The 143456-nt window shown below is 46.7% G+C and overlaps 7 protein-coding genes, 3 non-coding genes and 2 pseudogenes across 10 annotated transcripts; 4 read left to right on the top strand and 8 right to left on the bottom strand.

Annotated features, from left to right (window-relative positions):
- Nucleotides 1-9705: 9705 nt before the first annotated feature.
- On the bottom strand, nucleotides 9706-10656 carry LOC141980477 (olfactory receptor 52B2-like). The gene has a single exon (XM_074941732.1). It carries the CDS (start codon nucleotides 10654-10656, stop codon nucleotides 9706-9708), a length of 951 nt encoding a protein of 316 aa, XP_074797833.1.
- Nucleotides 10657-20183: 9527 nt separating this feature from the next.
- Nucleotides 20184-21172, bottom strand: LOC141981039 (olfactory receptor 52P1-like; annotated as a pseudogene).
- A 9406-nt stretch (nucleotides 21173-30578) lies between these two features.
- On the top strand, nucleotides 30579-31637 carry LOC141981038 (olfactory receptor 52P1-like; annotated as a pseudogene).
- A 9161-nt stretch (nucleotides 31638-40798) lies between these two features.
- RPS11 (ribosomal protein S11) lies at nucleotides 40799-45825 on the bottom strand. Its single transcript, XM_074954072.1, has 5 exons — nucleotides 45709-45825; nucleotides 45119-45250; nucleotides 44428-44503; nucleotides 42828-42957; nucleotides 40799-40970 (listed from the first exon to the last, which is right to left on the bottom strand). Exons 1-5 carry the CDS (start codon nucleotides 45721-45723, stop codon nucleotides 40847-40849), a joined length of 477 nt encoding a protein of 158 aa, XP_074810173.1. The 5' UTR covers nucleotides 45724-45825; the 3' UTR covers nucleotides 40799-40846.
- LOC141981150 (small nucleolar RNA SNORD35) lies at nucleotides 41908-42002 on the bottom strand. Its single transcript, XR_012637692.1, has one exon. It is a non-coding gene; the product is annotated as a small nucleolar RNA SNORD35 (small nucleolar RNA).
- LOC141981151 (small nucleolar RNA SNORD35) lies at nucleotides 43906-43996 on the bottom strand. Its single transcript, XR_012637693.1, has one exon. It is a non-coding gene; the product is annotated as a small nucleolar RNA SNORD35 (small nucleolar RNA).
- On the bottom strand, nucleotides 44673-44765 carry LOC141981081 (small nucleolar RNA SNORD35). The gene has a single exon (XR_012637639.1). It is a non-coding gene; the product is annotated as a small nucleolar RNA SNORD35 (small nucleolar RNA).
- Nucleotides 45826-70625: 24800 nt separating the features above from the next.
- On the top strand, nucleotides 70626-73383 carry LOC141980468 (olfactory receptor 52E2-like). Its single transcript, XM_074941719.1, has 2 exons — nucleotides 70626-70703; nucleotides 72383-73383. Exon 2 carries the CDS (start codon nucleotides 72427-72429, stop codon nucleotides 73381-73383), a length of 957 nt encoding a protein of 318 aa, XP_074797820.1. The 5' UTR covers nucleotides 70626-70703; nucleotides 72383-72426.
- A 7216-nt stretch (nucleotides 73384-80599) lies between these two features.
- On the top strand, nucleotides 80600-83285 carry LOC141980459 (olfactory receptor 52P1-like). The gene is made up of 2 exons (XM_074941709.1): nucleotides 80600-80677; nucleotides 82285-83285. Exon 2 carries the CDS (start codon nucleotides 82329-82331, stop codon nucleotides 83283-83285), a length of 957 nt encoding a protein of 318 aa, XP_074797810.1. The 5' UTR covers nucleotides 80600-80677; nucleotides 82285-82328.
- A 16034-nt stretch (nucleotides 83286-99319) lies between these two features.
- LOC141980451 (olfactory receptor 52P1-like) lies at nucleotides 99320-100288 on the bottom strand. Its single transcript, XM_074941696.1, has one exon. The coding sequence runs from the start codon at nucleotides 100250-100252 to the stop codon at nucleotides 99320-99322; it is 933 nt and encodes a 310-aa protein (XP_074797797.1). The 5' UTR covers nucleotides 100253-100288.
- A 21987-nt stretch (nucleotides 100289-122275) lies between these two features.
- LOC141980445 (olfactory receptor 52P1-like) lies at nucleotides 122276-125229 on the top strand. Its single transcript, XM_074941683.1, has 2 exons — nucleotides 122276-122353; nucleotides 124247-125229. Exon 2 carries the CDS (start codon nucleotides 124291-124293, stop codon nucleotides 125227-125229), a length of 939 nt encoding a protein of 312 aa, XP_074797784.1. The 5' UTR covers nucleotides 122276-122353; nucleotides 124247-124290.
- Nucleotides 125230-134189: 8960 nt separating this feature from the next.
- On the bottom strand, nucleotides 134190-135128 carry LOC141980437 (olfactory receptor 52P1-like). Its single transcript, XM_074941674.1, has one exon. It carries the CDS (start codon nucleotides 135126-135128, stop codon nucleotides 134190-134192), a length of 939 nt encoding a protein of 312 aa, XP_074797775.1.
- Between the last annotated feature and the right edge of the window lie 8328 nt (nucleotides 135129-143456).

Below are 143456 nucleotides of genomic sequence, written 5' to 3'. Positions count from 1 at the left end.
ATACATGCTCCCATTTTCAACTGTCCATAAAGTATGGCTGTGGAGAGTCACATATCATCTATACATACGAGGTGACCAGTCCAGAAAAGTTGTGCTTCTGTGATGAGGCATTCAATATAGAGCGTCCCTGCTTCATAGCTGTAGAGAAGACTGCTTACCATGACAGAAACTAACTTTGGCGTGAAGTCAAATGCCTCTCCCATTCCGCAGGTGGCGACAAAGCTAACCGTAGGCAGAGCTGGCTTTGGAAATGTGCTACACGATTCCATCATTGATCATGGCATCATTAGATAAAGTGCTGCCAAGATACCGCATTTTTTTCTACTGCATCGAGCAGTGGGCCATCAATTGCGATTTCGGGGGCAGACTACATTTTTCCTGGAGGAGGCTGGTAAAGCAGTTCAGTTTTCAAGAGTCCAAATTGCTTTGCTGATCTAGAAAAGCAGTTGATTAGAAGCTGCATGTCCTCAATGGTACGTGCTACCAGTGCACAGCCATCAGTGAAGAGGAACTTCCTAGCAAGCAAATTCATCACTTAAATGTGTGTATGAAGGCGACGGAGGCTGAAGATGCTGCCGTCTGTGTGGCATTGCATATAAATACCCTGGTCGAAGTCTTTCAAAGTATCTAGCACAAAAGAGAATGGTAAATAGTGCAGGTGCGAGCACACCACCCTACTTAACACCGTTCATGACATGGAAAGGCTCTGATGAAACACTCTTGCCAGCATGCCAGCATGGAATGAGTGTGCGATGGTGATGAATTTGTGCAGGCTCCCAGCTTTGTGCAAGATCCACCAGAGACCCTCATGATTAATAGCATTAAAGGTCTTCATCAGGTCTACAAACACCATCTAGAGGTCCCAGTTTTGTTCCCAGCACTTTTCTTGTATTTGGCGAGAAGCAAAAATCATATCTGCTGTTCTGTGTTCCATACAAAGGCCACACTGACGCTCTGAAATGATGTTATCAGTGCCAAAATCTTCCCAGCAATGGAAAGAAAGGAGATACCATGATGGTTGTTGCACATTGCTCGATCACCTTTCAGTTTGTATATATGAACAGCTGAGGCATCCTCGAAGTTTTGAGGCATGGTCTTCTGACGCCAGATGGTGTTGAAGAGCCACATGAGCACTGGAGACATGTGGTAGCCACCATGCTTATACACTTCTGGCAGTATTCCATCTAAACCAGGTACCTTTTCTTGTGACAATTATTTGATGGTATCTTCTGTCACCATAATACTTGGCGGCATAGCAAAAATTATTTAGGGTATGGAATAGCTTCCATATGAGGAGAGATTAAAAAGACTGGGAGTTTTCAGATTGGAAAAGAGACAACTAAGAGGGGATATGATAGAAAGCTATAAACTTGTGAATGGTGTGGAGAAAATGAATACAGAAGTGTTGTTTACTCCTTCACATAACACAAGTGCTAGAGGGCACCAAATGAAATTAATGGGCAGCAGGTTTAAAACAAACAAAAGGAAGTATTTCTTCAGACAACGCACAGTCAATCTGTGGAACTCATTGCCAGGGGATGTCGTGAAGGCCAAAATATAATGGGGTTCAAAAAAGAATTAGGTAAGTTCATGGACGATAGGCCCATCAATGGCTATTAGCCACATGTTCAGGGATGCAACCTCATGCTCTGAGTGTCCCTAGCCTCTGACTGCCAGGTGATGGGACTGGATGACAGGAGATGCCCTGATTGCCCTGTTCTGTTCTTTCCCTCTGAAGCCTCTGGCATTGTCCATTGTCAGAAGACAGGGTACTGGACTAGATGGACCATTGGTCTGATCAAGAATGGCCGTTCTTATCTGTGTCTCCTTTTTCTTCTCTGGGTGCTGGACCTCATAGTCAATGGACCCCACGTGCCTCTCTACCTCAAATGGTCCCTGCCGTGGAACCAGTAATTTGAACAGCAAGCTTGATAGTAACAATAACACAAAATCACCCAGTTTGAACACTCACTGCTGAACCTTTTGTTATAGGCCTTCTCTTGTACCTGTTGTGCATTTAGCAAATTTTTTCTAGCAAACCCCCCACAAATTCTTGAGGTATTGAACTATTGTCATCATTGTTCTTCCCTGTTTCTCTTAGCAGGCCTGGAAAGCCTCGAGGCCGCTTCCCATACAGCAGTTCAAAGGGAAAAAAATTTGGAGGCTTGAGACACCTCTCTGACAGCAAAAAAGGAGGTAGGAGAAGAGTTGGTCCCAGTATTTGGGATCCGAGGCTACAGACTTCTTTAACGTCACCATCAAAGTTCTGTGAAATCACTCCACCAACTCGTTTGGGAATGGTAGACTGACGTTCCTAATGTTGTTACCCTCAGTAGATCACACAGTTCTTTCACTGGTTGTTAGGTCCTTGAACAGTAAGGATTTCTCGCTGTATTACCTCCTTGGAGAAGAATTTCGTTAGCTCAGTTGTGATGTTAGGTGTGTAGCCCCTCTCCTGTTCCCGGCCTAGTATGAGGTTGCTCAAGATAGGGGAAGCCTGCCTTGCAACTTTTTACACAACTTTGGGAAATGGGCCTGAGGCTCCTTCTGTGTTCTATTTTGTGTGTCAGTGTGCGTTCGCCTCAGGCCAGACTCACTCAGACAAACCACCAGGAACAAGGCTTTATTCTGTAAAGAACGTAGAACAGGATTACAGTCCAGCAGCTTCCTCTCTGCTTGCCTGCTATGTGCTCCCGGCTCAGTCAATGCTGAGACCTGCTGCTGGGAGGGCAGAGGGTATGTCTTGGCAGGAACCAGGAAGTTCTCCCAACATGCCACAGTTCGTAGTCCACAACTGGTAGTTCCCAGGGCTGCTGTTGAAGCACACTGGACCTTGGGCTGCAGGTGCATTGGTGGAGCACTGGACCTTGGGCTACAGCTCCGTTGGTGGGTTAGCTTTGGGGTATGTAGCGCATAGTCAAGGATAACAAAGACATATTGATACCTCATCGTGCTCTTTTCTACAGTCACCACAAAGTCCATGCCTATCATTTCGAATAGGTTATCAACATGGGGGAGTGGGATGAGAGGGACTTTAGGTATTCCCCTAGGGCTGGCCAGTGTAATAGAGACAGAGAGTATGGAGCACTGGGCCTGGTGCAAGATCTGAGGCCTGAACAAGAGGCTGTGAACCAAAGTCAGGCCATGTATTAAAGCAGATGCTCAAAAGTTCATTGTCCAGACATGGACTTGGCAAAGTTGTTGCTTGTGTACTAGGCCCTAGATATTTATCTAAATATATTCCAGCTAGTGCAGATACATCCCAGTCTAGTACAAGATAAGCTGCTTTGACTAAATAATAAATAGGGATATTTTGTCTAAGATATCAGGAACAAGAGAAGGTAACAAACAGGTGTCCTGAAACACAGAAGATGGTACGTAAGTTGTTTATCCCAGTTGTTTGTCTCAGTCTGTAAATGTTGGGGTAACTCACCTTAACCCTTTGTGTGGCCATGGGGACAGCAGACTGCTGCTGACTGAACCACTCCTTGCCCCTGGGCACTCATGCGTTAATATACTTGTGACCACTGAGCTCGGACTGTGTCTTGAGGGCAATAAACCTGGCCAAGTGCCTTTGTCACCAAACCGTGCCTGTGGTCTTTCTTTATGAGTAACACTGAGGTCTGTTTGAATGAGCGGGCTGCCTTGTCTGCTAATACCGATAACGCTGGAGCTCCAAGGCCAGAAGCACTGAGCAGCCTGGACCGCGTTGCCACGGGCAGAGGGGGGATCTGCAGCTCTGAGTTGCTGCAGGGAGTCGGGGGACCCGGAGCTCTGAGCTGTTGGGGCTGCAGCAGAGACCACGGAGCTCTCAACCACCACGGCGGTGATATGTGCTGGACCACCGCTTGGGCTCTCATCCCCCCTGCTCGGGCTTCAGTCGCCCACCCTTAACCCCTCCCCCACTATTTTTAGTAAAGATCACAGACAGGTCACAGGCTTCCGTGAATTTTTGTTTATTGCCCACGACCTGTCTGTGACTTTTACTGAAAATAACACCGTCAAAATATTAACCTTAGGCATGAATGATCATCTGGTCTGCCACTCGTTCCTGAACAAACTTGTGTTACCGGCCAGCATAGCCATTCCCTGGCTGAACGCATTCTGGATGCTGTCGAGGGCTGTGGTTATTGCAGGCTCACTGACCTGGCTGGACATGTCATCCACAGAACCATCTGTTCCCTCCCCTGTTCCTACCAACTCTGTCGGTTCTGTGCATCCTCTCACCGAGGTGTCAGCCTCCATCTTGTCAGTCGGCCGTTCCCCCCATTCTTTCAGGACTTCACCAAAATGGTTCTAGTCCCTCCCCAATGTGACCAGAAAGGCCAGATACTGGAAATAATTTCCCTAATAAGTTTATTAAGGTTTAGCACAATTAAGTTTCCACACAAGAATTCCTTTATTAGTCCAAAGGGCACTTGGTATTGATTACACCCAAAATATAATTACAAGCAGATCCGCACTTACGTGTTATATCCTAGCAACAATACAGTTATATGCATTAGCTAAATATTGACAAAAGGATCAGGCTAGGGAAATATCTTCCCATCATGCGTGACTCCAGAGGGGTAAGGAAAACCTCTGACAAAGGAAACTCTAAAAAAATTTGCTCTTTATACACTATAGCAGCATTTCTCAAACTGGGGTCCGTGGTATTCCAGGAGGTCTGTGGGCCCCGTTGATGAACTCCTCCCCCTCCTTCCCTCAACTTCTCCCTCTCCCCCCAGCGCCTCCTTCATGCCGGGGAACCACTGTTCCCCAGCGTCAAGGAGGTGCTGGGAGGGAGGGGAAGGAGTAGGGACTCTGGCTCCCCGCTCCTCCCAGAAGTGGCCGGCTCATCCCTGTGGCCCTTGGGGATTTCCAGGGGGGCCTCTGCCTGCTGCCCCGCCTCAAACGCCGACTCCACAGCTCCCATTGGCTGGGCACTGCAGCCAATGGGAGCTGCAGGGCAGTGCCTGTGGGCATGGGCAGTGCGTGGAGACCCCCTGCCCCCCTCACCTAGGAGCCACGGCCACAGAAATGTGCCGGTCGCTTTCTGGAGCCACCTGAGGTAAGTGCCGCCTGGCCGGAGCCTGCACCCCTCACCCAAACCCCCTCCCAGAGCCCACACCCTGCTCGCCCTCCTGCACTCCAACCCCCTGCCCCAGCCCAGAGCCACACACCACACCGTGTCCCGCACCCAAACTCCCTCCCTGAGACCACACCCCACAACACTCCTGCACCCCAACCCTCTACCCCAGTCTGGTGAAGGTGAGTGAGAAGGGGGAGGGGGAGCAATGGAGGGAGGGGAGGTGGAGTGAGCAGAGGGCGGGGCCTCGGAGAAGGGGGGAAGGGGTGTGACCTTAGGGAAGGGGCGGGGAAAGGGCTGAGTGGGGCTGAAGCCTGCCCTTTGACCCAGTTAACACAAGACTAATGGCTAGGTCCCTCTTTTCAAGGTTTTCTTATCTCATTTGCCATATTTCTCCCTAACTACTGGACTAAGAATTTCTTTTAAAACAAACTTACATAATTATTTACTGCACCTGGTTCCAATTAACCATGTTTTCTTTCTTTTTATCATGTCAACCCAAACCTTAAATAAGATAGGTTTCAGAGTAGCAGCCATGTTAATGCTGGTAATTCAAGGGTCACTATAAGCCAGCCCTGATGGAGCGTTCCCAAAAGTGGGGGGGCCAGGGACCCCACCCCTCTGTGGCCGTACCTCTGCCCCTTGCACCCGAGGCCCCGGCCCTGGCTAAGTCGGAGCGGGCCGGGAGCCATGGACCTTCATCTGCCCATGGTGGGGGGACCAAGAGCAGCCCCCGACCTGTGGGCCTCCTACCCAGGGCAGGTGGAGGGTTCGCAGCGGCAGCTGTCTGGATGCATGGCTCTTACCCTGACCCGGCTCCAGATGGGGGCGGAGCCTCAGAGCCACAGCCCGGCTATGGTAAGAGCCCTGCATCCAGGCAGCTGTTAGGAGCTGCAGACCCGCCACCTGCCCTGAGCGGGGGCCCCAGGGGTGGGGACACGGGCCAGGGCTGCTCTCTGCCTCTTCCCTATCCTGGGCAGGTGAAGGGTCCGCGGTGCAGCACCCCCTGCTGCCAGGGCTCCCCGGCCAGGCTCCAGCTGTCAGCCTGGCCAGGGGGGCAGGACCTTGGGGGGAAGAGGATGGGCTAGGGGCTCGTGGCGAATAGTGGATGGACCATGACCCCTGTCCCGTCCCCACCCCCATTCTGGCACCGATGCTACAAACTTAACACAAACTACCCCTTTCTTTCTCACGATGTCATTCTTTTTCGACACATGGTTTGGGCCTACAGGAGCAGGAATGGGGGTCACAGTGGGTAGGGTAGTAGCACGCTGTGCCCTGTCCCAGGGAGGATGTTCTTGATGTTAGGCTCTGGAGTTCTAATGGCAGATTAACCATTAAGTAGGTGGGGCCTGCCTGCTGTGACCGCTATGAAACCCAGCTCCCTTTCTTTCAATCCCTCATCACCTATCCCCGCTCTCCGGCATTCTGTTTGTAACTGTTTCCTGTTTCCACAGTTGTACTTCACAGAATACTGACATTCCTGGCCCAAGGCCTTGGCTAAGCTGTTGGTCAAAGCGCTGCACATCAAGAATAAGGACACTGCTTTCTTTTATTCCCATCTCTGACTTCAATGTGTGAGTGTGACATCAAGTTTCAGGCCCTTAAACTGAGAGATCTCTCTAATGCGGATAGACTCCATCCCCACCCCTCTATTCCCTCCCCATACTTCCACCCTGCTGCTCTGGTGGCTTATAAATAGGCTTGGTAGAATTCAGTTTTTAGTTTCTTATAACTTTGATGGGTAGTATCAACTGTTTGTTTTTAAGCTTTTTGGTATTTTTATAAATTTTAATTTTCACAGTTGTTGCTGGCACCCAGTGCCAGAGGCGAGCAACAGGAGGGGGTTCGTTGCCCGGTGTGCGTCACCCAATAATCACAATGGGGTGGAGAAGCAGAAAAGTTTATCTGAAGCTTCAAAGAAGGTACAGGGAGATTAGAATCTCAAATCCTGCACACAGAGCAGGAAGTTACACAGGCTTTTATACATCCTTTCTTCAGCATACTTATCCAATAGCAAGCTGCCCTAAGTATCCATATAGCCAGCCAATCCAGTTACCAGCTAGTTCCCTTGTTCTCTATACCATCTGTTAAACCATACATAAAGCTGCTTTATTCAGCATTGTTCTTCCATATCTGTCTTGTTTGGCCTTGTTTAGTTTCAGGCAGTCTGACTCTGCAACATATTGTTGCAGATCCTCAGCATAACTGCTGCGAGTGCCTCCAGGCTGGGGGGCCAAGGACACTTGGGCCTAGTGCGAGGGGGCTTCATCAACACTCGTGGTCTTCCATCCCCTCGAGTTACCTAGTGGCCATGCCCCAGTGTCCCCAGCACAGTTGTGGGAAATTAATGGGGGGAGGTCAGATACATTTTTAATGACAGTAGAAGTTGAGATTCAAAGAGTTCAAGCTTTTATACACAGAGAGACAAGGTGGGTGAGGTAATATCTCTGTTTGGGTTAACGTTGGTTGGTGAATGGAGGGAGGGATAGCTCAGTGGTTTGAGTATTGGCCTGCTAAACCCAGGGTTGTGAGTTCAATCCTTGAGGGGACCATTTAGGAATCTGGGGCAAAAATTGGGGATTGGTCCTGCTTTGAGCAGGGGGTTGGACTAGATGACCTCCTGAGGTCCCTTCCAACCCTGATATTGTATGAATGAAAGAGACAAACATTTGAGCTCCACAGAGCTCATAGGCACTCAGACCCGGAGAAGAGCTCTGTGGCAGTCGAACACTTGTCTCTTTCACCAACAGAAGTTGGTCCAATAAAAGATATCACATCCCCCACCTTGTGGCTCTCATATCCTGGGACCAACAGGACTGCAAAAACCACAAGGTGCCAAGATATAACAGAGTAAATATCCTAAACCTAGAAATGATTTGTTGAGTTATCATTCACTAGTCCATTTGTAACAAGCCTAACTCAGAGTCTAAATTACTGGATTTTGCCTCTAAGACTATGTCTACACTTTTGTTGGTATAACTTATGTCACTCAGGGGGTGTGAGAAAAATACACCCCCGGAGCAACATAAGTTTCACCAAAAGAAGCGTCCGCGTGGACAGCGCTATGTCGGCGGGAGAGCTTCGTCCACCAACGTAGATACCGCCGCTCGTTGGAGGTGGTTTAATTATGTCGACGGGAGACCTCTCCCATCGGCACGGAGCGGCTACATGAGTGATCACACAGTGCAGCTGCAAGCTCACAAGTGTAGACATGGCCTGACAAGTTCTCAAGCAGCATTTTTCTGGCTTCCTCTTCCTGTAAATTTCAATTGTGATCAATGGAAATATGTTGGTGGGTTTGTGTGGGTACAGTAAAATCAACAGCTAATTTCTAAGTTATTATCTGCAAAAACCACAGAGTTTTCAGGTGCGAAATTATCTTAGATAACAGCCTAAGTCTTCAATAAACATTTAATTAAAAATGAAAAGAATGGGAAATATTTTGGATAGGAAGAGCTAACACCTCCCATCAGATCCTTACGGTGGAATTCAGCTAAGAGCTGAACACAAAAGGGGCTGTACAATGGGAATGTTTATCTGGTAGGTGCTTCAAAGCGCGAAATAAGGATTTACAGATGCTCTTCTTACTTCTGGACTGTGGTAAATGGAGTGTCAAAAGGATCTATTTTGGGGAGCCACATGTGGGGCCCAATCCTGCATTCCATGCACCCTCAAAATCACCATTAACTGATTTAATGGGGGTGCCGTGACAGCTGAAAGGCCCCTTGATGGAAAATCCTGGCTGTTGGGTTACTTGTCTCTATTTGTCATGTGCATAGTTCACATAGACTAAGTCATCTCTTTCATCTTCATCAGACCACATGACTGATTCCCCTCCTGCTGGTACAGGGAAGCGAAATCACACTGGGGCCCCAGAGGGGATTCACTGCAAACCCTCTCTCGGGGATTATATTTAGGGCAGCAGCTTTCTATTTTTCCAGAGGCTCCACAGGAGTCCAGATGCCCCAGAGACATGCTGCCTGGCTATGGATCCTGGCCTGACACAAACCTCCCCACTGGACTTTCTACTGCAGGCACCTTGTGCAGTGCTTAATTTGTGCCGGGCCTTTCATTACAAATTAAGCCCTGGGAGGAGGCAGTGGGGCCCAGGACCAATGATGGGGTGGGAGCCCAGGGTGCCATTTTCTTGAAGGCCAGCCCTGGCTCTGTCCAAGTCTACAGTTAAGAAAACAAGTCCAATATTTTTGAAAACTTTGAGATACAAGAGTAAAAGACATGACCCAACATAGAGTTCAGCAGGGCAGAACGTGGGTAAAAATGTACCTCTCAGAAATACAGTAAGGGCCACATCTTCAGCAGGTGCTTATCAGCATAGTGACTCTGACTTTAATGGAGCAATGCCAGTTTACACATGCTGAAGATCTGGTCCTTAGGTCCTACCAGCTTCACATTTGTGATCCTTTGTTTCTCTTTGTTTTCTAACTGTCATGCTTTAGTCTTAGGAGAGTCTCACAATTCCTCTGACCAGCAAACACTACACCATGGAGCCTGAGATGAGGAAGAGACCATCTAAAATGGTCTAACACAAAGTTGCTATTTCCTGACGGGCCTCACTGGAGCCCACAATTTCCATCTGGTTTATTTCTAAGGGGATAGCACCCCAGTCGCAGCATTCAGCACCGCTGCCCTGCCTTGAAGAACAGGCGGACCACCTTTTCCCAAATTAGCTTCGTTTTCACTGCATAGATGATGGGGTTTAACATGGGTGGAAGGAGCACGTAGAGATTGGCCAGTAGGATGTGAACGTTGTGGGGGACGTTGTGGCCAAACCGATGTGTGAAAAAGGTGAAGAACGCTGGCATGTAAAACATGGATATGACACAGATGTGGGAGCTGCAGGTCCCAATAGCTTTGAGCCGGGCGTCCTTGGTCGGGAGCCTAAAGACAGCCCTGAGGATGAGAACATAAGACACAACAATGAGCACAACATCCAATCCTGGTGATAAAAGAGTTGTAGTAAAACCATACCAGATGTTGACTTCTATATCGGCACAGGCCAGCCGGGCTATGCCCATATGCTCACAGTACGTATGAGGCATAATGTTGTGTCCACAGTACGGTAGCCTCCAAAGGAGAAGAAGTGTTGGGAACATCACACAAAAGCTTCTAGCTAGAGCCACCAGCCCTATTTTGGCTATCACTGAATGTGTTAGCACAGTCGTGTATCTCAAGGGATCACATATGGCAATATACCGATCGTACGCCATGGCCAGCAGGATTGTTGACTCAGCAATAAAACTAATATGTGTAAAGAGCATCTGGGTCAGGCAGGCATCGAAAGAGATTTCCTTGGAATGTGCCCAGAATATGCTCAGAGTTTTGGGCACTGTAGAGGAAGACAATATTAGATCAGAGACGGCCAGCATGGCCAGAAGAAGGTACATGGGCTCGTGGAGGCTTCGCTCCGTTACGATGACAAATAATAAGGTAAAATTTCCGAAAAGTGTGACGATGTACATCAGGCTGAATGGGATGGAGATCCAGATGTGCAGCTCCTCCATGCCTGGGATGCCAATCAGGAAGAAGGAGGCAGGATGAAAGCTGGTTTGATTGAGAGCTGACATGATGTGACGAGGCTTTCTGTCTGAATTCACCCAGGGTCCCTTCCCTATAGACAAAGAAAATATCATATGTCATCAATAATGAGAAGTACTCTGGATTTCTATAGCACCTTTCCTCTGGGGATCTGTGACAAAGTGGGAATGTTCTTAACGTTTTCTCTGAATACCGTGTGCCTCCGTTTCCCCTATGTGTTTAACATATTTAACACATATTTAACATTTGCCCACCCCCAGTTTGTGCAGTCGGGGCTCGAACGGCAGCCTGCTGTCTAAAGAGCTGCCTGGTGGTTTGCATCACTGCCCTGACTGAGTGCTCTGCAGCTCTTTGCACGCCATTGGTGCAGACAGTCCTACCTTTCATTTAATCTGCCCCTTGCATTTCATAACACCTTCCTGCGCGGCCTCTGAATGTGCTCAGCTGACCAAGCCTGTACATCACATTCCCCTCTAGTGACTGGGCCACTGGAGGATAAAAGCCTACTATTGCTCCCACCTAACAGAGTTACCTCTTCAGTGCAGATGGTAACTGTTCTGATGAGCCAGGCAGGGAGGTGTTACACCTACTTTCCTTTAATCCACACTCCAGTCCTTTTTGGTCTTGTCTACACAGGGGAGTTAATTTGCACTGAGTTTGTTCACACTAAGTGGTGCATATTGGATAGTACCCACTGACTGTGTGCACATTGTCAACTGTTTTCTTATTCAGTATGTATCTCGATGGCTGGGCAGTGTAAATGCTCAGCATTCTGGGTGAGTATCCCATGGTGCTTTGCTTCACGGCTGGGCTCTATGTATTCTGGGACTTTTCTCTTTGCAATGGTGGGATTCGTAGAAGCAGTTTGCCAGAAGGGAGTGGAATCCTTAGACCTCCTTCCACCTGCTTTGCCAGTTGTTTGCACTGTCCCCCATGGTTGCATGCACTCCCCTAAAAAATAGCAAAACCACTAATATGGACAATATTTAATTAAACTAATAAAGTTCTGGTGATTAAAAACTGGGGTATAGAGAGATTTAGGGACTCACCCAAGGCCACACAGGATGTCAGTTGCAGAGTCTTGACCGGAGCTCAGACTGTCCAGGCTCCTCGTCCCTTGTCTATCCATCAGCGCAAGAGACTCTGCTGCTATTTGCCTGTTGCATTGAAAGACATATCCTATTCCTATCCTAACTTTACAGTGAGGACAAAAAACAAACAAACAGATGATGTGGTCATATTATACGGTAACACTCTTTCCATTCCACTAGAATCTCAGGGGGACGCTAAACAGAAGATACTAACCACCGCAATGTTTAAATCAACAGCTCCACCAAGAGTTTTCAGAGCTGGCTGAGCAGTTCCCCGGACCATTAATATTGATTTTCAAGATGTCTCAGAACGCCAGGGAATTTCCAGAAGATTGGAAGAAAGCAAATGTTGTGACAATATTTAAAAAGGGTAAATGAAATTACTGGGTAATTATAGGCTTGTAGGTCTGACAGATCCCGGGTGAGATAATGGAGCAGCTGATATGAGATTCAGTTAATAAAGGAGGTTAATATAATTAATGTCAATCAACGTGGGTTTACAGAAAACAGATTCTGTTGAACTAACTTGATATCTTTTTTTGAGTTTGGTTGATAAAGGTAATAGTGTTGACGCAAAAGACTTAGACTTCCGTAATTCATTTGGCTTGATACTTCATGACATTTTGATTAAAAAACTAGAAAGATAGAAAATTAACACTGCACACATCAAGTGACTAAAAACCTGGTTAACAAATAGGTCTCCAAATGTAATGTAAACAGGGAATCATCATCAAATGCTTCTAGAGGGATCCCACAGGGATCAGTTTTTGGCCCTACGCTATTTCACATTTTTATCAATGGCCTGAAAGAAAACATAAAATCATCACTGATAAAGTTGGCAGACAATACAAAGATTAGGAGAGTGGTAAGTAATGAAGAGGTCACGTCAATGATATAGACTGATTTGGTGAGCTGAGCGCAAGCCAACACTATACGTAAATGTATATATCTAGTAACATAGCACGCAGGCCATACTTACAGGATGGAGGACTCTATGCTGGGAAGCAGTGACTCTGAAAAAGATTTGCGGGTCGTGGTGGATAATCAGCTGAAAATGAGCTCCCACTGCAACGCTGTGGCCAAAAGGACAAATGCAATTCTCGGATGCATAAATGGGAATCTAGATTAGGAACCGAGGGGTTATTTTACCCCTGTATTTGGCACTTGTGCAACAACTGCTGGAATCCTGTGTCCAGTTCTGGTACCACAATCTAAGCAGGATGTCAATACATTAGAAATGATTCAGAGCAAAGCCACAAGAATGATTACAGGATTAGAAAACATGCCTTATCGTGATAAACTTTAGGAGCTTGATCTATTTAGCTCAGCGGTTCTCAAACTATGGAGCAGGGTGCAGGAATGTGTCAAGGGAGGCACAAGCTCTGTGGGCGCTTTTTAAAGAGCTCTGGCTGTCAGCCCTGGGTGGCTGGGGCTCATGCAGAAGGGCCGTGCACACCCAGGAGGTGAGGTTAAAGGGGACAGACAGAGCCCCACCACCCAGGCTCTGGCTATTCTACCCCCCAAATCACTCAGCCCCCAGGTGGCAGGACTCCAGCTATCAGCCCTGGGGGTGGGGTGGCGGGGCAGCAGGAGTAAGTAAGTAAGGGTGGCAATGGAGCGCTAAGCCTGCTGTAGGGTGACCAAATATCCTGATTTTATAGGGATTGTCCTGATTTTGGGGTCTTTTTCTTTTGTAGGCTCCTATTACCCCCCACCCCCATCCCGATTTTTCACATTTGCCGTCTGGTCACCCTAGTCTGCTGTGAAAAATTTCACATTGCCACCCTTACTAACTGGTGCAGCACTGCCCTTGTAACGCCGACAGATCCCAGGCATCGGTGGGCAGGATCGAACCAGGGACCTCAGTGCCTGAGCCTCTACAGCATGAGCTCAAAGCCAATGGGCTGCTAAGGCTGTAAAGCAAACTCGTTAATCTCGTTCTCTAAGTGGTCTCAGTGCCACTAGATGGGACAGAGCACCACACCCAGGAGGTGTGTGGGTTACACCTTCACAGCTGGGCACCTAGCCAGCAGCCACTGCTCTCCACTTTGCCTTCACAGCTGGCTGGCAGTATATGTACTGGGAGGAGGGCATGAAGGACTACAGACACGAAGAAGGGGAGCCCAATCAAATGAGGTTGAGAACCACTGATTTAGCTTCTACTTTGAACTGGAACTTCCAATGGTCCCAAAATTTGACTGGCCGTTTGGGGCAAAAAGGGGCAACGTTATGAATCCGTCCGGAAGCAGGGACTGAGTTCTCTCTTGCATGTGTTTGTGCAGCACATGGCACAAAGGGCACTAAGCCCAGTTGGCACTTTTGGTGATATAAATGTTAAATGATAATGAGCAGGTCAGAAAATGGCTGTGTGTCCCCCTGAGCGGGCAAGTGACATGCCCCCCAGCTTTGGGCCTAGAAGCTGCATCTCCCGAAGGCATTACCCTCCCATCTGCAGATCCCTGCCTCTCTAATCACTATCCCCATCCCACTGAACCCTGCTGAATGCTGGAGACCTGCCCTGAACCCAAACATTTCATGCAATCGACTCACCAGGCTCCTGCCCCGGCCGGGGATGAGGAATCTCTGCCTGTGATCCAGGTGGGGAGCGGCAGGTGGTGAGGAATCTGCACTGACCAGGGCTGAGACACAGGGATATTTATACTGCCGCCCTGGGAATCCCAGCAGGTGGCTCAGAGCCAGTAGGGAGCCCAGGGTCAACATGACTTTAACCCTGACTCAGGTGGTGAAGTGGAGTAGCAAATTAACTGTCTGAGCCTGAACTCCCTTTTCGCCTGGCTGCAAGAGAACTCCTTGGATTATAACATGGAACATGAGGAGCAGGCCCCAGGGCCATCCCAAAGCATTACCTCGTGCTGTGCTTCACATCAGGCATGGTGCAATGTACGAGCTTAAAGTGAGCAGGTTACATTGCCTGCCTCCAGCTGGGCCCACAGGGAGGATAATGGACCAAATGTTATCATGGCCTGCAGGGGATGTTGTTATTTTTTCATCTCATGTGCTAGAGGCCTGTGATTTGGAGCCAAAGGGTGCCTGGTTCTAGTCTCAGGTCCCCAAGTGTGTACGTGCGATTGTGTCTGTTATCTGCCGCATGTGATTTTGTTACCATGGGCGTGTTGGTATGAAGGTTCAGCTTGAAAGTGAATGTCGTGAGGACTCTTTCTGCTTAGGAGACACTGCTGTGAGAGCAGAGATGAGAGAAACAATACAATGGAGAGCCAGGGTGGGAAATGGAGAACTGAGGGCTGGGCCACGCGAGAAACAAATACAGAGAGGTTGTGCAAAAGGAGCAGAGAGCAATTCTGATGAAAAAGGAAAGAAGCCCAAATCTGGATTCCTAACATTAGGCATCTAAAATCTGGTAAAAGAGGCCTGGTTGCCGTTAGCTCAAATGTCATACTTCTTACTTTCTCAAATTGAATCAGAATTTGGTGAGTTTAAATTTTCAGGAAACAAAATTGCAAAATTAGATTTGCCCAAAGAATCAAGCTGTTCACAGAGAGTTGAACTCCTTGCAGTTTGTTTATTCCTCGCTCATATCGGCAGTAAAAGGCTTCTAACAGCTGTGTAAATGTTTAGCAGAACAGGATTCTGCCCGTAGATGTAGAATCACAGAATCATAGAAATGAAGGGCTGGAAAGGACCTCAAGAGGTCACCTAGTTCAGCCCCCCCGTGCTGAGGCCAAGAAAACCTAGATCATCCCTGACAGGGGTTTGTCCAACCTGTTCTTAAAAACCGCCAGTGACAGTGATTTTACAATCTCCCTTTGAAGACTATTGCAGAGCTTAACTGCCCTTAGAGCTACCAGGTTTTCCTAATGTCTCACCTAAATCTCCCTTGCTGCAGATTAAGCCCATTAAAATTTGTCTTACCTTCAGTGGACATAGAGAAGAATTGACCAAAGTCCTCTTGATAACAGCCCTTCACATACTTGAATACTGTTACCTGGTCCCATCTGAGTCTTCTCTTCTCAAGACTATATATGCTCGGGTTTGTTTTAACCTTTCTTCACAGGTCAGGTTTTTAAAAACTTTTATCATTTCATGTTGCTCTCATCTGGAATCTCTCCAATTTGTCCAATTCTTTCTTAAAGCGTGATTCCCAAAATGGATGCAATACTCTAGCTGAGGACTCACCAGTGCTGAATAGAGTGGGACAATTCCCTCCTGTGGCTTACGTATGACGCTCCTGTGAATACCCCGCAGAATGATACAAGCCTTTTTTGCAGCTGCACCATATTATTAACTCATATTTAATTTGTGATCCATTGTAGCCTCCTGGCCCTTTTCTGCAGCATGACTGCCTAGTCAGTTATTCTCCATTGTGTAGTTCTGCATTTGATTTTTTTTCCTTCCTCAGTGTAGTACTTTGCACTTCTCTTTATTGAATTTCATCTGGCTGATTTCAGATCAATTCTGTAATGTGTCAGTGTCATTTTGAATTCTAATCCTGGCCTCCAAAGTGCTTGCCACCCCTCCCAGGTTGGTGTCGTCCGTAAATTCTATGAGCACACTCTCCACTCCATTATCCAAGTTATTAATGAAAATGCTGATTAGTGTGGGACCCAAGACAGATCCCTGCAGGAACCAAGCAGATATGTCCTCCCAGTTTGACAGTGAACCATGGTCTTTGAGTGCAGTCTTTCCATCAGTTGAGCACCAACCTTAGAGTAATTTCATCAAGAACACATATCTCTAGTTTGCTTATGAGAATGTCATGTGGATTGTACAGAAGCACCCAGAGGCCCCAAATAAAAAAAAAGCCCCCTTGTTCTGGAGGCTGTCCAAACATCTAGTAAAAGACAGTCCTTGCCCAGAAGAAGACAAAACAAAGAGCGGGAGGGGAAGTGACGTGCCCAATGTCCTGCAGCCGTTCAGTGCAAGAGTGAGGAATAGAACCCAGGTCTAGTGCCCGTAGCCACCCTGATTTCCAGCCTCCTTTTCCCTGGTGTGATTCTCTGGCCTTAACAAATGCAATCTGACCCCCCACTCAGCTCCATTCAGAATACTGCTGCAAAGATCTTTCTCCTAGCCTGTTGCCCTTACCATGTCGCCGATCTCTGCATCTGTTCACCGGCTCCCACTTCGCTGTGGCGTCAAACACAAACTACTTGTCTTCACTTCGTCAACCCTTCACTGGCTATCCCCATCCAGTGACAGAGATGGCAATTTCCTGCATTATCCTTGGAAAAACCGTACTGAATTGAGTTTAGCTAGCTTTGGAGTTTGTCGTATTAGAGGCAAAGGTTCTGTGTGATTGTGGAGTGCAATTGCATGTAACCTCTCTAGGGGAGAGATGGGATGTGGACCCTGGAAAGCGCTATGAACTTCAAAGGAGTATACTGAACAATGGGCCAGATAAGAATGGGTTTTGGGGGCAAACAGGGCTAAATGGCTTTCTGGGGATCTCTACCAGGAGGTGAATGCAAATTTCCCTTCCCCGATTATACGAAAACCCAGCCTTTTGAAGCCTTTGAAGGCTCAAGGACAAAGTCCCAAGCTATATAAGGGAAAGACTGAGCTATTCATGGGGTGTGAGTTCTAAGCTAAGGCTGTTAACTGGTAAACCCTTTGTGGGCTTTGAAGTGATCACACACCCCACCCTCCCTGCACCAGTTCATAGCCTTCGAAGAGGAAGCAATGCACAGATGCTGGCCTGTTTTAATTTATGCCCCTTTCTTTTGGATCCACTGAGGCTGCATTTCCACTTCCAAATCACATGCATCGATTCCGTGGTTGCTCTGGAGCTAGAGCACCCACACGGAAAAAAGGTGGGTGCTGAGCACCCACTGGCAGCCCCCCTGATCAGCACCTCCCCCTCCCTCCCAACACTTCCCATCCCCTGCAATCAGCTGTTCCACGGTGTGCAGGAGGTGCTGGGAGGAAGGGGAGGAGCAGGGGCAGGAAGAGGTGGGGGAGGGAGAGGAATGGGGGTGGGAAGAGGCGAGGTGGGGTGGAGGCTTGGGGGAAGGGGTGGAGAGAGGGCGGGGTCCGGGGTGGAGCACCCACTGGGAACTAAAAAGTCAGCGCCTATATTCCAAATGATACTTATTTGGCTTGACTAATCCCTTGAACCTTACCATTTACACAGAGTACAACCTGTGGTTTGTCGGCTGAAAGAGCTAGCTGATGGGATCTACATATTACACACAGGCAAAACAAACTCCAAGCAACTTCTTTGTCTTGCAGGTTTCCTGATGACATTTATTATACACAATTTCTAAGAAGAAAAAACAACCCCACAACATCTTCTCTTCTGTTCTTTTATTCACTTTACGCTTCCTTTTCATGGTCCAGCGATGCACAGTTTGAGATGATGCTCTGTGCCTTTTGGGAGAAGCACTCCCTTTAACGATACATTCTTCTCTCACAAGGGTTCCAAGAAGTTCAGTGTGAGGCATGGAGTCACTATGGTCACAAAAGGCTCTGTATCTGCCATTTAACAGTGTGGGGGACTAGCTTTTCCAAACACGAAGCTAGAGCAGCATGGCACTGCAAAGAACCTATCACAAGGCAAAATTAGGGCTCCATCCTGCAAGCACTTCCCCACCTTGCATATAAGGTGGAGCCCCGACCCCACTGAACTCAGTGAGTAATGGCCAAACTCCCATTGACTTCAAAGGAGCTAGGACCCCACCCTTGGCTACTCCCAGTGGGACTCCATACAGAGGTAACTATACATACAGATGTATATCAACTATCCTCAGCTGCTCCTCCATTTAGCCTTACCTAGTTGGTGAGTTGCTTGCAGTCATCATGGACGAAGAGATGCTTGAGGAGAGGGTAATAGTCCTGTCGGGTCAGTCTGCAGCCCAGTTCAGGAAAGCGTCCCTCTTCGGGGGAACATTTAAGCATGTTTAACTTGATGCACATGACTGAATCGCACTAAAGTCAGTGGAGCTTAATGACGTGCTTAAATCCTGCCGTGCGTAGAGATAGGCTGCAGAATGCACTCAGGGAGGGGAAGTGTCCAGTGGTTAGGGCACTTACCTAGGCCTTTGGAAATCCAGGAACAGTTCTCCGCTCTACCACAGGCTTCTTGTGGGATCTTGGGCCAGTCCCTTAGCCTCTCTGTGCCTCAGTTCTCCATCTGGGATAATAGCCCTGCCCTGCCTCACAGCGGTTTTGAGGCTAAGTATGTTGCAGAGCTCAGATATGACAGCAATGGGGCTATACATGTGCTCTCCCGGATCAGTGCCTATCTTAGCACCCGGTTTGGGCAGCACTGTCCCAAAAGCAGCCACGGCTGAGTTGCAGAGGGCTGCTAATGAGCGGCTTCATTGGTGCAGATGAGCCCCAAAGCCCTGCCGCCTGCACCCGCGGCCCCTTGAGAGGCTCTTTACTAGATCCAATGGCTGGAAATTGAAGCTAGAGAAATTCATCCTTGACATAAGATGCAATTTCCTAGCAGTGAGGGTAACTGAGACATTGAAGCAGCTTCCTGGGGAGGTGGTGGACCCACCATCACTTGGAGAATTTAAAACAAGATTTGGTGTCTTTCTGAAAGACAGGGTCTCAATGAGCTTTCCCTGATACCTAGTGGCGAGCTGGGGGAAAGGCTTCAGGAGCAGCCTGTGTTTGCATAGACAGGCCCGCTCTGCCTCAGTGCGCAGCAGATGGAGCTGCCTTGCTAAAATGATCAGCTGGCTTGGGTTAAAAATCACACTAGTGTTTGAATGCAGGGTAATGAAATGGTGTTATCCTTATTGTATGAGTGAAGGGCAGCAGACCTGTGCTTAGCCTGTCCTGATTGAGGGGGTTACCCTCAACCGAACCACCCCTGCTAAGCAAGGGGTAGGGATGCCAAATCCCAGTGAACTAGCCAACCAGCCATTTGACCTGTTCCTCTCCAGTGTTTAATGACAGAGTTGATTAGCCTCAGTTGTGAGCCCTGGTTTGCGGTTGGTGATTCTGAGAGCTGTCCTCACGGCTGAGCGGGTCTGGGGCCTAAGCCTTCGATCTTGTGCGGGGACAGTGAAAACCAACACAGATGCTACACTGGCCATGAGCTTCCCCGCCACCTGAGAGTGATGGCAGAGAGGCAGCAGCAGCTGTGAGCCAGTTGCAGAGGTAGCAGCAGAGGCGTGGCTCGATGCTCCACCCCCACCCTCCTGGGGTAGGAGGTGAAGAGCTGTGAACACACCCCTGGGTCTTCACTAACCCAGGGCAGCCAACTGTGGGTGCCGTGCAGCGGAGGGAGAGGGGAGTGATGTGTTAAAGGGACATTCATTCATTGGACTTTCCCGCAAGGGGGGAAACTGAGGCAAAGGACACTGCCCAATGCACCGTGGGGTCAGGTTTGCTTATGGCTGCATGTTTTGAATGTGGGTGTGGTGTTTTCCCAAACTCATCCTTGGTTCCCTTTCCCTTTAAATAAAATTTCTCTATTGAATACACAAACTTACAAATGGGGCAGTATTGGAGACACAGGGGTAACAGTCCAGGCTTTAAGGCTTTGAAGCTATCTTCTTGCCATGGTTGACAATGCTGCTCACCCTATCATGGATCTTCTTGGTCTTCACGCCATACACCAGCGGGTTTACCAGGGGTGGCACCAGGAGGTAGAGGCTGGTCAGCAGAATGTGGCTATAAGGGGGCACGTCTCTGTCATGCGGTGGGTCAGGAAGGTGAAGAGGGCAGGTGTGTATAAAACCAGGAGGGTGAAGAGGTGGGCTACGGAGGTTCTCAGGGCCTTTCTGTGCGCCCCACTCCATCAGAGCGTGAAGACGGCCCTGAGGATGTAGGAGGAGGCAACAAGCATCATGTCCAGCCCCACCACCAGCAGCACCACAGAGATACCGTAGATCCGGCTGACTGTGGTGTCTGTGCAGACCAGCTTCACCCCGGCCGTGTGCTCTCAGTAGGTGTGTGGGATGACCTTCCGGAAGCAGGGCAGCCTCAAGATGAGGACAGGGCAGGGAATCACCAGGATCGCTCCCCCTGCTGTTGCTGCTACCAGCCCCATCTTGACAACAGCTGGGTTGCTGAGAATGGTGGCGTACTGGAGCAGGCAGCAGATGGCAACATATTGGACGCAGGCTGTAGCCAAGAGGGTGCGAAGCTTGATGATGGGGAAGGTGTGGGTGAAATACATTTCCAGCAGGCAAGTGTTGAAGCTGATCTCCTGGGAGCCCAGCTGGAGGACGCTGAGCATTTTGGGCAGGGTGGAGGTGGTGATTACTGGGTCATTGATGGCCAGCATAGAGAGGAAAAAATACATGGGCATGCAGAAGCTCACCTCTGTCTTGACGATGAGCAGCAATGTGTAGTTCCCTCGTAGGGTCAGGACCCACATGGAGCACAGCCTGATGGCAATCCAGCAGGGGAAGTTTTCCAGCCCAAGGATGCCAACTAGGATGGAGATGACCTGTTCTAGGTCCATGTCATTGCAGGTCATCAGGAGGTGCTGTTGGGGACGAGTTCCAGTTCCCCGCATCTGGACACATCGACCTGCACACAGCCTACATCAGAGATGTGGGAAATTATGCCGAGTATCATGAGAAATAATCTGGCAGTGAGTTGGGGCAGCCTGAGAAATCATCTCCCAAGGAAATCCCCATTGCCACAAATACTTAAAATTAGGGTAGGCAACGCACTGGAGGAACAATCCTGCACTGGCTTCAGGGAAATGGGCAAGCTGAGACCTGGTACATGTTTTCCACCTCCATCCAGGAGAGCAACACAAGGATAAGATTTCAGGGTGGTAGCCGTGTTAGTCTGTATCAGCAAAAACAACAAGGAGTCCTTGTGGCACCCTAGAGACTAACAAATTTATTTAGGCATAAGCTTTCGTGGGCTAAAACCCACTTCATCAGATGCATGGAGTGGAAAATACAGTAGGGAGGTATAAAAACACAGCATATGAAAAGATGGGAGTTGCCTTACCAAATGGGGGGGTCAATGCTAACGAGTCAATTCAATTAAGGTGGAAGTGGGCTATTCTCAACAGTTGACAAGAAGGGGTGGAAATTACTTTTGTAGTGCTAATGAGGCCAATGTAATCAAGGTGGCCTATAACAGTAACAGTTTTGGCAACCCAGATGGGACTCTAGGCTCGCCCTTGTAAGCGAAGCCGCACTCCTTCCCTCGGACAACTTCAGCCAGCACCGGGTGAGTTCACCTTCGAGAACTCCGAGGAACAGGAGTGTGGGCCGTCGCTTAGGTGATAAGGTGGCATATTAGGCAGAGTGTGAGCAGGGGAACCCCTTTGGCTGAGATTGTCGAGAATTGGAAAAATATTTCTGGCACCCATGGGTTAGGTAAAAGGAGAGCTGTAATTTTGTGTAAAGTCGAGTGGCCAGTGCTGACTATTCAGATGCCCTTTGGATGGCCACCCGATGGAACTTTTGGACAGGATGAATTAACCTGCCTTAGACAACAGCTGGAGGACAAGCATCCAGCTCAAATGGATTATTGGTATGTATGCGATATTTGGGCATACGCCCGAGATAAGGGGCGCCCCTCGACTTTGGGATCTGGTACCAGATCTAAGGTTTGCATGCCGCTTGCGGGTTCTGCTCCACCCTATGCTGCTTTCCCTCCTCCGTCTCTTCCCCCTACTCCTCCTCCTGTTGCCCCCTATACTCGTCTCTAACCCTACCCCCTGTTGCGCTTCAAGCGCCCCGATACAACAGCCCGTTGCAACGGGCAATGACTGTGTCACTATGGTCACGGTCCACCGCCCTTTTGGCCCTGGGGACCTGGTAACCTGGCAGTCACAGATGCCAAGGTTGCGCGACGATCCGAAAAGAGTCCTACAGACTATCTGTTCAGTCTTTACGGCATTCAACCCTAACTGGGCAGATGTCCAAGCTATTTTGCAAACCCTATTTACCCCTGACGAGAGGTATTCTATTCTAGACGCTAATCGGCGCTGGGCAGGGGATGCTGAGAATCGCACCCCTTGGCCCGAAGCCGATCCAGGTTGGAATCCTAATGACCTCAATGGCCGGGCCCGCCTCTCAGCTGCCCGGGAAGGGCTCCTGGAGAGCATCCGCAGGGTGGGTAGTAAGACGGCAAATTGGTCAAAAATTAGAGCGTGCCAGCAAGGCTTAAACGGGGAGGAGGCTGGGGTGGGACAAGGAACGGGAACTGTAATTATTGTAAGCAACCGGGGCACTGGAAGAAGGAATGCCCCCTGCTTCCACGAGGGGCTCCTTGGCAGGATCAGCTGGAGACCAGTTCTTCCTTTCCCCCTAATGCTCCCCAGGGCTTCGCTAATCCCCAGTGACTAGAGGTGGAGATTTTGGGAGCCGTGGGAGAGTTGGAATGGGATCTTGGATTGGAGTCGCAAATTTACTTGAAAATTGGGGAACGGTTTGTACCCTTTTTAGTGGATACCGGAGCCACCCTTTCCACTTTAACTTTTGTTCTGGGCTCTCTTTCTAATACCAAGGTCTGGGTGCAGGGTATTGAGGGCAACCTGTGCCCGGATCCCCTATCCTGCCCCGTCCCTGTGGAGCTGGGTTCTTTAAAGTAGTCACATAGATTTGTTATCATGCCAGAAGGCCCCACTAACCTTCTTGGGTGGGACGTGCTTAGCAAGCTGGGAGCCCACATATATTGTGCCCCCGAAGGACTTCACATGTCTGTCCCAGACTCGGCGGTTGCTTCTCTTATGGCCTCGGTTACCCCGATTCCCGATCTCCCCACAGAATTGTCCAGCGTTCCACCCCATTTGTGCAGCGTGAGTTCCACCAACGTGGGCCTCCTTGAATTAGCCACTCCAGTCAGTCTGCAGGTGAGGGATGGGTCACCTCCCTCCGTAAAACAATATTCCTTGCCGAAGGAGGCGGAGGAAGGTATTTCCCTTCTTATCTCTAGCTACTTAACCCAGGAGGTCTTGGTTTCGTGTAGTTCTCCTTGTAATACTCCTATCCTTCCTGTGAAAAAGCCAAGACTGGGCCCGGATGGGCGCCCAGTTTATCGGTTCATTCAAGATCTGCGTGCGATAAATAGTTATGTTATAACCCCCCACCCAGTGGTCCCTGATCCGAGTACTGTCCTGACACTGATTCCCCAGTCGGCTACTTGTTTCACGGTTGTAGACTTGTGTGCTGCGTTTTTCAGTATTCCTTTGCACCCCGACTCCCAATACCTGTTTGCGTTCACTTGGGGGGGCCAGCAGCTAACCTGGATGTGCCTCCCCCAAGGGTTCTCAGGCTCCCCCACTATTTTTTCCCGAATTCTAGCAGATGATTTGAAAGACATTGTTTTGCCCAGCTCCTCTGTTCTAGTCCAACATGTGGATGATTTGTGGATTGCTAGCTCTGATTATAATGCATGTTTAGCCGATTCTGTTACTCTGCTTACTGCGTTAGCTAATAAGGGCCACCGTGCATCTCCATCCAAGCTGCAGCTGTGCCGAACCCCGGTGATCTATTTAGGTTTTGTGATTCGGACTGGAGAGCGTTTACTCTCCCCTGATAGGGTGCAGGCAATCCAGGATTACCCGTGCCTGACTACAAAAAAGCGGGCTTTCCTGGGGGCTGCGGGGTTCTGCCGACCCTGGATAGTGGCCTTCGGGGAATTGGTGAAACCGTTAGTCCAGGCCACCACAACTCCTAACCCCGATCCTGCTCTCTGGACCCCGGAGATGGAAGCTGCTTTCACATCCACAAAGAAAGCCCTGATCTCTGCACCCGCCGTGGGACTCCCGGATTACGGTAAACCATTTTTTCTCTTCAGTCACGAGCAACGGGGAGTGGCCAGTGGTGTCCTATTGAAGTACCTAGGGGATCGCCCACGCCCCATAGCTTACTATTCCATACAATTAGACCCTGTCATTCGGGGATCAGTCTCCTGTGTGCGGTCCACTGCCGCTGCAGCCCTTATGGTGGACCGGTCACGCCCTATTGTTCTGGGGCACCCTTTGACTGTCTGGGTCCCCCACGAGGTTGAGGTTCTCTTAAAACACCATACAATGCAGGCACTGTCTCCGCTGCGGGCACACAAATACAAGTGGATTCTGCTGGCCGCTGACAACATCACCCTTCGCCGCTGCAACATCCTCAACCCCGCTGCACTGACACCCCTTCCGGAGGATGGCATGCCTCACCATGTATGTATGGACGTCATCACTGAGAGCGGTAAGCCTCGCCCGGATTTATGCGACCTCCCTCTGAAAAACCCGGACCTGTCCCTTTTTACCGATGGCTCCTCCTTCTATCTGGAGGGCCAGCGGGTATCTGGCTATTCCATCACTACTCAGACAACCGTTGTAGAAGCAGCCCCCCTTCCACCTTCCTTTAGTGCTCAGGGCGTGGAATTGCATGCTCTTACTACGGCTTGCTTGTTGTCTGTTGGGAAATCTGTTACCGTTTATACAGACTCTAGATATGCCTTCGGGGTTTGCCATGCTATGGGCCAGCTCTGGAAACAGCGAGGGTTTCTAACCTCCTCAGGCACTAAGATTGCAAACGGCCCTTTAATCTCTGCACTTTTGGGTGCCATTCAAGGTCCTTTCGAACTGGCTGTCGTCCACTGTTATGCTCACCAGCAGCCTGAGAATCCTGTCTCTCAGGGTAATGCCTTGGCTGATGCAGCCGCAAAGACTGCTGCCCTTCAGCCCCTCCTGGTGTCAGCAACTCTTCTTCTGGATGCGTCCTTCCCGCCGACGGACTGGACACACTTGTATGCTGATGTGCTGCCTGACGAGCTCCAGGACTAGAAACGTTGGGAAGGCTCTGAAGGCGTTGACAAGTTTTGGCGAATCGGGAACAAACCTATTCTCCCCCGTCGCTATCTGCTCTCGGCCACCCACTATTTTCATTCTTTGGGACATGCCGGCATTCAGGCCACTGCAGCTGCTATTCTTAAATGTTGGGCAGCGCCTCATGTCTATCCGGCGGTGAAGAGAGCTCTTGGCTCCTGCTCTACTTGCCTGGCCTTCTCTGCTCGGTCTCGGCTTGATGCCAACACTGGTGGGGGGAGACCTTGGGCTAACTTCCCATTTCAGCGATTACAATGGACTATGCAGAAATACCTAAAAGCTCGGGGTTTCACCACCTCCTTGTAATAGTGGATCAACTTTCCAGATGGCCCGAAGCAATACCAACCAGAAAAGCAGATGCCAGATCTGTGGTGAAATTTCTACTGAAAGACATTGTGCCCAGGTTTGGAGTCCCTGAAGTCATCGACTCGGACCAAGGATAACACTTCACTGCAAGGATTTTAGAGGAGCTGTACCGGTGCCTGGGGATTGCGCAACAACTCCACACCCCTTACCACCCCCAGTCGGCAGGGCAGGTGGAGCGCATGAATCGAACCCTGAAGATGATGATAGCAAAGTTTTGCAAAGAGACTGGACTGAAGTGGCCAGAGGTTTTGCCCATAGTCCTGTGGCACATAAGGCGGGCCCCATGCATGCCCCTGGGCTTGTCCCCATTCAAAGTATTGTTTGGGAGGCCGGCTTTGGTTCTGGGAACCTATGTTCCCGCTCACACTAGCCTTTTGGATGGAGATGAGACCTTGGCCAGGTAGGTAGCCAGATTACAAATAGAGCTCAATAACAACCAGTCTGGGGCTCAATTGTTTCAAACCACGCCATTGGGGTTACAGGTTCATCCCTTCAAACCAGGGGATTGGGTGGTGGTAAAAAAATTCCCCCGTACAGACCCTTAGAACCCCGCTGGGAGGGGCCGTACCAGGTTCTGTTATGTACTTATTCTGCTTTAAAAGTTGCAGGTAGAAGTTCCTGGATCCATCACAGCTATGCTAAGTTGGCGCAGGGACCCCCGCCTGGGCCTGACGAGCTCTCTGACAAGCCGCCCCGTGAATGAACACCACTGGCAGTCCCTGGGCTGAACTCCCCAACTATTGGGATCTTGAGACTCCATCAGGACTTCTTGTTTTCTTATTACTTGGACTTATAGTTGTTGTCCTGTTTTTTGCGTGGTACACGGGAGGATGCAAATACTGGTATGGGTGGCCAGTGGAATCCCCTCTCTATTCTTGAGTTCGGTACACGGATGGGAAAGCAACAGCTTCCTGCATTTAACCCATGCTATAGCACAGGGGGTTAACTGAACCCAGTGTTGGGTCTGTATTCATACGCCCATGTACATAGGTCAGGGAATCCCATTGGTAGGGGTGCCTATCCCTCTCAACCGAACCCTCCTGGCTGGATTATGGACAGACACTCCATTTAACTGGAATGTTACAATCCAAACTTGGTCTATTGATATGGTGGCCCAGGGTAGTTATGCTTTATGTGTGTCATGATGTAAGAATTTCAAAAATACAGTTTTTGTGGGTAACTTTGTAGGGTGCAATGATACCACCCACATTAGCTCTGGTGCGGCAAGTTCTCCCAAGTATTCCAGGGTGCCGTGGCCAGTCCCTGAGGGATCAGGCTGGTTCTGGTTGTGCAACCACATGGCTTATAAGGTCCTCCCGGCAGGTTGGTGTGGTACATGCACCTTAGGAGCCATAGTACCCGCTGTTGCAGTACACCAGACCCTGGCCCAGGGGGAAATTCGGAATCTGGTATGGAGGAACCAACTAAATGTCCCATTAAACCCTCTCTCTGAACGGCCTACAGGCTTTCACTCCTTTGTTCATTGGTTTTTGCCCAGGGTGGGGGTGAGTGAATTGGAAAAGGCTATAGTTAATATTTCTGCAGCCTTAGAATTAATGGCAAATGCCACCGCAGGCACCTTGTCTACCCTACTCAGTTATCTCAGACCACACTGCAGAACCGCTTAGCCTATCTCCTTGCAAACCGGGGTGTGTGTGTGTGGGGGGGGGGGGTTTGCGCTCTTGTTAACTCAAGCTGTTGTGTCTTTGTGAATCAACACTGCAGGGTGAAAACCGATATCCACACCCTTATGCAGCAGGCCACCTCGCTTCACCGTGTCACCCTTGACGACACCAGCACCGGATTCCATGAGGCCTGGAGCTGGCTCACCTCCTGGCTGCTGGACTTGGGGAAGGCGTATTTTGTACTTCATTCTTATGGCTGTTTCTGTTTTTGCATTATTCTTTGTATGCCTACAATGCTGTGGTATGTGCTGCTGGCAAATTTTAATCTTGCATCGAGGTTATTCTGTCCCAATATAGTTTACTGATGTAACACTTCTGCCTGTCAGAGTTGGCAGCAACAAGGGCCGGGTTCAGTATCTAGGGGTTCCATTCCAATTACACAATGCAAAACCGGCTTGAGCCCCCACCCAGTGACCTGGGACAAATATATACCACCCCCGCTGGGCGCCTCCAAGAGGCGATACTTCCCCTCTCGCAAGCACATAGTCTGAGTGTAGCAAAAAGCCTTTTAATAACAGAGAGAAACAATGTGGCATTATGTTGGGGAAACACCACCAACAGGATTCATAACACAACCCATGAGCAAAACCTCACCCCAAGCAAATTGGGGCATGTCCTTTCCCTGTGGTTCTTGAGTCCAGCAACCCAAAATCACCCAAAGTCCCAAAAGTCCAACGACCCACAAGTCTCTGTCCCTGGTCAGGGCAGCCCCAGAGTTGGAAAGTTTATCTGCAGAGTTTTACCTCCCAACCTGGGTGGAGATTGCGGGGGGGGAGGGTTAACGGGCACCTTACGTGGTCCAAAGCTGATGGCCCCAACTCTCCATGGGGCTCCGCTCTGCCAGCCACCCCCATGAGCTGCTCTAGGCATCCAACAAACTGCTCTGCTCCAGTAGCCGCTCCGCTCCACAAGCTGCTCTGCTCGTCGTCCCGCTAACTGCTCCACCATATATCTTCAGGCTCCCCCACTACTTAACACAACACTCAGCGATTTCAGCTTTTAGTAAGTTCAGCTCTTTTGTGATTTCAGCTTGTAGTAGGGGAGCCTCAGTGCTGGTGCACCATTAGCCCAAAGTGAATTTAGCTCAGCAGCCTGTAACTAGACTCCTAATGGAATCAACATTAGCTCTGATATTCCACAGTGGAGAGAGAAGGAAGTGCAATTAGCATATAAGGCCCTCACCAGGGGGCCCATGCCACCAAGTATTAATACCTATCCCCAGCCTCTCTACCTTCACTGGGTTTTGGAACCCATGACCCTGGCCTAGCGAGTGCTGCGTAGTTGATGGTGAATCCCTCCATCACAACAAAAGGCCAAGTACAGTTCACTGTCCTTGATTCCCATAATCAGGGTAATAACAATTTAATCTTTCTGCCCCAATAACAGAGACACTGGGGATCCCACAGCAGCCAAAGTGACCATTTGGGCAGCTATGGGCTCATTCTAGGCAGGGTGGGTGTGCCTATGCAAATGAGATCCATCCCTGAAGTTCTTTTCCACAACTTGCCACACCTCTCCACCAGATGTCAGGGTGGAGCTCATCCTGACTCTGCTTACACTGACGTACATAAGAAAAGGAGGGACTGTTAGGGGAAATCTAGTTAGTATATGTGACTCCACTTTGGGTTTCCTCTTGGCCATTAACTAGAAGCGAGCACATCACGTATCAAGGGAGGATCCGTCAAGGTGGACAGCTGGACAGTTTCAAGATAAGGGAAACAAAGGAGACAGGAACCAGCCGACATGCCTGAAATAGTTCCTAATTCAGCTTTTTTGCATGGGGAAGGTGGCTGCAGGGGATTGGTAATAGATAAGGAGAAGGCCTGTTTATTGGTTTAGCCCCCCCCCCCCCCCCCCGAGGCACACAGGCAGGATGTTTTGTCAACAGTATATAATCTTTGTGTAACCTGTAATCGGGGTCCCATTCTGCTTAACAGAACGGTACCACGCTCGAGCGCAATAAACCTACCAACTTTGAGACACTCTGCAGTCTGTCTTTATTTGGTTGCCTCAGCCTAGAAATGAACTGTACGTGTCCTAACTGGAATAATTCGTAACAATGGCTATTAGCTAGGATGGGCAGGGATGATGACCCTAGTCTCTGTTTGCCAGTAGTTGGGAATGGGCGACCGGGCATGGATCACTGGATGATTACCAGTTCTGTTTATTTCCTCTGGGACACCTACCATTGGCCACTGTCAGAAGATAGGATACTGGACTAGATGGACCTTTGGTCTGACCCAGTGTGGCCGTTCTTATGTTTCTCATGTTCTTATGCTCTATAGAGCATGGGCCGTATAAGTGGTTTTGTCTACACATTCTTTAGCTTGAAGTCTGTGTTACATTTTACAGTTCATTTCTGCTCCCCATCCAATTCTGAGTTGAATGGCAGGAGCTGCTTCCATTGGCAGAAGCAGAGAAGACATAGCTGGCTGGGTCAAGTGAGCTCAGCACAGGTGTGAGGAGAAGGGGAGAGCCTGTATCAGCAAGTGGGGGCTAATCGAGTAAAAAGCAGAATTAGCCAGGGAGGGGAAGGGGAAGCTGAGAGGAGGCAGAACCCAGGGAGGCCAGTTAGTGCCTGGCTGAACCAGGTGAGGTGTGTGTGAGCCTGACAGCACCCACGCCTGAGCGCTGAACCCAGGAGGTCTCAGCTAAGAAGCCTGGTGCCAGCGAAGTCAGCACCAGCCCAGGCCCCCCTGCAAGGATATTATGGATATTCATGCAGCATGGTTCACAGGGCACTGCAGAGCAACACAGGGGATGGGACCCTGCTTGGGAATGAGGCTAAGAGCAGGTCTAGCTGCTGGGTTCCTCCAGCATCACCCTCGCTATGATCAACCTCACTGAGACCGTAGAAACTAGGAGACCCGGTGTTGCTGGGTTGAGACTCCTCTGCCCCTATTCTTGCTTCCTCCAGGAACAGCAATGCCAAGTGCACAGGGTGCCGTGAGCAGCACCGGGCAGCGTCCATACAGAATTGGTCTCTCCTTTGGCTTGATCTCCCCTCCCTGTTTTATTGCGTCCTTATTCACAGGCAGCGTGAGCTGCAGTGAACACAGCTGGAGAACCAGGGGCCGGCCATGGCTGCTGCCAACCTGACACCTTCAAACCCTGCCACGTTCCTGCTGCTGGGCATCCCCGGGCTGGAAGATGCTCACATCTGGATCTCGGTGTCCATGTGAACGATGTAATTGGTGATCATCGTCGGGAACTGCGCTATTCTCCTAGCCATCGCCACAGAGCCAGCCCTACACCGACCCATGTGCTATTTCCTCTGCATGCTGGTAGCCATCAACCTGGGAGCCTCCACCTGCACCCTGCCGAAATTGCTCTGCATCTTCTGGTTTCAGGCCAGGGAGATCAATGCCGGGTCCTGCCTGGCCCAGATGTTCTTCATTCACTCCCTCTCCATGATGGAGTCGGCTGTGCTGCTGGCCATGGCCCTGGATCACTACATGGCCATCTGTGCTCCCTTGGGCTACACCTCTGTCTTCGTTGCCAAACTGGGCGTGGCGGCCATAGCCAGGGGGACGCTGCTCATGAGCCCCTGCCCCTTTCTGATTAAAAGGATGTCCTTCTGCTGGACCAACGTCATTCCACACACTTACTGCGAGCACATGGCTAAGGTGAAGTGGGCCTGCGGAGACACCAGCATTAATCATGCCTACGGCCTCAGCGTCGCGTTGCTAGTCATAGGTGGGGACCTGCTGTTTATCGGTCTGTCCTATTTCCTGATTGTCCGGGCTGTTCTGCACCTCTCGTGCTGGGAGGCCCAGCTCAAGGCCTTTGGTACCTGCAGCTCCCACATCTGTGTCATCCTGATCTCCTACACCCCGGCCCTCTTCTCCTTCTTCACACACCGCTTTGGCCACCACGTGGCTCCCCCTATCCACATCACACTGGCCAACCTCTACCTCCTGTTCCCACCCATGTTGAACCCCATCGTGTACGGGGTGAGGACCAGGGATATCCGGGAGCGAGTGCTCAGGGTGATCCTGCAGGGCACAGGTACCCCCAAACCTAGGCCCGACAGGGGCTCCGTCCTCCAAAGGCCACCCAGCCAGTTCCCCCAGGCAGAGATTCCTGTGCACGCGGTGCCCCCTGCCAGGGGCCTCGTCTCAGGGTCTGTAAAGCAATAACTTCCTATGGCTCCCTGATAGATTGCGCCAGCCAGGAGGGGCCCATATTCCCGCTGCGAGGCACGGCAGCCCTGAGCTCTCCCAGCGCCACAGAGAGTGAACCTGTCTGGGACTCCAGGGGAGAAGCCATTGCCTCTGATTCCCACCCTGACCCGGAGACAGCCCCAGGGCCATAGGCACAGCATGGGAGACTGTATCCTGGAAAGCAGTGACTGAAAAGGACTTACGTCAGCATGGTCAAGCAACTCAACATGAGTTCCCAGTGGGATGCTGTGGAACAAAGGGTTAATGTGGCATTTGGGTATATAAATTGCAGAAGCGAGAAGGAACAGGGAGGTGATTTTCACATCTGTAAGGGGCTTTGGTGATGGATACTGCATCCAGTTCTGCATCCAGTCCATATTTTACAGAGCTGGTGATAAATTGGAGAGGGGAAGAAAAGAGCCACAAAAATTATTTGAGGGCTTATATAGCAAGAGACTTAAAGAGCTCAACCTGTTTAGCTTATCGAACAGGAGACTGAGAGGGGACTTGATTACACTTGTAAAGACCTTCTTGGGGAGAAAATCCTAAATACTAAAGGGCTCTGTAATCTAGTGGAGAAAGGCAGAACAAGAACCCATAGCTGGAAGCTGAAGCCAGACAAATTTAAATTAGAAATAAGGCACTATTTTTAAATAGTGAGGTGCTTAACCCTGGAACAGTCAACCAAGGGAGCAAGTTTGGTGCATTTCCCAGCTCTTGTTGTCTCCAGATCAAGGCTTAGCTACCTTCCTGGAAAATACTCTTCAATCAAACAAGTTATTGGGCTCAATGTAAGGGTAACTGGGTGAAAGTCTGTGGCCTGTGCTATACAGGAGGCCAGACTGGATGATCTAATGGTCCCTTCTGGCCCTAAACTCTAGGAATCCATGAAGCAGTGGCCCAGCGTGAATCCACCCCACCGGCTCCATGGGCAAAACACCCCACAGCAGGAGGCACTTGGTTCTGCATTCAAAGGGAGACAGCCCGATGCCTTACTCACATGCATGTCAGTCCCAAGCATAACTGCTCCTGCTCTGATATCCTCTCCCTCCTTTCATCACTCTGAATTAACTCGTGTTTGTGACAAAGCAGGAATTTTCTGTCATATTTTTTATGAATCCTATATGCTCCTCAGTTTCCCCTACGTGCTGCATGGTTACCTAGGGGATGGAATAGGGTTGTTTGTCTTCAGGGCAGGCTGAGACACAGGTGTGAATGGTGCCTAGTTGGCCGGGACTTGGACCCCATATCAATGGAGCTTTTGGATATGTCTACACAGCAACTAGATACCTGCAGCTGACCTGTGCCAGCCAACTCAGGCTTGCAGGGCTGTTTCATTGTCCTCTTCATTTACCTCTTCCCCAATTTTTGCATTTCCTGCAAACTTGATCAGGGATGATTTTATATTTGTTTCCAGCTCATTGATAAAAGTGTTACATAGCGTAGGGTTAAAAACTGATCCTTAGAGGACCCCACTAGAAAAATACCTACTCAGTGATGATTTCCCATTACATTTTGAGACCTATGTATTAGCCAGTTTTGAATTAATTGAATGTGCGTCATGTTGATTTTGTATTTTTAATTTTTTATCAAAATGTCATGCAGCACCAAGTCAACTGCCTTACAGAAGTCTAAGTATATTACATTGGCACTATTACCTTTCTCAACCAAACAGTTAATCTTGTTTTAAAAAAATCTAAGAGACTTGACAAGAGTAACGGTCTCAAGTTGCAGTGAGGAGGTTTAGGTTGGATATTAGGAAAAACTTTTTCACTAGAAGGGTGGTGAAGCACTGGAATGCGTTACCTAGGGAAGTGGTGGAATCTCCATCCTTAGAGGTTTTTAAGGTGAGGCTTGACAAGGGAAGGGTAAACCCCTTTAAAACGGAACCAGTCCCAGAACCGGAACCAGAGGAACAACCAGCACCAGACCATTTGCCAGCACTGAATCCAGTACTTGCAACCTCAACACGAGAGGGCCCCACCGAACCTGAACCGGCAGCAGCCCACAACCCTACACAAGAGGCTCAGCTGGAGCCTGAACCCCAACATAGTGTCCCAGTGGAGAGCGGTTCACAGTCAACGGAAACAGCCCCATCCCCTACATCGCTTCCAGAGGGACCAAGCATAGGTCCACAATCCAATGAGGAACTGATGTCTCCAGCATCAAGGGAACAGTTCCAGACCAAACAGGAAGCAGATGAAAGCCTCCAGAGAGCTTGGACGGCGGCACGGAGCAACCCACCGCTTCTCAGCTCTTCTAATCGATCCAGGTTTGTTGTAGAAAGAGGACTTTTATACAAGGAAACTCTTTCTGGTGGACACCAGGAAGACTGGCATCCTCAGAGACAGTTGGTAGTTCCAACTAAATACCGGGCCAAGCTCTTGAGCTTAGCCCATGATCACCCTAGTGGCTATGCTGGGGTGAACAGGACCAAAGACCGTTTGGGGGGGTCATTCCACTGGGAGGGAATGGGCAAGGATGTTTCTACCTATGTCCGGTCTTGTGAAGTATGCCAAAGAGTGGAAAAACCCCAAGACCAGGTCAAAGCCCCTCTCCAGCCACTCCCCATCACTGAAGTTCCATTTCAGCGAGTAGCTGTGGATATTCTGGGTCCTTTTCCGAAAAAGACACCCAGAGGAAAGCAGTACATACTGACTTGCATGGATTTTGCCACCCGATGGCCGGAAGCAGTAGGTCTAAGCAACACCAGGGCTAAAAGTGCGTGCCAGGCACTAGCAGACATTTTTGCCAGGGTAGGTTGCCCCTCCCACATCCTCACAGATGCAGGGACTAATTTCCTGGCAGGAACTATGGAAAACCTTTGGGAAGCTCATGGGGTAAATCAGTTGGTTGCCACTCCTTACCACCATCAAACAAATAGCATGGTGGAGAAGTTTAATGGAACTTTGGGGGCCATGATACGTAAATTCGTAAATGAACACTCCAATGATTGGGCCCTAGTGTTGCAGCAGTTGCTCTTTGCCTATAGAGGTGTACCACATCCCAGTTTAGGGTTTTCCCCATTTGAACTTGTATATGGCTGTGAGGTTAAGGGGCCATTACAGTTGGTGAAGCAGCAATGGGAGGGGTTTACACCTTCTCCAGGAACTAACATTCTGGACTTTGTAACCAACCTACAAAACACCCTCCAAACCTCTTTAGCCCTTGCTAAAGAAAACTTACAGGATGCTCAAAAAGAGCAAAAAGCCTGGTATGATAAACATGCCAGAGAGCGTTCCTTCAAAGTAGGAGACCAGTTCATGATCTTAAAGACGCTCCAGGCCCATAAAATGGAAACATCGTGGGAAGGGCCATTCACGGTCCAGGAGCGCCTGGGAGCTGTTAATTATCTCCTAGCATTCCCCACCTCCAACTGAAAGCCTAAGGTGGACCATATTAATTCTCTAAAGCCTTTTTATTCCAGAGAATTAAAGGTTTGTCAGTTTACAGCCCAGGGAGGAGACGACGCTGAGTGGCCTGAAGGGGTCTACTACGAAGGGAAAAGTGCTGGTGGTGTGGAAGAGGTGAACCTCTCCATGACCCTTGGGCGTATGCAGCGACAGCAGATCAAGGAGCTGTGCACTAGGTACGCGCCAACGTTCTCAGCCACCCCAGGACTGACTGAACGGGCATACCACTCCATTGACACAGGTAATGCTCACCCAATTAAAGTCCAACCTTACCGGGTGTCTCCTCAAGCTAAAACTGCTATAGAACGGGAGACCCAGGATATGTTACAGATGGGGGTAATCCACCCCTCTGGAAGTGCATGGGCATCTCCAGTGGTTCTAGTTCCCAAACCAGATGGGGAGATACGTTTTTGTGTGGACTACCATAAGCTAAATGCTGTAACTCACCCAGACAACTATCCAATGCCACGCACAGATGAATTATTAGAGAAACTGGGACGGGCCCAGTTCATCTCTACCTTGGACTTAACCAAGGGGTACTGGCAAGTACCGCTAGATGAATCCGCCAAGGAAACGTCAGCCTTCACCACACATCTTAGGCTGTATGAATTTAATGTACTCCCTTTCGGGCTGCGAAATGCACCCGCCACCTTCCAAAGACTTATAGATGGTCTCCTAGCGGGATTAGGAGAATATGCAGTCGCCTACCTTGATGATGTGGCCATCTTTTCGGATTCCTGGGGAAAACACCTGGAACATCTACAAAAAGTCCTTGAACGCATAAGGGAGGCAAGACTAACTGTTAAGGCTAAGAAGTGTCAAATAGGCCTAAACAGAGTGACTTACCTTGGACACCAGGTGGGTCAAGGAACTATCAGCCCCCTACAGGCCAAAGTGGATGCTATCCAAAAGTGGCCTGTCCCAAAGTCAAACAGGTTCAATCCTTCTCAGGCTTGGCCGGTTATTACAGACTATTTGTACCGCAATACAGCCAAATCGCCGCCCCGCTGACAGACCTAACCAAAAAGAAACAGCCAAATGCCATTCAGTGGACCGAAGAGTGTCAGGAGGCCTTTAACCAGCTTAAAGCTACACTCATGTCTGACCCTATACTAAGGGCCCCAGACTTTGACAAACCGTTCCTAGTAACCACAGATGTGTCCGAGCGTGGTATGGGAGCAGTTTTAATGCAGAAAGGACCTGATCAAGAATTCCACCCTGTAGTGTTTCTCAGCAAGAAGCTATCTGAGAGGGAAAGCAACTGGTCAGTCAGTGAAAAAGAATGTTACGCCATTGTCTACGCTCTGGAAAAGCTACGCCCATATGTTTGGGGATGGCGTTTCCACCTGCAAACAGACCATGCTGCACTGAAGTGGCTTCACACCGTCAAAGAAACTAACAAAAAAACTTCTTCGGTGGAGTTTAGCTCTCCAAGATTTTGATTTCGACATCCAACACATCTCAGGAGCTTCTAACAAAGTGGCTGATGCACTCTCCCGTGAAAGTTTCCCAGAATCAACTGCTTAAAATCGTCCTTGAGATGTGGAAAATAGTTAGTCTTTATGTACTCGGTAGTATATTTAGAGGTGCATGTGTCTTACTAACTCTGTTTTTCCTAGAGCTCCAGGAAGAAATCCCAGCCAGCATTTCACCCTAGCTGAGATTTTGGGAGCGAGTCATAAATATAAAGGGAAGGGTAAACCCCTTTAAAATCCCTCATGGTCAGAGGAAAAATCCTCTCACCTGTAAAGGGTTAAGAAGCTAAAGGTAACCTCGCTGGCACCTGACCAAAATGACCAATGAGGAGACAAGATACTTTCAAAAGCTGGGAGGAGGGAGAGAAACAAAGGGTCTGGGTCTGTTTGTATGCTGCTTTTGCCAGGGATAGAACAGGAATGGAGTCTTAGAACTTTTAGTAAGTAATCTAGCTAGATTATGCATTAGATTATGATTTCTTTAAATGGCTGAGAAAAGAACTGTGCTGAATAGAATGACTATTCCTGTCCTTGTGTCTTTTTTGTAACTTAAGGTTTTCCCTAGAGGGATTCTCTATGTTTTGAATCTAATTCCCCTTTCAGGTATCTACCATCCTGATTTTACAGAGGTGATTCCTTTACTTCTATTAAAAGTCTTCTTGTAAGGAAACTGAATGCTTTTTCATTGTTCTAAGATCCAAGGGTTTGGGTCTGTGGTCACCTATGCAAATTGGTGAGGATTTTTACCAAACCTTTGCCAGGAAGTGGGGTGCAAGGGTTGGGAGGATTTTGGGGGGAAAGATGTGTCCAAACTATGTTTCCCAGTAAACCCAGTTCAAGTTTGGTGGTGGCAGTGGAAATCCAGGGGCAAAGGATAAAATTAATTTGTACCTTGGGGAAGTTTTAACCTAAGCTGGTGAAAGTCAGCTTAGGAGGTTTTCATGCAGGTCCCCACATCTGTACCCTAGAGTTCAGAGTGGGGAAGGAACCTCTACACCTTCCAACCCTGATATGCTATGAGTCTAAGATTCATTTTCATAAACCCACATGGATGGGCATTAGTTACATTACCATCCTTTATACCTTTGTTAACTGAGTCCCATATCAGCCATCCTATTCTTTTCCCAGTATTAATGTCAGGTCTCTAATTATTCAGGTGTGGCTTTTGCTCACACCAATTCAGCCAGTTTACAGAAGCTATGCTGAGCTGCTGGGCTCTTAAGCACCCAAGAATAGCTTTGCTTGCTGATGGGAGAGACCTTTGCCTGCAGCAGCTCTGACTGGATGCATCCCAAGGCCAGCACATGGAGTGCGCAGACACAGGACTTCAGCCCAGCCAAAATCCCCTCACTGCGAAAACCTCCAGAGCACTAGTACTGCTGGGCCCTCCCTCTTTCACCTGCGCTGGCCTTCAGGCCCACAACAGTGAGTCAGCCATCTGGTCTTCTGTGATTACCAGGCTTAGAGATTTATCCTAGTTGTGAGCTCAACTGTGTAAACTAAACATTCTTAATATGTCACAATAACCTTGAACAATAAACTGTCATGGAAAAAGGTGCAAAAGGGACTTAATTTAAACAAAAAGGCTTCCTGATATAACTCAAGGCGTATGTTAAGATCGTGCTTTGTAAACAAAAGTGGGAGACTGGAAATCAATATAGCAAAACTTATCAGAAATTAGATCTACTTGGTGAACAAAAGGATGAGTGGATGGGCTATTCCACCCACGATCACTCCCCTTTGGAGTCCCTACAAAAAAACGGCAAAAGGGAGTTTGAGAAGATAGACACTGGGTCACATTAACACCCTTCACTCTTTGGGCCCATATCGTCCCTCAGTCTAAAGTAATACAACAGCATGACTGCAAAATCTTTCCCTTTTCTCCTCCCACAGTTTACACTCCTCCTCCCTCAGGCTGTCTGACCCAGTGGTCTGCATGTGACAGAAGCCCAGCCACCCTTTCTCTACCTTTTGAGAGACAGTTTATACTACCGGGCTCTTTCCCAGCATGGCACACAATTCCCATAGTCCCTCTGGAAACTACCGACTCCAAGTGCCTGAGTTCCGTGCTGACCCAGGGCAAGGGTGATGCAGTGGCCCAGGCCTGCTTTAAATAGGCAGCAAGCGCCTCTTCTAGAGCTTGGACAACCCTGAGCATGTCCCACCCAGACAAAGGGCTAGAAAGGCCATGGCACAGAGCTCTCTGTGACCCAGCTGAGCTCTCCAACCCAGCTCAGCGCTGTTAGCCATGCAGCCCAAACCATGTTCAGCTTCACCTGGTGCAGCAACAATCCCCCCTCAGAAGGCCCTGTAGCAAACTCTGTAATTATGCAGTCTGGCTGCTGCAAGGCTTCTGGCCACCCAGGGAAGGAAAACGGGACAGTCAGGCTATGTCTACACGACCGCGGTAAGTCATCCTACGCTACACAAGTCCAGCTACATGAACAGAACTGGAGTCGATGTACCTTATGTCGAATTACTGCAGGGTCTACGCCGCGGGGGGTCGACCGGAGAAAATCTCCCTTGACTTACCTTACTCTTCTCCTCTGGGGGCAGAGTACAGGGGTCCACTGCAGAGCAATCTGCAGTCGATTTGGTGGGTCTTTACTCAACCTGCTAACTCGACTGCTAGTCTCAAAGACTCTGCAACACTTTGAGCATCACAGCACCTAGCAAAACAGGAACACCGAACCCCAAAGCCAAGTTAGGCTCCTTATGCAATTCCCAAAGCTAGCACAGGCAGGGAGAAATTAAGCTAGCCCAGGGAAGACCACAACAGGGGTGTGTGCTAGACCTCACAGCTCTCAGAGATAGATACCCAAGTCCAGGGATGCGCTCCTGTTTTGCAAGGCACCAATGGGAACTTGGTGGCTGGAGTAAGGTGGTTGACACCTAAGCTACCTTTTAAGGAAAAAAGTTATATACCTGCCTCACTCCACAGGACATGGTGAGGAGTGAGTGTGGTGCCCACCTTGTAACTTTCAGCCCAGGCAGAGCATCCAGCTGGGATGAGAGAACTAGGTTTAATTCCCCCCTCAGCTTGATGGGGAAAAAGTGCTCCCCCACCACTGAGATATATGATGTTTGATGTAGGGCTCACTCATATCTTGCTGAAGATGCTCCACTACGGACAGAGCAGGGGGACTAGAGGCCGGGTCTCCCCACCACTTGACTTTAGGCACTAAAGTAAATATTTATCCAGAGCAAAACCATTATTAGGCTAGAGAGAGCAAGAGAAGCAATGACTAACCCTAACATGGGCAACATGAATCCAGTCTAGCCTTTCACTGAAGGATGACATTTTATACAAAGTTTAATCTACAGCCATTGGCTAGCAGCATTCCAATTTTTGGCAGGGATATGTAGGAACTGGGGAAGTGAGCTTTTAGCATCAATATACAGTAGAACCTCAGTTACAAACACCACACCTCCTTAAGAACCAGAAGAAGGTAGTCATACAACAACAAAGACCAAAAAACCAAATACAGTACAGTGTTAAACTACTAAAAAAGTTTAAAAAAAGATTTGACAAGGCAAGGAACTGTTTGTGCTTGTTTCATTTAAATTAACTTTGTTAAAAGCAGAATTTTTCTTCTGCATAGTAAAGTTTCAGAGCTGTATTAAGTCAACGTTCAGCTGTAAGCTTTTGAAAGAACCACCATAAAGTTTTGTTCCGAGTTACAAATATTTCAGTTATGAACAACCTCCATTCTCAAGGTGTTTAACTGAGGTTTTACTGTACCTAAAGCACACCCCTTTTTTTTTTTTTTTAAGAAAAACCTGTTTTTTGATATTAGAAATGTTGGTCTTATTCAGACTTTCACAGAAGACGATGAAAGTCTTGAACTAGCAGGGCTAGGACAGGAAGAAGTGAAGCCTGATTGAAAAAGGAAGTGAATACTTAAAGGCAAACACACTTGGGACAAGAGTTTCACTAAAAATGGAACCCCACCTCTCTGAAATCTCACTAGATTGTTCAGCTGGCTGGTACCATGGAGCAAGCAAAGATTTGTATGTGGAAAGAGGAGTCCTACAGGGAAGCCAAAAACCCATTCATACCTTCTTTGTAGATAAGCATACAAAGCTCTCCTCCCCACCTCTTTTTGAGCACTTAGAAGTGAGATGGGCCAAGTAGCACTCCTGGAGATACCCTAGGACCTGGAGCAAGACCACTATATCCTTTTCTAGAGTCCTGCAGTCTCATGCCCCTTAGATTGCCATCCCTGCTCATTTCAGATCACAAACTGAACAGGTTTTTACAAAAGTTTTATTCATCCTGATCATCCACTTGTCGCCTTTAAAACTTCTGGAACTGCTTCTTTGTGCCAGCAGCCTTTGTGACCTTGAGGACATTGAACCGGACTGTCTTGCTGAGGGGACGGCATTCCCCCACAGTCACAATATCCCCAATCTGGACATCCCTGGAAAAAAGCACAGCTGCTTTTAGATAGCTAAACAGCAGATTCTTTGCCACCAGAAATTTGTTCCTGCAGCACAAATGTGCCAGCACAGCACTGAAGAGACTAAATGCAAGTGAGCAAGACAACACTGAGAAACAGATTTCATGAAGACACCTTCTGCTGTTATTTAAGTGACAAACAGGTGGCATTTCAGTAAGTGAGAGGTCCTCCATCCACCTCCAAACAAGTTCCTTCTAGCCTTTGGTTTTGGCATGTGTGAAGCAAGCTCCAATATGTAAGACAGACAGCACACAGTTCCCACAGGAGACTATCAAAATTAAAAACAAGTACTTGAGGACCCATTGCCCAGGCAAAGACTAGGTGTTCTTGCAATCTTCATCTAGATATTTGGAAAAAGCTTCTTGCTTGGTTCTCAGTCACCTGAATTTGGACTGAAATGCTAATCAAGGACCTCCCAGAGACAAGATGATCAGAGTGGTGTTAAGCTACAGGACCCCCTCTCCCTACTCTCAGTACTTTTATCTTCACATCATTTGAAAGATTCCCTATATTCTGCTCTAGTACCTTTCTTCTAAGGATCTCAGAGAGCTTTATAAATACTTATGAAGCTTTACAATCATCAGGCAGATAGGCAAGTAATCCCTGGTTACCAAGGGATAAATAAAGAACAGATGAAGTGACTCACTCTAGATCACAGAATAAGTCAGACAGCACCAAGAATAGGGATTCAGTCTTTACTCTAAGTTCCCTGTCCTAAGTACTGCAAGAAGGCTTCCTCCCAGGAAAACTCAAAATTTTTGACATTTACTAACTGGACACAAGTCACATGCAGACAGCTCACTTTATAAACTTCCCTACACATACAGGCTTGACAGTTTGCCAGAAAGTACCTGCACAGAGAAGCATTTGCGACTAGGGGCAGCCAGACCAGAACATGTTTTATGGTTCAGCATTGCCAGACTGGCATTTTCAGCAGTCCCCCTTCACCACAGGGGGCTCTGCAGACCATCGTGAGTTTAGACATCACCACCACCAAACAGGCTCTAGGTCAGGAGTGGCAAAAGCACAGCCCATGTAGTTTTACAGTGTTGCCTCACTTCATTTACATTTCTAGACAGAAGTGCAGTCAACTACAATTCTGGGGGTCTCACGCTCCCCCTTTGATCGGAACAGCTTCCTGTTTGGGCCGAGACTGAGCATAGTATAGCTCTTGCAGCACATCTCAACTTCGAAGCACAGGCATGCTTTAACCTTAACACCACACTAGCAAGACAGGTTAGTGATTTCTATTTTACATATAGGAAAATGGAGGTAGAAGATAACCAGCTTGCCCGTGGTCACAGTCTCTATCAGAATGGATTAACACAAATAACCTGACTCATCTTGAGCCCATCATTGCGCTCTGAGGTCTGTAGTCTCCAGGGCTTCTATCTGGGTTAGTGAATGGCACAGGCCTGGTCTACACTAGCGGGGGAGGAGGATCGATCTAACTTCACTGTGTTATCTGAATAACGTAGCTGAAGTCGACCTACTTAGATCTACTCACCATCTTCACTGCGGTGAGCCTACTGCTGGCACTCCCCCGTCGACTCCGCCTGCACCTCTCGCTAAGGTAGAGTAACGGAGTTGACGGAAGCGCGCTCCGGGGTTGATTTATCGCATCTAGACTCGACAAGATAAATCGACCCCCACTGGATCAATCGCTGCCTGCCGATCCAGCGGGTAGCATAGACACCGACAGATGGACTATGTAATGACCTATGTAGAGTGTCATCAGGGCTCAGATTAGTGGTGCTGTGTTCTTCCCTTCAAATCACTGCTAGACAGTGCAGCCCCCAGAACTACTCCTGCACTCACCTGAAGCAGGGGGAGAGATGTACGGACATATTCTTGTGGCGTTTCTCAAAACGGTTGTACTTGCGGATATAGTGTAAATAATCCCTGCGGATGACGATGGTACGCTGCATCTTCATCTTGGTAACCACACCTGCGGGAATAAGGGGGGTGCAGGGGGAAAGAATGTAAAGCACTCTTAGTGGTGGTGTTTGGTCTACAAAGTTATTCTGGTCATGTTTTTTGTTTTTTTATTTAAAACCAACACAGCTTTGCTGGTAGCAGCCCTAGTGCAGACACGTACCTGTCTAACTGTGCTTCTGCCAGTATACTTTTGCTGGTTCAGAGAACTGATATAATTGCATCCACACTAGAAGGGCTTTGCAAGCTTAGATACACCAGTATAAGTACAATGGCAAAAGCCTCCTAGTATAGATAAGGCCAGAGACTTCCCAAAAGAAGCTCCGGTCTGGAGTGTAACACTCAGGTAATATAGACTCAGGCAGGAAACCTTCAGGGTTATGCAGCAAGTTTTCCTATTATGCTACCTTGTAACTCTTACCAATGGTTTATAGTAAAATAAATCCAATACAATACAGTGCACTTACATAACTCCTTACAAAGCTTAAACCATCAACCTTGATTGTACAGACTGGAGACAGAGTAAGAGAGACTTGTCCCCTACCTTTCCCTGGAATGTTCAATAGGACCCTATACTTGGAGCTATTGATTACCTGCCCCACTGCTTTATCCATCCTCCTTCACGCATTAACACAGGCACTACATTCCCCTCTAACCTACCCCGTATTACATTCAGAAGACGGCAGCTAATTAGTTATTCCTAATACTTGGTAAGGATTGGTTAGCTCTCCGAAATCCATTGTAGATTAGAAATGGATTACTCAGAATTTAAGCTTCAAAGGATGGTATCAGAGAATTTGGGGCAACATTAGCAAGTCTGTCGCCTCTGCATGCATTTTTCAACAGCAACATGCCCCCTGAAGTTGATGTTCTCCTCACTATTGGGTCAATCAAAACAGTTCTATTTCAGTGTAAAGGGCTTCTTCTAAGAAAGGTACTGCCACTGTCTCCTGGGTCCTTTCGCCAGGCATCAGCAAAGCCATTTGGCAGTGTCGTCAGAGTCCCTTCACCATGAGACTTGGAAGACCATCGTGAGAATAGCATCATTTGCAGCTCAGGACCATAGCAGCAGCGAAAAGGGGAGATAGTAATTATTTCTGGTAGGGAGCGTACAAACCCAAAGGAGGCATTTATTGTCTTGGGATCTGAAATCCTAAAGTGTGGGCTGCACATTAAAGGCAAGAAATGGCTACCACCTTTAACAATAACCCCACATGCTGGGGTCTCTAGTTCCAGCAGGCTCAGACACAAGGACATCTGCAACATGCTCTAGTCTATGCAAGTTCCAAACAACCCTGTTTTCCATTAATAAGCTCATATGCCTACATTTTGTTTAACTGATGGATCCAGATTCTAAACAGCTCTACTCACACAGGCCTGCAAAGGCCATTTCCCCACAGGGTGTTCACATAACCAAAAGGTTTTGAAATTTATCCGAAGTAATAATTCTACTCACAGAACAGAAGCATTTCTTAGGCCTTACCTGACAGGATACGACCACGAATAGAGACATTACCAGTGAACGGGCATTTCTTGTCAATGTAAGTGCCCTCAATGGCCTGAAAACAGAAATCTGACATCAGTGCTTTGGAGCTAAAAAGTTAGTGAGTGCTGCAAAAATCTACCATCAATGAAAACTTGTTGCACCCCAGAAGGTGAATCTGGGTGCTACAAGAGGACTGGTACTGCAAGTCTGAGGCACATTGCCTCCTTTATTCCTGTCTGTATGAACTGACATCAGCAAGGCCACTCGGCAACTATCCTCAGAGCCCCTTCACCTTGGGACTTGGAAGACCATCGTGAGAAAAAACATCACATGTCAGCATGGAAAAGAACTACCCTGAAGTTTGCAGAAACGGCTTTTCATAACCTCCTGGGTTATTCCCTGGCTGTTAACCTGCTATTTTGACAGACATATTCTGGCCATTGACAGTCTGAATTTATTATCTCTATCCTACTGGATTTTACTCTTCTCACCCAAACGTAGTACTCTTTCCAGACTAACCCTTGCATGAAGATATGAAAAGACTTAACAAGTGTTCCTTAAAGCGTCAACCGCCGCCCCCCCGCCCGCCCGCCGGAAGAACAAGTGAAGGCGTCACCCCAAGGAAGAGCAAGCCACAGCCAGGCCGGCCGCGGCGTGGCTCAGGCCTATCCACCCACGAGGGTATTACCTCCTTGGGGGTCTTGAAGCCCAGGCCGATGTTCTTGTAGTAGCGGGGCAGCTTCTCCTTGCCCCCCTCCCCCAGCAGCACGCGCTTCTTGTTCTGGAAGATGGTGGGCTGCTTCTGGTAGGCCCGCTCCGTCTGCGCGGGGCGGCCGAAGGAAAGCCGCGTTAGGGTGCGGGCAGCCGCCACGGCAGCGCGGCGAGCCCCGGCCGGCCTGCGGGCCAGGCGGGAGCGCCCCTCGGGGCGGGGCCTCCGCGCCAGGGCGGCCCCGCTCGGCGCCGGCCCCGCGAAGGGCAGCGGGAGAGGCGGCGCGGGCCGGGCACGTCCCCGGGGCTCCGCGCGGGGCAGCCGGGCAGGCGGAGCGCCCGCGGCCGGGGCTCAGCTCCCTCCCCGCCCGGCCGCCCCCCCCCCCCGAGTCAGCCCCCTCCCTCCCGCGAGTCCCGGCGCGAGCCGCGTCCCGCCTCAGCCCCGGGCCGAGCCCCCCCCGCCCCGCCCCGGGGCTGGTTCCGGCGGCGGCTGCGTGTCCCCCGAGCCGGCCCGCGCCGCCCCCACCGCGCCAGACCCCAGCAGGCCCCGCCTCGGAGCGGAGCCCTGACCTGCGTGTCCGCCATCTTGCACGGCGCGAGGCAAAAGAGGCCGCAAGTGCCACACGGGGCCGCTTATCCGCCGCCGCGCCGGAAGTGACCTCACTACGCACCGCTCCGCCCGAGCAGGGGGCGGTGCTGATTCAGAAAGGGAGTCCGCTTCTCACCCCGCCCCCCAGCATGTGCGCAGGCCGCCCCTCAGCAGCCATCGCTCTGTGGGGATAGCCCACTCCCCACCCCCGGCAGCCATCGCTCTGTGGGGATAGCCCACTCCCAGCTCCTAGCAGCAATCGCTCTGTGGGGATAGCCCTCTCCCCAGCCCCGGCAGCCATTGCTCTGTGGGGATTGCCCCCTCCGCACCCTCCAGCCGCCATCTCTTTGTGGGGATAGCCCATTCCCCACCGCCCAGCAGCCATCGCTCTGTGGGGCTAGCCCACTCCCAGCTCCTGGCAGCCATCGCTTTGTGGGGATAGCTCTCGCCCCACCCTCCAGCAGCCATTACTTTGTGGGGATAGCCCTCTCTCCACACTTAGCAGCCATTGCTTTGTGGGGATAGCCCATGCCCCACCGCCCAGGAGCCATTGCTCTGTGGGGATTGCCCTCTCGCCATCATCCAGTAGCCATTGCTTTGTGGGGATAACCATCTCCCCACCCTCCAGCCGCCATTTCTTTGTGGGGATAGCCCATTCCCCACCGCCCAGCAGCCATTGCTCTGTAGGGATTGCCCTCTCGCCACCATCCAGCAGCCATTGCTTTGTGGGGATAGCCCTTTCCCCACCCTCCAAGCAGCCATTGCTCTGTGGGGATAGCCCTCTCCCCACCCCCGGCAGCCATTGCTCTGATACACGGGTTTGCAGTTGGATTAGTTGTTTCACGGGCGCTGCAGGCTGCCAGTAGCTTCTTGCCCTGAAGCCACTGCTGGTGCAAGAGAAAAACGAGCAATGCGTGGGCGAGATGGTGGGTTTTGCAACCAGCTCAAGAAGGGGCAGGGTTTCATTGATGGTTGTAGCTTCAAAGCCAGCCCACCGGATCCCAAATCGCTGCTGGCAATAGACAGGGACTGAGCATGTGGGGTGCAGGAGGGTGGGGCATTTTCGGGCCTAGCTGAGGAGAGCAGAGGGAGCTGGGCCGTTTCTAAGTGTATTATTTTAAGAGAGACAATTCCGGAGGTGGGAAAGTCCGGAGAGGGAAGATGGGAGCAGCTCATCTGGAACAGACCTGTCTGGGCCCCAGCAGCCTCCTCCCCAGCACCAGAGAGACCCAAGCAATGTTCGTGGCTCAGGTTCATAGAATCTCAGGGCTGGAAGGGACCTCAGGAGGTCATCTAGTCCAGCCCCCTGCTCAAAACAGGGCCAATCTCCAATTTTTGCCCCAGATCCCTAAATGGCCCTCTCAAGGATTGAACTCACAACCCTGGGTTTAGCAGGCCAGTGCTCAAACCACTGAGCGATCCCTCCCCCCTCCTGCTGCTGCGGCTGCGGGTTGGGCTGCTAGGATGAGGGGAGAGGCATAGCCGCCGACTTCTACTCGCACCGATGGGTGCTCGACCCCCACCCCGCCTCCACCCCGCTCCCCCACATTCAAAAGTCCCCGCTCCAACTCCATCCACTCCCTGCCCCTATTCCAACTCCTTCCCCAAATCCCCACTCAGGCCCCGCCTCCTCCCCTGAGTGCGCCACGTTCCCGCTCCTCCCGCCTGCCTCCCAGAGCTTGCTACGTCGCCAAAGAGCTGTTTGGCGGTGGCAAGAGCTGGGAGGTAGGCGGAAGAGTGGGGACACGGCGCGCTCAGGGGAGGAGGAGGAGGTGAGGTCGTGGGGGTGGGGGCTTGGCTGCCGGTGGGTGCAGAGCACCCACTAATTTTTCCCCGTGGGTGCTCCAGGAGGTTGGGGCTGCAGAGAAGCCATCCCCTCCCCCCAAGTTCTGCCCTTTCAGGAGTCTGTTTCCAGTCATGACCAGGGAAAACGTTGCCCTCACCCCCAATGCACGTGATTATTTAAGGTTTTAGATTCAATCATATATAAAAATATGGGTCTGCTGGCTAGCTGCTCAGAGTGGGAGGCTGTCTTACCCTCTCCTAACCTCTGAGGTTGGGGAACAGCCATTTTATCCCTATTCATCCTCCCACCCACTTTCCTCCCCTCCCCCCGTGATCCCCAAAATGGGGTGATTCCAGCTGCCAAAAAATCATGAGATGATGAGTAGCTTTAAAAATACCCAGCCCATTCACCAACCCCACAGTGAACATCAGCAGCTTGGAACACACAGGAGCTGGGTAAATTCAAGGTCTCTGCAGCGGTCTTCATTCCCCAGCAATGGTTCTTGTCACCCCTCAGTAAGGGGGGCGGGGGTAAATACTCCTCTCCCCACTATGTGAGAGGCTCAGAAAGTGACTGGTTTCTCTGTTGTGCTCAAGATTGACTAAAACTTTCACTCCTGCCCACTGTGTATAGGGCCCTGTTGTGAGATGTTCTCTTCAGGACTCTCGTCCACTGGTCTGTATGGAGCTGGTCATGGCTGGAAACAGACTCCTGAGAGGGCAGAACTTGGCGGGGAGGGGATGGCTTCTCTGCAGCTCCAACCTCCTGCTGTTTGAGCCCCCCACAGCAGAGTCAATGCAATGTTTTCTAAAGCACACAGACACCCAAGACACTCTGTTCCTCCCCCCCCACACCTTCTTCTTCTGCAGGTGGGGAAGGGATGGCTGGAGGGGACACTGCTCCAGTGGGGCATTTTCAGGAAGATGCTGATGGGTGTGTCCAGTGTAGAGAGGAGTCGGGTATGAAAACCTGCTGAGGCCTGTTTGAAATGGAGCCTAATGTTCGGTACAGGCTCATTGTGGGTTGGGAGGCGGAATTCCCTGCACTTTGGAACAGGAAACCTCTCCTCTGGAGTAGAAAGAGAGAGCCTGAGACATGAGGCCTGGTATAAGAGGCCCAGTATGAGGCCTGAGGCCTGAACTAACGTCGTGGTCAAGGCTGGCTAATATAAAGCAAAGTTAACAAAAGTGAGGCTCTAAGCAGAAGTCGGGCTCTGCCCGTGTAACCTGGCAAGAACAGAGCTGGTATTGCAAAAACACACATTCGTAAGAAGTGCTAGACACAGGACACTCACGTAAAACATTCCAGAAGGGTGGTACCAGAACACCCCTATACCAAGGATGATACAAACACACTCCCCAAAGGTGATGCTAGGACACACCACATCAGAGGGGCAGTACGTAACTTGTTTGTATCAGTGTATAAAGAGGGGTCTCAGAGGGGGCCTCTTTGGCTGGCCTCGTAGGGAATGGAAAATCTCGCTGCTCACTGAGTTGGTCCATTGTCACAGGCATTCATGTGATAGTGTACCTGTAACCACTGAGCTGAGCATCTGCTGTGACGGCTATCTGTGCAGAGCTGGGACAGCACACAGAAGGAACACACACATGCAGCCAACAACTAACTACACCCTCCAAAGGAACCATAGACCCAGTGCTTCACTCTGTGGGAGAAGCGGCTTCTGGATGTGTCTCCAGCCTTAGAAGGGTGAATAACAGTGTCACCAGGAAACATCTGACCAGGTCCCTCAGCCCTGCCAAGGCCAAAAGGTGGCCTCAGAGAGGAAGCCAAAGGAATGAAAGTGCGGGGAGGAATTCTGTTAGTGCAAAAGCATTTTTGGTGCCATCAAATTACAGTAATAATGAGGGGAGAGAGACTGACCTGTGCAGGGACATGAGGGGAGTGTGGGTTTGGAATAAGGGACACACCCTGGGAAGAAGGGGTCAATAGGTAGGTGACTCTGACCTGGGATTTAAGTGAAGTACTGTATTCCTTTCAATAAGAAGCACTAGATAAGGAAGAACAGACTTGAAGTGTCATCCCAGCACATCTGAAATGCAGTTTATGGTGAATCCTGCGAGTATCAAGCTGATTATGTGGGGAGAGAGCGCAAACCATTTAGGGTATGTTGGCACTGCAGTTGTTCAAGTCATAGAATCATAGAATATCAGGGTTGGAAGGGACCTCAAGAGGTTTTTGTTGCCCTCCGCTGGACTCTTTCCAATTTTTCCACATCCTTCTTGTAGTGTGGGGCCCAAAACTGGACACAATACTCCAGATGAGGTCTCACCAATGTCGAATAGAGGGGAACGATCACGTCCCTCGATCTGCTGGCAATGCCCCTACTTATACATCCCAAAATGCCATGGGGCACGGGTCACTTGCTGGAGGATTCTCTGAACTTTGAAGTCTTTAAACCATGATTTGAGGACTTCAATAGCTCAGACATAGGTGAGAGGTTTATCGCAGGAGTGGGTGGGTGAGATTCTGTGGCCTGCGTTGTGCAGGAGGTCGGACTAGATGATCATAATGGTCCCTTCTGACCTTAATATCTATGAATCTATTAATCTATTTGGGCTGCTGTGGGCTCATGCTAGGTGGGGTGGGTGTGCCTATGCAAACAAGATCAGCCCCTGAAGTTCTTTTCCACAACTCGCCACAATTCACCACCAGATGTCAGGGTAGAGCTCATCCTGACTCTGCTTACAACTATCCGATGAAGTGAGCTGTAGCTCAGGAAAGCTTATGCTCAAATAAATTTGTTAGTCTCCAAGGTGCCACAAGTCCTCCTTTTCTATTTGCGGATACAGACTAACACGGCTGCTACTCTGAAAACTATAAAATATTTACCGTACTATTTGTGATAAAGTGTGTAACCCCCCTCACTTTGCTTCTCTCCCTTCACAGGCAACTTGAGCATTTCTGAGCCCGATCAACACGTCAACCACCTCATGGCAGTTTTCAACCTCACACCCTCTGACCCTTCAACATTCATCCTAACAGGCATCCCTAGCTTGGAAGCTACTCACCTCTGGATTTCCATCCCTTTCTCTAGATTCTACATTATCAGCCTGTTGGGAAATTTCACAGTTCTATATGTTGTAGGCAAAGAGCAGATCTTGTACAAGCCAGTGTACCTGCTGTTCTGCATGCTGACGCTCACAGACATCGCCACATCTACCTTGGTTGTGCCTGTTGGGTCCTTGGGGCTACTACCCCTGGATGGATCTTTAATGGCTCCCAGCAGAGCAGATTACTGTCATACCAATGAAAGAGGTCCATAGTAATTAACTTACATACACGGCAGTTTATTTGAGAAGGAATTACACAAGCTGTAAAAGGTTCCATTAAGCACATAACTCCTATGTTAGACATTAAAGAACGATACATTAAGAGCTATACATTCCTCTCAGTGAGCCTCTCTTTCACAAACATACACAAACAGACCCTGTGCTAGCCTCACACAGTTCCTGCTTGGCAAACAGAGAAGTAGTACGGATGACTTCTTCCTTCCGGGTCTGCTCTCCTCAGCCCTCTGGTCTGTCTCGGATTCCCTCGAGGCAAGGCCTTGTCTGCCTGGAAACCCCTTTGGTCACAGTCCTACTCGAGCCCACAGAGCAGAGTTTTGACTACTCTGTCTAGCAGGGTCTTCAAGAGTCAATTAAGGAATACCTCTCCCTTTTCTCCTCCTTCTCGTCTCTCAGGAATTTACTTTACTTGATTCTTACACTCTTTTTCCCTCAAAGGAGTCACATATCTCAAAAGTATGCCCAGTGGGCATGTGGTTATTAATAGTAGCTGATTAGTATTTTGGAAGGGGTTGGGGGGGTGGGGGTGGGTACTGAACTTTATGCATGTGATATTTACTTTTGCATGGGCCCATATTTCCCGACCAATAGTTCAATATCGATCTTGCACACAGACTTTTCCAGTCCTTTATCAAATCTGCTTTTGCTTAGAGGGACCCTGCTCCCAGGTTCCTCTGCAGTTCTTCACCCATGTTTAAGTCATGTCAAGTTGCATTCACACCATTCATTCAGCACAGCCACACCAATTTGCCACCATCCTGAGAGTGGTGTGTATATTTTGTTTCAATTTTAAAGGCATTTCTGTAGGTGGCTGCCTCACCGAGATGTTCTTCCTTCATGCAGTTCCTGTTATGGAGTCAGTCACCCTTGTGACAATGGCCTTCGATCACTATGTTGCCATATGTAACCCTCTGAGTTATGCCACCATCCTCACCAACGCATGAATAGCTAAACTAGGGCTTTTAGGTTTGATAAGAGCTGTTCTCTTCATTCTGCCCCTACCCCTGCTTATGACTCAGCAGCCATTCTGTGCCAACCGCATTATCCCCCACATGCAATGCAAGTACATAGCTGTAGCGAAGATGGTGTGTGGGGACATCACAGTCACCAGAATATCTGCCATGGTTCTAATGTTTGTAATCAATAGGTTTGACCTAATGCTCATTGCCCTGTCCTACGGTCTGATCATCAGGGCTGTCCTCAGAATCTCCTCTAAGAAAGCCTACCAGAAAGTTCCCCACAATAGTTCCCACTTTCACTGGGGAATGCAACTGACTACACAACTGATCAACAATCAGTATGAATCACTCCTTCTCTCAGATTCGATATTTAGACACAATGAAGGCGCCCACAGAAATAATTCTCCTAGAGCAAAAATGCCATGGAAGTTTGCCAGCCTTCAGCATTAAAGAAATTAATGGAAACATTTAGTTTTGTTTTTCTCATTATGCATCAAAGAAAGATTCTGGAAATGGTAAATGCTATTTTAAAACTGCTACAATCCAAAGACACAGAGCTATACAAAGAAGCAATAGTACTTCCGAAAGCCACTGATCTTGTAGCTTCATTTCAAAATGAGTTCAAAGAAGCTCAATGTTCAGCAAGTAAATTATCAGGAAAATGGGGCAGACAAATCAAGTCTGAGGAAAAGTGTTTGAGGAAGGCAAAAAAGCAGGGGAGCAGCTCATTTGTGGCAGACCAGGGAGGAGAGCAGACCTATTACCGGCCACTCCAGGGGAGATGAACTGAGGGAAGGCAGAATCTCCCTGTGAACAACTGCCCAAAGGTCCCTCCCTGAGGGAAGGGAGGGCCTGCTGCAGGGACATTCTGAGAGGGAAGCACTCATCTCTCATATGAATGCTGGGTTGTTTGCTGTTTGGACTATCTCAGCAGGGGAAAATCCTTGGAATGAGCTGGCTCAGAGCTTGGTCCATACAGCTAGTAGAGGCAGTTACTGCCCGAGAGCAAAGGAGAATGACCTCCCTTCATGCAGCCACCAGAAGGTGCCTTCGGGTGAGGAGACACCCTTCATGCTGCACTACCGCAGATGGAGACCTTGAGACTTTCACAGGGAGGTGGTAGGAAGTGGCCCAGGGAGGGCTGCCTTACATAGGTGGCATGTATAGTAGGCCAGGGGAGGCTAAACTTCCCCTGTGGTACAGCCGCTGACCTGCTGCCTTTGAGAGCATGGACGCCTGGGCTGTGGTGGCCCCACCTGCACTCTGTCCCAAGGCTTACTCCTGCTTTTCCCCTGAAAAGAGGACAGGCTTGTCCACTGTAACCCCTAGGTCCTTTTCTGCAGAACTGCTGCCGAGCCATTCGGTCCCTAGTCTGTAGCGGTGCATTGGATTCTTCCATCCTAAGTGCAGGATTCTGCACTTGTCCTTGTTGAAACTCATCAGATTTCTTTTGGCCCAATCCTCTAATTTGTCTTGGGCCCTCTGTATCCTATCCCTACCCTCCAGCATATCTTCCTCTCCTCCCAGTTTAGTGTCATCTGCAAACTTTCTGAGGGTGCAATCCACACCATCCTCCAGATCATTAATGAAGATATTGAACAAAACCGACCCCAGGACCGACCCTTGGGGCACTCCACTTGATACCGGCTGCCAACTAGACATGGAGCCATTGATCACTACCCGTTGAGCCCAATAATCTAGCCAACTTTCTATCCACCTTATAGTACATTCATCCAGCCCATACTTCTTTAACTTGCTGGCAAGAATACTGTGGGAGACTGTCAAAAGCTTTGCTAAAGTCAAGGAACAACACGTCCACCGCTTTCCCCTCATCCACAGAGCCAGTTATCTCATCATAGAAGGCAATTAGATTAGTCAGGCATGACTTGTGCTTGGTGAACCCATGCTGACTGTTCCTGATCAAGGAAGGAACATGAGGAAGTTGAACATTATTGCCGATACTATGAATATGGCAGCCAGATATGACAAGGATATCCAACAAGGGTCACAGAAATGCTATACAGGTGGAGAGCGACAGAATTCTCTGAATCTGTCTGTCATAGAAAGCAGGGGCGTGGTGCAAGGCCTGAGGCCTGAACAAAAGTCAGCAAAAGTTTTGCTATGAGCAACACCCAGGGCCTGTGAAAAGCAGATGCTTCCCTGAAAGTCAGTGTCCAGTGCATGAACTCGGCACCGGCATCGCTAGCATTGCGAGAACACACTGAACATGTAAACACATTCCAGCAGGCCAGCACAAGAGCACCCCAACCTAGCATCGCTCTTCACTGCAGAGGATGTGAGGGAGATTCCCAAACCTGAGCCATTCTTTTTAGGTGACAAATCTGAGGAACTGTCCCAGAATGAGGTGTCGTTAGAAGAGGTTTTGGAACAAATGGATAAATTAAACAGTAATAAGTCACCAGGACCAGATGGTATACTGGGACCACTACTGTTCAACATATTCATTAATGATCTGGGAAAAGGGGTAAATAATGAGTTGGCAATGTTTGCAGCTGATATAACACTACTCAAGATAGTGAAGTCCAAAGCAGACTGCAAAGAGTTACAAAGGGATCTAAAAAAACTGAGTGACTGGGCAATAAAATGGCAGAGGAAATTCAATGTTGAGAAATGCAAAGTAATGCACATTGGAAAACATAATCCCAACTATACCTAAAAAATGATGGGGTCTAAATGAGCTGTTACCAAGAAAGAGAAAGAGATCTCGGCGTCACTGTGGATAATTTTCTGAAAACATCAACTCACTGTACAGCAGAAGTCAAAAAACCAAACAGAATGTTGGGAATGATTAGGAAAGGGACAGATAATAAGACAGAAAATATCATGTTGACTCTTATATAAACCCATGGTATGCTGACATCATGAATACTGCATGCAGATCTGATCAGCCCATCTCAAAAAGGATGTGTTGGAACTGGGAAAGGCAAGGAGTTCCAGAGTTTGTGTGTTCAGTGTAGTACTTCCTTTTCTTTGTTTTAAACCTGCTGCCTATTAATTTCCTTGGCTGACCCCTGGTTCTTGTGTTATGTGAAGGAGTATACAAGACTTCCATGTTCACTTTCTCCACACCATTCATGATTTTATAAACCTCTATCATATCTCATCTCAGTTGAAAAGTCCCAGTCTGTTTAATCTCTCCTCAGATGGAAGCTGTTCCATGCCCCTGATCAGTTTCGTTGTCCTTCTTTGTACCTTTTCCATTGCTAAGATATCTATTTTGAGATGAGGTGACCAGAACGCCATGCAGTATTCATGTTGTGGTATTTATATAGTGGTATCATCATATTTTCTGTCTTCTTATCTATCCCTTTCCTAATGATTTCTAACATTGTTAGTTTTTTGATGGCTGCTGCACACTGAGCAGATGTTTTCAGAAAACTATCTACAATGACCCCTAGATCTCTTTCTTGAGTGGTAACAGCTAATTTAGACCCTATTTTTTGGTATGTATAGTTGGGATTATATTTGCTAATGTGCTTTACTGCTATGATTTGTTTCAGAGTAGCAGCTGTGTTAGTATTTACCAGCACTCCCAGCTATCTTCGAGACACCACTGACTTCCTAAGGAAACTACAATACATCAGTGATCTTCCTGAAAATACCATCCTGGCCACTATGGATGTAGAAGCCCTCTACACCAACATTCCGCACAAAGATGGACTACAAGCCATTGGGAACGGTATCCCCGATAATGTCGTGGCAAATCTAGTGGCTGAACTTTGTGACTTTGTCCTCACCCACAACTATTTCACATTTGGGGACAATGTATACCTTCAAATCAGTGGCACTGCTATGGGTACCCGCATGGCCCCACAGCATGCCAACATTTTTATGGCTGACTTAGAACAAAGCTTCCTCAGCTCTCATCCCCTAATGCCCCTACTCTACTTGCGCTACGTTGATGACATCTTCATCATCTGGACCCATGGAAAAGAAGTCCTTGAGGAATTCCACCATGATTTCAACAATTTCCATCCCACCATCAACCTCAGCCTGGACCAGTCCACACAAGAGATCCACTTCCTGGACACTACGGTGCTAATAAGCGATGGTCACATAAACACCACCCTATACCGGAAACCTACTGACCGCTATTCCTACCTACATGCCTCCAGCTTTCACCCAGACCACACCACACTATCCATCGTCCACAGCCAAGCTCTGCGATACAACCGCATTTGCTCCAACCCCTCAGACAGAGACAAACACCTACAAGATCTCTATCAAGCATTCTTACAACTACAATACCCACCTGCTGGAGTGAAGAAACAAATTGACAGAGCCAGAAGAGTACCCAGAAGTCACCTACTACAGGACAGGCCCAACAAAGAAAATAACAGAACGCCACTGGCCGTCACCTTCAGCCCCCAACTAAAACCTCTTCAACGCATCATCAAGGATCTACCATCTATCCTGAAGGATGACCCATCACTCTCACAGATCTTGGGAGACAGGCAAGTCCTTGCCTACAGACAGCCCCCCAACCTGAAGCAAATACTCACCAGCAACCACACACCACACAACAGAACCACTAACCCAGGAACCTATCCTTGCAACAAAGCCCGTTGCCAACTGTGCCCACATATCTATTCAGGGGACACCATCATAGGGCCTAATCACATCAGCCACACTATCAGAGGCTCGTTCACCTTCCCATCTACCAATGTGATATATGCCATCATGTGCCAGCAATGCCCCTCTGCCATGTACATTGGTCAAACTGGACAGTCTCTACGTAAAAGAATAAATGGACACAAATCAGATGTCAAGAATTATAACATTCATAAACCCATAGGAGAACACTTCAGTCTCTCTGGTCACTCGATTTCAGACCTAAAGGTCGCAATATTACAACAAAAAAACTTCAAAAACAGACTCCAACGAGAGACTGCTGAATTGGAATTAATTTGCAAACTGGTTACAATTAACTTAGGCTTGAATAGAGACTGGGAGTGGATGTTTCATTACACAAAGTAAAACTATTTCCCCATGTTTATTCCCTCCAACCCCCCACTGCTCCTGTCATAAATATAAAGGGAAGGGTAAACCCCTTTAAAATCCCTCCTGGCCAGAGGAAATCTCCTCTCACCTGTAAAGGGTTAAGAAGCTAAAGGTAACCTTGCTGGCACCTGACCAAAATGACCAATGAGGAAACAAGAGACTTTAAAAAGCTGGGAGGAGGGAGAGAAACAAAGGGGGTATGTGTGTCTGTCTATATTCTGTTTTTGCCGGGGATAGACCAGGAATGAAGCCTTAGAACTTTTAGTAAGTAATCTAGCTAGGTACGTGTTAGATTATGATTTCTTTAAATGGCTGAGAAAAGAATTGTGCTGAATAGAATAACTATTTCTGTCTGTGTATCTTTTTTGTAACTTAAGGTTTTTGCCTAGAGGGGTTCTCTATGTTTTGAATCTAATTACCCTGTAAGGTATCTACCATCCTGATTTTACAGGGGGGATTTTTTTTATTTCTATTTACTTCTATTTCTATTAAAAGTCTTTTTGTAAGAAAACTGAATGCTTTTTCATTGTTCTCAGATCCAAGGGTTTGGGTCTGTGGTCACCTATGCAAATTGGTGAGGCTTTTTATCCAACATTTCCCTGGAAAGGGGGGGGTGCAAGTGTTGGGAGGATTGTTCATTGTTCTTAAGATCCAAGGGTCTGGGTCTGTAGTCACCTAGGCAAATTGGTGAGGCTTTTTACCAAACCTTGTGGTTTTGGGAAGTATTTTGGGGGGAAAGACGTGTCCAAACAGCTCTTTCCCAGTAACCAGTATTTGTTTGGTGGTGGTAGCGGCCAATCCAAGGACAAAGGGTGGAATATTTTGTACCTTGGGGAAGTTTTGACCTAAGCTGGTAAAGATAAGCTTAGGAGGTTTTTTTCATGCAGGTCCCCACATCTGTACCCTAGAGTTCAGAGTGGGGGAGGAACCTTGACAGCTCCTCAGACTTTCCTGTTAACTGCTGGAAATGGCCCACCTTGATTATCACTACAAAAGGTTTTCTTCCTCCGCCCCCCCCCCCCCCCGCCACTCTCCTGCTGGTAATAGCTCATCTTAAGTGATCACTCTCCTTACAGTGTGTATGATAACACCCATTTTTTCATGTTCTCTATGTATATAAATCTCCTCACTGTATTTTTCACTGAATGCATCCGATGAAGTGAGCTGTAGCTCACGAAAGCTTATGCTCAAATAAATTGGTTAGTCTCTAAGGTGCCACTAGTACTCCTTTTCTTTTTGCTATGATTTGTATCTTTTAAAGTCTAGGAGGGACTCCTCCTCATAACCTCATTGTGACAGTGTGCCCCATATCCTTCATAGGTGTTTGATTATGATATAATTGTGACAATATTATGATACATTTTGTACAATATATGTCTTGTCAGGTGTCATTGGAAAGGTTATGATTTGCTGAAAAGGATTATCCTATTTGTGTGCATGTATCATTTTTGTATGTGAAGTTATGAATATTGACTATGTATCAGTATTTCAAATGGAACTACATCTGGGTGACACCCACTCGTCAAAATGCTTCCAGGCTAGACAGCAGGTTGTGAAAGGCATATTCAGGGTAATGGGCCATTAGGGGAAACAATAGGCTTTAGGAGAAGCTTATACCCCACCTGGTGAGCCTTCCTGAGAATTCTCCAGGCAACCTATGGATAATGGGTGCTATGACTCAGCAGGGCATGCAAGGGTATGTGACCAGACCACATGACACTGAACTCCATTTTGGGTACCTGTATTTTTCCATAAACTGGACGGGGAAGTGTTTTTGGAACACAGGATTCCTGCCAAATGTTAAAGCTACATAAGGTGGGGGTGTGACAGCATCTAGTGGCCTTCCTTCTCACACAAGAGAATGCCTGGAAACACCTGAGGAGCAAAGACTAAACTGGGAGAAGTTCTGGTCCCAGGCTAAAAGCATTTCTAGCCTATGTAGGGAAACCTGGTTGACTCCTTGTATCACCAGCCAGGGTGAGAAATTGCTAATTCATATCCAGTCTATCTAATATTTTCGGCTTAAATGTGGATTTCTTTATTTGCTAGGTACTCTGCTTTGATCTTTTTGCTATCACTTAAAATCACTTAAAATCCATCTTTTTGTAGTTAAAATTGTTTTTTTCCCCTTTATCTAAACCAGTGATCTTTTGAGTGAAGTGTCTGGGGAAAATCTCAGTTTGGTTAACACAGGCTTGTGGCATATCCTTCCCACATTGAGGGGAGGGCAAACTCTATCAATGAGCTTATATTATACAGATCCCTGTGAAGTGTAAGACAGTATAATTTGGGGTTTATACTCCAGTGGGGGGCATGAGACTGTAGATCTGAGAAATTGGCTGGTGTTTCCTGTTTGTACTTGGATGGGTTAGGTAGTTCAGTTGGGTAAGTAGTGCCACCTGCTGTCGTGTTGGGTGATAACAGGGCCTGGAGAGGCTGAATCACCAGCAAAGCAGTGTGAAAAAGGGCCAGCCCAGCAGTTCCAGGGCCAGGTTCCAAGGCCAGCCCAGCAGAGGGTTGCAGCAGTTCCCACGCTCCCAGACTGCAGTCCGGAGGTGACAGCCCATCACACTCATACCCTGCAGAGCCCAAACTAGGGCCCCAGGCACCTGTGACACAAGCATGAGGGAGGGACAGTAGCCCAAACAAACGATCCAGATGTAGCCGTTATTTGATTCCTTTACCACCATGTTCATACCCCAGCAGGGCACACCTACCTAAAATACCACCACACTGAAATGTCCCCAGGGCGACAGAGCAGGGAAACTCTGTGGCTGTTCCCTCGTAAAATGTGGGATACCTTGTGAGATGAACTGCAGGTAATTTTGGTCCTGGGAGTGATGAAGGAATCACATAGTGAGTGAAGAAGTCCCGTGGTACTAGCTCTGATGCAGGATAGCACAACCCATTTCTCCTGCCATTTCTGAGAGACCAAAACAGTATTGAAATTTGATGCTTACCCAATGCAAAGAGTAGATGAATTACTAGAACAGCTGGGAGTTGCCAGATTTATATGCACTTTAGACCTCACAAAGGGACACTGGCAAATAGTATTGATGCCAGAATCCTGGGAGAAAAAAGCCTTTTCCACGCCCTTTGGCCTGTATTAATTTAGGGTCACATCATTTGGCCTCCACAGGGATGGCAGTGACTTCTCAGAGGCCAAGGCTGGCTCTAGGATTTTTGCTGCCGCAAGCAAATTTTGGCCACTCCTCCACGCTTTTTTTTTTTTTTGGGGGGGGGGGGGGGCTTTTACATATGTTTGCACTTTGCAGTTTTTTTTGTTTTGTTTTGTTTTTGACTGTTTAAATTAAAAAAAATGAAAACAGAGAATTTGTAGTTAGTGAAATAAAACAATTTCCTACTAGTGTACTCATTTAATTTTAACAAAATCACAATTACAAACAATGTGGGTTCAACTGGACACTGTAATGAAAAATGTCAGTGTCTTCCGGTGCAATCAGTTTCTCATAAATTAAAAGAATTTATATGAACTGAATTTTTCTGGTTTTTATACTTGCGTCGTCTTTTAATAATTCAGTGATATCTAAATTTTTTGCAATAGTACTTTCCCAATGGGCACGTCCATCTGTCCAGCGCCACCAGGGGACCACCGGACCGAGGCGCACAGACTGCGCTGGGGTTTGGGGGTACGTGCTGGGGCCGGTTGTCCCTGGGAGGGCAGTGGGGGGAGCCCCACACCCTGCTCCAGGCCCCACCGCAAACAGGCCTGGGGGAGGGGTCCAGCAGCGCACAGTCCCTTGTGGCCCCCCACTGGGGCCCCGCTCTGCGCCCTTCCTGGTGGTGTCTGGGCTCCCCGCTCTCTCTTACCTTCCCTGCTGTTACCGGGCTGGGAGCTGCATGGTGGCCGGCCGGCTCTCCACTCCGCTGGCTCTCACGGGGCACAGAGACCCTCCGCCGAGCCCCGGCGCGCTGCGCCCCTCGCCATGGTGCAGCCCCAGCTGGGCTGCCAGAGCCTTCCGCCCGGCACGTCGGAGGAGGCACTGGCCGGTGGCGGGGGCTCCCGCAGCCCAATTGGAGAATCCCCCTGCCAGTCTGGGGCCAGGGCTCCCAGGCGCTTCCTGTCTGAGCGGCGGGGCCGGGCCCTGCAGGCAGGGCTGCCTCTAGGTTTTTTGCTGCCCCAAGCAAAAAAATTTTTGGCTGCCCCTGGAAATGTGCCGCCCCAAGCATGTGCTTGCTTTGCTGGTGCCTAGAGCAGGTCCTGTCAGAGGCTAATGGACGGAATATTACAACTGCATGGGTAGAATGCAGCGCTATGCTGCTACGATCAATTGAAAATGGTTTTCGGTCCCATGCCTTATGGCATCATTTCCCACACATAGTGCAAATAGCAGTCCATTACACAAAGAAAAGCAGGCCATCATCAATAGCTAGGCTGTGTAGCAGGAAGAGGCCCTGAAACATAAGTCCTTGTAGCAGAGGCCTGGTGTGAGTCCTGAGGCCTGGGCTAAAGTGGTCAAAACTTCGCAGCTATAAAACAAAGTTAAGTTGTGAGCAAGGCGCAGGCCCGGCTTAGAGAATCTGGCAAGTACAGGGCTGATATTGCAGAAACACACATTCCTATGTAGTGCTAGGCACAAGAACATATATGCAAACTAGGGCTGTCAATTAATCGCAGTTAACTCAAGTGATTAACTCAAAAATTTAATTGTGATTAAAAAAATTAATTGTGATTAATCACACTTGTAACAATAGAATACCAATTGAAAATTATTAAATAATTTTGGATGTTTTTCTACTTTTTCAATATTGATTTCTATTACAACACAGAATACAAAGTGCACAGTGCTGATTTTATATTATTATTTTTGATTACAAATATATGAGTTGAAAAATTATAAACAATTTCAGTTCACCTGATACAAGTATGGAAGTGCAAACTGTAAAAATGATAAACAAAAGAAACTGTATTTTTCAATTCACCTCATAAAAGTACTGAAATACAATTTCTTTATCATGAAAGTGTAATTTACAAATGCGGATCTTTTTGGTTACATAACTGCACTCAAAAACAAAACAGTGTAAAATTTTAGAGCCTACAAGTCCACTCCATCCTACTTCTTATTCTGCCAATTGCTAAGACAAACAAGTTTGTTTACATTGACGGGAGATAGTGCTGCCTGCTTCTTATTTACAATGTCACCTGAAAGTGAAAACAGGCATTCACATGGCACTTTTGTTGCCAGCTTTGCAAGGTATTTACATGCCAGACATGCTGAACATTCATATGCCCCTTCATGCTTCTGCCACCAATCCAGAGGACATGCGTCCATGCTGATGATGCTTGTTAAAAAAATAATCCATCAATTAAATTTGTGACTGAACTCTTGGGTGGAGAATTGTATGTCTTCTGCTCTGTTTTACCCACGTTCTACATATATTTCATGTTATAGCAGTCTCGGATGATGACCCATCACATATTTGTTCTAAGGACACTTTCACAGCAGATTTGACAAAACACAAAGAAGGTACCGATGTGAGATTTCCAAAAATTGCTACAGCACTTGACCCAAGGTTTAAGAATCTGAAGTGCCGTCCAAAATCTGAGAGGGATGATGTGTGAAGAAAGCTTTTTGAAGTCTTAAAAGAGCAACACTCTGATGTGGAAACTACAGAACTGTTGCTGGCACCCAGTGCCAGAGGCGAGCAACAGTGGGGCGGGGGCGGTGTGCTACCCGGTGTGCTTCACCCAGTAATCACAACAGGGTGGAGAAACAGAAAAGTTTATTTGAAGCTTCAAAGAAGGTACAGGGAGAATAGAATCTCAAATCCTGCACACAAAGCAGGAAGTTACACAGGCTTTTATACATCCTTTCTTCAGCATACTTATCCAATAGCAAGCTGCCCTAAGTATCCATATAGCCAGCCAATCCAGTTACCAGCTAGTTCCCTTGTTTTCTGTACCAGCTGTTAAACCATACATAAAGCTGCTTTATTTAGCATTGTTCTTCCATATCTGCCCTGTTTGGCCTTGTTTAGTTTCAGGCAGTCTGACTCTGCAACATATTGTTGCAGATCCTCAGCATAACTGATGCAAGTGCCTTCAGGCGGGGGGGCCAAGGACACTTGGGCCTAGTGCGAGGGGGCTTTATCGACACTCGTGGTCTTCCATCCCCTCGAGTTACCTAGTGGCCATGCCCCAGTGTCCCCAACTACAGAACCCCAACTACCAAAAACGAAAATGAACCTTCTGCTGGTGGCATCTGACTCAGGTGATGAAAATGAACATGAATCAGTCTGCACTGCTTTGGATCATTATCAAGCAGAACCCATGATCAGCATGGAAGCATGTCCTCTGGAATGGTGGTTGAAGCATGAAGGGACATATGAATCTTTAGCACATCTGGCATATAAATATCTTGCAGTGACATCTACAACAATGCTATGTGAACGCCTGTCTTCATTGTCAGGTGACATTGTAAACAAGAAGCAGGCAGCATTATCTCCTGCAAATTGTAACCAACCTTTCATGTCTGAGTGATTGGCTGACCAAGAAGTAGGACTGAATGGACTTGTAGGCTCTAAAGTTTTACATTGTTTTGTTTTTGAGTGCATTTTTTAATATAATTCTGCATTTGTAACTTCAACTTTCATGATAAAGAGATTGCACTACAGTACTTGTATAAGATGAATTGAAAAATACATTTTTTTTGTTTTTACAGTGCAAATATTTGTAATAAAAATAAATATAAAGTGAGCACTGTACATTTTGTATTCTGTATTGTAATTGAAATTAATATATTTGAAAATGTAGTAAACATCAAAAATATTTAAAATAAATGGTATTCTATTGTTGTTTAACAGCACAATTAATAACATGATTAATCACAATTATTATTTTAAAATTCCTTGACAGCCCTAATGCAAACACATTCCAGAAAGTTGGTAACAGAACACCTCAATACCAAAAACATTCCCCAAAAATAACAGGAACATGCTGACCCATCTTAAGAGATAAGGTCAGGATGACAGCATAATGGATAGAGATGTTTTGATGGAACCAACTTTTACAAGGTAATGGACGGCCCCTGGATGTGTCAATGCGTGGCACCCCAATACATCAGAAGGTGGCACCCTGATACATCAGGAGTAATACATAACTTGTTTGTATCTGTGTATAAAGATCTATATCATAGGCAATGTCTTTGGCAGAGGGGAGAATAGAAAGTCTCGCCATTCACTGAGGCAGTCCATTGCCACGGGCATACATGTGTACCTCTAACCATTGAGCTGCGGCATTAGCACCTTGCCTCTGGCCATAAACCTGACCAAGTACCTTCGCTGAAAACTGAGTCTGTGGATTTACTGGGCAGTTCAATTGGAGCCTGCTGCGTGGGCTATCTGGCCAGAGTCAGTACAGCCGGCAGAAAGAACAAACGCACACAGCCAAACATCTGTCAACACGCTGAACAGTTTGGAATACTCAGTTTGCCCTGACAATCTGAATCCCTGTTATCAGCTAATCATTTCTTCACTCCTGGAGAGGTTCTCAAGCTGAAGTTCTCTAGGGTCTATTTTCTGCTTTTCCCACTGCTCACAGAGTCCAGGGAATTCTACGGGAGTCCTGGCCAACCTGACAATTCATGGGGAGTGTTCAGGGGAATCATAAAGGTAGCTGTTCAGCACACTGACACTCAGACATGTGAGATTCAGACGCTGATTCTCAGGGCTCTGCCTTCCTGTCACCGTAAGGAGATTTCCTCTCTCTGCTGAGCAGGATTTTGGTGAGTTGCCTGTTTCTGCATTAAAGTTAGTGCTGAGGGCTCAGGAAGAGTTCCAGTGTTCATGTCAAGAACCATTTGAGCAGGAATTCATTAGCGTGGCGACTTGAACTCTTTAATATTGTGAGAAACTCTAAGGGATTTACCTGGTAAAATTGGAACTACAAATGTATTGGAAACAGTTTAGACAAATATTTGTTTTTAAGGTCTGTTCCTTGTCTCTTATTGTGTCCTTCTATCTGTCTCAGTAGCTTCCTTTTGCGGGGGGGAGGGAGGGAGGCTGTGTGGTTTTTCCTCTGGTTTGCTCAAATTTTCCAATTCAGGAACTTCACTGCCTCTGCAGTGGGTATCTGTGGTACCAGAGGGTTCACAACCAGAATGGGCCCCACACTGGCCAGATTCTGCTCTCACATTCTGCCTTCAGTGGCTCACTCCAGATTAACACTGCCCTCCCTGAGAGCAAAATCAGGGCCACTATGTTTTGAAATCCCGGTCTCAGAACACCACATAAATTAGGAATAAGAACTAGGAGTACTTGTGGCACCTTAGAGACTGACAAATTTATTTGGGCATAAGCTTTTGTGGGCTAGAACCCACTTCATCAGATGCATAGAGTGGAACATACAGTAGGAATAGATAGATAGATAGATAGAACATGAAAAGGTGGAGATGGTTGCCATACCAACTTTAAATGGCTAATTAATTAAGGTGCTATTGTCAGGAGAAAAAAAAAACTTTTGTAGTGATAATCAGGATGGCCTATTTCAAACAGCTGACAAGAAGGTGTGAGTAACAGTAGGGGGAAAATTAGCATGGGGAAATAGTTTCAGTTTATGTAATGACCCATCCACTCCCAGTCTCTATTCAAGCCTAATTTAATGGTATCCAGTTTGCAAATTAATTCCAGTTCAGCAGTTTCTCATTGGAGTCTGTTTTTGAAGGGTTTTTTTTTGCACAATTGCCACTTCTAAGTCTGTTACTGAGTGACCAGAAAGACTGAAGTGTTCTCCTATGGGTTTTTGAATGTTATGATTCCTGATGTCTGATTTGTGTCCATTTATTCTTTTACGTAGAGACTGTCCAGTTTGGCCAATGTACATGGCAGAAAGGCATTACTGGCACATGATGGTATATATCACATAGGTAGATGTGCAGATGAATGAGCCTCTGATGGCATGGCTGATGTGATTAGGCCCTATGATGGTGTCCCCTGAATAGATATGTGGACAGAGTTGGCAAAGGGTTTTGTTGCAAAGATAGGTTCCTGGGTTAGTGTTTTTGTTGTGTGGTGTGTGGTTGCTGGTGAGTATTTGCTTCAGGTTGGGGGGCTGTCTGTAGGCAAGGACTGGTCTGTCTCCCAAGATCTGTGAGAGTGATGGGTCGTCCTTCAGAATAGGTTGTAGATCCTTGATGATGCGTTGGAGAGGTTTTAGTTGGGGGATGAAGGTGACGGCTAGTGGCGTTCTTTTACTTTCTTTGTTGGGCCTGTCCTGTAGCAGGTGACTTCTGGGTACCCTTCTGGCTCTGTCAATCTGTTTCTTCACTTTGGCAGGTGGGTATTGTAGTTTTAAGAATGCTTGATAGAGATTTTGTAAGTATTTGTCTCTGTCTGAGGGATTGGGGCAAATGGGGTTGTATCTTACAGCTTGGCTGTAGGCAATGGATCGTGTGGTGTGTCCTTGATGGAAGCTGGAGATATGTAGGTAGGAAAACAGTCAGCAGGTTTCCGGTATAGGGTGGTGTTTATGTGACCATCGCTTATTAGCACTGTAGTGTCCAGGAAGTGGATTGCTTGTGTGGATTGGTCCAGGCTGAGGTTGATAGTGGGGGTTTCCTTCACACTCTTTCAGCACCATAACAGAACAGCGCTCTCTGTAGCAGCACCCAAAGCCATGATTTTCACAACTGGGAGCTGAAATTTAAACACTAAGGGTGACATTTTGGTCCCATTGAGTTCAATGGCAAAACTTCCAACACAGCCAGGAGTTCTCACTAAATCCACATGTAGGGACATAACAAAATGGGCTCATTTACACCGGCTATGCGCCTTCAACTGGAGTCATCCCATGACCTATAGGGATGGGTGAGCTCATTTAGACGAAAGAAGAACTTACAGGAGAGATACTGAAATCTCAGACTCACAGGCTAAGATTTTCAGAACAATCAGGATAATTTTTTTGTGCGGGGAGAGGGGTCTGCTCTCTCTGTGCCCCAGCATCTCTGGATCTGGAGAGGATGAGAAGCACCAAAAGGCAGTAAAAATAAAAGCATATTTCTGGTTTAGAGGAAACCATGTGGTGTTGGAAATCTCCCTGGGGGAGGTCCAGGAACACACAGTGTGTGTGTGTGGTGGGGGGGAGGCGGGGACATGCAGTATCCAGATCACAGTGGCGCAGAGTCCTGAAGCCAGGTGAAATAGGGAATGTACATCCTGCCTAATGCACAGATCAAAGAGGCGTGACGAGGCATCCTGACGTGGAGGAGGTGTCTCAGACTGAAATGTAACATGGACCACACTGTAACAGGTTGTCTCTGACCCCAACTGGACCATCCCTCCTCCCATGAGTAATCCCGCTACAGCCTCGTAGCAATGTCAGCCATTGCCAACACAGAAAAGCAGCTTGAGGAATGTCTGGGTTTCCAATGGGCTGCAATACTTTAAAGGTTTGTATCATTTTGAGGAAGAGTTACTCACACTAGCTCCTTTTAGTCTCCTTGTCCTCTCTCCCTCCCACTGGGTCTGTCCCTCTCTCCTTCCCGGCACAGGCTGAGCTGGTGTTCCCTTCACCACCAGAAAGACAGTTCAGGCTGATCTCCCCCTTTTCCCTAGGGCAGACAGACACTGAGTTTAACCTAGTCTGAGGAGATATTTCTGTGAGCTGTCACTGTGGGGTCTAGCACCAGGTTTTGGTCCTGGGTGAAGGGTATCACTTTGTGACAAGCCTGGATGTTCTGGGTGTGGGCGATGTACATGGAGAATTGGCCAGCACTGTGGGTTGTGGGGCAGGGTGTACACAGAGAATTGGACAGTGCTGCGGGTTTTTGGGGCAGGCAGGGGTGTACAGGGACAGGCGGACAGTGCTGGGGATTGTGGTGGCACGGAGAAGGGTGTACACAGACAGGCAGGCAGTGCTGCTGAAAGTAAAATTTTCTTTGTGATTCTTGGTCCTAGGACAGTGCTGGGTCCTTTCCTGGCCCCGAGTGCATTTCGAGAGGTCTACTGTGACCCAGACTTTAAACTTGGGATGCTCTGGGATTATTCGCTAGTCAGCTCTGTTAGTCATTAATGGTGAGGCTCATTGTCATAAACATACAGCTAAGGGCAGCCTAAAATCCCTCCTTTACCTGTAAGGGGTTCAGAAGCTCAAATAACCTGGTTGACACCTGACCAAAAAGACCAATAAGGAAAGAAGATACTTTCAAATCTGTAGGGGGAGGTTTTTGTTTGTACTCTCTTTGTTGTTCTCTCTCGGACAGAGACCAGGGTAGGAAAAAAATATCTCCTACTGAAATGATACATCTAAAGTTACAGAAATTTTAATTAATAGCAAGGAAATGCATCAGATTATCTTTTGTTTTAGCTTGTGAATTTTTCCTATGCTAAGAGGGAGTTTTATTCCTGTTTTTTGTAACTTTGAAGCTAAGCCTTGTTAGGCGATGGCCAAGGATGTTTGGTGAGGTGCAAGCTATGCCCGTTTTATACCATCCGTGACTTTAACCGCTAGGACGCACTGTCCCTTCGCGGCGGGCAGCCCGGGCTAGGCTGACGGATGCCCCAAGGTCCTAAACACCTGTGACTTTAACTGCTAGAGCTCAGAGCTCCTTCGCAGTGGGCAGTCAACACTGACTGACAGGTGCCCCAATGGCAGCACTAAGAGCCTCTCCACACCCGTGACTTTAATTGCTAGAGCTCAGAGCTCCTTCGCAGTGGGCAGTCAGGATTGACTGACAGGTGCCCCAAGAGTTTGCCCCGTGGAGATGGCACAACTCAACGCTAGGCTCTTAGTACTCTCACCTAATGGCCAGGCTTTATAGCCAAAACGGCTGAGGTTCTTTAATTGTGTTGGCTGCTTTACAGTAAACCAGAGAAACAAGTCAGGCTTATGCACAAATGGTTACCAAAATTTATTAAACTAGATTCTAATCATGTGGTTACAAAATTGCTAGTGCCTACTTATTTAAATGTAGAGATGTTACACACACAAACAAGTTACAAAACTGAAGCCACAATCCCAAAGAAAGAAAACAAAGTATAGAGCTCTATTTCAAAATATGTGTACACTAAAGGTAGGAGATCAGGTGTGGGTGCTTCTTACCCTCCTTGCATCTCTCGATTCCAGCGGTGCCAAGCCAGGATCGGTCACTCAATTCCGCGGAAAGATGAATAAGGGACAAGGCTTAGGGACCCTCTTAGCTGCAGAAGCCTTGGGAGGCTGTCACTTATCTGACCAGCAGATAGATAGTGAAAAGCACACAAAAATCATGGTGCTGTAGGTCCCATACTTATACCTCTGTACTCCTTTATTCTCTTTCTCCTTTCTTATGCCAAATTGGGGCTGGTCTGTCTGGGCGACGCCAGCTCTCGCAAGAGTAGTTTACACTTGCAAGGGAGAGAAACAATAAGTTTCGACTACTGGACATTCCTTTTATTAGGGTAAATATTTTCCCACCTAGGATGTTGGGGTGTGTGCATCACGCTATTTAGTAGGGGCTAAGAGCCATGTCTGTCACAGCTTCTCTGTCTGCTGTGAGCCTAATCGTTGTATATGTTCCCAGAGGCACATTGTAGCAGCACACCTGTGCTTCTCACAGCTTCAAAGGCTGTGCTGGAATTTATGTTAAGTGCCCTGTTGTTTTGGCTCCCTTGTGTTCCCAGCAATGCTGGTCTGAGGGGGGGGGGGGCTGGCTGTCTGCCTACAAGCCTAGAGGGGAATCCTCTGTGTTTTAAATCTTTCTATTTGCCCTGTAAAGTTACCTTCCATCCTGATTTTACAGGTGTCATTCTTTTACTTTAAAAAATAAAATAAAATTCTTCTTTTAAGAACCTGATTGATTTTCAGGGCCCTTAAGACAAAGGGTCTGGTCTGTGCTCACTTTGTAACTAATTGGTTAGTATATTATTCTCAAGCCTCTCCAGGAAAGGGGGTGAATGGGTTTGGGGGGATATTTTGGTGGAGATAGGGTTCCAAGTGGCCTCTCCTTGAATGTCTGTTTAAATCACTTGGTGGTGGCAGCAATACCGTCCAAGGACAAGGAAAGAATTTGAGCCTTGGGGAAGTTTTTAACCTAAGCTGCTGGAATATAAGCTTAGGGGGTCTTTCATGAGGGTCCCCAGATCTTTACCCCAGAGTTCAGAGTCGGGAGGGAAAGTTGACAGTTGTACATTAATCCTCAGTGTGGAGATTTTATGGGGTAAACTCATTATTTTTCTCACCTAAAGCTTTCATCCATTCAGTGCCTCACGGGATCCTCAACCTCATGAAATACACACCTAGTGTAACATTTCCAAGGTGCTGCAGTCACATGAGTATTTCTTCCCATAGGGCTAATTTCAACATGGTCATGAATAGAAAAAATGCCTTCAGTAAGCTCAGGCAAAATACCTCCATTTGACTCATGGAGACATGTTTGTAGATTTCAACGTCAGAAGGGACCATTGTGATCATCCAGTCTGTATAACAGAGGCCTGAGTTTTTCCCCAAAATTATTCCTACAGCAGATCTTTTAAGAAACATCCATCTTGATTTAAAAATTATCAGTGATGAGGAATCCGCCAAGACCCTTGGTAAATTTGTTCCAATAGTTACTCTCATTAAAAATATATGCCTTATTTTTAGTAAGAATTTCTTTAACTTCAACTTCCAGCCATTGGATCCTGTTACACCTCTGTATGCGAGGCCGAAAAAGACTATTATTAAATATTTGTTCCCCTTGTAGGTACTTATCGACTGTTCTCAAGTCACCCCTTAACCATCTTTGTTAAACTAAATAGATTGGGATCTTTGAGTCTATCACTATAGGGCAGGCTTTCTAATCTTTTACTAATTCCTGTGATTCTTCTCTGAACCCTCTGCAGTGTATCAATATCCATTTTAAATCATGGACACTAGAACTGGACATGGGATTCCAGCAGTAGTCGCACCAATGCCAAATAAAGAGGTAAAATAACTTCTCTACCTCTCCTTGACATTCCCATGGTTATCATCCAAGGATCACATTGGCTCTTTTGGACACATGGTCACACTGGGACCTCATGTTTAGCGAGTTATCCCATAATGCTCCCAAATCTTCTTCAGAATCCCACAATAGTTCACCATCATGTTAGCATCACCTATATTCTTTATTCCTATATGTAGATATCTACCTAGCTATCTTAGACACATATTGTTTGCTTCACCCCAGTTTACCAGTGAATCCTGATGGCTCTGAATCAGTGACGTGTCCTCTTCATTATTTACAATCCACCAATGTTTGTGTCATCTGCAAATTTCTTCGATATTCAGGCATGAGAACAGTTAGCCGCTGAGTTGCTGATACATCTCTGCTTACACGTCAGTTATCACCTGTAACTTATGTCTCAGACAAAGCTGGGTGCCTCCAAGAAAGTGTCTCCCCAAAAGAAACAAGGGAAGTAACAGAGGTGCAGGCCTGTAGCCCTAAATACCAAGGCCCTTGTGCCACTAGTGCCCATTTTGTTGAGCACAAAGCCATAGCCCAACATGATTATGTCCGTTTCTATGGGGAAAACTTGTATCCTTTCCAACATAGGAATTGGATCAGAGCTGTGGTCTGTTTAGTCCAGTGTCCTCTCTCTGACAATGACAGCCCCAGGTGTTGTAGAAGAAGGTGTAAGAAACCCAGCAGTGGGTGGATGGGGGGGATGACCTAACCATCCTGAGCGTGTCACTCTAATGCCTAACAGCTAGAGATTGACTTGTGACCTGAAACACGTGAGCTGTGTAACTGGATAGTTGCACTATCCATATAAATGTCCAAACCCTTATTGATTCTTACGTAGCTCATGGCCTCAACTACATCTTCTGGCAATGAGTTCCTCAGTCTAATTAGGCACTGAGTGAAGAAAGCATTCTTTTTTTATCTGTTTTAAATTTGCCAGGTTTCAGTTTAATTGAATGTCGATTTGATCCTGTGCTATGAGATGGGGAGCACACATTCTCGATCTATTCTTTACCAGTCACTATTTTATAGATTTTTCTCATGTCCCCTCTTGTTTATCTCCTTTGCAAGTTAACAATCCCAGTCTTTTCAACCTCTCTCTGTACGAGGGTGTCCTTGATCCTTCCTGTTGCCCTTGCCTGAACCCCTGTAGTTGTGCAATATCCTGTTTTTAGAAGGGTACCCAGTGCTACATCAGTGCTGACTAATCTCAGGGCATTGTATTTTCTGAATGATTCCCCATCCCAATCCTCCTGCATCCCAATGTTTTGCTTAGTTTCTGTCCATGCTTGCACTTTGAGCAGGGTTTCTCTGAGCTATGTATCATGATGCCCAGATCCCTGTCCTGAGTTCAAACAGTTAAATTAGAATCTTGTAAGGTGTTTGAGGAGTTCAATTTTTCCCTCCAATGGGCATTCACATTGCAGTTTTTGACATGAAAGGTCATCTGCCGTCATGTTGCCCATTCACCTGCCTTGGTTATTTCCTTCTGAGGACTTCTCTGGACTTACCTATGACCTAAATAATCTGGTGCCATATGCCAGTGTTGCCATCTCACTGCTCACCCCCATTTCTAGATTGGTAATAACTATAAAATATTTACCGTACTATTTGTTATAAAGCCTGTAACCCCCCCTCACTGTGCTTCTCTCCTTTCACAGGCACCTTGAGCATTTCTGAGCCCTATCACCGCATTGACCACCTGATGGGAGTTTTCAACCTGACCCCCTCTGACCCTTCAACATTCATCCTAATGGGCATCCCTGGCCTGGAAGCTGCCCATGTCTGGATTTCCATCCCTTTCTCTACGTTCTACGTTATCGGCCTCTTGGGAAATTTCATGGTTCTGTTTGTTGTGAGCAAAGAGCAGACTCTGCACAAGCCGATGTACCTGCTGCTCTGCCTGCTGGCACTCACAGAAATTGGCACGTCTACCTCCGTTGTGCTGAAGGCACTGTGTATATTTTGGTTGAATTTGAAAGTTATTACTCTGAGTGGGTGTCTGACCCAGATGTTCTTCTTTCATGCGGGTACTGTGATGCACTCAGCCATCCTTGTGACAATGGCCTTTGATCGCTATGTTGCCATATGTAACCCTCTGAGATATGCCACCATCCTCACTAACACACGAATAGCTAAGCTAGGGCTCGTGGGTTTGATAAGAGCTGTTCTCTTCGTTCTGCCCCTACCCCTGCTCCTGAGCAGGCTCCCATTCTGTGCCAACCACATTATCCCCCATACGTACTGCGACCACATGGCTGTGGCAAAGATGTCATGTGGGGACATCACAGTGAACAGGATGTATGGCTTGGTGATACCATTTGTAGTCAACGTGTTAGACCTGACACTCATTGCCCTCTCCTACAGTCTGATCATCAGGGCTGTCCTCAGAATCCCATCCAAGAAAGCCCACCAGAAAGCCCTCAACACCTGCACAGCCCACATATGTGTGATGCTGATGTCTTATCCTTCGTTCTTCTTCTCCACTCTGACACACCGGTTTGGTCAAGGCATCGTTCCCCATGTTCACATCATCTTGGCCAACCTCTATTTCCTCCTCCCAACCATGCTGAACCCTATCATTTATGGGGTCAAAAACAAAGAGCTTCTTGAGAAAGTGGGCAAATACACCTGCAGAATGTGCTCGCCTGGTGGCCACTGACTTAAATCTGAGTGACAAAAGGGGGAAAGGATACTTTCTCGTCAATCAAGGGCGCTCTGTCCCAGTTTGACTGAGCTCAGCATTGTGGAAGTTCACAGTCTGAGAAGCTCCTGAAACCTAATATCACTCCATTACCACGCACTTCTCTCTCCGGTTCTGAGTTCTCTCTCTCTTACCATCACCTGATCTCTTTCAGCATCACCCATCAGTCCCCAACTCTGCACACCCTGTCACTCGGCCTTTCCAAGACTTCCAGACCACCAGAAGATACTTCAGCTTGCTGAAGCCAGGTGGCTTTCCATTAGACCCTTTGTGAACAGCTTTCTTGATCAGTTTGATGAACTGAAGCTATGCTTTCTGACAGCCAAAGACAAAGAAAGCAACTACAATGCTGAACTTCTTTATCATATGTACAGTGATCTGGTGAGCAAAATTTGCCTCATTTTCCTTCATCCAATATTTCAGGAAGCCTGGAGGGTAAACCAAATGTTTTTTTGTTGGAAAGTGCAAATATAGGAAAACTGCTACAGGAATTGAGGACATTCTACTAGAGCTTTTCGGTGAGAGTTGTGAAACTGTGTTTTTGAGAACTGGACTGTGTTACCCTGTATTTGAGAGGTGCGTATCTCAGAAAGTGATCAAGCCAATTGCAACCATATGATGTGCATTCAGCCATTATGAATTAATAAAATAGAACATTATATAGTTTAGGGTTAATTGGAAAGCAGGCTTTTAGATGCAAGGTCAAAATCTAGCTGGCAGTTTCTGCTCATCAGAATGGGAGGAGTGGACAGACAAATAAATAAGTGAGAATGAAATCAGATAAGTGGATGAAAGCCTTGAGTCAAGAAGCCTCTGATATTGGAAGTTTATTGAAAGTTAGGAAAAGTGATGGTTGAGTAGGGGTCACTATGACCTATGTGTTTTGTAGAAGTTATAAAAGATTAGCTAATAAAGTGTACTTTGGAGCAGTCCTCTGAAGCCATCTTGAGAGACCTTTTTCCTGACACACTTTCTCCCCGGCTAGTGAACAACTGGCCACTGCAAACATGCTGTTAATTACTCAATACTGTTCCAGATGTTAGGTAAATATCTGGGATGTTCAAGACTTATTCCTTATGTCTGCGTGTGCTTAAATCTAATAAACTGCAGTGTTAGACAAGAAGAAGCTTACTTGCATATAATCCTTGATCAGACAGAATTGCTTTGTTCCCATTGATTTATTCCTGACACCGCCTGGAGTAAAATAGTTAAGTTGCCCATACTGGGGTTCTGAAAACCCTGGGTAGGAGACTGCTGTGTTAAACTACAATATCGCCTTGGAGTCAGATAACTTATGATTTTGCACAATCAATTTTTGAGTTACTTTTAGTTGGAACGTTCAAAACACACACTAAAAGAAAAGGAGTACTTGTGGCACCTTAGTCTCTAAGGTGCCACAAGGACTCCTTTTCTTTTTGCGAATACAGACTAACACGGCTGCTACTCTAAAACACACACTGACCAGTCCCATTGTCCAAGATATCAAAAGTAGGTTTCAAGATTTCATGTTGGAGTTTGTGAAACAGATGAAACAGAGATTGCCACGAAATGTCCAGGTGATTGAATCGCTTGTAGTACTAAGTCCCTAGATAGGCTGATATGTCATTTACCTTGAAGGCTGTACTCAGAAAGGGACATGAATATGGTGAGAGGGCAGATGCTTGGGAGAAGGGTCCTGCCACCTAAAGCCTGAGGGCATTTGTCCTCTGCCAGAGCAAGTGTCTGATCTGCAGTATCACTGCCGCAAAACCGGGGCCTGGGCAGGGGGGGCTGGGAAGTGAGAGGAACAGGCTGCAAACTCTCCTTAGGCCCCAGAGACAGCTGTTTGTAGTGTCCCCATGCCCACTGAGCGATGTTCCTTGTTTCCTTCAATCTTTCCCATTTTTTCATTATTTTTCTTACAGTTCATGTTTAATAAATTATATTTGGTTTGAACTTAATGTAGTGATCAGTGGGTCAGGGTAGCGTCCATTGCGAAGAGAGTACCCAGGAGTGGGGACACCCTAGCCCCTGTCCCAAGTGACCACAATGAGACTCGGGGTTCAGCCTCCCAGGAATCCTGGGCCCAGTCATGTTGCCGACACAGGACAGTGCCACACAGGAAAGTGGAAGGGGAGTCCTTGAGGCCAGGCAGGCCTCTGGGTAAAGGGAGTTGGAGAGAGGGACTCAGACTCCTTGGTTTGCCAATTCCCCTTGGGTAATACAGAAGACAGGAAAGTTCCCCACAATAGTTCCCCATTTACATTAGGGAGCTGTGACAAACTGATGGGTTCGATTTTAATGACCTGTAAAGAGATGTGTAAGTTGTGAAATCTTCACATAAATGATAAAAGTTGAAAGGTGTAACTTTGGGGAGCGCACATTCTGTGTAAGGCGGATGTAACACCATTGCAAGAGACGGCTTCCCAGAGACTGGTATCAGATAAAACCCTTTCCCTGTACTATTTTATTATGGGGTTCGAGCAGTAACCGGACATTGTTTATTTGGCCTCTTGAACATATTTCATTACAAATGAAAGCTTGGTCAAACAATTGACTACACAATTGATCAACAATCAGTAGGAATCACTCCTTCCTCTCAGATTCAGTATTCAGACCCAATGAAGGCACCCATGGAAATAATTCTCCTGAGCAAAAATGCCATTGAAGTTTACGAGCCTTCAGCATTAAATAAATTAATGGAAAATTTTAGTTTTGTTTTTTTCATTGTGCTCCAAAGAATGATTCTGGAAATGGTAAATGCTGTTTCAAAACTACTACAATCCGAAGACACAGACCTATACGAAGCAGCAGGATTACTTCCCAAAGCCACTGAAACTGTAGCTTCATTTCAAATTGAGTTCAAAGAAGCCAAACGTTCAGCAAATAAATTATCAGAAAAATGGGGAAGAAAAATCAAGTCTGAAGAGAAGTGCTTGAGGAAGGCAAAAAGGCAGGAGAGCAGCTCATTTTGTGGCAGACCAGGGAGGAGAGCAGACCTGTTACTGGCAGCTCCAGGGGAGGTGAGCTGAGGGAAGGCCGAATCACCTCAGATTATTCAGTCTCTACGTAAAAGAATAAATGGACACAAATCAGATGTCAAGAATTATAACATTCATAAACCAGTCGGAGAACACTTCAATCTCTCTGGTCACGCAATCACAGACATGAAGGTCGCTATCTTACAACAAAAAAACTTCAAATCCAGACTCCAGCGAGAAACTGCTGAATTGGAATTCATTTGCAAATTGGATACTATTAATTTAGGCTTAAATAGAGACTGGGAGTGGCTAAGTCATTATGCAAGGTAGCCTATTTCCCCTTGTTTTTTCCTACCCCCCCCCAGACGTTGTGATTAAACTTGGATTTATGCTGGAAATGGCCCACCTTGATTATCATGCACATTGTAGGGAGAGTGGTCACTTTGGATGGGCTATTACCAGCAGGAGAGTGAGTTTGTGTGGGGGGGGGGCGGAGGGTGAGAAAACCTGGATTTGTGCTGGAAATGGCCCAACTTGATGATCACTTTAGATAAGCTATTACCAGCAGGAGAGTGGGGTGGGAGGAGGTATTGTTTCATGGTCTCTGTGTATATAATGTCTTCCGCAGTTTCCACAGTATGCATCCGATGAAGTGAGCTGTAGCTCACGAAAGCTCATGCTCAAATAAATTGGTTAGTCTCTAAGGTGCCACAAGTACTCCTTTTCTTTTTGCGAATACAGACTAACACGGCTGTTACTCTGAAACCTATGTTATTGGAATAGAACCCCTAGATACTGAACCCGGCCCTTGTTGCTGCCAACTCTGATGGGCAGAAGGGTTACATAAGATATGAGAGTATCAAAAAGTCAAACCCAAAATTCGATCTCAGGCTGACAAAGAAGTCTATATACTAACATCTCCTGGCTAAACTCCGCAAACTTGTGAGTGTCTTGCACTCTGCTTTCAGCGGGTTACTCCATATTAACACTGGCCTCCCTGAGGGAAAATCAGGGCCCCTGTGTTTTGGAATCCCCATCTTTCATGCCCGGTCTCAGAAAACCACATAAAATGGGGGTTTCCTTCAGATGCTTTCAGTGTCCTACAAAATAGTGCTCTCAGTAGCAGGACCCAAAGCCATGATTTTCGCAGTTTGGAGCAGAAAGTTAAACACTAAGGGTGAAATCTTGGTCCCATTGAGATCAATGGCAAAACTCCCAACAAGGACAGGATTTCACCCTAAATCCACATGTAGGGGCTTAAATATATGGCCTGATTTACTCCGACCGCGAGCCTCCAGTGACTTCAACTGGAGTCGTCTTGTGGCCCCTAAGGATGGGTGAGCTCGTTTGGAGCAAAGAAGAACTGACAGGAGAGTTACAGAAATCTCAGGCTCACAGGCTTAAAGCTTCAGAACAAATAGGATAACAATTTTTTTGCAAGGGGAAGGAGGGCTCTGCTCTCTCCGTGCCCCTGCATCAGTGGGTCTGGAGAAGACGAGAAGCACCAAAAGGCAGTAAAAATAGAAGCATGCTTCTGGCTTAGAGGAAACCAGGCGGTGTTTGAAATCTCACTGTGGGAGGTCCAGGAATGCACAGTGTGTGTGTCTGTGGCGGTGAGGGGAACAGCGGGACATGCAGTATCCAGATCACAGTGGCACAGAGTCTGGAAATTGAGTGAAATAGGGAATGAACATCCTGACTAATGCACAGACCAAAGAGGTGTAATGAGGCCTCCTTGGGCAGGGGGGTGTCTCAGACTGTAACATAACCTGGACCACAATGGAGCAGATGGTTTCTAATACCATCCCTCATCAGGACCATCCCTCCTCCCATGAGCAATCCCACTGCACTCTCATGGCAACATGAGCAATTGCCAAAATGGAAAAGCAGCTTCAGGAAGTTTTGTCCAGGTTTCTAACGGGCTGCAATACGTTAAAGATTTGTGTCGTTTTGTGCAAGAGTTACTGACATTGGCTCCTTTTAGTCTCCACATCCTCTCTCCCTCACCCGGAGTCTGTTTCTCTCTCCTTCCCTGCACAGGCAGAGCTGATGCTGGGGTTTCATTTGCCCCCAGAAAGGCAGTTCAGGCTGATCTCCTCGCTTCCCCTTTGCAGGCAGGAACCTGGTTTTGGTCCTGGGTGAGAGGTATCACTGCGGGGCAGGGCTGGAAGTTGAGGTGGTGGGGGACCTGCATGGACAAGTGGCCAGCACTGGGGAGTGTGAGGCATGTGTGGGATGTATACAGGCAGATGGACAGTGCTTTGGGTTGTGGGGGTAGGAGGGAGTGAGGTGTACACAGAGAAGCGGGCAGTGCTGATGGTTATGGGGGCAGGCACGGGGTGTACAGGAATAGGTGAGCAACACTGCTGAAATTAATTTTTTCTTTTGATTGTTTCCTGGCCCTGACTGTGTTTGGGGGGGTGTCTCAAGGTCTCTTTGCCTTGGGAAGCCACAGAACTGCAGCCCTTGTGTCACAATTTGTACTCAGTTTTTGTTTCCACTTGTTGTTGTTGTTGTGTAACTTCAGGCATTTCAATAGTATAAGGTGTGACACTGCACCGCATATTCTTCACACTGGTATTATTATGATATGATGACAGCATAATTATGGTACATTTTATGTGAGAGGGGTCATGTAAGATGGCACATGGAGGGAGGGGCGAAACGGGAAATAAATTCATACTGGCCAGAGTTTGGACCAGGGCAGGATGCTACAGCTCTGAGGTCCTAAGTGAGGGAGCTGGTGGTTATTTTGACTGTAGCCTCTCTATGGTTGGTTCATGCAATGGCTGATCAGACAGCCTGCATGTGTGAATGCTGGTGGAGGTGTATAATGACGAGTGGGTCTGCAGCTTGTCCCAGCAGCACACTGAGAGAGGGAGCCCACGCTGGTGAGTCTGAAGGCTCAGTGTAACTCCAGTTCCAGCTGGCAACCCGGGGGAGACCTGTCACACTTTGCTCCTCAGCTGCTTCAATCTCCCATCATTCTATGAGTCCCTGTCCGTACTCTCCTTCCCCTTCCAGGCTGCCCAATTCCAACAGCGTCCTGCTTGCCAGTGTCTTCTCCGTGCTCTCCAGTCATCCGTGGATCCTGCAATGTCTGAGCCACCCCACGCTTCCAAAAACTCTTTCACTGCAGGGGGTGAGGTGCCTCCCATCACACTGGCATGCTTGGTTTGGGGGTAATTAGAGACTGTGTCTCACTGGTGAGAAATCTCACTAGGGCAAATGCCAAGGCAGGCACCTGTGAGGCTTCTCTGGTTATACCCATACACACCACATGGTGCTTCAAGGACAGCTACACAGGAACAACTTGCAAGCTAAGTTTGCACATTATATAATGAGAGTGGGCAACTGTGGGACATGTGAGGGCCTAGATCAATACAGCTGTCACATGCAGGAACCACTGAAGCTGACTGAAACAGAGAGCCACTGGGACACAGACATTAAACAGAGGATTCTCTGGGACCATTTGCTAGCCAGATCTGTTTGTCATTAATGGTGAGAGTTGTACATTCATTCCTCAATGCGGAGATTTCAGGGCTGAAGTCATTATTTTTCTCACCTAAAATGTTCATCCATGCAGTGTCTCACGGAATCCTTCAGCCTCACGAAATATATATCTAGTGTAACATTTCCAAGGAGACGCAGTCACTTGAGAATTTCTCCCTGTGAGGCTAAATTCAACATTGTCATGAATAGAAAAAGTGCCTCCAGTAAACGCATGTACAAGCTTGGAGGCAAAATGAGGACTCCCCGGGACATGTTCATAGATTCCAAGGCCAGAAGGGTCTGTAGTGATCATCTGGTCTGAATAACACAGGCCTAAGAATTTCCCCCAAAATATTTCGACACAAGATCCATTAGAGAAACATCCAACAATGATTTAAAAATTCTCAGTGATGAAGGATCTGCCAAGACCCTTGGTAAATTTTTCCAGTAGTTAATTATTATTGTTATAAAATGTAAACCTTATTTCCAGTCAGAATTTCTTTAACTTCATTGTATCCTGTTACACCTCTGTGTGCTAGGCTGAAAGGACTATTATTAAGTATCGGTTCCCCATGTAGGTACTTACAGACTGTTTTCAAGTCACCCCTTACCTATCTTTATTAAACTAAATAGACTGAGATCTTTAAGTCTATCACTATAAGGCAGGTTTTCTAATCTTTTAATAATTCTTGTGATTTTTCTCTGAACCATCTTCAGTGTATCAACATCCATCTTTAATCGTGGACATCAGAACTGGAGACAGGATTCCAGCAGCAGTCACACCAGTGCCAAATAGAAAGGTAAAATAACTTCTCTACCTCTCCTTGAGATTCCTCTGGCTATCATCCAGGGTCACACTGGGAGATCATGTTTAGCTAATTATCCCTGCACACCCCCATATCTTGTTCAGATACATTAAACTTCCCACAATAGTCCCACATCCTGTAAACATCACCCACAATCTTTGTTCCTATATATAGATATCTACATGGCCATATTAGAATACATCTTGTTTGCTTCATCCCAGTTTATCAAACAATCCAGATTGCTCTGAATAAGTGACCTGTCCTTTTCATTATTTACAATCCCCCAATCGTTGTGTCATTTGAAAACTTCATCAATATTCAGGCATGAGAAGGGTGAGCAGCTGAATTGCTGATACCTGTCTCTGCTTACACTTGTCAGTTAACACCTGCAACTTATCTGTTAGACAAAGCTGGGTGCCTGCAAGACAGTAACAGAGGTGCAGGCCTGTAGCCCTAAATACCAAGACCCATTTTGCCCCTAGTGCCTATTCTGTTGAGCACAAAGTCATAGCCCAACACAGGAATTGCATCGTGGATCAGACCTATGGTCCATCTAGTCCCGTGTCCTCTCTCTGACAGTGACAGCCCCAGGTGCTGCCATAGAAGGTGTAAAAAAACAAGCAGTGGGTTGATGGGGGGATGAAATTAACACCATGAGGGTGTCACCCTAATTTTTAACAGCTAGAGATTGACTTGTGCCCTGAAACACTTCAGCGTGTAGGCTTTCCAAAACTTTTTGTGTGTGACTACTGTGACTGGATAGTCTTACTGTCTATGTAAATGTCCAAACCCTTTCTGATTCTTGATTACATCATGGCCTCAGCTACCTCTTGAGGCAATGAGTTCCTCAGTCTAATAAGGCATCAAATGAAGAAAGCACTCTTTTTTAATCTATTTTGAATTCTCCACCTTTCAGTTTAATTGAATGTCCTCTTGATCTTGAGGTAGGAGACAGGGAGAACACATTTCCTATCTACTCACTACCAGTCAAAAATTTATAGACATTTCTCATGTCCCCTCTAATTTATCTCCTTTCTAAGGTAACAGTTCCAGTCTTTTCAACCTGTTCCATATGAGAGTTTCCCTGGGCCCTTGATCATTCTCGTTGCCCTTCCCGGAGCTCCTTCTAGTTCTGCAATATCCTGTGTGCCCAGTACTACACAGAGGAATCCAGAGGAGGGAGAAATATTGACTGACTGATCTCATGGCATTGTATTTTCTGTATGATTTCCCAATCCACTCCTCCTGGATCCCAATGATTTGGTTTATTTCTGTCCATGATTGAACTTTGAGCAGGGTTTCACAGAGCTGTGTACCATGACGCCCAGGTCACTGTCCTGAGTTCATAAAGTTAAATTGGAAACTTTAAGGTCTATGAGGATTTCAAGCTTTTCCCTCCAGGGGGCAGACACGTTGCAGTTATTGACATGGGCTCCCTCTGAAGATTTCTCTGGACTTGACTTTGAACTAAATAATGTGGTGCCATCTGTAAATATTGCCATCTCACCTCCTTTCCTAGATTTTTAATAACTATAAAACATTTACCACAATATTTGTTATAAAGCGTGTAACCGACTTGCTCTGCTTCTCTCCCTTCAAAGGCACATAGAGCATTTCTGAGCCCGATCAAAGAATCGACTACCTCATGGCAGTTTTCAACCTCACCCCCTCTGACCCTTCAACATCCATCCTAACAGGCATCCCTGGCTTGGAAGCCGCCCACGCCTGGATTTCCATCCCTTTCTCTACATTCTACATTGTTGGCCTGTTGGGAAATTTCATGGTTTTGTTTGTTGTAGGAAAAGAGCAGACCCTGCACAAGCCAATGTACCTGCTACTCTGCATGCTGGCGCTCACAGACATTGGCACGTCTACCTCTGTTGTGCCAAAGGTACTGTGTATATTTTGGTTTAATTTGAAAGATATTACTGTGAATGGCTGCCTCACCCAGACATTCTTCCTTCACGGAGTTTCTATGATGCACTCAGCCGTCCTCGTGACAATGGCCTTCGATCGTTACATTGCCATATGTAACCCTCTGAGATATGCCACCATCCTCACCAACACACGAATAGCTAAGCTAGGGCTCATGGGTTTGATGAGAGCTGTTTTCTTCATCCTGCCCCTGCCCATGCTCCTGAGCAGGCTGCCATTCTGTGTGAACCGCATTATCCCCCACACATACTGTGACCACATGGCTGTGGTGAAGATATCGTGTGGGGACATCACAGTCAACAATATGTATGGCTTGGTGATGGCATTTCTAGTCATTGGGTTAGACCTGACCCTCATTGCCCTGTCCTACAGTCTGATCATGAGGGCTGTCCTCAGAATCTCCTCTAAGAAAGTCAACCAAAAAGCACTCAACACCTGCACAGCCCACATCTGTGTGATTCTGATGTCTTATCCTCCCTTACTCTTCTCCACTCTGACACACCGGTTCGGTCAGAGTATCGCTCCCCATATTCACATCATCTTGGCCAACCTCTATTTCCTCCTCCCCCCCATGCTCAACCCTATCATTTATGCGGTGAAAACCGAAGAGCTTCGTGACAAAGTGGGCAAATACACATGCAGAATATGGTTGCCTGGAGGCCACTGACTTTAAACCTGCATGACAAGAGAGGAAAAGAATATCTCCTCATTAATCAAGGGTGCTCTGTCCCAGTTTGGGTGAGCTCTGTATTGTGGAAGTTCACAGCCTGAGAACTTCACACCAATCATCTTATCATTCCATCACCAAGAATTGCTCTCTCCATTGCTGAGTTCCCCCTCCCTGACCATCACCTGATCCCTTTCAGTGTCACCTATCAGCCCCCATCTCCACACACGCTGGCCTTTCTGTGGTTTCCAGACCACCAGAATATTTATCAGCTTTCTGAAGCAAGGTGGCTTTCCATTAGACCCTGCGTGTACAGGGTTCTTGATCAGTTTAATGAAACAAAGCTACACTTTCTGAGAGACAAAGACAAAGAAAACAACTACAATGCTGAACTTCTTTATCATATGTACAGTGATTTGGAGAGCAAAATTTACTTATTTTTTCTACTTGCAATCCTTCAGAAAATCTGGAAGATAAACCAGGTAATTCAGTTGGAAAGTTTTAATATGGGAAAGTTGCAGCAGGAATTAAGGACATTGTACTAGAGCTTATTGGTGAGAGTCATGAAACTGTGTGTTTTTGAGAACTGGACTGTGTTACACTGGATTTGAAGGGTGTTTATCCTAGAATGTGATCAAGCCAATTGCAACTATATGATGTACATTCAGTCACTATGAATTAATAAAATAAAACACCACATAATTAAGGGTTAATTGGAAAGCAGGCTTTTAGATGCAAGGTCAAAATCTAGCTGGCAGTTTCTGGTAATCATAATGAGAGGAGTGGACAAACAAATAAATACGTGCGAATGAAAGAATATAAATGGATGATAACCTTGAGTCTAGATGCCTCGGATATTACAAGTTTATTGAAAGTTAGGAAAACTGGTGATCCAGTAGGGGTCACTATGACCTATGTGTTTTGTAGAAATTATACAAAATTAGCTAATACAGTGTAATTTGGAGCAGTCCTCCGAAGCCATCTTGAGAGATATTTTTCCAGACACTCTTTATCCCTGGTGGGAGAGCAACTGGCCACTGCGAACCCTCTCTTAATTACTCTATACCGTTCCAGCTGTTAGGTAAATATCTGGGATGTTCTAGACCTACTGCTTATGTCTGTGTGTGCTTAAATCTAATAAATTGCAGTGTTAGACAAGAGCATGCTTACTTGGATTTATTCCTTGATCAGACAGAATTGCTGTGTTCCAATTGATTTATTCCTGACACCACCTGAAGTGAAATAATTAAGGTGCCCCTGTCGCGGGTTCTGAAATACCCGGGTACCAGACTGCTGTGATAAACTATGACAACACTTTGGAGTGCAATAACTTACCACTGTATGCAGTCAATTTTTAAGTCACTTTTAGTGGGAACTTTCAAAATACACAGTAAGCATTCCAGTTCTCAAAGATGTCAAAAGTAGGTGTTGTCATGGAAAAATTAACCATGCATTGTGTTTGGATCAGAACAAACCTGAGGTCCCTTTATTCAAGCATGGGCATACAGGGAGAGTCAGCCAGAGCTGCTCTGCCAAATACAGAAAATACAGGAGCTTATATTGCTGAAAACCACAATTTGTCAAACCCACTTCCTTCAACAGCATTTTCCTTATTTGGCATATAGTGCAAGCTTTAACAGTAGCTTTGCCTGACTTGAAGTTTTGCAAAAACAAGCTTTTTCTGCTATTGACAGGTGTTTTCTTTGCAGTTAATGTTTTTTGTTTTTTTTAACTTCTAGTGGTTATGGTTACATTTCTTAAGCTGTGCTGTTTTGCAATTGCCCCTTAATGGAATTTTCCACGCTTTCTTCTTATGCTTCATATACACAGTTAGCTTGACCAAAATTTTAGGCCTACTTGAGAAGCTTAGGCCTACTTGGGTCCTCCACATTCCCTACTTCTGGTGCCTTTTTTGACACCACTAATTGGGCCTAAACTTCTATAGCCATGAGCTTGTTAAGTTTCTTCTTTTTTTTCTTTTGGTTTATTTTGCCCGAACTGTTTTATATGTTTCATTTACAATCATTAGAGCCACCTGCTTCCTTGCGCCGAGCTTGGCAGGTCCAGGGCTGGACAGGCAATGATAAATACATCTATTACAGCAACAATAACATAACCCTATGCTAGACAGCAGTAAAAGCAACAACATTCCCATGGTAATAGTATGATGTGGTTGGGATTGGTGTATAGCTTTAGTCACAAAACACAACACATTAGCCTGGTTACACAAAGTAGACATTCTATAGGCAGTATAAAAGGCATTTTTTCAGCTTGATATATATTTTGGAGCATTTAAATTTGCCCCTGTAATTTGGAAATTTTCTGAACCTTTGGTAGGATTGAAAGCAAGTTTTGGAATCGGTCAGGTACTAAAGCAGTCCAGTTAAAGGGTATCTGGAACCTAAGGGCTAATTGTAGAGTTTTATCCGCAGGCCAGTAAATGATATGATTGCCTGCGGCTGTGGTGAGATAAAAGTGTATGTCATTTAAGCTAGTGGTCTTAACGTGCACACAGCTATTATTAGCTTGGAAAAGTAGATGTCCTGTCAGGGTAGTCCCATGTCCCATACCCTCCCAACAAATGTTGTTGTGAACCGTGACAACCTCTCCTGGTTTTAGTTTATGTACATACTGAAGTTGAGGGGGTTCTAATGACCAGAGTGTCCATTTGCTTCCAGTCCTTCCCCAAATGCCGGGCGTTATTTCAGGAGCACTGACTACAAATTGGTTGGGCATACCAGGTAGTTCAAGTTTCCAAATGTCTTGGTGAATTATCCAATCCCACATGCATTCTCCCCACGGACCCGGCAGGATTCAGTAGGTGGGAGCCCATACCCCTCCGACCGGCCCGTATGCTTGGAAGGAGCACTGTGAAAGTTTGCATTTCCACTCAGAAAATCTCCAAGTATGTCTCCATGGCCACAGATTAGATGGCACTCCTGAGGTATTTGTAAGGGCAGTAGGCCAAGCCTGATGTTCAAGATCCCTCTGAATGGCCGTGACCTGGTCATTTAGAAAATCCTGAACCTCTGAACAAGCCTGATCCCACTGCAATGCCTTTCCAGAGTTGGTGATACCCAGTACCATCTCTGTTAACAGCTTTTGGGTCATTGAACTAAGGGCGGAGATAACATACAATTCACCAACACTAGCCTGAACCTGGGCTAGCTGTGCTCCAGCAAGAAGGCCCGTGGCTTTTTTCAACTGTCCCAATTTTTCCTCATGTTGCTGACCTTTATGGATATTGTAGATTGCAGCCATGCTATTTGCACCATCCCGTAGGTGTCCAGCCAAGTCCCTTTTTTTCTAGCAGAAACCCAGGTCCATTGCTGTGCCAACCAAATGGCAGCTCCCTTTGAACAATTAGGATATATGGAGGTAATCTGAAAACTAGATAAGGGTAGTGTAAATTTTACAGTTCCTAGTGTAGCATTAATTACAGTCCATTGAAACTTCAAGCCATCTTTCTTTGATGAAGTATTATACAATTTTGATGGCTGAACACCCTTATATACTCTTGAGAGGCCTTAACATTAATATCATAGGACGGGGTGTACTGCAATATGGTGCAGTTTAAATTATTAATTATTGGGACATTTTCAGTACAGGTAATTTTTTCAGCAGCAGAACAAACCTTTTGGGTATTTGTTTGATTATTTACCAGTTGGGTGACCAAATAACAATAAGGGCCTTTTTTATCTATCATGCTAAAAACTTTGGGAATGGTCATTATATCTGTCCCGCTATGGGCCCATTTAATTTTAATTTTTGACTTTTGGGGCTCAGTTGCAGTGATACCATATATTTCTATTTTTACCAACCCATTTGTTTTTTACTTTATTATTTGCTTTTATGAACTATTTTGAACTTTAAAAAAATAATTTTTTTAAACAAAATTTTAGTAAATTACTAAGATGTGAAGGCCTGGGCCATTGGGTTTCATTAGACTATACAGTATTATTTGTATTTAGGTAAATTTTAGGGGTGGTGACAGAGGTGGAGGGAATGGTGGGAATAATGTCTGTGGCAGCAAGGTGTTTTTGGTATTCATCCTCCGGAAGCCAATTAGGGAGGGCAGTGCATTTTGATGGTACTTGTAGGTAAGCACAGAGCCCAGCCCCCGGAAAAAAACCCACCCCACCACTCAACTCCACATTTCCAAGCGCGGTCTCCACAATTCTCTCCCTGCCAATTAACAATACTTTGTCTTTTTCACCAGGGCCAATTTTTAATGTCTTTTGTAGTTAGGAATCCCTGGACTTTGGTGGTTTCAGCAGAGCGAGTGTTCCTTCTTCTTTCTTGGAATAGCAGTGGTTTAGCATTATGCAGGGGAGAGGTTACGAGCACATCACCCTGTAATGGTTTGGCTCTTCTAGCAAAGTTCAAATGCACAGTAGTTCTGTCAGTGGATAAGGGAGAAGTTACAGGCTTTTCACCTTGTCCTTCACTCCTGCTGTCCAGAAGGAGCAACAACGCCAGAAGGAAAGATAGATCGATCATCAGTTGGAGAGCCATTACAGTGAGAAACATGGGCAGGTAGTCAATTTTTGGCACTTCACTGTGGTGTTGATAATTAACAGGACTTGATAAGGGTCTTTCAGCATGGGGCCAGGACGGTTTCTTGCTGATGGACCTCTATATAGATCCAGTCTCCTGGTTTCAGCGAGTGGCGGGGCTGCTCTATATAAAAAGACCTAACACATTTTGTTAGTGCCTGACTGTTAGGGGGCTTATTCCTTCAGCCATTTACTTCCCTGGTCCTTCTCGCATGAACAGAGAGCTACAATACCCGAAGTCCAAAGGTGCAAACAGTTCGATGTTTATTGGGGTGAATTTCCAGCAAGCATGATTCCAGTTTCCTTCCTTAGTGTTCCTCTTCCCAGCTCTGACACCACCAAGCCTTACCTGTGTCCCTGTTCCCGTTCCCCCCCTTAGCAAAACATGATTCCAATTTCCCCACCCCCATTCCCTGTTCCCATTTCCCCCCTTACTTCCTGATTGACTGCAGACTATATAGTAAAACTTGAGTTCTGCTTAGCTATACCTTAACCAATCATTTTACTGAAATTTAACTAACCAATCCTAACATATTGTAACATGATTAGCCAACCAGTTATATCCCACCACCTTAATTAGTTTACACCCAGAAAAAAATAATTATACAGCAGACAGAAACAATCACAGAACCAGACAGAGATTATACAAACAATAGGGAAATGGGGACTTCAGTGATAGAACAACAAAGAAATGAGGATTTCACATCCCAGCTATGGATAAGTGAGTTCTTGCCAGACAGGATGCTATCAAACTAAGTTTTCTTTTACATTTTCTCAGCACTTTCCTTTCTCTGGAGGTGATAGGCCAGATCACCTTTCTAACAGCCCCAGATTGCCTTATTTCAATGTGACTAGTTTGCAATGTGAGGATGTGATTGGTCACTTCCCAGCTTATGGCTGCCTCTGCTGCTTAGCCAAAGGCCTTAGCCTAAGCACAGGGCCTCAGACTGTCATAGTAAGAGAAGGCCCTTACACCGGCAGACAGTGATTTTGATTCTTTCTTTTATACCTCTATGACTAGCTAAATGATAAGAATATACCTACATTCTTAGAGTATAGGCCTTTACAGACAGTCCTGAATATCTGTATCCTAACACTGACAATAATTAAGCACTGTGTCATCCATTAAATGAATGTCCATCTGAGCCAGGGCCAGTGGGGGTGCAGCCAGTAGTCGCATGGGGTGCCCTGTTAGAATTTCATGAGGGCTGAGTCCAGTCTTTCGATTGGGAGTGGCCCTTACATTCATTAATGCTAATGGGAGGGCATTTGGACACTTTAAATGTGTTTTAGCACAGATTTTGGCCAGTTTATTTTTCAAAATCCCATTTTGACGTTTTACCGTCCCGGCAGACTGCAGACTCCAGGTGGTGGAGATTGTGTTGGATCTGTAAAGCTGCACATAACTTGTTATAATTTGTTCAATAACATTAGATCCACTATCACTGTTGCTACTCACCGGTATGCCAAATCGTGGTACAAAATCCTTAAACAAAGTTTTACAACGCTTTTGGCATCTGCCTTTTTACAGGGAAAGGCCTTAACCCAGTTGGAAAATACATTAACTAAAACTAACACACTTATAATTACAACATTTAGTCCTTGCTTTACCAGCACTATGTTGCTGGCAGATTACACACTGCTGGCAGTATTGCTTAAAATATACATTTTTTTTACAAATATCCTTGCTGATTGCAGGCAAAACTGAGGAATTACTCCCCATATGAAGGAACAAATATGGACACCATGTAGAATCAAGCACGTGGGTTTATTACGTACAGCAGTGACGGAGTGTCACCTCATTTATTAGGCTCAGAGACACTACCAAACAATTGATTACAATGGATTATATGGATTTTTCATGGGCAGAGGGAAATGACGGGGTAGGCAGTCCCAAACCCCTGGATAGGTCTAGCAGCAAGACGAGATAAGCACAGTAGCCAATGGTCAAAAGGTTACATAATGTCTCCGCCCATGGTTTCAGGTTAACACATGACACTTAATTAGTACACAGGTGTTCTCCATTAAACGATATATAAAGTGTGTTAGTATAAAATATATATATAGATGTTGAATTCTGATTTGGGATCCATAGATAATGAAGTAGCTTCCCTGACTGTCCGATAGGTACACACCTAGGAGTTAAAACAAAGGGACAAATGAAAAGTATATAGCAAAAAAGGTTGTCTTTTAATTATTCATTTGTGTTTCTAAGGCAGGCACTGGCAATGTCTAGGAGGGAGTTTATCATATCTCATATACTGATATGTTTGAACCTCTTCCGTAAACTCAAGGCTGGTGTGTAGGAAGACACCTCTTCTACAGAAGAAACAGGGCCCCTTTCATTCCCATGGTTTGTTCTCAACTTTGAGATAAAGCCCCCAATTATAATTTCTACCTGGCTTCTTGCTGACCAAGCTCATTTTAGCAAAAAGCAAGGCTGTCCTTTGTTTGTTCTGCTTCTTAGCTAATATTGTTCACTATTTGCTAGGTCACTGTCTTCTTGACCAAACTCTGGATTTTGGGTCTATAAAAAGAGCTGACACCGTCTATATATCAGGTTGTAACATAAACAGCATACGGATTTTAGCCCTTCACCATATTTTTCTGTATTTGTTTTATAGGCAGGTTAGGTTTCAATGGCTTCTATTTTTATTATTTAGGTGATTTGCATTAACACAGACATTCTTGACTTGCTTTTGGATTCAACGTTATTAGCCGCTTAGGGACTTTGTCTCAAAAAGACACAATTAACTTCTAACTCTTAACTTCTGCTTTTAAATACACATTGATTTGAAAAGGGAAAAACACAACCCATTTTGGCTCCCCTTTGGCAAAGCGACCATTGATTACACAGAGCCACCTTAAGACTTAGTGCGGGGCACTGACTACAGCTTCTATCTGCTATTTGTTACCAAAACAGATTTAAAGTCTTTTCCCATTTTCCTGGCTTTGACTGACCTGCTGCAGCCACAACTTTGGTCTTTATTTAAAAACATTTTAAATCTTGTAAAGCATTAAGTCACTTTAAGGATTAAATGCTAAATACCAAAATTAAACAACACTAGTTTCTTTTGTCTGGCAAAAGTATTTTTTGGTTTTACAATTTTTAAAACAACACCAATTCATCTTAAACTTATAAAACAAAGATTGTACACATCAGGAGTCGGGTTTTTTTTTAGCAAATTTAACTAACTTGTTTATAGTTAAATGATTTCACTTAAATAACCTTTTGCCTGGATTATTTACAGAAATTTTTCCAGAGAAATGTGCCCTTTCTTCAAAGGAAAAGCTGCAAAGAAACCAAGAATTTTCTTTTCATAACACCTTCTTTTTTAACATTTGTACAAAGTTTCACTGCTTAATTTCCTCCAGTAACTACAGAGTTAACCTCTCCCTTTTTTTCTTTTAACTTTCTCAAACTGTGGTTGCCTGCTTGTCTGGGCTCGATCCTCCCCCCCCCCCCCCCGCCCCCGTTGCATTATTTCTTTCCATGGGCACAGGCATTGTTTCACTACCAATTTAGCAAGGAGGGTGGCTTTTTGACTAACCCCCCTTTTATTTATTTATACAGACCTATTTACATACACACACATTTATTCCTTATATTTAGATCATAGAATACCAGAGTTGGAAGGGACCTCAGGACGTCATCTCATCCAACCCCCTCCTCAAAGCAGTACCAATCCCCAATTAAATCAACCCAGCCAGGGCTTTGTCAAGCCTGACCTTAAAAACTTCAAGGTCAGATCTGTCAGACAGATATAAGATGTATCTTATTTAACAATAACCTTAATCCTTTATGTCTGGACTTAATACAACCTTTTCCTTATTTGAGGTGGTGGTAACCCCTCAGCACTGGTGCTTTGCAGGAAAGGATAGTAGCAGGGCTAGGGACAACGGGAAAGATAGCATTAACAGCATGGTAAAATGGGGCAGTTACACTCACTGACCGTAGGAATAATGACTCCTTGCTGAATGCAGGAGGTAAGAACAGGTTGGATTTTCCCTTGGCCTGTTTTGATAGAGGGTACTGCTGCACCTCGGGAAGGGGTCTTGCTGGGTTTAGGTGAATCTTAACCGGTTGGGCAGACCCAATGCACCCAACCTGGTTGGCATGATTGGCTCACAAGGAGGGCGAGATCTTAGTCAGCAGTTCCTGTTGCAACGAGGAAGGTCTGGGGTCGGTCTTCTCCTGTAAACTGCCAGGATCTCATTTTGAGCGGGATCAGGCATGTCCAGATACACAACATTTGGGGTACAGCAGATTATACAATTTAATTTACACAGCAAGTCTTTTCCCAAAAGGTTAGCAGGTGAACAAGGGCTTAGGAGGAAAACATGATGGTTAAACAAAGGATGGATAGAAATGGACAGAGGTGAAGAGATGGGGTGGGGAATAAGAGTATTGCCCGCCCCTACCTTTTTGGATCAACCAGGGTGGAAGGGACATGTACTGTATACAATGGCCCATTTGCTTGAAATAGTAACATGTGCCATTACTGGGTTCCTAGGGGAGGTGGACGGTGGGGACCTTGGTTTGGCCTTCCCCTTCTCCCCCTGCAATGGGCGGCTGTTACGGGGTCCCTGTATGTTCTGGAGCTGGAAGGTCATTAACATAGTTTTAATGTGGTGGTGAGAGTATTTGGGTTTTATTCAAATTCTTATTTTTATTTTGTTTACAGGTGCAAATTTTTGCTTTAGTCAGCTGTCTTTGGGCTGACTGTGAGAATTTTATTTAACAGCTTCTTCCTGATTTTATTTAACTTTTTTTGGTTATGGCCTGGATTTTGCTTGGGCCACTGAGCTTTTTCACAAAGGCAACTCAGTGTTTCCCTAGGCATGACCCCTCATAGAAGCTGATTTAAATCCACCCATGTAGGGTTATAACAGTTTATAACAATTTGCAATTCCTTTTTGAATTTAACAGGGTCCTTTCTTATTTTTTTGGAAATTTTTTAAGTAAATTATACAATTCCATAGGAGACCAAGGTGCATGTGCAGACCCCGAGGTCTCATGACCTGAAGCACCATTACCCGGGAATTGGCACAAGGGGAACATTTCCTCAGTATGGGGAGACACTGTCTGAGGGGTGCACGTAAGGGGCTTCTGTTGCTTAATATTTCTTGCCAGCTTAGTCGGATTTAAATTCTTTGCCAGTTTTATTTTTATCTCTTTTAATTGTGTTGTAAGTTTCTCCTGGGAGTCCTTGAGACCCTTTATTTGAGATTCACGATGCCATTTTTTTTTATTTATGACAATAGAAATATGCCTCACACTGACATTGGCCAGAAGCGCACTTCTGAGGTGCACAATCTTGTCAAAGTCGAAATTTTCCCTCTAAGGGAAACCACAACTTTAAATTATTCCTATCCCTTGTATACCAATTCCAATTTTTCCAGAAACTTGCAAGTGAACTAGTGTGTGCCTTTTGCTGGACGATGATCCTTTTTGACTCACTGACCCCCATCTGTACCTGGCAAGAGGGGAATCCTCTTGGATCCTCCAGCCACCAGTACTGCACCTGGCGAGAGGGGAATCCCCTTGGATCGTCCAGCCCCCAGTACTTAACTCAATTCTCTCATCTCACTCACACAGGGAAGGTTCTGTTTAGGGCCTCCATGACTGTCTTACAGCCAGAGGTGCAAGTAAGCCGCTATGCCCCGGTACGGCGTACCAGCAAGAGCCAGTGCTCCATACCGGGGGCGGACCGGCTTCCCCAGGCGGCAAGTTAAAGGGCCTGGGGTTCCCAGCAGCGGCTGGAGCCGCGAACCCATTAAATTTCCACCAGAGCCCGCTGCCGGAGCCCTGGGGGAGCTGTGGTGGGGCTCCAGCGGCTATTTAAAGGGCCCACGCTCGGAAGGGGCCCTGGCCACTCTTCTCCACCCCCTGCTCTCTCCTATGGGGGCAGCAGCTTGGTGCTGCCTTCTCCCGGAGCCCTGTCCTGCTGCTGCAGGGCAGGCTCCACTGCAGCCCAGCTCCCCCCTGCCTCCTCCCCCGCCTCTTCCCCCAGTGTGCTGCGTTCCCGCCCCCCACTCTCTCTCCCTGCTGCTGAGAAGAGGCGGGGGCGGGGGCTTGGGGAAGGGGGTGGAATCTGGGCATACCCCCTCCAGCCCCCTGCCGTGAGCTGCTCAGGGCAGGGAGCTGGGAGCGACCCCAGCCCACACCCCCAGCCCTCTGCCCTGACTCCTGCACCCTCCCACTCCCCATGCCCTGACTCCTGCACCCCTCCACATCCCCACCCCCACCCTGAGCACCAAACGGAAGCTCCTGCACCCTCCCCCACCCCACATACCCACCGGCACCCCTCGCACCGAATGGGAGCTGCCCCAGGTAAGCGCTCCACACCACAACCTCCTGCCCCAACCCGAGCCCCCTTCCTCATTCTAGCTCCTGGACAGACCCTGCACCCCAACCCCCAGCCTGCTCCTGCACCCTAACTCCCGCCCAGACCCTGCATCCCCAGCCCTGTTCTAGGTGCACCCCCACCCTCAGCTTGGTGGAGAGAGAGACAAAGAGAATGGGCTAGAACCAGGGAGAAGGTAGGTACCCACTCTATGTGGGCAGGGGTGTGTGTGTGCAATCCTGTTTACCCCCTCCCCAGCCCTGCTGCCCTTGCAGCTTACCCCCAGCCCCTCCCTTGTTCCAAGGACCGACCCTAGCTCCCACCCCACTGTGTTTTTGCCCCCCAGCCCCTGCCTTGCTCCACTCAGCAGGGACTAATTCTCCCCCCATGCCTCACTGTAATCATCTTGCCCCACTCCAGCTGGGGACCAATCCTTCCCCCCCACCACCACCATACCCTGCTGTGCTCTTTCCCCGGCCTCTTCTTTCCCCAGGGAGGCCCTCAAATATGTTTGGCACCAGGCCCACAAAAAGTTGGGTAGCGGTGGCCCCAGGCCCTTTAAATAGCCCCCTTTAAATCACCCCCGAACCCCAGGGCTCTCAGTTGCCTCTGCAGCTGGGAGCTCAGGGGGTGATTTAAAGGGCCCAGGGCTCCCAGCTGCTGCTCCCACAGCCCTAGCCCCAGGCCCTTTAAATCCTGATTTAAAGTGCCTGGGGATTTAAAGGCCCCGCCTCTTCCGGTTGAGGCCCCTCCCCCTCATCAGGACTCCGGAATACCGGTAAGTCCTTTAAGTTACTTTCACCCCTGCTTACAGCCCCCCTTTAGCCAAGAGCGTTGGCTGGCACCACATACTCTGTCGCTTGGGGCAAGGTGATCAGACCAGTCAGTGGCTTGTCAAACCGCCTTTAGGCGGGAACCAGAGACAGGGGAGGAAAGAGGGTACGGAAACAGACCGTCTGAGGACGGAAGGGATGGGATCACACACTCCTAGACCTAGACAAGCCCCTTGCCAGTCATGAGCCCACAGCTTCACAGGGCTCTCTGTGGGTCTTCCTGTGACTCACACTCACACTGGTCTTCCGACCTTACTCAGTTCACACTGGTACACAGAACCAGATCTATCCACGACCTGCCCAGGTCTATCCATGACCTGCCCAGCCACCCTCAGTGGCTCTTCCTGGGGAAACCAAACCTGGATGGGACTTTAACCCACCCCAAGGGCACCAGGCATGTCTGGCAGCAAAAGTACGGATGGAGCATACAACTGACCCAAGCCCAGAGCCTACGGGCAGTCCTCCACTAGAAACCCAATATAGAGATTTCAAAAGGTCTCTTAGCTTTTTGGATGGGCCCGGGGTCTGGTGGGGAACAGTTCGCAGATCTCCAGCTCTCGGGGGTCACCATCTATCCGAGTCACAGCACCAAGATTGTCTTGGAAAAATCACCAAGCGTTGTGTTTGGTTCAGAACAAACCTGAAGCCAGCTTTACTCAAGCATGCGCATACAGGGAGAGTCAGCCAGAGCTGCTGTGGTGTAAACAAGGCTTACTGAAGGATTGGGTAAACCAGGAATCATTCAAGGAAATTAATAGACAGCAGGTTTAAAACAAAGAAAAGGAAGCACTACACACAACACCTCATTGCCCTTCCCTATTCCAATGTATCTTATTAGAGTTGAGGTGATCAGATCCACAAGCGGTATTCAAGATGTGGGCATACCATGGATTTATACAGAGGCAATATGATATATTCTGTCTTATGATCTACCCTTTTCCTAATGATTCCCAACATTCGGTTAGCTTTTTAGACTGTTGCTGGGCATTGAGTGGATGTTTTCAGAGAATTATCCACAGTGATTCCAAGATCTCTTCTTTGAGTTGAAACAGCTAATTTAGACCCCATCATTTTACAGGTATAGTTGAGATTATGTTTTCCAGTGTGCACTACTTTGGATTTCTCAACATTGAATGTAATCTGCCATTTTGTTGCCCTGTCACCCAGTTCTGTGGATCCCTTTGTAACTCTTCGTAGTCTGCTTTTCACTTAACTATCTCGAGTAGTTTAGTATCATCTGGAAACTTTGCCAACTCACTTTTTACGCCTTTTTCCAGATTGTTTACAAATTTGTTGAACAATTGTGATCCCAGTGTACTAACTGGTCCTGGTGTCTTGTTAGTGTTTAATTTATTCATCTGTTTCAAACCCTCTTCTAATGACAACTCAGTCTGGGAAAGTTCCTGAGATTTGTTACCTAAAGAGAATGTCTCAGGTTTGGCAATCTCCCTCACATCCTCTGTAGAGAAGACTGATGCTCGGTTGGGGTGTTCTTGTGCTGCCATGCTGAAATGTCTCTAACATATTCAATATGTTCTAGCAATGGTAGAAATACTGGTGACCAATACTGGACACTGACTTTCAGGTAAGCATCGGCTCTTGACAGGCCCTGGCTGTTGCTCATCGGTGGGTGGCTCCATAAGTACAGCTGGTTTTCAGTTGGCAGGTCAGGTCATGTGGGAGGTATCAAAGAGTACCTCCATCAGTACATCACCCTGGACCATCACCCAGACTGCCCATGTCAAAGGCTGGCCCTGGGTTTGATCCCCAGTCTCATCGTGATCACTTAGGAGAGAGGCTAGGGTGTCCCCACTCTGGGGCACTTTATCTGCACCAGTGGCTTCCCTGACACTCTGATCACTTAGTTACGTTCAAACCACACAGAATGGATAAAACTGCAACTGTACGAAAAATAAGAAACAAATAGGAGACTCCACAAACAGCTGTCTCTGGGATGTAAGAATAGGTCACGCTCTGTTTCTCATACATCACAGGCCTCTCTCCCAGGCCTTGGCTGTGCTGCGGTGATACCACAGGTAAGACACCTGTTCTGGCAGTGGCCACACTCCCTCAGGCGCTAGGTGGCAGGACCCTTCTTCCCAGCATCTGCCCTCCCATCGGGTTCACCTCCCCGCTTTTGACTCCAGCCTTCAAAGCCCTCCTGTCTAGAAACCTTTCCCTGTGCTGGGCCCTCTGCCCAATGTCCCACCTCGCTGTGCCCAGCGGCTCATTGCGCTCAGCTGCTGTGTTACTTGGGGCATATTTGGCATCCACTATCCTAGCTCTGTCTCCGTAGCTCCCTGCTCTAGCTCAGCGCTGACTCCCCATAGATGCAGCTGGTCTGTGCTGCCCCAGTTCCTGGCTCTGGTCTGCTTCAGCTCCTCAGCTCTGCCTCAGCAATTGTGCTCTGGCTTTAGCCCAGCTTGGACTCTTCTGGCCTGCTTCTCTGGCATGGGGTGGCTGCCAAATTTTGACAGCATTAATAGCGGAAGGTCACTTAAAAACTAACCCAAAAGTAGCCCAATCTATTTATTGAAACAAAGGTATTTTTTTTAATTAACACGTTGGTTTATATATCAAGTAACAAATGAAAGCTTTGATTAGATACCTAGTATAGATTTGCTTTAAAAAAAAAAAACAACCCTACAAGCCCCAGCAGGAATTCGTCCACATTAGCAACAAAGCTATGAGACCACAATCAAAATCAAACCCCCAATACTGGTAATTGTATCCTGATTGAGGTTTGAAAAGATGTTTCAAACAAAAAACAGTGAATGACAGGGTTTAAAATAGCCACAAATGATCCCAAAATGTATGTAGTGCAAAAACAACAAGAACAGTATAATATTATTGATTTCAAATTGAATCCAATTATGGTGGTCAATGTCTATATTCTGCATTGAATTAGTTGGCTACTGTTAATCTCTAAAAGGCAACATTTCCTCCTCACAATCTTCATTGGAAGTAAAATGCTTCTGCTGCTGGTCATACAAATCCTCAATGACCTGTGTAATCATTACTTTTCTTGGTGCAAATTACTCATGACAGATTTGGTATTGTTTTATATATGCCCTAACAGGAAGAATATTTTCTAAAAGTTTATCTTGTGGCACAGTTTTGTTTTTATCAAGTTCATCTGAGAAGACAGTCTTTCAACTTCAGCATCGCTAAAAGGTAGCGACAGCAACAAAAGAGTCAACAAACCAAGTTCACTGAGGTCTTTGTTCTCAGCGGCATCCGTGCATTCAAGAACTTCAACCCAAGACTGCTCAACTTGGTTATCCTGTGTATAAGGCCACTGAATCATGAGCAAAACTCTTCCCTGCTCCTCCAACAGTGCAAGGTCTCCACAAAACATGGTAAAAATGGGATATCAGCAAATCTAGGTCATGCAGGGCTAAGTGTAGTAGCAGGACTTTGTACTGAAAGAGATTCAATCACCTGGCAATCTCAGTTTCATGTGTTTCACAAACTCCAACATGAAATCTTGACACCTACTTTTGACGTCTTTGACAATGTGACTGGTTAGTGTGTATTTTGAGGGTTCCAGATGAAAATTGACTGCACAAATTGGTAAGTAATCTGACTCAAAGGTGATGTCATAGTTTAACAGAACAGTCCCATTCTCGAAAACACAAGCTCTTGTAAAATGTCTTTAATTCCTGCAGCAGCTTTCCTGTATTATCACTTTCCAATTAAAATATTTGGTTTTGTCCTCCAGACTTCCTGAAAATCAGGCTAATTTTGTTCACCAGATCACTGTACATATGATTCTTAGACGCGCGAGTGCCAATGTAGGACCCAGGCCTGTATTTCCACCTGAGGTAGTATTTTTGGGTTAGGCTTGCATGTTTGTCCTTTGTTCACACATGTTAGGAAGAATGCATGTGTATCCAAAAATCAAAGACATTGTGTATGTTGCTTAGCCAGTGGGGGTGATAAGATGGGAACAGATAAGAGCAGTTAAAACGTTACTGGAACGCACACTTTAAGATTGCCTCAACCCCAATCGCAAGGCAAGGCCAAAAAACCAGTCAGGAGGGGCAAAAGGGGATCTGATCAAGAATCCTGTTCACACAGGCACTAATGGATGGTGATGGTCAGAGAGAGGGACCTCAGCAATGGAGAGAGCAGTGCTTGGTGATGGAGTGATAAGACATTAGGTGTGAGAAACTTCTCAGACTCTGAACTTCCACAATGCTGAGCTCAGCCAAACTGGGACAGAGCGCCCTTGATTAAAGAAGAGATGTCCTTTCCTCCTCTCGTCACACAGGTTTAAAATCAGTGGCCCCCGGCAATCACATTCTGCAGGTGTATTTGCCCACTTTGTCACGAAGCTCTTTGGTTTTCACCGCATAAATGATAGGGTTGAGCATGGGGGGGATGAGGAAATAGAGGTTGGCCATGATGATCTGAATGTGGAGAGCAATTCCCTGACCGAATCGGTGTGTCAGGTTGGAGAAGAGGAAGGGAGTATAAGACAATAGCATCACACAGATGTGGGCTGTGCAGGTGTTGAGGGCTTTCTGGTGAGCTTTCTTGGAGGAGATTCTGAGGACAGCCCTCATGATCAGACTGTAGGACAGGGCAATGAGCATCAAGTCTAACCCGATGACTATAAGTGCTATCACCAAGCCATGGATCCTATAGACTGTGATGTCCCCACATGATATCTTTGCCACAGCTATAGGTTCACAGTACGTGTGGGGGATGATGTGGTTGGCACAGAATGGAAGCCTGCTCAGGAGCAGGGGCAGAACGAAGAGAACAGCTCTTATCAAACACATGAGCCCTAGCTTAGCTATTCGTATGTTGGTGAGGATGGTGGCGTATCTCAGAGGGTTACATATGGCAAGATAGTGATCAAAGGCCATTGTCACGAGGATGGCTGAGTGCATAGCAGAAACCGCGTGAAGGAAGAACATCTGGGTGAGGCAACCATGCACCATAATCCCTTTCAAATTGAACCAAAATATACACAGTGCCTTTGGCATGACGGAGGTAGACGTGCTGATGTCTGTGAGTGCCAGCATGCAAAGCAGCAGGTACATCGGCTTGTGCAGCGTCTGCTCTTTGCATACAACAAACAGAACCATGAAATTTCCCAACAGGCTGATAATGTAGAACATAGAGAAAGGGATGGATATCCAGATGTAAGCAGCTTCCAGGCCAGGGATGCCCATTAGGATGACTGTTGAAGGGTCAGAGAGGGTGAAATTGAAAGCTGCCATGAGGTGGTCGATGAATCAATCTGGCTCAGAAATGCTCAGGGTGCCTGTGCAGAGAGGGAAGCACAGCGTGAGGTGTGTGTGTGGTGGGGTTAAACACTTCTTAACAAATAGAATAGTAAATATTTTATAGTTATTACCAATCTAGAAAGGGGGATGAGCAATGAGGTGGCAACATTTACAGATGAACTTGGATGTCAATAACATCAACCTGTCTGTCCATTGGAGTGGAAAGCTTGTCTCCTCAAACAGCTAATAAGGTTCTAATTTAACTGTATGAACTCAGGACAGGAACCTGGGCGTCATTGTGCACAGCTCTGTGAAACCCTGCTCACAGTGCAAGCACAGACAGAAACTAAGCAAAACCTTGGGTTCCAGGAAGAGTGGGATGGGGAATCATTCAATGCCATGAGATCAGTCAATCAATGTCTCATCCTTCCCTAGACTTCTCTGTGCACTACTGAGCATCTTTCTCAAACAGAATAGTGCAGAACCAGAGCAGTTCAGGGAAGGGCAGCAAGAATGATCAAGGGCCTGGCCAAACTATCATATGTAGTGGGAGATGAATAAGAGGGGATATGAGAAAAGTCTATTACCAACTGGTAGACAGTACGTGGAAAATGTGTTCTCCGTGTCTCATAACACAACATCAAGAGGACATTCAATGCAACTGAATTGTGACAAATTCAAAACAGATAAAAAAAGAATGCTTTCTTCACTCAGTGTCTAATTAGACTGAGGAACTCATTGCCACAGGAGGTAGTTGAGGCCATGAGCTAAGTAAGGATCAGGAATGATTTGGACATTTACATGGATAATGAGATGATCCAGTTACAAAACTTATAGGTAAATAAACATTTTGGAAAGCTTATACACCCATGTCTTTCAGGGCACAAGCCCATCTCTAGCTGTTGGGCGTTAGGGTGACACCCTCATGCCAGTCAGGTCATCTCCCACCCCATCCACCCCTGCTCGGTTTCTTACACCTTCTTCTGCAGCACCTGGGGCTGTCACTGTCAGAAAGAAGACACTGGACTAGATGGACCATAGGTGATCCACGATGCTATTCCTGTGTTGGAAAGGAGACAAGTTTCCCCCATGAAAACAGACATTATCATGGTGGGATATGAATTTGTGTTCAACAGAATGGGCAATAGGGGCACAAAGGTCTTGGTATTTATGTCTACAGGCCAGCACCTCTGTTGCTTCCCATGTTAATTTTGGTGAGACATTTTCTTGCAGGCACCAAGCTCTGTCTGAGACATAATTTACAGGTGTTAACTGACAGGTGTAAGCATAGAAAGGTGTCAGCAACTCAGCTGCTAACCCTTCTCACTCCTGAATTTTGATAAATTTTTCAGATGACACAAAAATTGGGGATCGTAAATTATGAAGAAGATGGGTCACCGATTTAGCGCAATCTCGAGTGCTTGGTAAACTAGGTGAAAGCAAACAAAGTGTGTTGTAATGTAGCTATGGTGTCCAGCCCATACAGACAGGGAGTCAGGAAAGGTCCCAGCACTGGCCGTGGATCAACAATCACTAAGAAAAATATAATTTCAGCAGCGCTTCGAACCTCTCCATGTATGCCCTCTTGTTTGCTCTTCAACCTCCAGCCCTGCTTTCCTGTCCATGTACACTGGGGTGGGCAAAAGTTTTGGCCGGAGGGCCTCATCTGCGTTGGGAAATTTCTTGCATGGCCGTGAATGTACAGGTGGGGCAGGGGTGTGGGCAGGAGTGTGGGGTATGGGAGGGGGCTCAGGGCAGGGGTTTGGGGTGAAGTAGGGGGTGCAGAGTGCAGGAGGGAGCTCAGGGCAGGGAGATGGGGGCTCAGGGCAGGGGGTTTGGGTGCAGGAGGGCTGCAGGGTGCAGCAGGCAGCTCAGGACAGAGAGTTAGGTTGTGGGGTGTAGGAGGGGTTTGGGGTGTCAGCTCTGGCCTGGCACCACTTACCTGGAGCAGCTCCAGGGTGGCAGCAGCACAGATTGGGGCCAGGGTTCCCTGTTCCTTGCCAATGGGAGCTGCGGGGGGCGGTGCCTGCAGGTGAGGGCAGCGCTTGGAGCCCTCTGACCCCCTGACCCAGGGGCCACAAGGACGTGGTGCCGGCTGTCTCTAGAAGCGGTGTGGGGCACGTGGCACGACGGGTGTGGCAATCCCATTGGTTGGATCTGGCCCGCGGATCGTAGTTTGCCCACCCCTGGTGTGCACCCTGCTCCCTGCCCCCACAACCTCCAGCCCTGATCGACTGTCCCTGTACACCCCCTGTTTATCCCACAACCCTCAGTTCTCCCTGCTTCTCGGTGTACACCTCCTTCCCTACCCCCACAACCTCCAGCACTGCCTGCTTCTCTGTGTACACCCCACTCCCTGCCTCCACAACCCCCAGCACTGCCTGCCTGTCTGTGTGCATGCTAATCCCTGCCCCCACAACACCCAGAGCCTATCCACCAGTCCATGTACACCCCCTGCCTGCCCCCAGAAGCCCCAGCACTGCCAGCTTATCGGTGTACACCGCCTGCCTCCTCCACAATCCTCAATGCTGCCCGCCTGTCAATGCACACCCCACTCCCTGCCTCCAGAACGCCCAGTACTGGCTGCCTGTCCATGTAGGCACCCCACGTACAGAACGTCCAGCCCTGCCACACAGTGATACCCCTCACCCAGGACCAGAACCCGGTGCCAGACCCCACAGCGACATTTCACAGAAATACTTCCTCAGACTAGGTTAAACTCAGTGTCTTCTTGCTCCAGGAAAAAGGGGGAGATCAGCCTGAACTGCCTTTCTGGGGGTGAAGGGAACCCCAGCAGGAGCTCAGCCTGTGCAGGGAAGGAGAGACGGACAGAACCAGCGGGAGGGAGCCAGGACGTGGAGACTAAAAAGAGCCAGCGTGAGTAACTCTTCCTCACAACTAAGCAAGCTTTAACGTATTGCAGCCTGTTAGAAACCTGGACATACCTTCCTGAGGCTGCTTTTCCATGTTGGCAATGGCTGACATTGCCAGGAGGCTGTAGTGGGATTGCTCAAGGGAGGAGGGATGATCTGGATGGGGGATGTGTCAGAGACAATTTGCTACATTATGACCAACATTCCAGTACAGTCTGAGGCAAACCCCTTCCCCATGAGGTCTCATTACACCTCTTTGGTCTGTGCATTAGGCAGGATGTCCATTCCATATTTCACCCAGTTTCAGGACTTCATGCCACTGTGATCCAGATACTGCATGTTCCTCCTCCCCAGGTACACAGAGACACACTATGCATTCCTGAGCCTCCCGCAGTGAGATTTGAAACACCACCTGCTTTCCTCTAAGAAAGAAACGTGCTTTTATTTTAGCTGCCTTTTTGTGCTTCTTATGCTCTCCAGAACCAGAAATGCAGGGGTACAGAGAGAGCAGACCTCTCTCCCCACGCCCCGCAAACATATTGTTATCCTAATTGTTTTGAACCTCAAAGTCTGTGAATTTGAGATTTCAGCAACTCTCCTGTCAGTTCTTCTTTGGTCCAAATGACCTAACCCATTCTTAGAGGCCACAGGACGAGTCCAGTTGAAGTCACTGGAGGCTCCTGTCCAGTGGAAATCAGGCCATTTGTTTAAATCCCTCCATGTGGATTTAGGGTGAACTCCTGGCCGTGTTCAGAGTTTTGCCATTGTTCTCAATGGGACCAAGATTTCACCCTCAGTGTTTTATTTTCGGCTTCCTGCTGTGAAAATCATGGTTTCAGGTCCTGCTACAGAGAGCACTGTTCTGTTAGGGTGCTGAAACTAGGAATCCCCTTGTTTATGTGGCATTCTGATACCAGGCATGAAGGATGGGGATTTCAAAACATGGGGGGTCTCATTTTGCTCTCAGGGAGGCCAGTGTCAATCTGGAGTGACCCACTGAAGGCAGAATGTGAGAGCAGTATCTGGACAGTGGGCAACACATTCTTGTTGGGAACCCTCTGGTAAGAAGAGATACCCACTGCAAAGGCTTTGGCTGCACTTCTTAACAGGGCAGTGAAGTTGCTGAATTGGAACATTTCAGCAAACCAGAGGAAAAACCACACCTCCCAACAACGGAAGCTACTGAGACAGATATAAGGACACAGTAAGAGATAAGTTTCAGAGTAGCAGCCGTGTTAGTCTGTATTCGCAAAAAGAAAAGGAGGACTAGTGGCACCTTAGAGACTAACCAATTTATTTGAGCATAAGCTTTCGTGAGCTACAGCTCACTTCATCGGATGCATTCAGTGGAAAATACAGGGAGGAGATTTATATACACACAGAACATGAAAAAATGGGTGTTATCGTACACACTGTAAGGAGAGCGATCCCTTAAGATGAGCTATTACCAGCAGGAGAGCGGGGGGGAGAAAACAACGCTTCCTCAGCTCTCGTCCCCTAATGCCCCTACTCTACTTGTGCTACACTGATGACATCTTCATCATCTGGACCCATGGAAAAGAAGCCCTTGAGGAATTCCACCATGATTTCAACAATTTCCATCCCACCATCAACCTCAGCCTGGACCAGTCCACACAAGAGATCCACTTCCTGGACACTACGGTGCTAATAAGCGATGGTCACATAAACACCACCCTATACCGGAAACCTACAAACCGCTATTCCTACCTACATGCCTCCAGCTTTCACCCAGACCACACCACACTATCCATCGTCTACAGCCAAGCTCTACGATACAACCGCATTTGCTCCAACCCCTCAGACAGAGACAAATACCTACAAGATCTCTATCAAGCGTTCTTACAACTACAATACCCACCTGCGGAAGTGAAGAAACAAATTGACAGAGCCAGAAGAGTACCCAGAAGTCACCTACTACAGGACAGGCCCAACAAAGAAAATAACAGAACGCCACTAGCCGTCACCTTCAGCCCCCAACTAAAACCTCTCCAACGCATCATCAAGGATTTACACCCTATCCTGAAGGATGACCCATCACTCTCACAAATCTTGGGAGACAGGCCAGTCCTTGCTTACAGACAGCCCCCCAACCTGAAGCAAATACTCACCAGCAACCACACACCACACAACAGAACCACTAACTTAGGAACCTATCCTTGCAACAAAGCCCACTGTCAACTGTGCCCACTTATCTATTCAGGGGACACCATCATAGGGCCTAATCACATCAGCCACACTATCAGAGTCTCGTTCACCTGCACATCTACCAATGTGATATATGCCATCATGTGCCAGCAATGCCCCTCTGCCATGTACATTGGTCAAACTGGACAGTCTCTATGTAAAAGAATAAATGGACACAAATCAGATGTCAAGAATTATAACATTCATAAACCAGTCGGAGAACACTTCAATCTCTCTGGTCACTCGATTACAGACCTAAAGGTCGCAATATTACAACAAAAAGAGTTCAAAAACAGACTCCAACGAGAGACTGCTGAATTGGAATTAATTTGCAAATTAACTTCGGCTTGAATAGAGACTGGGAGTGGATGGGTCATTACACAAAGTAAAACTATTTCCCCATGTTTATTTCCCCCACCCTCCACTGCTCCTCGGACATTCATAGAATCATAGAATCAAAGAATATCAGGGTTGGAAGGGACCTCAGGAGGTCATCTAGTCCAACCCCCTGCTCAAAGCAGGACCAATCCCCAATCAAATCATCCCAGCCAGGGCTTTGTCAAGCCTGACCTTAAAAACTTCCAAGGAAGGAGATTCTACCACCTCCCAAGGTAACGCATTCCAGTGTTTCACCACCCTCCTAGTGAAAAAGTTTTTCCTAATATCCAACCTAAACCTCCCCCACTGCAACTTGAGACCATTACTCCTTGTCCTGTCCTCTTCTACCACTGAGAATAGTCTAGAACCATCCTCTCTGGAACCACCTCTCAGGTAGTTGAAAGCAGCTATCAAATCCCCCCTCATTCTCCTCTTCTGCAGACTAAACAATCCCAGTTCCCTCAGCCTCTCCTCATAAGTCATGTGTTCCAGACCCCTAATCATTTTTGTTGCCCTTCACTGGACTCTCTCCAATTTATCCACATCCTTCTTGTAGTGTGGGGCCCAAAACTGGACACAGTACTCCAGATGAGGCCTCACCAATGTCGAATAGAGGGGAACGATCACATCCCTCGATCTGCTCGCTATGCGCCTACTTATACATCCGAAAATGCCATTGGCCTTCTTGGCAACAAGGGCACACTGTTGACTCATATCCAGCTTCTCGTCCACTGTCACCCCTAGGTCCTTCTCCTCAGAACTGCTGCCTAGCCATTCGGTCCCTAGTCTGTAGCTGTGCATTGGGTTCTTCCGTCCTAAGTGCAGGACCCTGCACTTATCCTTATTGAACCTCATCAGGTTTCTTTTGGCCCATCCTCCAATTTGTCTAGGTCCCTCTGTATCCTATCCCTGCCCTCCAGCGTATCTACCACTCCTCCCAGTTTAGTGTCATCCGCAAATTTGCTGAGAGTGCAATCCACGCCATCCTCCAGATCATTTATGAAGATATTGAACAAAACCGGCCCCAGGACCGACCCCTGGGGCACTCCACTTGACACCGGCTGCCAACTAGACATGGAGCCATTGATCACTACCCGTTGAGCCCGACAATCTAGCCAACTTTCTACCCACCTTTCCTGTTAACTGCTGGAAATAGCCCACCTTGATTATCACTATAAAAGGTTTTCTCCCCCCCGCTCTCCTGCTGGTAATAGCTCATCTTAAGTGATCACTCTCCATACAGTGTGTATGATAACACCCATTTTTTCATGTTCTGTGTGTATATAAATCTCCTCACTGTATTTTCCACAGTATGCATCCAATGAAGTGAGCTGTAGCTCACGAAAGCTTATGCTCAAATACATCGGTTAGTCTCTAAGGTGCCACTAGTACTCCTTTTCTTTTTAGTAAGAGATAAGGAGGTGATCTTAAAAATAAATATTTGTCTAAACTTTGTCACGTGTCTTAAAAGCATCCCCAGTGGGTATGTGGTTACTAATTTTTGCCTAATTAATATTTTAGGAGGAGACTTCAGACTGGTGCCATCTGAACATTACCCCACATTCACCCCTTATCAATCATTCACTTCAGCCCCCAGCGTGATGTCCTTCAACAGGGTCGAGATGCACTTGTTAGCCCATGCTCCACTTAAGATGTTTTACACATGCTGTTTGCTTTCAAGTGGACATATTTGCTGCCTCAAAGATCAGTACTGATCATACACGCACCATGGAGCCAGTCAGTTTCACCTCTGGCATCTGGCTGATGCTAACAGAAGGATTCTACTCCCAGAATCGTCTTTCGCTGTTCAGTCATTGTGACGTTCCCCTCTGGTGTTATCTGGACCTGTGATCTGCTTGGCCACTCCAATCCTTGACTCTGGGAGCCAGCCTTACCCTGCTCTGTGGAAGAACCCCCACTCCTGGGCTGTTCACGCACAGCCTATGGCTTGTAAGCTGCTCCCACCTACTTGCAAGCGAATGACACTAGCCAATATCTCCGGTCCCAGAACCAACTCTAGGAACAACTCCATCTTGCAGTGACCAGTTATGCTCACGAGACACTGCAAGCTTATATATGTTCATCAATTTAACAAAGAAATTGATATGTACCAGGCTTGTTCTCCCAAGGGGAGTCTCTGACACACTGCAAACCAAACGCACAAACTCAACACTTTCAATGTCCCTAAATACTGACAGGTTTCAGAGTAACAGCCGTGTTAGTCTGTATTCGCAAAAAGAAAAGGAGTACTTGTGGTACCTTAGAGACTAACCAATTTATTTGAGCATGATGCATCCGATGAAGTGAGCTGTAGCTCACGAAAGCTCATGCTCAAATAAATTGGTTAGTCTCTAAGGTGCCACAAGAACTCCTTTTCTTTTTCCTAAATACTGAGATGCTTCTCACCACAGGCTGGCTTTTCAGTCAGGCTCTCCCCTTTGATCAGTGTTTCAATTGTTTGGTGGTGGTGGTGGTGTCTGTAAATGTAGGTGGAAGAGAGAGAGAGCATGGCAAAATGTCTCTCCCTTTTATCATGTCCTTTCTTTCCTCCTGGCTTTGTCTTCCCTCCCCGCTTCAGAGTCAGGTGAGTGTTACCTCATCACAGTCCCGAACTGCCCAAAGGAAGGGGGTGACTCCCTCCAGGTCTAACAGATTCTTTTTGTTCCTGCCTGCCTGAGCCAGTGTCCATTGTTCCTGTGAGGCTGGGCTGGGTTTCTCCCATCCATGTCCTGATGAGGTGTGAAGTGTCTCTCTGTTCTAGGAGAGTTTTTGTATGGGCTTGCTTTAAGCCATGAGGATGCATTTTCAGCTTCATAACTATATATATGATCTTGTAACCTACAACCTGACTATAACGTTACTGTAACAATGACTACAACATCACTATAACAACCATGCTCAGTGCATCATGAGCCTTCCAAAGACACCCAACATGACAAACTCTGCATTGGATATCACACAATCACACAATCATTTTATAACGATGAACAGGGGGGTTTAGGGTGTCCCCCTAAGGTACGGAGCATCACAGTCATGTCAAGTCATGTCCTCACCATTCATTCAGTATGGCCACACCAATTCAGCACCATCAGCGCACAGGACCTGGTGCAAGGCCTGAGGCCTGAACCAGAGGCTGTGAACCAAAATCAGGCCATATATTAAAGCACTTGGGAAAGTTGTTGCTAGTTTACGAGGCCCTAGATATTTGCCTAAATATATTCCAGCTAGTAGAGATCCTCCCCAATCTAATACAAGATAAGATGGTTTGACAAAATAATGAATAGGGATGTTTTGTCCAAGATATCAGGAACAAGGGGAGGAAACAAATAGATGTCCTGAAACACAGAAGGTGGTACGTAAGTTGTTTATCCCAGTTGTTTATCTCAGGCTATAAATGTTAGGGTAGCTCACCTTAACCCTTTGTGTGACCAAGGAGACAGCAGAGGCTCGTTCCCCTGACTGAGCCACTCCTTGCCACTAGGCGCTCATGTGTTAATGTAAATGTAACCACTGAGCTAGGACTCTTCCTTGAGGGCAATGAACCTTTTTCAACATGCACACTTGATTCTTTCTCATAGGTATTGAGTGCTATTTCTGAGATGGCCTCTATTAAATCATCAGAGGCCAAACACAGTATATCTTTCATTTCCTGAAGGGACGATTTTCTAAGTAATTTTAAAAGGCCCAGGTTTCTCTTCACACAGCTAGACATGTTTTCAGTCAGCAATCCCAGTTGTTAAAAAGGGCCTGCCGAGAATTCATCTTTTTTTATACCCTTCTGTTGTTCTTTTCAAAGTATAAACCACCAGCCAGTCTGGAGGGAAAATACCAGTTTTTAGTCTATAAGCTTCTGGTGTGCAAGCATTTAAATCCACTTTCAGGTAGCCGTAAGGTCTTTTGGAAGCATCCTAAAAAGCTTTGAGAAAGAATTGTGCTTTGCTGGGGTACATTTACTGAGCAAGCATAGTAATTCTTTGTTTTGGTTTTCACCAAGAAGGCTGGTGATGATTGGACATCTAAACTAGTGAATGCCAGTGAAAATAAGGTAGGACCAGAGGCTAAAATAGGGAAAGAACAAGTTAAAATTACTTAGACAAATTAGATGTCTTCAAGGCACTAAGGCCTGATGAAATGCATCCTAGAATACTCATGGAGCTGACTTAGAAGAGAACTAAATCATTAGCGATTATCTTTGACAAGTCATGGAAAACAGGAGAGAGTCCAGAAGATTGGAAAAGAGCAAATATAGTGCCCATCTATAACAAGGGAAATAAGGACAAACCGGAGACTTACAGACCAGTCAGCTTAACTTCTGTACCCAGAAAGATAATGGAGCAAATAATTAAGCAATCCATTTGCAAACACCTGGAAGATAATAAAGTGATAAATAACAGTCAGCATCGATTTGTCAAGAACAAATCCTGTCAAACCAACCTGGTAGCTTTCTTTGACAGGGTAACAAGCCTTGGGGGGAGGTGGGAAGGGGGAAGCAGTAGATGCGGTATATCTTTAATTAAGTAAGACTTTTGATACTGTCTCGCGTGACCCTCTCATAAACAAACTACGGAAATATAACCTAGATGGAGCTACTATAAGGTGGGTGCATAACTGGTTGGAAAATCGTTCCCAGAGAGTAGTTATCAGTGGTTCACAGTCATGCTGGAACGGCATAATTAGTGGGATCCTGCAGGGATCAGTTCTGGGTCCAGTTCTGTTCAATATCTTCATCAATGATTTAGATAATGGCATAGAGAGTACACTTATAAAGTTTGCGGATGATACCAAGCTGGGAGGTGTTGCAAATGCTTTGGAGGATAGGATTAAAATTCAAAATGATCTGGACAAACTGGAGAAATAGTCTGAAGTAAATAGGATGAAATTCAATAAGGACAAAAGCAAAGTAATCCACTTAGGAAGGAACAATCAGTTGCACACATACAAAATAGGAAATGACTGCCTAGGAAGGAGCACTGTGGAAAGGGATCTGGGGCTCATAGTGGAGCACAAGTTAAATATGAGTCAACAGTGTAACGCTGTTGCAAAAAAAGCAAACATCATTCTGGGATGTATTAGCAGGAGCATTGTAAGCAAGAAATGAGAAGTAATTCTTCTGCTCTACTCCGCGCTGATTCGGCCTCAACTGGAGTATTGTGTCCAGTTCTGGGCATCACATTTCAAGAAAGATGTGAATAAATTGGAGAAAGTCCAGAGAAGAGCAGCAAAAATTATTAAAGGACTAGAAAACATGACCTATGAGGGAAGATTGAAAAAACTGAGGTTTTTTAGTCTGGAGAAGAGAAGACTGAGAGGGAAAATTATTACAGTTTTCAAATACATAAAAGGTTGTTACAAGGAGGAGAGACAAAAGTTGTTCTCCTTAACCTCTGAGGATAAGACAAGACAAATTGGAGGATTGTGCCAAAAGAAATCTGATGAGGTTCAACAAGGACAAGTGCAGAGTCCTGCACTTAGGAAGGAAGAATCCGATGCACCGCTACAGACTAGGGATTGAATGGCTAAGCAGCAGTTCTGCAGAAAAGGACCTGGGGAATACAGTGGACGAGAAGCTGGATATGAGTCAGCAGTTTGCCCTTGTAGCCAAGAAGGCTAATGGCATATTGGGCAGCATTAGTAGGAGCATTGCCAGCAGATTGAGGGAAGTGATTATTCCCCTCTACTCAGCACTGGTGAGGCCACACCTGGAGTATTGCATCCAGTTTTGGTCCCCCCACTACGGAAGGGATGTGGACAAATTGGATAGAGTCCAGCGGAGGGCAACAAAAATGATTATGGGGCTGGGGCACGTGACTTACGAGGAGAGGCTGAGGAACTGGGGTTATCTAGTCTGCAGAAGAGACGAGTGAGGGGGGATTTGATAGCAGCCTTCAAGTACCTGAAGGGGGGTTCCAATGAGGATGGAGCTGGGCTGTTCTCACTGGTGGCAGATGACAGAACAAGGAGTAATGATCGCAAGTTGCAGTGAGGGAGGTCTAGGTTGGATATTAGGAAACACTAGTTCACTAGGAGGGTGATGAAGCTCTGGAATGGGTTACCTAGGGAGGTGGTGGAATCTCCTTCCTTAGGGGTTTTTAAGGCCCGGATTAACAAAACCATGGCTGGGATGATTTAGTTGGTGTTGGTCCTTCTTTGAGCAGGGGATTGGACTAGATGACCTCCTGAGGTCTCTTCCAACTCGAATATTCTATGATTCTAAGAAGCAATGGACTTAAATTGCAGCAAGGGTTTTTTAGGTTGGACATTAGGAAAAACTTCCTAACTGTCAGAGTGGTTAAGCACTGTAATACATTGCCTAGGGAGGTTGTGGAATGTCCATCATTGGGGTTTTTTAAGAGCATGTTGGACAAACACCTGTCTTAGTCCTGCCTTGAGTGCAGGGGACTGGACTAGATGACCTCTCGAGGTCCCTTCCAGTTCTATGATTCTATGATTCTATAATTCTATGATAGGTGATATGTAGTTGTTGCTTTATTCCTAAACTTTTTAATAACCGTTTAATTACTCCTTCTACAAAATGTGACCCATTATCTGAATCAATTATATTTGGAGTTCCATAACTACTAAACACTACTTTGCACAACTTTTGGGCAGTGTTCCCTATAGTATGACTTCTGATGGGAATTGCCTCCACCCATCCAGAAAAGTAATCCCCTATCAGTAATAAATACTGATTCCCCCTTTGGATCTTAGGCAATTTATCAATATAATCAACCTGTATTCTACTTTATTGCCTCACAATTCTTTGGTGCAAGAAGGGTCCCAAATTTGGTGGTCTATTCCCCTCTGCTGCACACCTTATGCAGTTGTTAACCAAGTTTTCTATATCCTCTTGCATGTTATGCCATATTCCAATTTGTTTTCCTTTAAAGGGAGTATTCTCTATTCTTTGGTGGGCCATAGAGTGACAGAGGTTAATAATCTCTTCTCTTTGAAGTTTGTCAGGTACCCACTTTACCTCTCCTGTTTTCTTATTTACCGCATAGCCACCTTGTAATATTCCAGTTCCCTCATCTTTCCTCAGGTTTAACCTCCTGTTTTATGGCCTGAGCCCTAGTAACTACTATAGCTCTCCAAGGTTCCTTTGCTGCTAATTTAGCAAAAGCATCTGCTTTATCATTCCAACATTTTTCATTCCCTTCTCACTTTTGATAACCTTTAATATGTCTTACTCTTAATTTTCCTGGGTATTTTTTCAACCAATCATGGATAGATTTCCAATCCTTCTTTTGGACCAAATTTTTTTCCTCAGCTGTTTCCCAATTATTTTTTTTCCCAAATCCCAATCTGGTATAACAGTCCGTGTACCATAAAGTCTGAATCCATATAGACATAAAGACAGTCTGCAACCTTATTTTTCTGTTTAAGCAGATCACTAAGAGCTCTGACCTCTGTTCCCTGAGCTGAGGTCGTACTCACAGAATCAGAAATAGTTTCCCCATCAGTTTCTGCAGCCGCATATCCCATATATTTCTTAGATTTCTCATGGTATGAACTACCATCTTTAAACCAAACCTCTTTTTCTCCAAGGCTTAACTCTTCATCTTCCAGGGGTGCTTCTTCAATTAACTTCAGTTCATTTTCTGGACGTGGGTATTCATGTTCCTCTCCTTCCATCAGCAGGGTATATGGTAACATCACTGCTTGTTTGTTATTCTGATAAGTAACATCTCTGCTAGTTAACATCAAGGTCCATTGGGCCTCCTTTCCTCTGCAGTTTCCCTGATAAAATATACTATAGGGGAGAGTGAGATGTGTGTATTATAATAGAGACTGTGCCAGTAGTTAAAGCAAAAGCTTCAATGGCCCACACAGCAGCTAAACATTCTCTTTCACAGATCCCAAAATGCTGCTCCAGAGGGGTTAATCTTCTAGAACCATATGCTACCAGGATTAACTTTCTGTTAACGTCCTGCATCACTATCGCTGCTAGACTTCATTGGGGCACTGCCAACTGAATCATAAGTGGCTCGTTTATTTCTGGGAATTTTAAAGCTGGGCATCAAGGCTTGCTTTAAATGACAGAAAGCTTTTTCTTGTTCAGACCCCCACTCCCATTCTATTTTCTTTTTTAGTAAACACCACAAGGGTCCAGTTATAGAGGCAAAATTCCAGATGTGTTTCCTTCAATAGTTAAACCCTCCTAACATGACCCTCAACACATGGGAATCCTCTGGCCTTGGTAAATGCTGCATTAACAATTTCACCTTTTGTTGAGCTACCTGAATTCCTTTTTCCCCTAGGGCCACCCCAAATAATTCACTCTCCTCTGCACTAGTTGGGCTTTCTCTTCATTAGCCTTGAACCCGTTTCCTGGATGAGTCTCAACCCTTTTCTAGTCCGCTCAGTCACCTCCTCTTCAGAGTCATTCCCCCACCCCCCACTAATCTGTCATCTATGTATGAGGTGACATTCTCCTGATCCTCTTTGGATAATTGATCCAGCATTTGCACCACATGTTGGTGCCCAATAGTCGTAGCACACTGTAGGTCCTGGGGAATTCTTTTAAGCACGTACTGTTGTCCCTTAAAAGTAAAAGCAAAGTGGGCCCAAGAATCGGGACGCAATGGGATGGCGAAAAAATTATTTGCCAAATCTCTGACAGAGAACCATTTAGGGGCCCCCTGTATTCCTGCCATTACTTGAGGTAGATCTGCTACTATTGGTGCCATAGGGGGGTCGCTTTATTAATTTGTCTAAAATCCACTGTCAATCTCCAACCTTCCGATGATTTTAATACAGGCCAGATTCCTGCCTCTGCTTGCACAGGATATTTATATTGTCTCTGGGATGGCACTTCATCCTCCACAATTTTAACACATGCTTTGATTTTACTATATCCTGCTTTATTCTTACTCCATACATTGGGACATTCCTTTATTCACACATCCTGTTGATCCAGTATAATCTCCTCCACTGCTTCTGTGGCACTTATTCTTGGCATGTACCCTGCTGTCAGGACACTTTCCATCCAGCTAGGCACATGCCAGAGAACTCCATTAGTTAAACCCAAAACTAACCAATTCCTTTTCAAAATAGGAGTCCCCGATATTAGTGGCTCAGCCATCTGATCTATCTGAAGCATTTGTTCTTTACAACAAAAATCCCCCCTCTCTCTCTGGGTATAGCTATTTCTTTTGAATGATACATTTTGCCTGTCACTCCTTCCCCAGTAAAGAAGACTGCTGTAATAATCTCTGACACATATAGGCATAGGCCTGCTAAACCCAGGGTTGTGAGTTCAATCCTTGAGGGGGCCATTTAGGGATCTGGGGCAAAAATTGGGGATTGGTCCTGCTTTGAGCAGAGGGTTGGACTAGATGACCTCCTGAGGTCCCTTCCAACCCTGATATTCTATGATTCTATGGTTCGATGATACATATCGACTCAAATCACAACTTCTATTTACAATATTTACACCAGCCCCACTATCCATCTTTGGGTCCATTATCTCCCACAATGACAGTTGTCCTAGGCCTCCCATTTGAATCCCATCTTAATCTAGTTATCATCTCCCACTCCTGAGGACCCATATCCAGTGGGAGCAACTTGTCATCAGGGCTTCCCTATAGAGCAGGTTTCTCTGAATCCTCAGCTTGCATAGCTGCAACCTTTTTCTGCTTCTAGTGAGGCTGAGTGGCCTCCCTCCGAGTGCGAGAGTGAGGGACCATTACACTCCCCTTGGAGGGCGGAGCCTAGATCACCCTGCCCCCTTGCCAGAAGTACCAGGGCGTGGCCAGAAGTATAAAAGGCCAGCCCTGCAACACAGTTCGGGGAGAGCTTGTGGAGAAGGACGCTCTACCTGTTCTGCTGTGTCCCCAAGAGGAATCTTCACCTGGCTGTTCCCGATCCCCAGATGCCAAAGAGGACTGGCCTGGAGTGCCTGCCGCCGTGTACCCCGAGGAGCCGGAGGAGGTCTGGAGGCCACAGGTACCGAACCCCGGGGAGGCAGGAAGTGGCCCAGGGGCAGCCACAGAGCAGACGGCTGCAGAGCCAGGTGTGGCTCAGTAGGCATTTTGCGGCTGGATCCCCGCCGACGTAGGGGCAGCCAACCGTGCCCCTGCCAGGGCCATGGGCCGGGACGTGGTGGAGTAGGGTGGTCCTGTGTCCCCCTGCCACTCCACTGAGAGGTGGCTGACTCCCTACACTGTGCAGAGAAGCTCCAGCTCTGAAGAGGAGCCTCCCTTACCAGCTCCCTTACAGACTGCTGCTTTTCTGGCTGCCGGAGACCTGCCCAGGCTAAAGCCAGCCCTGATAGACTGTTTGTTGATGGCTGCCTGAGACTCCTCAATCCCAGGCCCCAGCTCAGTTATAGACTCTGTTTAAGAGCTGACAGCTTGAGCCACCCAAACCCAGGCTAAAGCCTGACAGTGACTGTTGATCACCCAGCACTGTTGTGGGCTCTTGGCTGTCCTGCAGACTTTGGTCCTGGCCAGACAGTACCAGCCTGAGTGGCCTCCCTCTGAGCGGGAGAGTGAGGGAGCATTACACTGCTCCTTAAACATTTCTTCTTCCATCCTTTGCATTTCTTTGATCAATTCATCAGTGTGTCTCCCATCCCACTTATCCATATCTACTGCCCTTAATTTCAAATACCTCCAAGTGATATTCTGAATCACATCTACTCCTTTCTGGGGCTCATTTTGATTATTCCACCTTCTACCTCCTCACAGAATTTGGCAAGAACAGGGCTTATATTGCAGAAATACACATTCCTAAGAGGTGCTAACTACCGAGTACTCATGCAAACAAATCCCACTATTAAGTGGTACCAGAACATCCCGATATCACGAGGAAAAGGAAAATAATAAGACAGAAAATATCATCTTGCCTCCATGTAAATCCATGGTATGTCCACATCTTCAATACTGCATCTGTATCTGGTTGCCCCATTTCAACAAAGATATATTGGAATTGGAAAAGTTACAGAGAAGGGCAACAGAAATGATTAGGGGTAGGGAACAGCTTCCATACGAGGAGAGATGAATAAGACTGGGACTTTTTAGTTTGGAAAAAGAGACAACTAAGGAGGAATACGATAGAGGTCTATAAAATCATGACTGGTGTGGAGAAGGAAAATAAGAAAATGTTAATTACTTTTTCTCATAATACAAGAACCAAACGAAATTAATAGGCAGCAGCTTTAAAATGAACAAAAGGAGGTGTTTCTTCACACAATGCACAGTGACTGTGTGGAACTCCTTGACAGAGGATGTTCTGAAGGCTAAAAATATAACAGGATTCAAAAAAGAATTAGATAAATTCATGGAACTATTAGCCAGGACAGGCATGGATGCAAAACCATGCTCTGAAGTGTTCCTAGCCTCTATTTGCCAGAAGCTAGGAAAGGGAGACAGTGGACGGATCACTTGCTGATTACTTGTTCCGTTCATTCCCAATGAAGCACCTGGCATTGGCCACTGTCACAAGACAGGATACTGGGCTAGATGGACCATTGGTCTGATCCAGGATGGCCATTCTTATGTTCTTATAAAGATGAAATTTTTAAGGTTTCCCTTGTCAGACGTTTTCCTTACCACTCCAGAACAAAGACTGAACTGGGGGAAGTGCTGGTCCCAGGCTAAAAGCATTTACAGCCTTTGTAGGGAAACATGGTGGACTGTTTGTATGATGAGCCAGGGTGAGAAAATCCTAATTCATATCTAATCTCTCTCGTATCCAATTTTTGTATCCTGTAGTTTTTTTTTATTTGCTAGGTAATCTGCGTTGATCTTTTTGATATCACTTATAATCGCTTAACATCTATCTTTTTCCAGTTAAACTTCTTTTTTTCATTATCTAAACCAGTGTGCCTTTGAGTGAAGTATCTGGGGAAAATCCCAGCCTGGTTAACACAGACTTGTTGCATGTCCTTCCCACATCGAGGGGAGGGTGAACAGTACTAAGGAGCTTACATTCTACAGATCCCTGTGCATTGAAAGACAGTATACATTTGGGTTTATACTCCAGTCGGGGGAGTGGAGGTGAGCCTTTGGAACTGGGAAATTGGTTGATGTATGTTGTTTGTACTTGAGTGGTTTAGGAAAGCCCTCTGGTAACTCAGTTGGGTGTGTGGCACCGTCTGCTGTCATGTTGGGTGATAACAGGGCCTGTAGAGATACAATCACCAGCGAAGAAGTGTGAAAAAAGGGCCAGCCCAGCTGGGTGGTTGGACGGGTACAGCAGTTCCCTTGGCTCCCAGACTGCACCCTGGGTGTGACAACCTGTCACACTCATATCCTTTGGAGCCCAAATTACGTTCCCAGGCACCTATGACACAAGCACGGGGGAGGGACTGTAGCCCAAACAGAAGATCCAGATGTAGTAGTTGTTTGCTTCTCTTACCACCATGTTCTCAACCCAATAGGGCACACCTACCTAAAATACCACCATATTGAAATGGCCCCAGGGCAACAGATCAGGCAAACTTCATGGCTGTTTCCTCATAAAATGTGGGATACCATGTGAGATGAACTCCGGCCCTGGGAGTGGTGAAAGAATCACAAAGGGAGTGGAGAAGTCCCACTGTACTAATTCTGATGCAGTATAACACAATCTGTTTCTGCATCGATTTCTGAAAGATGAACACTGTATTAAAATGTTATGATTACCCAATGCAGATAGTAGATGAACTATTAATACTGGTGGGAGCTGCCAAATATATATCCAATTTGGACCTCACAAAGGGATACTGGCAAATACCTTTGATGCCAGACTCCTAGGAGAAGAAAGCCTTTTCCACGCCCTTCAGCCTTCATCAATTCAAGATCACGTCATTTGGCCTCCACAGCGTGGCAGTGACTTTTCAGAGGCTAATGGACTGGATATTACAACTGCATGGGCTGTAGGGAGCACTGTGCTGCTCCGATCAATTGAAAATAATTTTTGGTAGCGTATCTTGTGCAGATGGCAGTACATTACACACAGAAAAGAAAGCCATAGTTCACTGCACGGCTGAACGGTCTGCAAGACTCAGCTTGCCAATGACAATCTGAGCCCCTGCTATCTGCAAATTATTTCGTCACTCCTGGGGGAGGCTCTCAAGCTGAAGTTCTCCAGGATGTATTTTCTACTTTTTCTGCTGCTCATGGAGCTGAGGGAATTGTCCGGGGGCCATGCTAGCCTGAGAGTCTGCAGTGACTGTACAGGGGAATCATAAAGGTTGCTGTCCAGCATGGCGAATGCCAGACATGTGAGATTCATACACTGATTCTCAGTGCTCTGCCTTCCTGTCGCTTTAAGGAGACTCCCTGTCTTTGCTGAGTGGGATTTTGGTGAGTCACCTGATTCTGCATGAAAGTTCGTGCTAAGGTCTCAGGAAGAATTCCAGGGTGCATGTCAAAAACCATCTGGGCAGGAATTCACCGGGACAGCATTTTAGTACTGTCAGAAACACCCAGGGATTAACCTGGTAAAATTGGAACTATAAATGTATTGGAAACAGTTTAGATAAATATTTGTTTTTAAGATCAGTTCCTTGTCTCTCACTTTGTCCTTCTATCTGTCTCAGTAGCTTCCATTTTTTGGGTGGTGTGATTTTTCGTCTGGTGTGCTCAAGTTTCCCAATTCAGTAACTTCACTTCGCTGTTAGGTAGTGCAGCCAAAGCCTCTGCAGTGGGTATCTGTGTTACCAGAGGGTTCACAACAAGAATGGGTGTCACACTGGCCAGATTCTGCCCTCACATTCTGCCTTCAGTGGGTCACTCCAGATTGACACTGGCCTCCCTGAGAGCAAAATCAGGGCCCACGTGTTTTGAAATCCCCATCTTTCATGCCCAGTCTCAGAATGCCACATAAATTAGAGATTTCCTTCCAAGTCTTTCAGCACCCTAACAGAATAGCACTCTCTGTAGCAGGACCCAAAGCCGTGATATTCACAGCTGGGAGCCAAAAGTTAAATACTAAGGGTGCAACATTGGCCCCATTGAGATCACACTAAATCCACATGTAAGGACTTAAGTAAATGGCCTCATTTACACAGACAATGAGCCTCCAGTGACTTCAACTGGACTTGTCCTGTGGCCTCTAAGGATGAGTGAGCTCCTTTGGACCAAGGAAGAACTGAGAGGAGAGGAGAGTTGCTGAAATCTCAAACTCACAGGCTTAAAGTTTTAAAACAGGTAGGATAAGGATTTTTTTCAGGGAGGGAGAGGGGTCTGCTCTCTCCATGCCCCTGGATCTCTGGGTCTGGAGAGAACAAGAAGCACCAAAAGGCTATAAAAATAAAAAACATGTCTCTGGCTTAGAGGAAACCAGGCAGTGTTGCAAATCTCATTGGAGCAGTCCCAGGAATGCACAGTGTGTGTGTGCAGGGAACAGGGGGGGCGCAGGGACAATGTAGCATCCAGATCACAGTAGCACGGAGTCCTGAAACTGGGTGAAATAGGGAATGGACAGAATGCCTAATGCACAGACCAAAGAGGCGTAATGAGGCCTCCTGGGGAAAGGGGGTGTCTCAGACAGTAACAAAATGTGGATCACACTGTAGTAGATTGTCTCTGACACCACCTCCTAGCCAGACCATTCATCCTCCTGTGAGCAACCACAGCCTTGTTGTAACGTCAGCAGCTGCCAACATGGAAAAGCAGCCTCAGGAAGGTATGTCCGGGTTTCTATGGGCTGCAGTACATTAAAGCTTTGTGTCATTTTAAGGAAGAGTTACTCACACTGGCTCCTTTTTAGTCTCCATGTCCTCTCTCCCTCCCACCCGGTCTGTCCCTCTCTCCTTTCCTGCACAGGCTGAGCTGTTGTTGCTGCTGGGGTTTCCTTCACCCACAGTGACAGCTCACAGAAATACTTCCTCAGACTAGGTTAGACTCAGTGTCTGCCTGCAAAGGGGAAAAGGGGGGAACCAGCCTGAAAAGCCTTTCTGGGGTCTGGCACCTGGTTTTGGACCTGGGCGAGGGGTATCACTGTGTGGCAGGGCTGGAAGTTGGGGGGGGGGGGCTACATGGAGAGACGGGCAGTGCTGGGAGTTGTGGGGCAGGCAGGCAGGGTACGTGGACAGGCGGGCAGCAGTGGGGATTGTGGGGTAGGGAGTGGGATGTACACAGGAAGGCAGCACTGGAAGTTGTGGGGGGCAGGCAAGGGGTGTACACAGAGAAACAGGCAACACTAAGGGTTGTCAGGGCCATCAGGGATTAGAAAGGCACAGGTGAGTAGTGCTGGGGGTAGTGGGTAACACTGGTGAAAGTGATTTTTTTTCTTTGTAATTGTTGGTCCAAGGGACCATCCCTTGCCTTGAGTGTGCTTGGGCAGGTCTCAGATCTCTTTCCCGTGGCAAGCCACAGAACTGCAGCCTGGGTGTTTGCAACTGTTGTTCTTGAATGTTAATTACGTAACTTCAGGCATTTCACTGGTGGGAAAAAAAAACCCACTGATATTTGCTCTTCAGCTCCTTCAATCTCTGACCTCCTGTCTGTACTCTCCTTCCGCATCCCAGGCTGCCCGATTCCAAGAGCACCCTGGTCGCCAGTGTCATCTCCATGCTCCCCAGCCATCCCTCGCTCTCACCACCTCTGAGCCTCCCCAAGCTCGCCACAGCTCTTCCTCTCCAGGGGGCGAGGTGCCTCCCATCACACCTGCTCCATTGGCTGGGGGTAATCAGAGACTGTGTCTCACCGATGAGAAATCTCACACACCTGACTGGTAAATGCCAGGGCACTTGTACTGCTGTTCTTGCTACACCCATACACAATATGTGTGGCCTCAGGAACTGCTGCACAGGAACAACTCACAAACTGAGAAATATGCACATTATATAATGAGAGCGGGCAACCCTGGGACATGTGAGGGCCTAGATCAATACAGCTGCCACATGCAGGAACCACTGGTAGTTGACTGAAACAGTGGGCCACTGTGACACAGATGTTAAACCCAGGATGCTCTGGGACGATTTGCTAGCCAGCTCTGTTAGTCATGAATGGGAAGGGTTGTATGATTTTATGGGGTCAAATCATTTTTTTCCTCCAAAATCTCCATCCATGAAGTGTCTCATGGGATCCCTCAGCCTAGTGTAACATTTTCAAGGCTCCAAAAATGCATGAGAATTTCTATCCAGAGTGTTAAATTCACCACGGTTATGAATAGAAAAAAAGCCTTCAGTAAGCTCAGGCATGAGATTGCAAGGAAAATGCCTCCAGCTGACTCATTGTGATCATCTAGTTTGACTTCTGGTACAGCACAGAGAATTACACCAAAATTGTTCCTAGAGCAGATCTTTTAGAGAAACATCCAACCTTGATTTAAAAATCCTCAGTGATGGAGAATCCCCCATGAACCTTCATAAATTGGTCCAATACTTACTCTCACCATTTTAAAAATATACTCCGTATTTCCTTTCAGAATTTCTTTAACTTCATCTTGCAGCCATTGGATCCTGTTACACCTCTGTATCAGTGTAGGTACTTACAGACTGTTATCAAGGCACCCATTAACTATCTTTGTTCAACTACATATATTGACTCCTAGAGTCTATCACAACAAGGTAAGTTTTCTAATCTTTTACTAATTCTTGTGACTCTTCTCTGAACCCTCTTCAGTGTATCAACATCCATCTTTAATCCCAGACTCCAAAACTGTACATAGGATTCCATCAGCAGTCGCACCAGTGCCAAATAGAATGGTAAAATAACTTCTCTACCTTTCCTTGACATTCCTCTGGTTATCATCCCAGGATCACATTGGCTGTTTGGCCACAGGGTCACACTGGGAACTCATGTTTAGCTAATTATCCCTTCATGCCCCCAATTCTCGTTCAGTATTATTGCGTTTCCCACGATAGTCCCCCATCATGTAAGCATCACCTACATTCTTTGTTCTTAGATGTAGATATCTACATAGCTATATTAGAACACATTCTGTTTGTTTAGTAAACCCGGTCAAAGCAATCTAGATTGCTCTGAATAAGTGACCTTCCCTCTTCATTATTATTATTTACAATCCCCCAATTTTAGTATCACCTGTAAACTTCATAAATATTCAGTCATGAGAAGGGTAAACACCTGAGTTGCTCACACGTGTCTCTGCTTACACTTGTCAGTTAACACCTGTAACTTATGTCTCAGACAAAGCTGGATGCCAGTAAGAAAATGTCTCACAAAAAGCAACAGGGGATGCAGGCTTGTAGCCCTAAATATCAAGGCTCATGTGCCCTTCATCCCCATTCTGTTAAGCATAAAGTCATAGCCCAGCATGATAATGTCTGTTTCCATCAGGGGAACTTGGCTCCTTTCCAACATACGAATTGCATCATGAATCAAACCCATGAAGTCCAGTGTCCTCTCTCTCTGACAGTGACAACATCAGGAGCTACAGAAGAAGGTGTAAGAAACCCAGCAGTAGATGGATGGGGGTGACTTGACCATGATGAGGATGTCACCCTAATACGTGACAGCTAGAGACTGGCTTTTCTCCTGAAACACATCGGCATATGGGCTTTCCAAAATGGTTATTTAGCTGTAACTATTGTAACTGCATAGTTTCACTATCCATGTAAATCATAGAATATCAGGGTTGGAAGGGACCTCAGGAGGTCATCTAGTCCAAACCCCTGCTCAAAGCAGGACCAATCCCCAATTTTTGCCCCATATCCCTAAATGGCCCCCTCAAGCATTGAACTCACAACCCTGGATTTAGCAGGCCACTGGTCAAACCGCTGAGCTATCCCTCCAAACCCTTCCTTATGCTTGCTTAGCTCATGGCCTCAACTACCTCTTGTGGCAATGAGTTCCTCAGTCTAATTAGGGATTGAGTGAAGAAAGCACTCTTTTCTTATCTGTTTTGAATTTGCCACAATTCAGCTTAATTGAATGTCTTCTTGTTCATGTGTTATGAGAGGGAGAACACATTCTAGATCTACTCTCCACCAGTCAGTTATTTATACACTTTCCTCATTTCCCCTCTTATTCATTTCCTTTCTAAGGTAACAATGCCAGTCCCAGTCCATATGAGCCCCCGGCCCTTGATCATTCTCACTGCCCTTCCCTGAACCACTCTAGTTCTGCAATGTCAGGTTTGAGAAGGGTGCTCAGTATTGCACAGAGAAATCTAAAGGAGGGTGAAACATTGTCTGACTAAGTTTTCTGTATGATTCCCCATTCCACTTCTCCTGGATCCCAAGGTTTTTGCCTAATATCTGGCCATGCTTGCATGGTGAGTAGGGTTTCACAGAGCTATGTGTTATGATGCCCAGGTCCCTTTACTGAGTTCATACAGTTAAATTAGAATCTTGTAAGGTATTTGAGTAGTTCAAGGTTTTTCCTCCAATGGGCAGACACATTGCAGTTATTGATGTAGAAATTAATGTGTAGTTACTGTGCCAATTCACCTGGATTGGTTATCTCCTTCTGAGGACTTTCTGTAATTGGCTATGACCTGAATAATTGGGTGCCATCTGTAAATATTGCCACCTCACTGCTCACCCCCCTTTCTAGATTGGTGATAACTAGAATATATTTACTGTACTATGTGTTATAAAGTGTTTAACCCCCCTCAATGTGCCTCTCTCCCTTCACAGGCACCTTGAGCATTTCTGAGCCAGATCAATGCATCAACTACCTCATGGCAGTTTTCAATCTCACCCCCTCTGATGCTTCAACATTCATCCTAACAGGCATCCCTGGCCTGGAAGCTGCCCATGTATGGATTTCCATCCCTTTCTCTATGTTCTACATTATCAGCCTGTTGGGAAATTTCATGGTTCTGTTTGTTGTAGGCAAAGAGCAGACCCTGCACAAGCCGATGTTCCTGCTGTTCTGCATGCTGGCGCTCACAGACATCAGCATGTCTACCTCTGTTGTGCCGAAGGCACTGAGTATATTTTGGGTCAATTTAAAAGGAATTACTGTGGGTGGCTGCCTCATTCAGATGTTCTTCCTTCATGCAGCTTCTGTTATGCACTCAGCCGTCCTTGTGACAATGGCCATCGATCGCTATGTTGCCATATGTAACCCTCTGAGATACGCCACCATCCTCACCAACACACGAATAGCTAAGCTAGGGCTAGTGGGTTTGACAAGAGCTGTTCTCTTCATGATGCCCCTGCCACTGCTCCTGAGCAGGCTGCCATTCTGTGCCAACCGCATTATCCCCCACATGTACTGCGAATCTATAGCTGTGGCAAAGATATCGTGTGGGGACATCACAGTCAACAATATGTACGGCTTGGCGATGGCGTTTCTAGTCATTGGGTTAGATCTGACCCTCATTGCCCTGTCCTACAGTCTGATCATGAGGGCTGTCCTGAGAATCTCCTCTAAGGAAGCCCACCAGAAAGCTCTCAACACCTGCACAGCCCACGTCTGTGTGATGCTGATGTCTTATACTCCCTTCCTCTTCTCCAATGTGACCCATCGATTTGGTCAGGCCATTGCTCCCCACATTCACATCATCTTGGGCAACTTCTATATCCTCATCCCCCCCATGCTCAACCCTATCATTTATGGGGTTAAAACCAAAGAGCTTCGTGAAAAAGTAGGCAAATACATCTGCAGAATGTAATTACCTGGGGCCATTGACTTTAAACCAGTCTGACAAGAGAGGGAAAGATGTCTCCTTGTTAATCAAGGGTGCTCCGTCCCAATTTGGATGAGCTCAGCAATATGGAAGTTCACAGTCTGAGAAGTTCTTCACACCTATTGTCTTATCACTCCATCCCCAAGGACTGCTCTCTCCACTGCTGAGTTCCCTCTCTCTGACCATCACCTTACCTCTTTCAGCATTATCTGTCAGCCCCCACCCCCACACACCCTGTTACTAGGCCTTTCTGTGACTTTCAGACCACCAGAAGATACTGCAGATTTCCGACACAGGGTGGCTTTCCATTAAACGCTGTATGAACAAGATTCTTGATCTGTTTGATGAACTGAAGCTACACTTTCAGATAGCCAAAGACAAAGAAAGAAATTACAATGCTGAACTTCTTTATCATATTTGCAGTGATCCAAATTTAGCTGATTTTTCTACTTCCAATCCTTCAGGAAGCCTGGAGAATACACCAAATGTTTCTGTTTGAAAGTGCTAATATGGGAAAACTGTTGCAGGAATTGAGGAGATTCTACTAGAGCGTGTTGGAGAGAGTTATGGAACTCTGTGTTTTTGAGAACTGGACTGCTGTGTTAAACTATGGCATCAACTTTGAGTCAAATAACTTACCAATTTTCACCGTTGATTTTGGAGTCGCTTTTCAGCTGGAACTTTCAAAATACACACTACCTGTTCCCGTTGTCAAAGATGGCAAAAGTAGGTGTTGAGATTCCATGTTGGAGTTTGTGAAACAGGTAAAATAGGGTGTCAGGGTTCCCTCCCGACTCTGAACTCTAGGGTATAGATGTGGGGACCCGCATGAAAGAACCCCTCAGCATATTTCTACCAGCTTAGGTTAAAACTTCTCCAAAACACAATTTCTTTGCCCTTGGAGGGTACACTGCCACCACCAAATGGGGAGGAAGGGAGAAAGGAATGGGTTAACACAATGATCCAGCTAGGCCCAAAAATAAGGAACAAAACTGCAGCCCAAGGCCAATGCACACAAACAAGCTCTCTGCTGCCAAACAGCCAGAAGCCTGTATCTCAACCCCGGCCAGCCGAGAGAGAGGAAAACTAAGCCAGACAGAAATGAAGGGGTTGCAAAACTAGTAAAATTGCAAAGGTTAGTAAGTTAAAAAACAACAGTCTTGCGACCCTGAAACCAGTGTGTTTTGGGGAAACTAAGGGAGTCATGGAAGGCTGGTTCAGACTGGTACTGAGAGCACGGGGGACAAAGGTCCCTGGACAAAAATGCCCCTGGAAGAACCCAGGGCTTAAATCCCTCCCAAAAGCTGAAGCAAGTCGGAAATTTACAGCGAACCCTAGACAACCTGTGCACAGGGCAGAACTCTCCTCTACCCTTTCCCTCTTCTTCTTCCATTACACCCAGGCTTGGCCAGCCTTGGGTTGTGCATGTGTAAGTATGAAAGTGGGTTAGGGCACTTTCTTCCTCCCTCTGAGTGACGTGGGGCACACCCAGAATTCACCACTGTTATTTGGTTAATAAAGCTTTAAATTTAGTCACTTGGTCTGCTCCTTCATCTCCTCCCCTAAAGATCCTTTGGCCTCAGCCTAATCACCCAAGCAAATTGGTAACATAAATCTGTCACAATAAGGTATACATTTTTTATCGGTGAGAGTAATTAACCACTGGAACAATTTACGAAGGGTCTTGGTGGATTCTTCATCACTGAAAATTTTTAAATCAAGGTTGGATGTTTCTCTAAAAGATCTGCTCTAGGAATAATTTTGGGGAAATTCTCAGGCCTGTGTTATACATGTCCTCAGGAGTCAGCTGGAGGCATTTTGCCTGCAAGCTCATGCCTGAGCTTACAGAAGGCATTTTTTTCTGTTCATGACCGTGTTGAATTTACCCTAAGGGGAGAAATTTTCATGTGACTGTGGCGTCTTGGTAATGTTACACTAGGTGTATATTTCACAAGCATGAGGGATCCCATGAGGCACTACATGGATGAACATTTTAGGTGAGAAAAATAATGATTTGACCCCATAAAATCTCCGTACAGCAGAATGTATGTACAACCCTCACCATAAATGACTTACAGAGCTGGCTAGAAACTGTTCCCAGAGCATCCTGAGTTTAACATCTCTGTCCCGGTGGCCCATTGTTTCAGGCAGCTGCCAGTGTATCCTGCACATGGCAGCTGTATTTATCTAGGTCCTCACATGTCCCAGAGTGATCCACTTTCATTATACAATGTTCAGACTTCTCAGCTTGTGAGTTGTTCCTGTGTAGCAGTCCCCAAAGCAGCAAGCATTCTGTATAGATGCACCAAGAGCGATAGCACAGGTACCTTGGCATTTGCCACTCTCTGTGTGAGATTTCTCACTGGAGAGACACACTCACTGATCTCCCCCTCAACCCCCAGCCAAGGGAGCAGGTGTGACAGGAGACACCTCACTCCCTGCAGAGGAAGAGCTGTGGGGAGCGTGGGGCAGCTTGGAGATTGTGTGAGCCAGGGATGACTGTGGAGCCTGGAGAAGACACTGGCGACCAGGGTGCTGCTGGAATCGGGATAGCCTGGGATGGGGAAGGAGAGTATCAACAGGGGGTCACAATATGATGGGAGATAGGACCACCTGAGGAGCAAAGATCAATGGTTCTTTCCATTGGTGAAATGCCAATAATCACAAAGAAAAACTGAATTTCAGTAGCTCTTCCTGCCTGTCCATTTCCACCCCACTCCCTGCCCCCACAACCTCCAGCGCTGCCTGCTTCTCTGTGTACAGCCCCGGGCCTGTCCCCCAACCCTCTGCACTGCCCATTTTTCTGTGTAAACCCCTCTGCCTACCCCAACAAATCCCATTACTGCCTCCTTCTTTGTGTACACCACCTGCCTGCCTCCACAATCTCCATTGCTCCCTGATTGTCCAAGTACACATCTTGTGTGCTCCCTCAACCTCTCGCACTGCTCACCTGTCCATGTATGTTCCCGGATTGCACAGCTCCCACCCCTGCCACACAGTGATACCCCTCATTCAGGATCAAAACAAGGTGCCAGACCCCACAGCAACAGCTCACAGAAATATCTCCTCATACGAGGTTAATCTCAGTGTCTGCCTGCACCAGGGAAAAGGGTGAGATCAGCCTGAACTGCCTTTCCGGGGCCCCCAGCAGCAGCTTAGCCTGTGCAGGGAAAGAGAGAGAGACAGACCTGGCAGGAGGGAGAGAAGACGTAGAGAATAAAAGGAGCCAGCATGAGTAACTCTTCCTCAAAATGGCACAAAGCTTTAACATATTGCAGCCCATTAGAAACACAGAAACATTCTCCTGAGCTGTTTTTCCATGCTGGCAATTGCTCATGTTCCCACGAGTCTGTAGTGGGATTGCTCATGAGAGGAGGGATGGTCTGGATGGGGGATGCTGTCACAGACAATCTGCTACAGCATGGTCCATGTTATGTTACAGTCTGAGACACCCCCCTGTCTCCTGAGGCCTTGTTATGCCTCTTCGGTCTGTGCATTAGGCAGGGTGTCCAGTCCGTATTTTGCCCATTCACCACTGTGATGTGGACACAGCACCCCCACATACACACACAGTACATTCCTGGACCTCCCTTGGTATGATTTCCAACCCCTCCTGGTTTCCTCTAAGCCAGAAACATGTTTTTATTTTTACTGCCTTTTGGTGCTTCTCGTCTTCTCCAGAACTGGATATGCAGGGGCATGGAGAGAGCAGACCCCTCTCTCTCCCTTAAATAAAATGTTATCCTAATTGTTTTGAGACTTTAAGCCTGTGAGTTTGAGATTTCAGAAACTTTCCTCTCCTGTCAGCTCTCCTATAGTACAAACGAGCTCACCCATCCTTAGAGACCATGGGATGACTCCAGTTGAAGTCACTGGAGGCTCATGGTCCATGCAACTCAGACAGTTTATTTAAGTTTCTACATGTGGATTTAAGGTGATCCCAATGGGGATCAAGATTTCACCCTTAGTGTTTAACTTTCGGCTCTGAGCTGTGATAATTACAGCATCGGGTCCTGCTACAGAGAGTGCCTTTCTGCTACTGTGCTGAGAGAGTCTGAAGGAAACCCTCAGTTTATGTGGCATTCTCAGATCTGTCATGAAAGGTGGGGATTTGAAAATGCATGGGCCCTGATTTTGCTCTCAGGGAAGCCACTTTCAATCTGGAGTGACCCTGTGAAGGCAGAATGTGACAGCAGATTCTGGCCAATGTGTGGTCCATTCTTGTTGTGAACCCTCGGGTAACACAGATACCTACTGCATAGGCTCTGGCTCTACTCCCTAACAGTGCAGTGAAATTGCTGAATTGGAAAGCTTGAACGAACTAGAGGAAAAAACCACAAAAAAAGGAAGCTACTGAGACAGATAGAAGGACACAGTAAGACACAAGGAACTGATCTTAAAAAACAAATATTTGTGTAAATTATTTCCAATACATTGGTAGTTCCAATTTTATCAGGTAAATCCCTTGGTGATTCTGACAATACAACACGGTTCAAGTCACCGTGCTGGAGAATTTCTGTTCAGATGGTTCGAACGGCGAACAGCAGAGAGGCTAACAGAGGGAGTTTGCCTGGGATCTGTCTGAGAGGAGGTACGCTAAGGGCTGCATTAGGGAGGCTGTGTTGGCGAGTACCTGAGTGTCTATTGTGGGGACAGTTTAACAATTTGACCATGTGCTTGATTGGTGGTTTGTTTGAAAAGTGTGAATTGGGAGTGCTTTGTTCCAGGTAAGCCTTGAGTGGGCCTTACTGTTATAAAAAGCCAGTCAGCTGCGAACCAGCTGAGCGGCGAACAGCAGAGAGGCTAACAGAGGGAGTTTGCCTGGGAAGAAAGCCCAATGAGGCTTACATCTTGCCGGCTTCTCTGAGTAGTTTCTACAACTCCTGAGGAAGCTCGGAGAAGGAAGGTAATATGGATGGGGAGCATTCAGCTGTTGTGACCTGCACTGGATGTACCATGTTTGTCTTCCTTCCACAGGACAGAAGCGACTTTGTCTGTACAAAGTGCAAGCTGGTCTCCACATTGGAAGAGAAGGTTCAAGGTCTGGCCTTCAGCTACCTGAAGGGGGGTTCCAAAGAAGATGGAGCTTGGCTGTTCTCAGTGGTGGTAGATGACCAAACAAGGAGTAATGGTCTCAAATTGCAGTAGGGGAGGTTTAGGTTGATATTAGGAAACACTTTTTCTCTACAAGGGTGGTGAAGCACTGGAATGGGTTACCTAGGGAGGTGGTGGAATCTCCTTCCTTAGAGATTTTTAAGGCCCAGTTTGGCAAAGCCCTGGCTTGGATGATTTAGTGGATGTTGGTCCTGCTTTGAGCAGGAGGTTGGACTAGACGACCTCCTGAGGTCTCTTCCAACCCTAATCTTCCATGATTCTATGATCATTATCTGTTGAGCCCGATGATCTAGCCAGCTTTCTATCTACCTTATTTTCCATTCTTCCAAGCCATACTTTTTTAACTTGCTGGCAACAATACTGTGGCAGACCGTATCAAAAGCTTTGCTAAAGTCAAGATATATCATGTCCACCACTTTCCTCATATCCACAAAGCCAGTTATCTCATCATAGAAGGCAATCAGGTTGGTTAGGCATGACTTGCCCTTGGTGAATCCATGTTGACTGTTCCTGATCACCTTCCTCTTCTTCAAGTGCTTCAAAATGGATTATTTGAGGGCCTGCTTCATGATTTTTCCAGGGACTGAGGTGAGACTGAAAGGTCTGTAGTTTCCCGAATTCTCCTTCTTCTCTTTTTTAAAGATGGGCACTATATTTGCTTTTTCCAATTGTTCTTGACCTTCCCTGATTGCCATGAATTTTCAAAGATAATGGCCAATGGCTCTGTAATCACATCAGCCAATTTCCTCAGCACCCTCAGATGCATTAGGTCTGGACCCATAGACTTGTGCATGTCCAGCTTTTCTAAATAGTCCTTAACCTGCTTTTTCACCACTGAGGTCTGCCCACCTCCTCCCAATACTGTGCTGTCCAGAACAGCAGTATGGTAGCTGACTTTGTCTGTGAAGACTGAGGCAAAAAAAGCATTGAGTACTTCAGCTTTTTCCACATCATCTGTCACTGTTTTGCCTCCCCGCATTCAGGAAGCATCCCACACTTTCCCTGACCTCCTTCTTGTTGCTAAAATACTTGTAGAAACCCTTCTTGTTACCCTTCATGTCCCTTGCTAGCTGTAACTCAAATTGTGGCTTGGCTTTCCTGATTACACTCCAGCATTCTCTCACAAGATTTTTATACTCCTCCCTAGTCATCTGTCCAAATTTCCACTTCTTATAAACTTCCTTTTTGAGTTTAATCTCACTGAAGATCTCACTGTTAAGCCAAGCTGGCCACCTGCCATATTTGCTATTCTTTCTGCACTTTGGAATGGTTTTGTCCTTCCCTCTCAGTATGGCTTCTTTAAAATACAGCCAGGTTTCCTGGACTCCTTTCCCCTCATATTAGCCTGCCATGTGATCCATCAGTTCCCTAAGGGTGTCAAAGTCTGCTTTTCTGAAGTCCAGGGTCCAATTTTCCTACTCTCCTTTCTTCCTTTTGTGAGGATCCTGAACTCGATCATCTCATGGTCACTGCTGCCCAGGTTGCCTCCCACTTCTACTTCCCCTACCAATTCTTCCCTGTTTGTGAGCAGCAAGTCAAGAGGAGAATGGGCCCTAGTTGGTTCCTCCTCCACCAGGAATTTGTCCCCAACATTCTCCAAAAACTTCGTGGATTGTCCGTGCACTGCTATATTGCTCTGTCAGCAGATGTCAGAGTAATTGAAGTCCCCCATTAGAACCAGGGCATGTATTCTGGAAACTTTAGTTAAGTGTACGAAGAAAGCCTCATCTACCTCATCCTCCTGGTCCTGTGGTGTATAGAACATGCCCACCAAGACATCACCCTTGTTGCTCTCGCTTCTAAACGTAACCCAAAGACTCTCAACAGGCTTTTCTCCTGTTTCATACTGGAGCTCTGAGCAATCATACTGCTCCCTTACATACAGTGCAACTCCTCCACCTTTTCTCCCCTGCCTGTCCTTCCTGAACAGTTTATACACATCTATGACAGTGCTCCAGTCATGTGAGCTACCCGACCAAGTCTCTGTTATGTCAGAAACTTCAGTTCTGCCAGGACTTCCAATCTTCCCAGACTTCTTGTGTTGATGTACAAGCACCTAGGTAACTGGCCGATTGCCCTACTTTCTCAGTATGATTCAGGAGGCCTCCCCTGTTGTACACTCCTCCTTGTGTTTCCTCCCACTTATCCACTCAGCTCTGGGCTTAGTTGTCCATCCCCCGGCAAACCTAGTTTAAATCCTAGTTTAAAGATGAATGCTGTCAAGGTTCCTTCCCCACTCTGAACTCTAGGGTACAGATGTGGGGACCTGCATGAAAACCTCCTAAGCTTACTTTTACCAGCTTAGGTTAAAACTTCCCCAAGGTACAAACTATTTTACCCTTGGACTTCCACTGCCACCACCAAACTTTATCTGGGTTCCTGAAAAAACATAGTTTGGAAACATCTTTCCCCCCAAAATCCTCCCAACCCTTGCACCCCACTTCCTGGGGAAGGTTTGGTAAAAATCCTCACCAATTTGCATAGGTGACCACAGACCCAAACCCTTGGATCTTAGAACAATGAAAAAGCATTCAGTTTCCTTACAAGAAGACTTTTAATAGAAGTAAAATGAAATCACCTCTGTAAAATCAGGATGGTAGATACCTTGCAGGGTAATTAGATTCAAACATAGATAATCCCTCTAGGCAAAACTTTAAGTTACAAAAAAGACACACAGACAGGAATATTCATTCTATTCAGCACAGCTATTTTCTCAGCCATTTAAAGAAATCATAATCTAACACATACCTAGCTAGATTATTTACTAAGTTCTAAGACTCCATTCCTGTTCTGTCCCCGGCAAAAGCAGCATACAGACACACACAGACCCTTTGTTTTTCTCCCTCCCCCCAGCTTTTGAAAGTATCTTGTCTCCTCATTGGTCATTTTGGTCAGGTGCCAGCGAGGTTACCTTTAGCTTCTTAACCCTTTACAGGTGAGAAGATTTTTCCTCTAACCAGGAGGGATTTTAAAGGGGTTTACCCTTCCCTTTATATTTATGACAAATGCTTCCCTCTCAGGATGTCCCTTCAGCAGGCCCTCCCTTCCCTCATGGAGGGAACCTTGGGCAGTTGTTCAGGGGGTGATTCTATCTCTCTCAGCTAATCTCCCCTACAGATGTCAGTAGCAGCTCTGCTCTCCTACCTGGTCTGCCACAAAACAAGCTGCTCCCCTGCGTTTTTGCCTTTCTCAAACACTTCTCTTCAGATTTGATTTGTCTGACCCATTTTCTGATCATTTACTTGCTGAATGTTTGGTTTCTTTGAACTCAATTTTAAATTAGCTACAAGTTCAGTGTCTATGGGAAGTAGTACTGCTGCATTGTACAGGTCTGTGTCTTCTGACCGTAGCAGTTTTGAAACAGCATTTACCATTTACAAAATCTTTCTTTGAAGCACAATGGAAAAAAAAAACAACTAAAATTTCCCATTAATTTCTTTAATGCTGAAGGGTTGTAAATTCGTCAGTATTTTTGCACAGGCGAATCATTTCGGTGGGTGCCTTCATTGTGTTTAAATACTGAAACTGAGAGGAAGCTTCCTTGACCAAGCTTTCATTTGTAATGAAATATGTTCAAGAGGCCAAATAAAAAACGTCAGGTTTACTGCTCTCACCCCATAATAAAATAGTACAGGAAAAATGTTTAATATGATACCAGTCTCTGGGATGCCATCTCATACAGTAATAAGATGTTAGGTGTGAGGAACTTCTCGGACTGTGAACTTCCACAATGCTAAGCTCAACCAAACTGGGACAGAGCACCCATGATTAACAAGGAGATGTCATTTCTCCATCTTGTCATACAGGTTTAAAGTCCGTGCCCCCAGCGATCATCTTCTGCAGGTGTATTTGCCCATTTTGTCACGAAGCTCTTTGGTTTTGACCCCATAAATGATAGGGTTGAGCATGGGGGGAATGAGGAAGTAGAGGTTGGCCAAGATGATGCGAAGATGGGGAGTGATGCCTTGACCAAACCGGTGTGTCAGAATGGAGAAGAGGGAGAGAGTACAAGAAATCAGCATCACAAAGATGTGGGCTGTGCATGTGTTCAGGGCTTTCTGGTAGGATTTCTTGGAGGATATTCTGAGGACAGTCCTGATAATCAGACCATAGGACAGGGCAACGAGCATCAGGTCTAACCCGATGACTACAAAGGCAACCACCAAGCCGTATATCCTGTTGACTGTGGTGTCCCCACATGACATCTTCACCACAGCCATGTGGTCACAGTAAGTGTGGGGGATAATGCGATTGGCACAGAATGGCAGCCTGCTCAGGAGCAAGGGCAGTGGAAGAATGAAGAGAAAAGATCTTATGAAACCCACAAGCCCTAGCTTAGCTATTCGTGCATTGGTGAGGATGGTGGCATATCTGAGAGGGTTACATATGGCAACGTAGCGATCGAAGGCCATTGTCACAAGGACGGCTGAGTGCATAGCAGAAACCACATGAAGTAAGAACATCTGGGTGAGGCAGCCACCCTCGGTAATGCCTTTCAAATTGAACCAAAATATACACAGTGCCTTTGGCACGATGGATGTAGATGTGCCGATGTCCGTGAGCGCCAGCATGCAGAGCAACAGGAACATCGGCTTGTGCAGGGTCTGCTCTTTCCATACAACAAACAGAACCATGAAATTTCCCAACAGGCCAATAATGTAGAACATAGAAAAAGGAATGGAAATCCAGACATGAGCAGCTTCCAAGCCAGGGATTCCCGTTAACATGAACGTTGAAGGGTCAGAGGGGGTGAAGTTGAGAGCTGCCATGAGGTGGTGGATGCATCAGTTGGGCTAAGAAATGGTCTAGGTTCCTGTGAAGGGAGAGAAGGACACTGAGCAAATAGTATGGAAATATTTTATAGTTATTAAACATCTAGAATGGGGGGTCATAGTAAAGTCCAAAGAAGTCCCCAGAGGGAGCTAATGAAGCCAGGTGAATGGGCAGCATGATGGCAGATGAATTTCAATGTCAAAAACAGCAACTTGTATGCCCATTGGAGGGAAATAGTTGAAGTCTTCAAACACCTGGGAAGTTTCTAATTTAACTGTATGAACTCAGGACAGAGACCTGGGTGTCATGGTACACAGCTCTGGGAAACCCTGTTCACAGTTCAATCATGGACAGAGACTAAGCAAAACGTTGGGATCCAAGGGAAGTGGGATGGGAAATTATGCAGAAAATACAATGCCATGAGATCAATGTTTCACCATCCTCTGGAATCCTCTGTGTAGTACTGGGCACCGCACCCTTCTCACAAAGGATATTGCAGAATTAGAGGGGTTCAGACAAGGGCAATGAGAATGAGAATGGGCCTGGGGAAACTCTCATACAGAGAGAGGTTGAAAAGATTGGGATTGTTACCTATACAATACTGACTGGTATAGAGTAGTATAGATTGAGAATGTGATCTGCCTTTCTCATAACACAAGAAGACTTTGAATTAAAATGAAACTTGGCAAATTCAAACCGATTAAAATAGAATGCTTTCTTCACTCAGTGCCTAATTAGACTGAAGAACTCATTGCCACAATGGGTAGTTGAGGCCGTGAGTTAAGTAAGAATAAGGAAGGGTTTGGACATTTACCTGGATAGTGAGGCTATCCAGTTACAGTAGTTACAGCTAAATACATATTTTGGAAAGCCTAGATGCCAAAGTGTTTCAGGGCACAAGCTAATCTCTAACTGTCAGGCATTAGATGACACCTTCACCGCCCACCCGCCATGCATCTACTGTTGAGTTTCTAATATCTTCTTCTGAAGCACTTGGGGCTATCTCTGTCAGACAGAGGACACTGGCCTGGATGGACCATAGGTCTGATCCACAATGCAACTCCTATGTTAGAAAGGAGCCAAGTTCCCCCATGGAAACAGACATTATCCTGCTGGGCTATGACTTTGTGCTCAACAGAATGGGCAAGAAGGTCAAAAGGGTCTTGGTATTTAGGGCTACAGGCCTGCACTTCTGTTACTTCCCTTGTTTCTTTTGGTGAGACACTTTCGTGCAGACACCCAGCTTTGTCTGAGACATAAGTTATAGGTGTTAACTGACACGTGTCAGCAACTCAGCTGCTAACCCTTCTCATGCCTGAACATTGATGACCTTTACAAATTACACAAAAATTGGAGGATTGTAAATAATGAAGTGGTCAGATCACTGTTCAGAGCAATCTGGATTGGTTGGTAAACTGGGTCAAAGGAAACAATATGTGTCCTAATATAGCTATGTAGATATCTACATCTAGGAACAAAGAATGCAGGCAATGCTTACACGATGGGGGATTCTCATCTCATAGGAAGTGTAATGACTCTGGACAAGATTTGGCGGCGTGAAGGGCTAATTAGCTAAACATGAGCTCCCTCTGTGACCCTGTGGCCAAAAGAGCCAATGAGATCCTGGGATGACAATGAGGAGAATCTCAAAGAGATGTAGAAAAGTTATTTTACCTCTATATTTGCCACTGGTGCGACTGCTGCTGGACCCTTTGTCCAGTTCTGATGTCCACAATAAAAGATGGATGCTGATATGGTGAAGAGGGACAGAGAAGAGTCACAAGAATTAGTAAAAGAATAGAAAACTTCCCTTATAGTAGTATACTCCAATCTCTTTAGTTTAACAAAGATGGTAAAGGGGTGACTTGATAGCAGTCTATAAGTACCTACACGGCAAGCACCTATTTCAGAATAGGCTTTTCAGCCTAGCATAGCATGATACAAATTGAGTGTAAATTGAAGTTAAAGAAATTATGACTGGAAATAAGGCGTACATTGCTTAAATGGTGAGAGTAAGCATTGAAACAATATACCAAGGGTCTTGGCAGATTCTCCATTACAGAGAATTTTTTTATTAAGGGTTGGATGTTTCTCTAAAATAGCTGCTCTAGGAACAATATTGGGGAAATTCTCTGGCTTGTACTCGACAGGAAGTCAGACCAGATGATCACAATGGTCCCTTGAAATCTATGAACATGGCCCCAGGGGTCACCTGGATGCATTTTGCCTGCAAGCTTGTGCCTGAGTTTACCGATGGCATTTTTTTCTATTCATGACCATGTTTAATTTAACCCTAGTGGGAGAAGTTCTCATGTGACTATAGTGCCTTGAAAATGTTTTACTGGGTGTGTCTTTAACGAGGCTGAGGGATCCCACGACGCACTATATGGATGAACATTTTAGGGGAGAAAAAAATTACTTCAGCCCATGAACTCTAGTACAACCCTTGCCATTAATGGCTAACAGAGCTGGCTAGCAAATAGTCCCAGAGCATCCTGGGTTTAATGTCTGTGTGTCAGTAGCCCACTGTTTCAATCAGCTGCCAGTGATACCTGCATGTGGCAGCTTTATTTATCTAGGCCCTCATATGTCCCAGAGTTGCCCGCTCTCATTATATAATGTGCATACGTCTCAGCTTCCGAATTGTCCCTGTGTACCAATCCTTCACTTACCAGGCAGAGTTTATGGGTATAACAAGAAAAGCCACACAGGTGCCTGCCTTTGCATTTTCTACTCCTGAGATTTCTCACCTGTCAGGGTTTCCTCCCCACTCTGAACTCTAGGGTACAGGTATGGGGACCCCCATGAAAGACCCCCTAAGCTTATTTTACTCTAAGCTTAGGGTAAAACTTCCCGAAGGCACAAACTTTTTGCCGTTGGAGGGTACGCTGCCACCACCAAATTATTTAACAAAGAATCAGGGAAAGGACCACTTGGAGTTCCTATTCCCCCAAAATATCCCACCAAGCCCTTACATCCCCTTTCCTGGAGAGGCTTAAGGATAATATCCTTACCAATTGGTTACAAAGTAATCACAGAGCCAGACCCCTGGGTCTTAGGACAATAGAGAAATCAGTCAGGCTCTTAAAAGAAACCAAACTTTATTAGAAAGGAAAAAGGTAGAAGAAGCATCTCTGTAAAATTAGAAGGGAAGCTAATCTCACAGGACAATCAGATTTAAAACACAGAGGATTTCCCTCTGGGCAAAAACTTTAAAGTTACAAAAAGAAAACCAGGAATACACCTTCCTCTCAGCACAGAGAGAATCACAAGCCAAAACAAAAGTAAACTAACACATTTTCTTGCTAGTACTTACTAATTCTAATGGAGTTGGATTGCTTGCTTTCTTGATCTCTCTCCAGCAAGCACACAGAACAGACAGACAAAAACCTTCCCCCTACTTCCCCAGATTTGAAAGTATCTTGTCCCCTTATTGGTCCTTTGGTCAGGTGCCAGCCAGGTTACCTGAGCTTCTTAACCCGTTACAGGTAAAAGGATATTGTGCCTCTGGCCAGGAGGGATTTTATAGTACTGTATACAGGAAGGTTGTTACCCTTCCCTTTATATTTATGACATCACCAATGAGACAAGTCACTGATTACCATCAAGCCAAGGGAGTAGGAGTGATGAGAGGCACCTCATCCCCTGCAGAGTAAAAGTTGTGGTAAGTGTGGAGTAGTTCAGAGGTTGTTGGAGCAAGGAATGACTGGAAACTCTGGAGAAGACACGGGTGACCAGTATGCTTTTGGAATCGGGACAGCAAAAAGAGTTGAACACATTAGTTAGATTGATTATGAATTAATGGTTTCTCACCCTGATTGATGATACGAGCCATCTAGGAGATTCTCAAGGCACAAACTGCATTTGCTTTGCAGCTTGCATTTGTGAGGTTTCCATACACAGCCTAGAAATCCCTCTAGCCTGGGTCCAGCACTTCCCCCAATTCACTCTTTGTTCCTCAGATGTTTCCACGTATCCTCCTGTGTGGGGAGTGAAGAATCACCGATGATGTCACTCTCAGCCTTATATAGCTTTAGCATATGGCAGGAACCCTTTGTTTCAAAACTTGGTTCCTAGACCAGTTTGTGGGTAAATACAGATTCCCCAAGGTGGAGTCCAAATTTATGTGGCCTGGTCATATGCCCTTGTAGAGTCAGAGCATCCATTATTTAAAGGCTGTGTGGAGCGTTCTCAGGAATCCCGAGAGGAGTTTTTCTTAAGGCCAGTTGTTTTCCCTACTAGCTCCTTGCCCTCAATAGGCCCTTCCCAACCAGCTCTTTAGACTGAAAGCCTCTTGCCAAGTGGGCATTAGCCAGGTGTAACTGCATTTCAAACACAGATATGTAGTCAATATTTATAACTTCAGACACAAAAATGAAACATGCATGCAAACAGGATAATCATATTCAGAAAATCTTAACTTTTCGTATGACATCTTACATGACCCATCTTGAATTAAATGGACCAAAATTATGCTATAATTATATTGAAATAACATCATTGTGAAGAATGTGGGGTGCAGTGTCAATGGTTCTTTCCACCGCTGAAAGGCCTGAAGTTACATAACAACAACAACAACAGTTGGAAACAAAACTGAGTGAAGGTTGGGATACCCAGGCTGCAGTTCTGTGGCTTGCCTGGGCAAAGAGACCTTGAGATGTCCCCAAACACACTAGGGGCCAAGTAAGGTCCCAACACTGGCCTGGGACCAACAGTCACAAAGAAAAAATTAATTTCAGTGCTGACTGCCTGTCTGTGAACATGCTGCTCCCCACCCCCATGATCCCCAGCTCTGTCTCCTGGTCACTGTACACCCCCTGCCTGTCCCCACTGCCCTCAGCACTACCCGATTCCCTGTGTACACCTCCCTCCATGCAGCCAGAACCCCCACCACTGCCTGCCTGTCTATGTGCAAACTGCTTCCCGCCATCATAACCTTCAGTGCTGCCCACCTGCCAGTACACATCCTGCTCCCTTCCCCCAGAACCCCCAATTCTGGCCACTTGTCCATGTATGTTTCCTGTGTTGGCAATTGCTGACATTACCACGAGGCTGTAGTGGGCTTGCACACGGGAGGAGGAATGGTCCAGATTGGGAATTGTGTCAGAGACAATCTGCTATAGTGTGGTCCACATTCTGTTGCAGTCTGAGAAATTCTCCTGTCCCAGGAGGCCTCATTATGCCTCCTTTGTCTGTGCATTAGGCAGGATGTCCATTCCCTATTTCACCCAGTTTAAGGATGTCGCACCACTGTGATCTGGATACTGCACATTTCCCCCCCCCCCACACACACATACACACACACACACTGTGCATTCCTGGACCTCCCCCGGTGAGATTTCCAACACCTCCCGGTTTCCTCTAAGCCAGAAACATGCTTTTCTTTTTACTGCCTTCTGGTACTTCTCATCCGCTCAAGAACTAGAGATGCAGGGGCAAAGAAGATTTCAGCAACTCTCCTGTCAGTTCTTCTTTGGTCCAAACAAGCTCAGCTGTCCTTAGAGGCCACGGAATGACTCATTTTGAAGTCACTGCAGGCTCATGGCTTGTGTAAATCAGGCTATTTACTTAGGTCCCTTCACGTGGATTTAGGGTGAACTCCTATCCATGTTGGGAGTTTTGCCATTGATCTCAATGGGACCAGATTCTCCCTTAGCGTTTAACTTTTGGCTCCGAGATGCAAAAATCATGGCTTAGGGTCGTGCTTCAGAGAGAGATATTCTGGTACCATGCTGAAAGATTCTGAAGGAAATCCCCAGATTATGTGACATTCTGAGACCGGGCATTTCAAAGAGGGGGACTTCAAAACATGTGTGACCTGATTTTGCTCTCAGGGAGGCCAGTGTCAGTCTGGAGTGATTCTTTGAAGGCAGAATGTGAGAGCAGAATCTGGCCAGTGTGCGACCCATTCTTGTTGTGAACCCTCTGATAACACAGATACCCACTGTAGAAGCTTTGGCTGTACTTCCAAAAGGGGCAGTGAAGTTGCTGAATTGGAAAACGTGAGCGAACTAGAGGAAAAACCACACTGCCCCAAAAAAGGAAGCTACTGAAACACATAGAAGGACACAGTAAGAGACAAGGAACTGAACTTAAAAACAAATATTTCTCTAAACTTTTTACAATACATTTGTAGTTCTAATTTTACCAGGTAAATCCTTTGGTGTTTCTGAAAATATTAAACAATTCAAGTCTGTGTGCTGGTGAATCCTGCCCAGATGATTCTTGACATGAACCCTGGAACCCTTCCTGAGCCCTTAGCACTGACTTTAATGCACAAACAGGCAACTCACCAAAATCCCGTTCAGCAGAGAGAGGAAAGCTCCTTACTGCGACAGGAAGGCAGAGCCCTGAGGGTCAGTGTCTGAATCTCACATGTCTGACATTCGGTGTGCTGCACAGCGACCTTTATGATTCCCCTGTACTGTCCCTGCAGACTCTCAGGTTGGCCTGGACTCCTGGATAATTCCCTGGGCATCATGAGTAGTGGGAAGAGCAGAAAGTAGAAATTGGAGAATTTCAGCCTGAGAGCCTCCCCCGGGAGTGAAATGATTCTACGATAACAGGGGCTGAGCTTGTCATGGCAAACTGAGTCTCACAGAATTGATAGAGTGGTCTTGCACTACTTAAACCCTGAAAAGAAAAGGAAAAGCCAAGGTTTAGATGTATTCATTTAACTATCAGCATTTCCATGCTGCTGCCCATAGTCATAGAATCTGAGCATCTCCTCCTCATTCTCCCAGCTGACAAGCCCTGAGCTGAATCCCTGTGAACATGACATACAATGTAAATGCTTTTCCTTGTTGAACATCTTTGTTTCAAACCCATCTGGTAGCTGCTCTCAAACAGAGGGCAGCCCTGAAGACTGTGGACTGCTAGATTAACTGCACGGGCTATAATTACATTAGGGAGGGTGGAGGGAGAGGTTCAGAGGCAGAGATGTGAATTAGGTGCCCAATGTCCATCCATACTGAGTGGGACTCGGGTTGTTAAAAGCATAAAGGCAGTTGGCACCAATTATAATCTTGGCCTTCACAACCTCCTCTGGCAAAAAGTTCCACCTGATAGATCCAACGAGTTCCTGGAGGACAGGTCTGTCAATGGCTGTTATTCAGGAAGGGTAAGGACAGTGTCCGTATCCTCTGTTTGCCAGAGGATGGGTGGCAGGGGACAGACCACTTGATGATTACCTGTTCTGTTCATTTCCTCTGAAGCACGTGGCATTAACCACTGTTGGAAGACAGGATACTGGACTAGATGGACTTTTGGTCTGACCCAGTATGGCCGTTCTTATGGCTGGGGGATATGATATGGATCTATAATATAAGATACAGATTTATAAAATCATGACAGGCATGGCAAAAGGAAATAAATAAGCGTTATTTACTCCTTCCTATAACACAAGAACTAACACAGTCTTTAAACCACGATTTGAGGACTTCAATAGCTCAGACATAGGTGAGAGGATTTTTGCAGGAGTGGTGGGTGAAATTCTGTGGCCTGCGTTGTGCAGGAGGTCAGACTAGATGATCATAATTGTCCCTTCTGACCTAAATATCTATGAATCTCTGAACCCGTGGAACTCTTTGCCAGAGGATTTTGTGAAGGCCAAGACTGTAACAAGGTTCAAAAAAGAATTAGGTAAGTTAATGGAGGATAGGTCCATCAATGGCTATTAGCCGGGATGGGTAGGGATGCAGCCTTATGCTCTGGGTGTCCTAGCCTCTGACTACCAGATGCTGGGACTAGATGACAGGAGATGGATCCCTTGATAATTGCCTGTTCTGTTCTTTCCCTCTGAAGCATCTGGGCACTGTCAGAAGACAAGATACAGGACTAGATGGATCATTGTTATCTGAGTCTCCTTTTCCTTCTCTGGGTACTGCTCCTCCTAGTCGATGGGGCCCTCATGCCTCACTACCTCAAACAGTCCCTGCCATTGAATCTGTAATTTGAACTGAAAGCTTGGTAGTAATAATAACATTCAGTTACTCATTTTGAACACTCACACCTGGACCTCTTTGTTATAGGCCTTCTCTTTTACCTGTTGTGCATTTAGCAAAATTCTTCTAGAAAATGTCTGCAAAGTCTTGAGATGATTTCTTAATAAAGAATGTATTGGACTTCGTTCATTGCCTGGGGTCTTTGCTCTCCAGTGTTTCTCCAAGCACATCTGGAAAGCCTCAAGGTTACTTCCCAGACAGCAGTTAACAGGGAGAAAGAAAACTTGGAGGCTTGCTGCACATCCCTGATAGCAGAAAGGTGGAAGGGGAAGAGTTGGTCCCAATGTTTGGGATCCGAGGCTACAAACTTCTTTAACATTG

This window comes from Natator depressus, chromosome 1 (genome assembly GCF_965152275.1).
Source record: "Natator depressus isolate rNatDep1 chromosome 1, rNatDep2.hap1, whole genome shotgun sequence".
NCBI classification, from domain to species: domain Eukaryota; kingdom Metazoa; phylum Chordata; order Testudines; family Cheloniidae; genus Natator; species Natator depressus.
The sequence above is the reverse complement of the archived record's forward strand: the minus strand, read 5'-3'. Positions and strand labels throughout refer to the sequence as shown.

Excerpts from the sequence above, each read along its gene's own strand:
- LOC141980477 (XM_074941732.1), bottom strand. The coding sequence starts at position 10,656 with ATGTCAGCTCTCAATCAAACCAGCTTTCATCCTGCCTCCTTCTTCCTG.
- LOC141980445 (XM_074941683.1), top strand. The coding sequence starts at position 124,291 with ATGGCAGTTTTCAATCTCACCCCCTCTGATGCTTCAACATTCATCCTA.
- LOC141980468 (XM_074941719.1), top strand. The coding sequence starts at position 72,427 with ATGGGAGTTTTCAACCTGACCCCCTCTGACCCTTCAACATTCATCCTA.
- LOC141980459 (XM_074941709.1), top strand. The coding sequence starts at position 82,329 with ATGGCAGTTTTCAACCTCACCCCCTCTGACCCTTCAACATCCATCCTA.
- LOC141980451 (XM_074941696.1), bottom strand. The coding sequence starts at position 100,252 with ATGGCAGCTTTCAATTTCACCCTCTCTGACCCTTCAACAGTCATCCTA.
- LOC141980437 (XM_074941674.1), bottom strand. The coding sequence starts at position 135,128 with ATGGCAGCTCTCAACTTCACCCCCTCTGACCCTTCAACGTTCATGTTA.
- RPS11 (XM_074954072.1), bottom strand. Across the intron at positions 44,504-45,118 it reads GCTTCAAGACCCCCAAGGAG|GCCATTGAGGGCACTTACAT; the intron begins GTAATACCCTCG and ends TTCTGTTTTCAG. Across the intron at positions 42,958-44,427 it reads TCGTGGTCGTATCCTGTCAG|GTGTGGTTACCAAGATGAAG; the intron begins GTAAGGCCTAAG and ends TTATTCCCGCAG.